The sequence below is a fragment of the Schistocerca gregaria genome, chromosome 2, assembly GCF_023897955.1.
Source record: "Schistocerca gregaria isolate iqSchGreg1 chromosome 2, iqSchGreg1.2, whole genome shotgun sequence".
Lineage (NCBI taxonomy): Eukaryota > Metazoa > Arthropoda > Insecta > Orthoptera > Acrididae > Schistocerca > Schistocerca gregaria.
In genome coordinates, this window is record NC_064921.1 from 396739221 (window position 1) to 396883399 (window position 144179).

Consider the following 144179-nt stretch of genomic DNA (forward strand, 5'->3'; position numbering starts at 1 on the left):
AGATTGTGTGCAGAAAACGATACCTTGTAGTCGATATTTGTCGCAGCCAGGTGGCAGGATAACTCTCCAAGGACTGTTAACACTTCCATTTCTTCCACAATGTTTTCTCATTGGTACTCATTAAGCATGAGAAAACATTTCACAGTATTGAAATCCCACCTTCGACACTCTGAGAGTACATTCCAGTATTTATTTTTCGCGGATAGAATCTAATAATTGTTCGCTGTTAAGTAAACTGTTCGTAGTTGAAACTTACGTTACAATTGGACAAAAAATTGTATTACTAAATTCTTTCCCAACTCGGTTTCGAGTTCTCTGCCCCATTTTCAGGTGCAACTGTAAATTAAAACAGAAACTACATGTCTGAACAATAAGACCAATTAAAAAGCTACCTGCAATACAAAAGTAAGATTGATCAGAAAATACGAAGACAACAATGAACACACCTGAAATCAGTACAAAGTGTACATGTCCAAGTTAAAAGGCAGCACATCGATCATGCATGGCTCATCAGTGAGATTATGGAAAAGCGACCACACTAAAACCTTTCAAATGTGTCTGACGTACGACAACGATATGTTGCCAGCGCTGACGGGGCCCTGGTGCCTAAATGAAACCAAGTAGAGCCGGACTGGAGACAATACGAAAGGCCTCGAACTACAGAGTAGGCTAAAACTGACCCATTAATAGTTGCACCTACGGAAGGTCAACCGGTGCATGGTTTCGTAGCGCCGTGATTGATAGACAGCACGCATAACTGTAACGAACGAAAACACTATTCAAATACCTGTAAGTAAGCACCTAAACGTTAAAAAATGAAGCGAATGCAACGTTTACCAGATAACAGTTATTCGTAGATAGCACCAGAGTCTTGCGGTAACATGTGCTGCTTCGAATTTGTTGGATTATCACTCACTCAAATCACTGAGGATGGCTATTTATAGCAGAAATCTGGATATGCAAGAGTAATAAAAACCAGTGGAATTGTGACTGTTTGCTGTATTCCTATCCTTCCTTATAATCATATACAGCCGCTGTGCACAATGGTTCCGTTTGGAGTCAAAGTTAGTTAATAATTCTTACCTACCACTTTTTACACATTACAAACGTAGGAGTTCCTCTTCGGAATAGGAGAAATCGCCAAGGATAAACTTTTTCAGTTGTTAGTTTTCAAATTTTGCTTTGCTGTCTGTTAAACTTTCTACGCCACTGGATAAGTGACGAAAAATTTTTGAGGCAGGATTGTCCGCCCCTTTTTATGCTAAATCAATCTTAATGCTATCAACACCACCGCATCTTCCACGACGCTAATTACCAGGGGGGAGGGAGGCAGACGGGGATACTTTAAGCCTAAATCAAACAACATTGAAGAAATACATGTTTCGTTAACTGTTATTGGCTTACATTAACATTATACTTCTTAAAGACCTACAGGTGTGTTTGTAGTGTCCTGAAATTGAGAATACTTTTTAGCACACACTAAGAAACACCATCGCATTTTCAATAACGTCTATTAACAAAGTGCGGCGGGGGCTGGGTCACTTTACTCTCATTATAAACACAATTTAAAGCCGCAGGTTTTGTTAATGGTTGTTGACTTTTACTCCAAAAATAGTCTTTAAAGAGATACTGACGTGTAAGGTCGTGAAGCTGAATATGAAATTCATTGGAGAAAGTGACATACTATTAAGAGGTTAATTTCTTGGTTGAGTTTAACTGAAAAATTTAAAATATCTATCGAATCTATTAGAAGAATTCATTAGAGACAATACCTTTTTTTAAATTTTGGAATGTAAAATAACGGGCTACATTAAAATATTTTCAGAAGTCGTCAAAAAGTACCTTCGCCCCTTTGGTACTGCAAGGGATAATGTGGAGTAATGAATGTCATTGTTCCTTCTGGTATTGTAATTATGTACTTTATCGTTCCTTGTGAACTGTAGTGAATTATTTAAAACAGACTTGATGAGGGAATAAACATACTGTGAAGCTGTAGTCTGAAAGTCCAACTCGTTAAACATATGTCTACTAGATAATGGTGGATGAGTATCAAATATTATTCTTAAAGCACAAGGACTTATTCTCTTAAAGATGAGTTACCCCAGAACATTATTCCAGGACGTTATTAAACGAAAATATGCAACTTAATGATTTGCCTCTCCCCAAGACTTGAAATGATACTAAATGCGAATGTGGCTGAAATAAGTTGTTTCAGGAGTTCAAAATATGCTTTTTCCACGTTGAGTTCTCATTAATATGGATACCAAAGAATATTGAACTTTCCTCCCTATTTATTATTTTTTCACCATGTGATGTGTTGGAACTAATTCAAGCTGTGGACATTTACTTGCGCTGAAAATAAGTGAAGCACAAGGAGTGTGAAATGTAGAAAATGTGAATGAATTCTCGAATTTAGGAGGGAAGTGACACGTGATGTCCGAAATTATGAAGGAGGCAGTAGCGTCGCATGTAATAGAAGCTTTATGCAGCAAAAAAGGGCTGTTAAGTTGTAACTGATGTTGTTTCTAAAGCTGTTCGTATAACAGTGTTTGGGAGTCTGTCGTGGACGCTTGGAAAACCGAGGAAGATAAATTGATAGGTCTACGAAAACACTTTTACAGGTAATTGTAACTGGTAATAGTTAGTTTATCACACCAAGGAGGTATAACTTGCCATTGGATAGGGCTATTTAGATATAAAAAAATTAGGTACGTAAAGTGGCCAGAGTACATGAAACAGATCACAGATGTGTGTTTGGCATATGGTTTTGAATATGAGGTAGTAAAAGAACCGGAAGAAATCGCACCCGAAGCACAATAAGTATACGTTGGCTTTACGATCTGAAAGTTGTGAGCTAAAGGGAAGATTACTTCATATTCTCTGTTGTACTTACAAATACGGAGTACACGAGCCACGTGAGAAGCGCTGGTGTTTGGAGAGTGGGAGGGTGGGCAGTGTGTAGCGCGGCCGCTAGTGAGAGCCGGGCAGGTGTTGCCGCCTCTGTGGCTTGAGCGTGCGCGCCCTGAATATTCAGGAGAGGACAGAGCGCCTACGCCGGCTCCCGGACCGTCTCACTTCGCGGTTGCACCTGAAACTCGGCAACCCGCAATCCACATTGCTCTGACTCGACTCACTCACGGGTCCACTTCGTTTCTAATGAGACTGTTGTTAACAGCGGGCACACTGCGCATTCTGGAGCTAAGGACGAGAATGAGATATCTGAAAACTCTGTACTTGAATCGCGTTTGCCATTACACTAACCACTTCATTTCTACTAATTCAAATATCCTACTTTTTGTGCGTATGCGGTCTTAATTTTGCGTGCCATAATCTTTTCTATTTCTTTCTGTACCAGTTAACGATTTAAAAATGGAATACGTGAAACCAAGTGCAGGGAAGTCGAAGCGAAATGGCTCTACGATAAATGCGAAGAATCGAAGTATAAAAGATTCGTGGAACGACTCACTTAGAATGCAGAAAAGTCAGAACAGTTTTCGATTAGATTAAAAGCAAAAGTGGTAACATTAATGAAAACTGCACTGCTAAGTTCAGAGGTGAGAGATGATACATGGAAAGAGTACATTGAAGGGTTCTACGGGGGGGGGGGGGGGGGGGGGGTGGAGACTTGTCTGATGACGTGGTGGAAGACGAAAGAGGACTAGACATGGAAGATACAGGCGATTCAGTATTAGAACCCGAATGTAAAAGAGTTTTTGATAAACCTAAGACCAAATAACGCAGATAGGATAGATAACATTGCACTGGAATTTTTAAAATCATTTCGATTATTCATGTTGGTATGTAGAGCGAATGACCGATGATGCAAATATTCGGAAAAGAGTGATTCACACAATTCCGAAGATTGCAAGAGACAACATCTGTAGAAGTATTGCACAGTCAGATTAACAGCTCATGCATCTGAGTTGCTGAGAAGAATGATATATAGAATAATGGAAAAGAAAACTGAGTATATGTCACAGAACGGTCGGTATGGGTTTACGAAAGGCAAAGGTACCATAGATGCAGTTCTGACTTAGCGCTTGATAATAGAAGCAACACTGAAAAAAGTCAGGACGCTTTCATAGGATATATCGACCTGTAAAAAGCGTTCGACTGTTTAAAATGGTGAAAGAGATTCAAATGCTGAGAAAAGTAGGGATAAGTTATAGGGAAAGACGAGTGATATGCAATAGGGACCAGTAAAACTTGGAAATTAAGAACGAATGGCTCAGGTTTAAATGGGTGGAAGACAGGGATGCAGTCTTTAACCCCTACTGCTCAATAATTTGAACAAGTAATGACGGAAATAAAGGAAAGGACTTAAAATTCACGGTGAAAGCATATCAATGACAAAAGATTCGCTGATAACATTGCTATCATCAGTAATAATGAAGCAGCCTTACGGGATCTGCTGAATGGAATGAACAGTCTACTGAATACAGAATACGGGTTGAGAGTAAACCGAAGAAAGGCGAAGGTAATGAGAAGAAGCACAAATGAGAACAGCGACAAACTTAACATCATAATTGGAGACCAGGAAGTAGATGAAGTTAAGGAATTCTGCTACCTAGGCAGTAAAGTAAAATATGATGGACGGAGAAAGGGAATACAGAAAGCAGACTAGCACAGGCAAAAAGGGGTGTCTGCCAGTGCCAGACATAGATCTTAACTACAGGAAGAAATTTCTAAGAAGGTAAGTTTGGAGCAAAGTATTCTATGGTAATGAATTACGGAGTGTTGGAAAACCGGAACAGAAACGAATCGAAGCACTTGAAATGTAGTTTTACTGAATAATTTTCAGAAAAAGGTGAACTGATAAGGTAAGGAATAAGGAGGCAGATTCGCCGAGAAAAGGAATATGTGGAAAACACTGTGAAGGAGAAGGGACAGGATGATAGGTGATCTGTTAAGACATCAGGAAACTACTTCCATGTTATTAAAGAGAGCTGTAGAGGGTAATAAGTGTAGAGGAAGACAGAGATAGGAACACGACCAGCAAATATTTGAGGACATAAAAGGGTTGAATTCGGTGGGGGAGGGGGGGGGGGACGGCGGCATTATCAAATCAAAATCAGTTAGAAGACTGTTGACTGAAAAACCGTGCCTTACCAGGAGTCTGACTCATGTGCTCCTTCTTCGGGTGTTTTCCATAATTTATTTCTTAATGACTCCATCATTCAAAAGTCTTAGGATCGTATTGAGTGTAGAATAATTTGCAATGATTTTAATGAAGGAATTCTAAACACAACTAGAGGAATGAGAAATCCTACTGATTTTCCCATTTTTCACTTCTGTGTCGCTTAACTTGTTATTTACGTTGTTAAAGCGAAGAGCAGACGTACCCAGCACCCAGTTGAATGCAGTCCGAAATGGTGCTCATGGTAAAACAACGCTTGTTCATTGCCATGTGTTATGCGAATCACAATTCGTGGATAATGTGTGCAGAACTGTCTGTACAAGAGTTTAAGACTTAATGATTTACTTATGCGTTCAACAATAAAATTTCGCATTAGCGGTTAGCACTCCTTGTAGAACATATTTCGCCGATTTTCTTACAACTCAGTTACCTTGGGTTCAAATGACGTAAATGAGTAATTAAGAGAAATAATCTATTTCTCTTTCACACACGCTCTCACGCCAACCTACCTACCTACCTCCGTATAACAGCACCCGTAGTTAAGTACACGCGCAATCAGTAAAAACAAGAAAATAAAAACATAACATTTTTAAAAAAACTTCGCTAACTTACGTCTATGATAGAATGTTGGGGCTCGGCCAGTGAGTGCCACGCTACGCATCAAAGAACCGGGAACCCGTTTCCTAATTGTTCTCAGGATTTGTTTTTGTTCTGACACTTATCACTTAGTTCAGCTCTACAATGACTCGTCAACACTTTAACTGCCGCACACATACTGATGGACGTTTCACCGCTAGGCCATGCCTTACCTCGGTGTCAGGAGTGCGGTTCTGCTGTGGTCGCAATTCCCTTTGCCCTATACCGTCCAAGCAATCATAGTAGCTAAGCATTAACATTATATCCATGGAATTTTTGATCAAAGTATGCTTCATCAAAAATTCCCTAGAAACTTTACATCTGAGAAACAAAACATTTGTGAAACGACAGTTCTAAGGGTACAGATATCGATCCTGTACCTGTCAAGCCGAAGTTGCCCTTCCTTAACTTTGCTCTGCAGATGAGCATCGATGACCTGTACTGCCCTGTATTACAACCAAGGCGCGGTTTGGCGCCCACTGCTTGCTTTCGCACGTGGGCTGGTCATTCCAGCTTGATCCACTGTAACAAGCGGCCCGAGGGTGTTCGCGCTGCGTACCATCGGGCTTACAAGTGGATAATTCCATCGGGTTTAATTTTCTAGCTGGCGAAAGCATGCATAATTAAAAGCCAACCGTAAATTGTCGAACAGCAATGGCAAACTCGGTGTTAAATGAATGACTTTGACTGTAGAACGAGTGTGATTACGTTATACAGGGGCATTCTGCTCGTGCTTATACAACAGAATAATGGGAGGGTTACTTAAAATCTGCCCTTTTGCACAAATACCCGGTCACGGCATCTCATTATTTCGGTGCAAATTCATGGGTAGAAGGAGAGAAACATTAGACAGGACTCGTGTGAATAAGCTCCTTAGTTAAATTGCACGTGTTTCTTGGGATTAAGTCAGCCCTCCTGTGGTGTCATTTTGAAATCGGATGCCACCTAATTCAAACAGTCTACTAACTGAACAAGCTCTAATTACATGACACAGTGTGAATGGAGAAAGCGCTCTGTAAACTTGAAAGTCTGTTGGCAGCCTTGATCTTGTTAACTTTGAGCGACACGTGCAGCACTGTTTACCCTAACAGCACTATTAGTTCTGTCACGGGAAAAGCAACTTACAACATTTCCGGCTGCTATTAAATTAGCGATATGCCTGTAATGTTATCCCTGTGAAAGGATTTTTATTTTGCGACCGTGACAGTAATTGCTACTATTGAAATAGTTATGAAGTAATTGTATTTTATGTTCTGATTATTATTCGAATTCTCAAGGATGATTCACTTTCTGACATTATTTAGCTTAAGTAGAACATGTGATACCTGGATGTAGTATAGTTTCATTATTTTTTGCCAGCTGCTTATTTTTGATTGCTGTTTTTGTAATATGGTACTTAAAGCTGGTTCAACTGCATGGAGACCCAGGAACTGGTCTTTCGACAGACTCATATCGAGGCTGAACACTTTAGTCATTACATGGGTAACACGGTGAACTACATAACACTTGAATTTGTAAACACTATGTTTCAATAAGAAGAATTTTTGAGCTGACTAGTTAAAATCTTCTCTTAGTACTTGTACTTCGATGAAACGTTAACTGTCTATTTATGAAAACTAAGTGGAATATTTCAAAACTTAAGCTTAGTAAATATCTCTGTACTTTACAGATCCACAAAATTTATTAACCTTTGTCAAGAACGATAATTGCTATTGAGTTCAATAAATTAGGATACTCGGATTTATCGTAGCACTTGGAATATGGCGCCTCCTAGCCTTCAAAGACTAAGGACAAAATACGGTGGCTCAACACAAAGTTTACAGACCTCCAACTTATTAATGAAAACGGAACGATGTAGTTATCCAGTGCTCAACAGATGCTTCTAAATGAAGGTGGTGGCAGCGCCGACCTCCTGTGCTATTCAAAAAGGCCGGCAAAGTATCCACGGCTGTTCCTTTGTAACAAGCTTTGAAAATTCTCTTCTTAGCGTCGGATTTTCGTAGAACAGAGCTAACCAGAGTATGCCATGTATAATAAGCCAAATTACTTCCGCATCTGAGGCTATATTATATAATCTTGTAGTTATTCTCGTTTCTTTCAGTTCCCAAGATGCACACCCTTTGCCTGCTAGGCCCCGACTGACTCCTGCCACACAGGAGCTTTTTCATTTCGTCCTCCAGGTGCACCTTTTGTATTGCGGCTTAGCTAGTTCCATTACGGATGGACTTCCCTCCGAGCTTTACATGATTACAAACCAACTTTGCCTATGCATGCACCAGTGTTACTATTAAAGATTCAGCTTTTACATTCTCTTGCAGCAATTTACTTTTGAAATTAGGTTCATAGATTAATTTCAATTACATGAATTATCGTAAATAATGAATAAAACATTTACATCGATGTTACATCAAAGAGCATGATTACACAGAAGTCAAATTAAATTAAAACAGAAACATAAGTTAGATGAGACCTTTATAGGTAACACCAATAATTATAGGTAAATAACAGACACAGGAATTAGATAATGCCATTATATGTTATACCAATAACTGTTTTACACATTATCCACGCAGGCTGATATACCGTGTGTCATACTCGATCCTTGCACAGTATGTTTCCCATACGAAAAAACGATTGTAATTCAACATTTGCTTAAGGATATTAATGCTGAAATGACTAAGTTCCTTAACTATTCTGTTGATATAGACACCGCGTGTTTTTATTCTGATCTGGAGATGAAGGTTTAAGTGGATGAAACTAATGATCACTCTTTGCTTTATTGACATCCGCCGGAACAAAGATTTTAATAAAAAACGACAGCGTTCATATCAACATTTCTTTAATTAACGGAAGGAGCAACTGACAAATTGTGTTTGTGCGTCGCATACGGAGAGATGTACTAATGAAATTGTGTGAGTTTTGGCCCCAAGAAGAATCGGGTCACGTTTTACTTTTTTCAACATTCATCTCGAGAAGTAGTCACGACGATAAAATTAGAGAAAATTCATACGGATATTTAGCGACAGTCATTCTTCCCACATGTATTTCTTGAATGGAACAGAAAAAATGAGTAGTGGGGAAGACAGTGGCGCCAGAAGTACCCTCTCCCACATCCCATAAGGTAAAGGGTGATGCCGATGTAGACTAAGAGACAAGATGTATCTGAGGTACCAATTAACAGTCAATTTAGTAATCGAGGGAAGTATGCGTCGCAAAAATTGTGAACGGAAACGTCTCTCGAATACAGTGACCACGTCCAGGTGCATGTAGACTGCAGTAACTATGCAGAGATGAATAGGGTTGTAGAGGACTGACCTCATGGACAGCTATGTCTATAGTTCTTCGGACTCAAGGCACAACAACAACACGAAAACATAGAGAATTCGTATTCCGACTGTCATCTGCGGTAACTACTCTCGCGGGACGCTTAGCTTCCCCTGCACACAGGTGTACTAAAATCGCAGAGTAGGTGCGTTCCTCAGCCGGCGCCATGCTGTTCCGCGTTCCACGGCATTTCGCCGCCAGCGCGCTGCGGCCACGGGCAGGTCTCGAGGTCCGGACTGCGGGGGCGGCGGCGGCGGCCTCGGCCAGTCCGCTCCTCGGTGTGCGCCGGCACGTTGCGCGCTACTTGTTAGTTTAACTTCGTTTCTGCGCGCTGCCGAAGTTAACGCAGCCGGAAGCGCGTATCGAACGGGCCCGCGCCTGCGGCACGCACTGCTCGCGCAACGTGCCGAGAAACGAAAGTGCTGCGTCTGAGGCCGCGAGCGGACGAACCAGGTGAGACCGATGCGGCACCCTAGTACTTCATTCTCAAGACTAGGCTGAACAAGTAAACTTGTTATAAGGAGTTTCGTAAAAGTGGGACGGGTACCCATACAGTTTAAAACTTTCAGCAGTTATCTGTTTTCTGACTGGCTTGACGCGAGTTACCACGAATTCCTCTCCTGTGCCAACATCTACTTCGCTGCGTGTCGCTTGCATCGAATGTCATGAGTTACGTGTCGGACAAATTCCAATCTCTGTCTTCCCCTATGATTTCACCCTCCACAACTCCGTTATATATCATGGAAGTTACTCATGTTTCCTCTTATTGTCCAAATGTTCCTCTATTCCACGGTTCTGTGGAGAACCATTTCTTCTCTGTCCACTTACTTTTCAATAGTCTTCTGTAGCATCACATGTCAAATGTTCCAATTCTGATCTTTTCCGGTTTTCCATTATTGACTTCGTGCAATGTTGTAATCTAAATGTACATCCTCGGAAAGCTCTTATGTTGGTCGTGAATACCCTATTTGTCTGTGCTAGTGTACTTTTATGTCCTTCTTGATTCATACATCGTTTTCTTACTTTTTTTTCCTGAGACTGCTGAATTCCTTCACTTTCTCTACTTTCAGATCTGCAGTTTCATATTAAATTGATCACCGACCTCACTTGTGCTATTGTTCGATTCTTTCCCCTTTTTTGGTTTTCTCTAAATCGATATTCCGTACGCACTAGACTGTTCAGTCAAGTCAACAGACCCCATAATCGTTTTTAACATTCACTGATGATAGCGGCGGCCGGGGTGGCCGAGCGGTTCTAGGTGCTGCATTTTGGAACCGCGCAACCGCTACGGTCGCAGGTAAAACTCCTGCCTCGAGCATGGATGTGTGTGATGTCCTTGGGTTAGTTAGGTTTAAATAGCTGTAACTTCTAGGGGACTGATGACGTCAGATGTTAAGTTCCATTGTGCTCAGAGCCATTTGAACCATTTTAAACAGATGATAGCAATGTCTTCGGCGAATCTTACCACTGATATCTTTTAATCGTGGATTTTACCCCCATTCTCTTATTTACGTAAGTGCTTCTTCTCTGTGTACAGGCTGGACACTAATATCGAAAGACTCCATCTCTTACACCCTTTTTAATCAGAGAACATTTTTCTTGGTCTTCCAGACGTATTTTTCCTTCTTGGTTCTTGTAAATATTACTTAATTCTTGTCTTTCCCTAGTGTACTAACATTTTTCTTTGAATTTCGGACGCCTTGTACCGGTATACATCTTCAGATGCTTTTTCTAGGCTTAGAAGTACTTTCAAAGTGTTTCCATATTCTATAAGTCTCACACACCATGTCCGCTTTGGTAGCTGTCCGGTGAGCGCGCAAATTGTCGAGCGAAGGGGCCCGAGTTCGATCCCAAGCCGGGTGGGAGATTTTCTTCGCTCGGGGGTTGGGTGTTGTCTTGCCCTTACGTTAGTATCGCCGTAATTGAAATTTCACTACTGAGATAGCTGAACGGGCACGGCCCGAAAGCCGATGAATAAACTTAGATGCATTAGTTACTAACCTGACTGCCCTTGTTGTCTTTGGGATTGGGTGGACGCAATTTTTTTCCAAAATTTCCATGATAACCTCCCTGAAACCAAGCTGTGATCATAAAACGTGCTTTAAATGAATAGCATTCAAGGGTGAATATGTAGTGAAGGACTGACACCATCACCAAGGATGGATCAGTTGATAGAAATATTGGTTGTTGAAGTCTTTATTTTAGCGTTTAGGAAAAGTTACACCTCGAAAATCAGATTAGCTCTTCGCCGTTCTGGAAATACCTTCCATGCAGTGATTACTTCGTCTGAGGAAAGCAGAGTAAGTCACTGGGTGGAAGGGCTGGAGAATACGGAGTCGACGCAAAATATGATAGCCCAAAAAGCTGCATGGGTAACTGTGTCGTAGCAGAACAGGGCTGGGCCACTGTCGTGGAGCAACATTTTCCCGAGACGAATCATCTTTACAGCTTCCAGTAAGTTCGACAGGAGATTTCGGTAGTAAGCTCCAGTGATGGTGTAGAACGTGCGAGTACAATCCACTACACCATGTCACTCCAAACGGCCCTCGGCATCACCTTTACCGATAATAAATTAAATCTATTCTCAGTTTCGGAAACGAACAACCATTAGCTGTTCAAGGGAACAATGAAAAGTTGTGTTGGATAGGGACCTGAACCCAGCTTTCCCGCTTTACTCAAGTGGCTGCCTTAAGTGCTTTGGCTATCCATCGACGACTCACGACCAGATCCCAACTGCCATGTGTTCTCGTTCCTGCGTCAAAACCTGTACTCATACACACGATATGTAATCACTGTACAGGCGAGCACAATTTAGTTGAAAGTCACTGCCTGATATCTGTAAATAAATACGATTTTGCAGTATCTGTGCTATTACGAAGAGCGATGCAATAGTCATTGCATTGTTCTTCTTAACAATACTGGCACTGTAATATCGTAATTGTCTGATAATGGTTGCGTCTTTACAATTTTTGGAAGGGACTGAGAGAGGCTTGGGTATTAAAAAAAGTCCAGTGACTAAAACTAGGTTTTATGGGTTTTATTGTTTCTTTGTGGAATTTTGCCCTATTGACGATTAAAGAGTTCTATTTAAATTCCTATAATTAATTTACTCATGTCACTAACCCGTCTTTACAGCTACTTTATTAGTGCCTCATTTCTTGCCCAGCCACCACTGCATCCGTCGACAGAATCTTCTCCGCCTACAGTCTTGTTTGATCAAAATTAGGATATAATTTTGGAGAGGAAAGACCAGAGAAATTAGTGAAGATCTATAAATTTATGGATTGAAGCTAAACTGTTCTTTACATGTTATAACCATTTTATATAATCTTAGTTTTCCTCTGTTAGTGTAAAAGTTATGTGACTGTACTTCTTATATTGCAAGAAAAGTTAGATCACAATATTTAGAAAATAAAGTGGTTGCTTACAAGAAATATGATAGTTCTTTTTAATTTGTGAAGGGCTAACTATGTAATACTTTGTACGTTAATTAAATATTCACAATTAATATCGTTAGGTTTTCTTGGGACTTTTGGTCGGTTTTCATTAATGTTTTTTTTAACTACCATGGTTTCCCTTTTTTTGTCGCGTTAAATTACAGCCATAAAATGTCGTGTGACTAGGGCCTCCCGTCGGGTAGACCGTTCGCCGGGCCCCAAGTCTCTCGATTTGACGCCACTTCGGCGACTTGCTCGTCGATGGAGATGAAATGATGACGAATAGTATAACACAACACCCAGTCCCTAAGCGGAGAAAATCTCCCAACCAATCGGGAATCGAACCCGCGCCCTTAGGATTGACATTCTGTCGCACTGACCACTCAGCTACCGGGGGCGGACAATTACAACCCTGCTGAGTCCACATGTTTCAACTGTTTTCTTTGCTCCTTTGCTTCGGAATGACATGTCCATCACTCTTCCTTAGTGAAGTCATCCAGATTGGCCTGACACCACCCCAACGTTTCCACTGATGCTCCAGTCTTCTAAGAAGTTTTAATATGTGGTTCCTCCTTACACTATCAAATCGCATTAGTTCAACCATAATCTACTGTCTTACAGCAACGGCGTCAAATTGGAAGCACTAGTGAATAAACTTGAAGCTACTCCCGAACACAAGGAATATGTTCAAGAATTTGTATTCGGGATAACGAGCTTAAATGCTGCTTCAGAAATTTTTCAGTCCAGTCTTAAACCTCGTGTTATGTCTCATATGAATATATTTTCACTATTCTTTTAATGTGGTGAGCGCTCTCTTCTTCAGACTGCTTCATCATGCTTGAACGCAGAATATTTTACATTCTTCCGCTTCGAATGGAGGTGAGCGACATAGGATCAGTGCTGCTACCCCCTCTGTTTCTAGGCGTGACTTGAAATTTTATACTAGATGGGACCTTCTCTTTAGTAGGGATACTCGTTAACCAGAGGCCAAGACTGGATATTAGGGCCAAGTAGAGTTTAGGCTACTTTGCATCGTTTTCTACACTACTAGTACTGGTTACAGGTAACTTCATTGCAGCGGATTGGCAGCAGCACGAAACACAAATTCTGTGATATTATTTTGTGATGAATGACTTTAAGAGAAAATTCACCATTTCGGCTGCCGTCTTACTGTTCGTCAATTAGTTATTGTACACAAATTTAAATACCACTAACAGGCAGCACGTGTTACGATTCTGGGAGAGCTTTTTCCGTAAAATCAATCACACAGGCCCGAAGAAAGCAAGCCCAGGTAAATGCGTGAAGTATCGCATTTTCAGAACGGACATGAATCCAAGTTCCTGACAACGAAAATATACATACTAATGGGAAAAAAACATTGACGATCTGTTACATGAGTCTGACTTTATTAAGAAAGCTAAAGGCGCCAGGACGTAGCGGTTGATAATGAAAACAAGACTTACGAATTATCAATGAAACACGATCATAGGATCTGTCTACTGAAAACAAGCGTTAGACAATATAAATTGTACAAGATGTCGAAATTCTGAGGTACAAGATATATCAAAAGAACGGTAATGTACAATATGTACAGGAAATAAGACGGAACAATAAGAGTGGAAGACCAAACGCGGATTGCTCAGATGAGGAATTGTATAAGACAGGAATGTAATCTGTCGCTCCTAACGTTCATTCTGTACAGGGTGTTTCATAATTAATGACGTAAACGCATACAGTTGAAAGAATACGAAACACGAAGCAAAAGAGTCTCAATAAAAAGCATACCTTGAGAGCGATGAGCACTTCATTTTCAATGCTTTGTAAGATGCAAGCGCTTCTTTTTTCGTATTTTACGAGGATGTAATACTGACCAAAATAAGAAAAAAATGTACAGTAAACAAAGGCTCTAAAGGGCATACCTTAAGAGGTATGAGCACTTGTTCAGTAGAAGAGACGAGCTTCACAGTAGTGAAGATTAAGTACAGCTCACACCTCGTAAGGTACGCCTTTTCGAGACCCTTTTTACTGATTTTTTTTGCTCTAGTATCGTGTACTTTGAACTATACGTGTTCACGTCATACACCTTGTATATGAAAGAAGCAATGACGGAATTGAAAGAGAGGTTCAGTAGTGGGATCAAGATTTAAATAAATTTCTCTTATGACTTTTTCCCTTCTCTTCTCCCTCTCTCTCTCTCCCTCTCTCTCTCTCTCTCCCTCTCTCTCTCTCTCTCTCTCTCCCCCCTCTCTCTCTCTCTCTCTCTCTCTCTCTCTCTCTCTCTCTATATATATATATATATATATATATATATATATATGCCTCTCTCTTTTAAATTGCAGACGCTTGTTGAATATAACAAGCAGTCTAATGAGCGCATGCTGTGCACAGCGAGTACACGGAAGAAAGAGGAAATGAAATGTATTGAAATGTATAAAAACTGAGGAACGCGAAGAAGACGAAATGGAGAAATTCTGCTACAGTGCGAGCAAAACACTTGACTGGCGATGCAAGGATGACATAAAATGCAGACTAGCACAGGCAAAGAGGACATTTCGACGAAAAGAAGACTGCTAGGATCAAACTTCTGTGTTAATACGACGCACAAATTTCTGAGAACGTACGTATGAATCACAGCATTGTATGGTACTGCAGGAAAAGCGGATAAGGAAATGGAAGCCTCTGCGATTATTTGCTATAGTAGGATGTTGAAAATTAGATGGATTGGTAACAAATGAGAAGTTTTTCTGCAGAATCGGCGAGGACTGGAACATTTCGAAAGTATAGACAAGGAGGAGGAAGTATGTTAATACACAGACGAATAAATTCCTCCATGGAGCTGCAGAGGGCAGGACCCTTAAGCGATGACAGTGACTGGAATTTATCGACCAAATAACTCAGTCTGCAACTGCGACACTGATCGGAGAGAGCAGTAGTGGGGAGCAATTCGTGGCAGGACGCTTCTAACCTGTCAGAAGACAGTTTAAAAAATCGCTATACTGAAGTGCTTGTTACTGGAGATTTCACACATTGCCCTTCCCTAAGAGACAGTGTCAATGTGGACTCGTATTAGTGCGGAAAGAAGTTTAGGCTTTAACTTACCGTCAACACTGACTTCATCAGAGACGCAGGAGAGGCTCGGGAAGAATGGGGAGGAAATCGGCCGTGCTCTTTTAATGGGAAACACTACTCGAGAATTCAACTTTTCTTCTGCTTTGCTAATTCCATCGAATTTTAAAATCATGTCTCTCATGTAAAATGTAGCAATACCCAAGCTTTGAAGTCCAGAACCTTATTAGTTTCTTAGTTTTGAATTTTTAATATGATTATTAAAGGTATTTTTGAGAACCAACTTCTGTTACCCAGAACTCAAATGTCACATATCTGACCTTTTGGTACAGCCGCAAGTTATGTCCAATGCATTCATTTTATGTGGTATGTTACGATATTGGTTTCAGTATTTTTACAAGTTTCAAAGTTAAAGTTTCTTTAATTATCGGTACATAAATGTGGTGATAAAATAGACAAACTAAATCTTTGATAATAGTAATACATAGAAGCATAGAAACACATCAAGAGTACTCCTTTCAAGACCTTTATTGAGACTGGTTAATAATTAGGATAAAAAATAGGCAAACTTATGGAGAAATGTATTTTAAGATTTTATTAAAAAAGAATGCAGGTAGAAGATACATACTCCTTAAATCTCATCAACACCATACGTTTTCCCTTCGTGCTCCTGCAGGTTTATGAGTGACCAAGTAATACACGAAACCGTCCATCTAACAAAAATATGGATTTATTCATAAACCTCTGAACAAGAACGGAAATAAGTATCTCGTGACTCCACACGTAACAAGACACAGGACAACTGATGTGAGCAGCACAACTGGAAGAACATGGAGACAGTCAGCGCTGCTCCTAACATATACAGGGTGTTACAAAAAGGTACGGCCAAACTTTCAGGAAACATTCCTCACACACAAAAAAAGATAATATGTTACGTGGACATGTGTCCGGAAACGCTTACTTTCCATGTTAGAGCTCATTTTATTACTTCTCTTCAAATCACATTAATCATGGAATGGAAACACACAGCAACAGAACGTACCAGCGTGACTTCAAATATTTTGTTACAGGAAATGTCCAAAACGTCCTCCGTTAGCGAGGATACATGCATCCACCCTCCTTCCCATGGTATCCCTGATGCGCTGATGCAGCCCTGGAGAATGGCGTATTGTATCACAGCCGTCCACAATACAAGCACGAAGAGTCTCTACATTTGGTGCCGGGGTTGCGTAGACAAGAGCTTTCAAATGCCCCCATAAATGAAAGGCAAGAGGGTTGAGGTCAGGAGAGCGTGTAGGCCATGGAATTGGTCCGCCTCTACCAATCCATCGGTCACCGAATCTGTTGCTGAGAAACGTACGACTGAAATGTGCAGGAGCTCCATCGCGCATGAACCACATGTTGTGTCGTACTTTTAAAGGCACATGTTCTAGCAGCACAGGTAGAGTAACCAGTATGAAATCATGATAACGTGCTCCATTGAGCGTAGGTGGAAGAACGAAACTAAAATGAGCTCTAACATGGAAATTAAGCGTTTCCGGACACATGTACACATAACATCTTTTCTTTATTTGTGTGTGAGGAATTGATCCTGAAAGATTGGCCGTACCTTTTTGTAACACCCTGTATATACGCACGTGTCGCCATCAGACGGCGTGGAGGAGACCACGCCGAGCTCACGACTCTCACAGCCGGCTTCCGGTGGCCGACCAGCGCTGAAACAGTTGACGGCCGATTCAAGTGCGACAGCGCCACATTTGCCGCTCTCACACTCACACTCACACGCACTAGTACCAAGATGCAGCACACCTCTCCCTCCTGCGAAGTGGGCGCCCAGACGACGGAGGCGATTGGTGTCCCGACGAGAGATACATCTGGAGTGGCGGCAGCCAGTGCCGACGGAGCGGACGGGACGATGTGCCGGGAGGGCACCGGGGCAGAGGGCCGGAACGGGCTGGGAGCGCGCCCGAGGGCGGTGGGCCAGTGCGGCGCCCGTCTACAGCACCGAAAAGGAGGGTTCCATTGCCATCTCTCCATCGTCATCAGCAGGCAGCTCCAGTGCGGAGGAGACGGGGCTGGACCGATCGCCCATGATGGCGAGGGGCGGGTAGAGGCGGTCCGACTGGAACAGGAGACTGTGGCAACGGACCCGTGGCCCGAGACAGACCAGCGAACAGCGTCCGTCGCCGGCAAGCTGGAACCCCACAGTGCTCCTCTTGGAGGAGGGAGCCAAAGAGATGGGTCTGCCTCCACAGTAGACGACGACGGATCGAGGCGGAGGGCGGGCTGCGGTGACAGGGCAGGACCCGTGAAGCTGCGAGCGGGGGTGCAGCTTGCCGAAGTGGAGAGCCACCAGTCTGTCGGTTGTATTAAGGCGTCCCCGGTGGCGGACAACAGTAGTCGATATCCCCTTCGGCCGGTGACGAAACCCTCGCGCCTACATCGGCTGGACAAACCCGACCGCGGCAGGTGCAGTGCAAGCTGCAGGAAGTGGAGACGTATGTGTGGCTGCTGGTGGTGAAGCAACGGAACCGAGCTCCACCCTCCTCAGGTGTGAAGCGACACGTGCTCAGGAAACGGAGAAGGGCGTCTTCCGGAGTAGCATCCACGATATTTTTTTTCATTTGGGACCTGAATGAACACCCTAGTCTTTCTGACTCACCGTTTGATTGAGGAAGGAATGGTGGAGTCATAACATGACGAATGTCATGACGGGAACAAGGTGCAAAAACGAACTATGGCCCATTATCGGAAACGAAGGTACAAGGCACCTCCCCCCCCCCCCCCCCCACCCAATAGAAGAAACCCTCAAAAGCGTACGAATTGTGACGTCAGCCGACGTCGACCCACTTTGGAGAATGTAATGAAACCAGGAAAATGCATCCACAAACAAGAGCCAAAAGGAATTCAAGAAAGGACCTTCAAAGTCTACGTGACACCGTCCCCATGACTGGCGTAGTGTGGTCCAGGGGGCAGAGACTTCCTAATAGCTGTCTGTTGTTGGGCACTCTGCTTACAAGCTGCGAAAAAACGGACAATTTTACTGTCAATCCCTGGCCAAGAAACATCACTTCTATCAAACAGTTTAGCGCACGAAACTCCCCAATGTCTCTGTTGGGGTAGGCGTTGAACCTTGCGCTGTAATGCAGCGGGAATGATTAATCTGGGGGAGAGGTCTTCCATGGAAAAAGCAAAACAATGTCAAAAAAATAGAGGCAAGACGGCAAGCTAAACTAGTTGGGCTGGGATCTGAAGTCAAAACCGACGGTTTATGTGGCCAACCCTATTGAACAAACTGAACCACGTGGTGGAGAACCTGGTCGGCGGCATCGACACCTGCTCATAGTTGGGAAAACTTCGACGTTTCAGTATCAAGACGGAAGCAAAGCAATTCTTCGCGATCAAAGTCGGGATCAGAACCCACAGGAAGTTGAAACAAGGCGTCCGTATTGGCATCTACATCTATCTGCATCTACATCCATACTCCGCAAGCCACCTGACGGTGTGTGGCGGAGGGTACCCTGAGTACCTCTATCGGTTCTCCCTTCTATTCCAGTCTCGTATTGGCGTGTTTAGATATTGGTCGAAAATGGATTTCGTAATTGTAGCGAGACGTGAACGGCGCACAGCGTCGTAGGCGGTGTGCTGTCTTGTCACATAAGTCAGTGTGAGGATTAAATAACTAAATCAAGAGTTTATCATCAGTGATGACGTGAAATATGGAGCCATAGAAAGAAAAGCGTTAAATTTTCAAAGAGGGTAGACTATGGAAGGATTCTCTTTTTCCACCTGAGAGTAACGCTGCTGGGCCAGAGTGAGAGATTTAGAGGCCAAAGCTACAGAGCTGTCAGTATATCTATGCAGCAAGACCGCGCCAAAACTATGCGCTGGTCCAGAGAGAGCGTAGTTAGGCAAGAGGCCGAGAGTAATCTGTACTTCAGCATTTGAAAACCACGTTCAGTATCCGGGCTCCAGCAAACAGGTACAGTCAAGCTTAACAATACTAGCAACGGATGGACTAAAACGGCTGTCACCTGCAGGATTTTATGGTAGTAGGCTGTATTTTCCAGGAAGGCCTGAAGCTCCTTCGTGGACTAGGGACACAGCGGAGATGTGATCCGACACAGTGCGAAATCTATTCAGCGTGACCTCAAATCCAAAATAAACAATATAAGGTTAAAAAGACTGAGATTTCGCGAGGTTAGACCGTAAGTCTGTGGATTGTAAAACAGAAACCTAAGTGCGCAAATTTTTCAGGTGATCGGCCATGAAGGACCTCTCGACAACAATATCATCCAGATAATTAATGCAACCCGCGATAGGCACAGTCAGCTCTAAAATCGTTGGAAAATATCAAGAGCACTAGCTACACCAAAATGAAGACGCAAATATTGATAGAGACGAATAGGAGTACACAAAACCAGATCTCGCCCAGACACTTCGTCCACAGGCACCTGCAGATATGCTTCAGACATGATCAATTTTAGAAAGACTGCGCGTTGACAGTAGCACTGAAGTCGTGAGAGAGGACAGAGGCGAAGCTTCCCAGACGGCTGCCGAACCACAACCAGCAGAGACGACCATTCGCTAGACACATCAGGTTGCACCACGCCTAGAGATTGAAGTCTGTCCAATTCTGCTTTCACTTGATCTTTCAAGGCGACATGAAAAGGACGTGCATGACAAAGGCAAGGCCGATACGTGGATTTCAAAGAAATATAAGCAGAAAAATTCCCATCAGACCCTATAACGTCCGAAAACAAGTCCGAAAACTCTTCACACAGGGTTTTCAATACAGAATTCGGTACCTGGTCGGACATAAGGTGAAGTGCGTCGATGATAGAAAAATGAAAATACCGGAATCGCGAATGACATATGGAAGTGAAGTGGTCTTCCTTGTGACAAACGTTACAAGCAGCCCAGCGCTTAGGGCACGCCGAACGGTCATGCTGAACAAAAGGGAAACGGAGAACACTGACTCTGGCGCTGTGGTGGTCACAGCTGCTGAGGCAGGCCTTGGTCTGCTCGGCGCTGCACCTGCATGTTTACCGCCGCCACTTAGCTTTCTCGTGTAGCCATGTGTCATCCTAATGGGTACATCTTGTGACATTACTGCGACATCGCCCCATGCTTCAATATCGTCACCCTCTGCCCGAGAAACTTGAAAAGATTGTCTTATTAGCAAAACCTCTGCCAACGTCGTAGCCTTCTGGTGCACTTGGCCTGAGCTAAACAGATAATAGCGTAGCGCACCATTTTCTCTCGAGTTTCTAATACCTTTCACGATATTACGTTCACAAACTGATTGCTATGCATCCACCGAACATTCCGTACCAGTTCTCAGACAGATCGATTACACTTAACCATGAAGCCATTTCCTTTTATTGAAGAACCAAGTATCGAGCGAGTTGGTAAGCCACTGGGCTTGTATTAGGGAAGATGGTCATTTAAATCCCCCACCAGCCATCGAGATGTGTTGAGACTGCTTAAAGCAAATGCCAGGAATGTTTCCCTTAAAAGATCACGGACAAGTTCAATTTAGATTTTTCCTCAGTCTGGGTCTGTAGTAACGTCGATGTTGACGGGACAGTAAAATCCCAACATTCCTTCGTTTTTTCGAGAAAGATACGTGGGCGGTCAACCGTAGCGACTTTAGCATTCGCTGAGAATGCGTCAGCAGGCGGGCACGGCTGCACACGTTTGCTGTATGGCGTACAACAGGGGTGGCCATGGCGTGCCAGACTTCACGTGTGCAGTGTGTGGGCGCTGTGTGCTGGCCAAGGAGCGACCTGTCACTCGGCTTTGCTCGGTATTTCTCGTAATTACTCGGAACTGCGCGACATTCCTTTTAGTACTGCGGTGCGGCATTTGGCGGTCGGCACAACTCTCTATGTTCAGAGGAGTTGCGGTATCAGCGCTGTTCACCTTTCCCTATTTGTTCGTGGTGTGAAACATAAGCAGGTCCAGTAGCTGTTTGCACAAAAAGAGGCAGTCTAGTGATTTACGATAATCCGTTAAAAATGAATAGGGATCAAAGAAGAGAAAGCTGAGAATTCTCAATTTGCCAAAGTAGTGCGTACTGCATACTTCCTATTAAACGTCATTGCAATGTTATGCAGAAAGAATTTAAACTATCGTATCACAACAAAACAGGAAAAAATTACAACGATCGTCAGACGCTATTAATTGTTCTGTACATCGAGAAGCACTTTGTGCTATGTTTGCAGTTATGGAGCACTTGAAGAAATTGGTGGTACGAACAGTAGAATTTCTGAAGTCCCACCCATAATTTCATTTTTAGCTGCAGCAGTTTTGAACGGAAATGAGTGAAGAGTATGAAGACTTCATATTTTAGTGCTAACTGCGTTGGTTAAGTCAAAGGACACACCTGCAACAATTTTTCGATTTAAATTTAGATATTTTTGAATTTATGAAGAAAGAAAGGAGTGCAGGAACGAAAATTAGAGCATCTGGAATGGACTGCAGACTTCTCATTTTAAGAGGACTTGACTGTACGCTGCCCACAGTAAGGTATTGCAAGCTAACTTCTTTCTGATTTGATGGTGATGCATTTAAAAGGAAAATCTCGTTGTACAAGATACACATTCTGACAAATACAAACCAGTACTCTAAGCTCACTGGCGATAAAGAATGCGTGAGCTCTGAAGAATTCATTGTGACGTTGCAAGAATTACAACATAGTTTTATGATGGTTTTGAGGACACTCAGTGTTTTCGAACCGTTTTCAAGACAGTTTACCATTTCATCTGAAAGCATCCCTCTGCCTGTTCTGATGTAGATGGGTGAGCCACAAGGTAATTACAGTATTAATTACAAATCCTCTTACGTTAAAACTGTCCAGAACGTCTACATTCCTTTTTACATGTAGATTTTCCAAGTCTCCATAATAATGTTGCAAAAGTGCTACAGTATTTCGATAGACATATTTATGTGAATGATTTTTTTTTTCGATTATGATTTGGTATTGTATTGTATGGAACTGGGGACCTAGAAACGACTGAGAGGCTTGGTCCCCGCCATAGCCCTCAGTGGTTCATAACCCCACAAAAGGCTACAGCAGTCCACTCATCCCACTGCCGCCTCACACCGAACCCAGGGTTATTCGATTATGATACTAAATAAGTGACGATTACATGGGAAATTGATTGCGAAATTCTGTGAAATTGTCTTCAACTGTCCGTATGTCAACAATTTGTACGACACAAAAAATATTACATTATGTTTTCAGCGCGCGAAAATAAATTAATAAAGCCTAAAAACTCATTTTCTTGTGCTCCGTGTTGAGGAATGAGAAATATAAAATAAAGTCATCTGCAATACGACTGTTCCGCTATTTAATTGCTGCGAGTCCGCTCTTTTCCCTCTTCCTCCTCCACGCACTCAGACAGCGTGGTATGGCGGTGGGGGAAACATGACGCGAGGCTGAACGCTTTAACCCCAGATAGAGACAAGGCCCGCGGGACGAAGTCCTGACCACCCCTTGTGTAAGGACTCTGCACCGTGGGCTGTCGACCGCAGCTGACAGCGCTGAGAGCCACGGAGAGGAGTGCTTCACCACACCCAGACACGGAATTCACTGCGTCTATTAACACATTTTATCAAACTTACGCATCAGCAACAGGTAGACGACTTAGTCTTGAGTGTCTGTACGATTACTTTGATCATATTCCCACACTGGCTCTTGACTTTTGTTTTAACAGATAGCTCGACTCAACTTACGAAGAAGACGTAATGATGAGGGAATAATATGTCGCAACGAGAATAAAAGTGACTGTGTAACAGATGACCTTAATAACTTAACCCGTCAAACTGAAAGTTAGGAAGAAAACCTGTTGAAAGGGATTCTCCACGTACTTTGATTCTCTGCACATAAGTTGGATTCAGAATAAATGCGGAAAATTGTGAAATTTGGAAACAACAGAAAAACAATTATTGAAATTTTGCGTCACACAAGAATTAATCTGTTAGATACGAAATTTGAGGCACAGGAAAGAGTAGGTGACGAGAAAGCTTATGACAAACTCGTGCCAGCAGTAGAGAGGAGTTAGTGAGCATCGTTGGCTTGAAAAAGTCGCAGAACGTAAACGTGTCATGGCAAAAAGTGGAATATCTGTAACACATTGTCTGCGGTACTGACGGTGCTAGATACGTTGAGCTGGAAATATTAGAGAAAAGTGGGGAGGAATCGTAGTCAAACGCATTGTTATTAAAATGAAAACATTTGCGGTTAATGCTCTAACATGTTTCAGTAGCAGCAATGGGAAAATCGAGGGTGGATAAGTTACATTCCGTCAGTAACTTAACGCGCCATTAGAAAGTCGTTCTCGCTGCAGCAACCGTTTGTTGTTAGTACTGGAACCTTAACACGAGATAAACGTGATAGACATAATAGGAAACGTATGTCTTTCCATTATCACTATAAAATAACATTACGTAATGGTAATATAGGTAAACATTTAACTATACAAAATTCTGAAACGATCTTATGATGAAGCTTCCTGACAGTCGTCTATTGAAATGTGAGAATCGTTACCGATAATTCTTGATTCGCAGGCAGCGAGATATTTTAGAAACATAATGATATGAGAATTAACACTGTTCCAATTATCAATTACGTCGACTGGTTCAGCACTCAGTAACATTACGGTCTGTAATTTCGTGAAATTAACGCTATATTCCGAACCTGACTAAAGCATCAACTATCACGCAATTTATTTATTGAAACTCTGTCTTTGCCGCTAACATTATAAGAAAAGAGGGGCCAAATTATATATCTGATTTGGTTGTCAATAGTCCTTGTAAAAAGCAAAGAATAATAAAAATAATATAGTTAACTTTCATTTATTTCAAAACTGAAAAATAGCTCGGTGCACAGCTTGGAAAAAATTCGTCTTGTACTTTGCATGACGGTGGAAACAAATTAAAATTCCTTTCAGAATAATTTCACTCAGAATTGTGATTGGACTTTGTGAAAAATAAATGACTGGAGGTTCTGTTGAATGTGATAAAGAAATGGCAATTATGTACAAAGCGGAGTTCAAAATGCTTTACACAAATCTAACTTTCGTTCTGATTTGAAATGAAAAAGTTCTTTAAATAACGTGGTCGTGATGTAAGAAATATGTTTTAGACTTTTAATGCACATTCAAACTAGACTCAAAAATAAGACTCACTTTAAATTATAGAGCTGAGCGACAGAAGAAATGATCCAAATCAAAAGACCTCACTCCAGTTTTACATTGGTACATTGTGTTTTTAAATAAATTATCAACTGTAATATCCTTTTTCTATTATTTACAAACGATAATACTTACCAAGTTCACACATCGTTGCATTTCACAAACGACAAACAGCCAGTAAATTGTATTATTTTTATTACACTTACTTTATGGTGAACTTAAACTGATATTCATCTGGGTAAAAGCCGGAAAAATCATTAAAAACTACTGAGTCGCCACAGGAAGATACTGAGTGATGCGTCCTGGAGTCCCTGTCGAAAAACTTGCTGTTCCCTTCCAAACGACGCACTGCCAATTTTGGCGAAACTAAGAGAGGCTGTAACTCTCTTAACGTTCGTGGTAACTGGGGAATAATTGGGCATCAGCATTGAAACCATACACAGTAACAGCAAAGAGAGTACGACCAGGCGGAGAAGAACTACGTAATAGATCTAGCTAATGGAGAAAACGAGTGTACGAGAGGGAAAAAATACAAATGGGAAGGAAATTCATGGTCATAGTGCCACGTACCTAACAGATGATAGAAGCGATTTTTTTCATTTCGTGAAGGTGAATTCGAAGTTTCAATCATTGCTAAAAATAGAAAGTGTTCGTGTAATTTGCAAAAGATCGTAAAAGATGTTTAAATCACTAACTAAATACTGTTGCAGTAAAGATTCATGACTGCGTGCTAGCTTTCAGTCGCATTGCTCATATTGACTAACTTGCAAATATTTCCGTTAGCGTTGAATGGAAAATAATACACAGCTTATGAGACTGAGCCGTATGGTAAAAATCCTAATTCGTTGAGTATATATTTTATAACTTAAAAGAGTTACTGAGCTGCGTATCCCATCTAAGAGTGTTCTTTATACAATGTTAGCGATGAATTATTCTGGTAACGTGTTCGTTAGGAATGCTTTACGGGTGCGACTTTACATATTTCCCTTTAACGAAAAAATTACTGTGGCAGTGAAATAAGATGCGTTACTGTCACCTGTTCACGACTGAAACATGTGGCATTGTGTGTGACTATTTTAAAGAGTCCACGACTCCAAATGTACACGAAGGCCTGCTGTCTTTTGATATGAACTGTGAAATAAAATGATGTTGTCGATAGCACGACAATACAACGTGTCTCTAGTTAAACCAGTTCATGGATAAAATGCACTGTGGCGTTGAATTCAGACTAACGCAAGAGCGTAATTAGAACATGATGTCGTGGTTGTACAATAACAATGAGACTGCTGTTCCAGGAACTGCAAGGCTCCCTCTGTGGAACGCGATCGTAAGCTGGCTCCGGGCGCTGCAGCGCGAACAATGCGTTGCAATCTGCGCTTTTTGCAGAGAATGCGCCTGAAAAAGGTCTGAATACGGCTGCGTTGCCTTTTGTAGTCAGCTCTACGTCACTGCAGGAACAGCCATATTGAAGCTCCGTCTGTCCCCACACACAGCCCTGCTGCTTTTCCGGCGTGCAAGTGTCGCGGACGTAGCGAAAATCTCAAAAGGATGTGCACAGCTTGTAAACGGCTATATTTCATTACTGTGTGACTCAGAGTAGAGGAGTCGTGTTTTAACTTTAGTATATAGAGCAAAACTTAAGCATGAGGTAGATATTACCGACTCGGTGGAAATGAATGAAAGTGTGGCAGAGGGGAGGGGGGAGGGACGAGTTGCCAGAGTACTCAGAGTCGCGCACAGAAAGCTAGACGTCCCTTGACGTGACGTCAGCATGACTGTATCGCCAAAGGGGACTGGCCCCGCAACACGAAGCAGTTGAAGGGATGAAAATTAACTCTCTCTCTCCCTCGACAACATTTGGATTTGGATTTCTTGACGTGGGGAAGAATCATCGGGAAACTGGAAAACGGAAGAAATCTGTGTGGGGTGTAGCCCATGTGTATGGTATGCTCATAGCATGGTTTCATGTGCATGGGGAACATTCTGAACCACAGGAACTGCTGCCCGAAGGAGAGAGGTGGTCGACCCTGGTCAACTATAGCATCATATGAACGCTAACTAGCGGGTAGAACTACAACCACATTTAACAGGACTACAAGGCACACAATCTGAAGCTCCACAGTGGCACGGTGCATGGGGGTGGTCTCTTCGCCCGACGACCAGAACGTTATGTTTCGTTGATACTCACATATCGGCGCCACCGTTTGCGATAGTGCCAAGACCATCGGGACTCGATCGCTGCCGGCCGTAGTGGCCGAGCGGTTCTAGGCGCTTCAGTCCGGAACAGCGTTGCTGCTACAGTCGCAGGTTCCAATCCTGCCTCGGGTATGGATGTGTGTGATGTCCTTAGGTTAGTTATGTTAAAGAAATTCTAAGGGACTGATGATCGTTGAAGTTAAGTCCCATAACGCTTAGAGCCATTTGAAATGGATCATGATGAGCAGGGTCGCGTGATCTTCCCGGATGAGATCAGAATCAGAAATAATAGTGATTTTGGACGAAGCATACCGATTAACGTTATTGCAACACTTTATACTTTCCCCATATGTACCTTTGCAGGGGTGCATTCGGTGCTGACTTCATTTTTGTGGATCACATCGAACAACGCTGGTAGACTAGCTCTTGCGACAAGAGTATATTCTGCGAATGGGATGGCCTGCCCTTACCCCCTCCTCCCCTCCCCGACTTTAATCCCATATCCCATGGGGTGCATGTGAGATACGATGGAAAGACGTACTGAATCACGGACACATGCACCGACTACCATCCAGCAGTTGCTAACCATGCTGGTGACTGAATGGAAAGGACCGTCTCAGTAGCTCCTTACCAGCATCGTGGTCAGCATGAGGGCACAGTCCATTGCCGTCCGTGATGATCAAACATTCCATTGTGGACCCTTATCGCCTTCTGTGACTTCGAGGCGACCATCATAAATCGCAGACAGTTCACTGAAGTTATTTCCTTTGAATAAAAGTGTCATTTCTGTTCGTTTGGTTGCGTATTTATTTACCTTACCTTCTCTACTATACTGCAGGTTCTCTTTTTATCTGCGGTCCAAGTTTCATAAAGCAATGTTACCTGGCAGAGAAACATCATGCGAAAGTTATTTTCGTCTTTAAATTTTGCACAGGCAGTACAAGAAGGATTTCTGCCTCTTTGGCGCAAGATAACACCTGCAGGACGAAGCAAGGGGAATTTAAGACGTAGACTATCACTGGCAAGTCGGTCAGTAGCAGTCCTCATCAAACGAAGTGTACAAGTACTGAACATTGGTCTTAATTTGTGGGATAAATTTCTGAGGTGGTGCGTTGGAGCATAGCACTGTGTGGCAGTGACTCACTGACCGTGATGAAACTGGAGGAAAACATAACTGAAGCTTTATAAAAGCAAGTTGTAAGTAAATAGACTGATAAGGAACTGTGAGGTGCCGGCCGCTGTGGCCGTGCGGTTCTGGCGCTGCAGTCTGGAACCACGGGACTGCTACGGTCACAGGTTCGAATCGTGCCTCGGGCATGGGTGTGTGTGATGTCCTTACGTTAGTTTGGTTTAAGTAGTTGTAAGTTCTAGGGGACTTACGACCTAAGATGTTGAGTCCCATAGTGCTCAGAGCCATTTTTTGAACTGTCAGATCCCCTGCAGAGCAGAAAGGAAAGGAATATTTGGAAAACATTAAGACACAGGATGAAGTGACATGTACTAAGACATCAGGGCAAAAATGTGTAGAGGAAGACGTAGATAAAAATGTATACAAGAAATGTTTTGGGACATATAGTATGGGTGGGTTGAAGAGACTGGCGCTTCAGTGGAAGGCATGGTGGGAAGGACCAGACCAGTCTGAAAACATTTGACGAAACACCAGTTCAGATGATTCATTAAACGATTTGCCTTACTGATACTTGCAAAATTGTGTACAGCAGCTGAGATGCTCATACGTTAGTGATGTAGGGAGACCATTGACTGAAATTCCACCAGACAAATATCCCCTGGAACTCTTCAGAACTCTAAGCTGAACTGTACATTCTCACCTCATTTGCCGTACACGATTTTTAGCATTATTCAAAGCCTCCTCAAACGTTATTCTAATTTATTTTATTTCTTACTTTTGGAAAAATCGTTTCACAGAATGTTTGCTGGCTTGCTTTTTTAACTTTTTGTTTTACTTTCAAGTTTTGTTCAGAAAGCTGAAATCTGTTTAAATTTCGACAGGTATTTTATTATTATTATTATTATTATTATTATTATTATTATTATTAAGTGCATATACATCAATAGAAAACAAAGAAAGTTTCTATATTACTGTAGTATGATATTTTTATCTTTTCCATTGTTGTTGTTGTTGTTGTTGTTGTCTTCAGTCCTGAGACTGGTTTGATGCAGCTCTGAATGCTACTCTATCCTGTGCAAGCTTCTTCATCTCCCAGTACCTACTGCAACCTACATCCTTCTGAATCTGCTTAGTGTACTCATCTCTAGGTCTCCCTCTAAGATTTTTACCCTCCACGCTGCCCTCCAATGCTAAATTTGTGATCCCTTGATGCCTCAAAACATGTCCTACCAATCGATCCCTTCTTCTAGTCAAGTTGTGCCACAAACTTCTCTTCTCCCCAATCCTATTCAATACCTCCTCATTAGTTACGTGATCTATCCACCTTATCTTCAGTATTCTTCTGTAGCACCACATTTCGAAAGCTTCTATTCTCTTCTTGTCCAAACTAGTTATTGTCCATGTTTCACTTCCATACATGGCTACACTACATACAAATACTTTCAGAAACGACTTCCTGATGCATAAATCTATATTCGATGTTAACAAATTTCTCTTCTTCAGAAACGATTTCCTTGCCATTGCCAGTCTACATTTTATATCCTCTCTACTTCGACCATCATCAGTTATTTTACTTCCTAAATAGCAAATCTCCTTTACTACTTTAAATAAATGTCTCAGTCCCGAATCTAATTCCCTCAGCATCACCCGATTTAATTTGACTACATTCCATTATCCTCGTTTTGCTTTTGCTGATGTTCATCTTATATCCTCCTTTCAAGACACTGTCCATTCCGTTCAACTGCTCTTCCAAGTCCTTTGCTGTCTCTGACAGAATTACAATGTCATCGGCGAACCTTAAAGTTTTTACTACTTCTCCATGAATTTTAATACCTACTCCAAATTTTTCTTTTTTTTCCTTTACTGCTTGCTCAATATACAGATTGAATAACATCGGGGAGAGGCTACAACCCTATCTCACTCCTTTCCCAACCACTGCTTCCCTTTCATGCCCCTCGACTCTTATGACCGCCATCTGGTTTCTGTACAAATTGTAAATAGCTTTTCGCTCCCTGTATTTTACCCCTGCCACCTTTAGAATTTGAAAAAGAGTATTCCAGTCAACATTGTCAAAAGCTTTCTCTAAGTCTACAAATGCTAGAAACGTAGGTTTGCCTTTTCTTAATCTTTCTTCTAAGATAAGTCGTAAGGTCAGCATTGCCTCACGTGTTCCAACATTTTTACGGAATACAAACTAATCCTCCCCGAGCTCCGCATCTACCAGTTTTTCCATTCGTCTGTAAAGAATTCGCGTTAGTATTTTGCAGCTGTGACTTATTAAACTGATAGTTCGGTAATTTTCACAACTGTCAGCACCTGCTTTCTTTGGGATTGGAATTATTATATTGTTCTTGAAGTCTGAGGGTATTTCGCCTGTCTCATACATCTTGCTCACCAGCTGGTAGAGTTATGCCATGACTGGCTCTCCCAAGGCTGTCAGTAGCTCTAATGGAATGTTGTCTACTCCGGGGGCCTTGTTTCGACTCAGGTCTTTCAGTGCTCTGTCAAATTCTTCACGCAGTATCGTATCTCTGATTTCGTCTTTATCTACATCCTCTCCCATTTCCATAATATTGTCCTCAAGTACATCGCCCTTCTATAAACCTTCTATATACTCCTTCCACCTTTCTGCCTTCCCTTCTTTGCTTGGAACTGGGTTGCCATCTGTGCTCTTGATATTCATACACGTGGTTCTCTTCTCTCCAAAGGTCTCTTTAATTTTCCTGTAGGCAGTATCTATCTTACCCCTAGTGAGATAAGCTTCTACATCCTTACATTTGTCCTCCAGCCATCCCTGCTTAGCCATTTTGCACTTCCTGTCGATCTCATTTTTGAGACGTTTGTATTCCTTTTTGCCTGCTTCATTTACTGCATTTTTATGTTTTCTCCTTTCATCAATTAAATTCAATATTTCTTCTGTTACCCAAGGATTTCTAGCAGCCCTCGTCTTTTTACCTACTTTATCCTGTGCTGCCTTCACTACTTAATCCCTCAGAGCTACCCATTCTTCTTATACTGTATTTCTTTCCCCTATTCCTGTCAATTGTTCCCTTATGCTCTCCCTGAAACTCTGTACAACCTCTGGTTCTTTCAGTTTATCCAGATCCCATCTCCTTAATTTCCCACATTTTTGCAGTTTCTTCAGTTTTAATCTACAGGTCATAACCAATAGATTGTGGTCAGAGTCCACATCTGCCCCTGGAAATGTCTTACAACTTAAAACCTGGTTCCTAAATGTCTGTCTTACCATTATATAATCTATCTGATACCTTTTAGTATATCCAGGGTTCTTCCATGTATACAACCTTCTTTCATGATTCTTAAACCAAGTGTTAGCTATGATTAAGTTGTGCTCTGTGCAAAATTCTACTAGGCGGCTTCCTCTTTCATTTCTTATCCCCAATCCATATTCACCTACTATGTTTCCTTCTCTCCCTTTTCCTACACTCGAATTCCAGTCACCCATTACTATTAAATTTTCGTCTCCCTTCACTATCTGAATAATTTCTTTTATTTCATCGTACAATTCTTCAATTTCTTCGTTATCTGCAGAGCTGGTTGGCATATAAACTTGTACTACTGTAGTAGGTGTGGGCTTCGTATCTATCTTGGCCACAATAATGCGTTCACTATGCTGTTTGTAGTAGCTTACCTGAATTCCTATTTTCCTATTCATTATTAAACCTACTCCTGCATTACCCCTATTTGATTTTGTGTTTATAACACTGTAGTCACCTGACCAGAAGTCTTGTTCCTCCTGCCACCGAACTTCACTAATTCCCACTATATCTAACTTTAACCTATCCATTTCCCTTTTTAAATTTTCTAACCTACCTGCCCGATTAAGGGATCTGACATTCCACGCTCCGATCCGTAGAACGCCAGTTTTCTTTCTCCTGATAACGACATCCTCTTGAGTAGTCCCCGCCCGGAGATCCGAATGGGGGACTATTTTACTTCCGGAATATTTTACCCAAGAGGACGCCATCATCATTTAATCATACAGTAAAGCTGCATGCCCTCGGGAAAAATTACGGCTGTAGTTTCCCCTTGCTTTCAGCCGTTCGCTTAGATTGGAATCGGGGTTATTATATTCTTCTTGGAGTCTGAGGGTATTTCGCCTGTCTCATACATCTTGCTCACAAGATAGTAGAATTTTATCATGGCTGGCTCTCCCAAGGCTGTCAGTAGCTCTAATGGGATGTTGTCTACTCCCGAGGCCTTGTTTTCCTCACGCAGTATCATACCCCCCTTTTCATCATCCTCTATGTACTTTTTGCTTTCCATAATATTGCCTTTAAGTGCATCTCCCTTGTGCAGACCCTCTATATGCTCCTTCCACCCTTTCCCTTTTTTACATAGGACTGGTTTTCCATCTGAGCTCTTGATATCAATGCAGGTGATTCTTTTTTGTACAAAGGTTTCTTTAATTTTCCTGTGGGCGTCATTTATCCTACCCCTAGTGGAATATGCTTCTACATCCTTTGCTTAGCCACTTTGCACTTCTTGTCGATCTCATGTCTTTGACGATTATATTTCTTTTCGCCTGCTTCATTTATTGTATTTTTCTGTTTTATGTTTTCATAAGTTGAATTTAATATCTCTTCTGTTACCCAATGATTTCTACTAGCCCCCCTCCTTTTACCTACTTGATCATCTTCTTCCCTCACTATTTCATCTCTCTAAGCTATCTATTCTTCTTCTACTGTATCTCTTTCCTTTCTTCTTGTCAGTCGTTCTCTAATGCTCCCTGTGAAACTCTCTGTAACTTCTGGTTCTTTCAGTTTATACACATTCCATCTCCATAAATTCCTACCTTTTTGCAGTTTCTTCAGCTTTAATCTACAGTTCATAACCAATAATTGCGGTCAGAGTCCACATCTACCCCTGGGTATGTCTTACAGTTTAAACCTGCTTCCCAAATCTCTGTCTTACAAGTACATAATCAGTCTGAAATACTCTGATGCCTCTGGGTCTCTTCCAAGTACACAGCCTTCAATGTTAGCTATGATTAAGTTAAGCTCCGTGGAAAATTCTACAAGACGGCTTCCTTTTTCATTACACTCCCCCAGTCCTTATTCGCCAATTACTTTTGGTTCTCTTCCTTTTTCTGCAGTACAATTCTAGTCACCCATTAAATTTTCGTCTTCTCTAACTATCTGAATAATTTATGTCATCATACATTTAGTCAATCTCTTTATTATCTGCGGAAATAGTTGGCATATAAACTTATACTATTGTGGTAGGCGTGTGCTTCGTGTCTATCTTAGCTACAATAATATGTTCACCATGCTGTTCGTAGTAGCTAATCCACGTTTCCATTTTTTATTCATTATTAAATCTGCTCCTGAATTACCGCTATTTGATTTTGTACTTATAAACCTATATTCACCTAACCAGAAGTCTTGTTCCTCCTGCCACTGAACTTCACTAATTCCCACTATATCTAACTTTAACCTATCCATTTCCCTTTTTAAATTTTCTAACCTACCTGCCCGATTAAGGGATCTGACATTCCAGGCTCCGATCCGTAGAACGCCAGTTTTCTTTCTCCTGATAACGACATCCTCCTGAGTAGTCCCCGCCCGAAGATCCGAATGGGGGACTATTTTACCTCCGGAATATTTTACCCAAGAGGACGCCATCATCATTTAATCATACAGTAAAGCTGCATGCCCCCGGGAAAGATTACGGCTGTGGTTTCCCCTTGCTTTCAGCCGTTCGCAGTGCCAGCACAGCAATGCTGTTTGGTTGATGTTACAAGGCCATTCAGTCAACCATCCAGAATGTTGACCCGGCAACTACTGAAAAGGCTGCTGCCTCTCTTCAGGATCCACACGTTTGTCTGGACTCTCAACAGATACCCCTCCCTTTGGTTGCACCAACGGTGCGGTTATCTGTATCGCTGAGGCACGCAACCCTCCCCGACATGACAACGTCTATGGTTCATGGGGAGGAAGAGAGACCTACACAAAATAATAAATACATGCCTAAACGAAAGTAGTGAAACTCCAAAAGAAAAACTATATGCAAGATCTACTGTTCAGGGTGCCCGTTACCTCCCATTAATAACAAACATAAACCCCTAAACTTGAATAAATAAAGTCATAAACAGGGCTTTAGCGGAGTTTTCTTCAAATATAAACCACGTAGAGCTGCTCATGAGAGGCAGTACACTGTTAGCGATGGAGATCTACGAGAATAGGCCCTATGAATCGCAACCCAGATGAAGATTGCTGATTACAAGTGTTCTGGTTAAGTAGATTCAAGAAATCATAGAACACAGGAAGTCGCAAAACAACCAAGTTTACTTCACGTAAAAGTATAGGGGAGTTGCCATAAATTCGTAGATGCCGGGACTACAAACCATACATTTGCTGTGTCTAACGCTGATCAATCACATTTCGCGAAACAAATGCGCGAAAACCGCACTTTATCCTTTCGAGGCGCAAAAGGCAATCTGGAGAACAATTAATGCTGCGACACATTGAGATACAGCAGTTGCAGTGACAGGTATGTGTGGTTTAGTGTTTCCAAAGCTTTATATCTGTCTTCAAGGACCTCAAAGTATTATAGGACAAAAAATAAGAAATGACTGTATAGTGACAAAGATCTTATAGTCAACCTATCCATATATGGATAAATACGATCGAATAAGTTTTATTGTTTCGTTTGCAGCAGTTTGTTGTTATTAGAAGATATTAATTCTTTGCTTTTGTTGCAGTCTTGGCCTGGAAATAACGTTACCTCAGTCCCTCAGGAGGACATGTAATTTGACGTTTATCAAGAGTACAGCATTCTTAAATTTCAGTTGTTTGTGCTTTACCAGTTGGCATTGGCAAGTTTCACGAACTGTTTTAAGTATGCCCGGTATGCAGCACAATCTGGAGAGCAGCGTCCAGAACCATTCCTTTCCCGACCGCAATTCTGTCTAAAACTAGTAACTGCTGCGACGTGCCTGAATGCATTAATTTTTCTTTCGTCAGCTGCGCCCGGTGTGAGGAAACTGTCGTGAACTGTTATAAGATGGTTATGTGTAAGAAATATTTCGTTTCAATAAGTTAGTATAACGGTTGATGAAATTGGTTTGTAATATAACATCAAACATTCTCTTGGTTTATTTTCGTCTGCAAGTCACTTTTGTAAGAACTGCATATGCAGAAGTTTAGGTGTCGATCCGAAATGCTTTATTTTTTTCAAAACATTAATGATAGGTGACATTTTTGTATGGTTTAGATGCTTCAAATTTACTTGGGTCGCTCCGGATGTAAAAGCTACGCAGCGGAACGCTGTCTTTTCGTGCCCTATAGCACACTAGGCAGGACGCTGTCATAAGCGGTTCTTCGTGCAACAGAAGCGACGAATTTCAACAGTTCGAAAAAAAAAGGAAAAGAAAAGAAAAACATACAGTGTGTCTAACCAGCTGAAGTATTGCGAGCGCACTTCTTTTGTTGTATTCTTCCTGCATAATAATTTCAGGATTTCAGTCGCAGTTTCGACGTGGCGGAATGGACCATTCCCTTGCACGTCATACGTTATTATACATATTTTAACATTTTGAGCATAGGATATCTGGAAATACGTTTTCGTCATCCATTAATGTCTCATCGCGTTTTGTATACGTTTCAAACGTTTTATCATAGTGGATGCACATATCCGTGATTATTTCATTATTTATGTAATGGCAGTAAACTTGGCGTAGGTAATAATAGTACGTGCCGCAAAACGGTGCTGCAGCAAAATGTGTGTTTCCAGAGAGCACGGAAGCGGGGGCTTCGTGTCTTGGTGTATTGCGTGTCATCCAAATCGTCTGTCAGCGCTACGGAAACGTAGTCCTGGCCTGCACCCCTGCTTAAAAAAGTGGCTCAAATGGGTCTGAGCACTATGGGACTTAACTTCTAAGGTCATCAGTCCCCTAGAACTTAGAACTACTTAAACCTAACTAACCTAAGGACATCACACATATCCATTCCCGAGGCAGGATTCCAACCTGCGACCGTCGCGGTCGCGCGGTTCCAGACTGTAGCCCCTAGAACCGCTCGGCCACCCCGGCCGACAGCCCCTGCTTAACAGGAAGGTATAGGCCTCATAAGGGATTACTGCGCTTATGTCCGAAGTACGGAATCTTCTGTGAGACCCCAGTGACACCAAATATCGTCTCTGTGTTTCCCCACTTTGTCCATTGTCTCTAAGCTCGATGACTTACACACCACAAGAACGCGATGGACTTTTCAAATTTTTACCTTACTTTATTGTTCCTTCCTTGTATCAAGCAACATGCTGACAGCAAAATATTGACTCTCTCTCTCTCTCTCTCTCTCTCTCTCTCTCTCTCTCTCTCTCTCTCTCTCACACACACACACACACACACACACACACACACACACACACACACACACACACACACACACACACAGTCTTTCTCTCCACTGTTCTACTGTTCATTGATCGAACTCGGGGACAGCACTGGCGCATTTAAGACGGCCATACTGGTTGTTTTAACTGCAATGTAATTACCCGTGGCAACTTCGTTGTGGTCTCACATCCGGATACTGGTTTGCTGCGGCTTTCTACGTTAATCTTTCCTTGTAAGGAGTGCTGCTATCTTTGATGTTATACAGTATCGATACTTTACTACTCACTTAATCGCTGGCTTATAGAACCTTTCGGAACCGAGCGCGCCTTCTCTCTGTGGAAGCACTATTTTGCTGTGTAATGAGAACAACGCCTCAGCCTCAGTGGTCACACGCCGTCCTGGCGTGGGGAGAAGAGCTGCTGCTGAGCTTCCGTGCGGAGCGGTCGCGCGCTGACGTGTCGCGGCTGAGTAGGGTGCAGAATTTGGTAGAACTTGACATTCATAGTTAAAAAGTATTACGTCTGTTTGTAGAAGAAAAGGAATTAATAACTACAAGTGTTACGTCAGCTGCAGAAGAAAAGCACTGCAGTTCTTTGCGATAAGGTGCGGCGTTAATTAACAGATTTATGGTTAATACGGTGTCGTGTTTGAGAATCAGTCACAGTCATGAGGAACATATTGTAAGTAGAGCGTAAATGAAAAGACTTTCGTGATCAGTGATTACCTCATTAATTGATGTTGAAATGCAACTTAGAAATTCTTGCTTCAGTGTGAGTGAGAAACAAACATAACTGATATACGAGACCGGTTCAGCGTAGGCATTGTTACGGAAATGTGTTACGTGCATATGCAACAATAAATTCAAGTAATTCGTCATGTACTGTTATCATTTTAAAATGACGTTTCTCATTCTTTAATTAAATAATATCAACATCTGAAATGCCCGACACACACGTACTCGTATTAGGCACATGGTTAGGTTAACTACGGAACGAAACGTGATCTCTACATAAACATCCGATGATTGAGTCTGATAGCAGCAAAAATAAACTGAGAAAATACCCAATAAAAAGAAGAGTGAGAAGTTTTCCTCCGGTGAGTGAGGAGGTTTACATCCTGTTCATGTCTCTTCATTTCTGTATAACTAATCAACATTGTTTACTGTAAAAAAAGTCCTGCTATCTTCTAACATACGTACCTTAGACGTTGTATCCATTACGAAATTAACTATTCCTTGATGTCTCAGCTCATATCCTATCAACTTACCACTACTTGCAATCAAATTGTCCCATAAAACTCGCTTCTCTCTGACTTAATACAGGATCTCTTCATTAGTTCGCCAATCTACCGTCTAATTTTCAAGATTCTTCTGTAGAACCTCGTGTTAAGAGCTAATTTCTTCTTGCCTGTAATGCCTATCGTCAACGTCTTGTTCTCACTTGAGGCTTCTCTTAAGTGACTTACGGAAGAGACTTTCTCACACAAAAGTTTATATCCAATTTTAACATATTCTTCTGTTCTTGCTGTCTCCAGTGTACATTGTATTCCAATGTCAGTTCTGTCTACGTCATTTTACTTCCCAATTACTAAATAATGTCTGGTGCTTACAGTACCTCGTTTCCTACTATTTCCTCATAATCACTTGATTCGATTATACTCCATTACCATTGCTTTACTTCTGTTGATTTTTCATCCTGTAACTTTTTTTCAAGACCTGACCCAATCCATCCAATGGATCTCCAAAGTCTGTTTCCGTCTGTGAAAGATCTACAATATCATCGATAAAACTTAGACTTCAGCGATTATAAATAAAAACGCCAATTCCCTTTCCAATTGCCTTTTCTTTTACTGTGTGCTCAATGTGCACTCTTAATGTCAGGGACAGCCCACAACTCAGTCTCACTTCTTTGTCAACTGCTGATTCCCTTCCGTCCTTCAATTGCTATAACGGCTGTTGGTTTCTGTAAAAGTTGTAGACAGATATTTGCTCCCTGAATTTTATCCCTGCTACCATCACAATTTGAAAGAGTGCATTATCGAAAGTTATTTGTAAACCTACAAATTCTGTAATGTCAAGTTTGCCTCTGTGCCGTTTGTCTACAAATACAAGTAGTAACGTCAGTATTGTGTAGCATATTTCTACGTGCTCCTGGATGTCACATTGAATTTCCAGCGTCCACCTATTTTTTAAATTCTTCAGCAAGTAATTCGCTTGAGTGTTTTGTGGCTATAACTTATTAAACTGATGATTCAGTAATACATCTGTCGTGGCGTGTTTTCTGTGGTCCTGGCGTTGTCACATTTCTTTTTTAAGTATGACGATATTTCGTCCATCTAGTGTAACCCGCATGATAGGTGGAAAATTTTTGGCGTGACTTGTTCTACATTGGAGCTCAGTAATTCTAAAAGATGTTGTTTACTCAAGTACCTTGTTTCGGGTTCGTTCTTTGTGCTGCGTCAAATTCTTCTCCCAGTATCGTATCTCTCATCTTATGTTCATAAACTTTCTCCTGTTTTTCTATTGTCTTCTAATCTTGCAACGTTAGCCAATATGGCGTTATGTGCTGACACTGAGAACAGCTCAATACAGAGGTAAACTACAGCATTTATTTTTTCCGATGACTTGCAGCTCATCTGTGTGGTTAAACAATGATGAAATGCTCTTGGGTAAAATATTCAGGAAGTAAGATAGCCACCCCATATGGGTCTCCGTGAGGGTTGTACTCACGACGATGACATAAGGAAAAGTAGAAGTGGCATACTATTGGTAGTACCAAATAACGTTACATCCCTTAAGCAAAAAGACAGGGTAGAAAATTTGAAAAGGGAAATGGATAGCTTCAAATTAGATACAGTGGAAATGGCAGGAAAAAGGGACTCGTGTTCAGGTAAATAAGGGATTGTAGAGACAAAATCAAATAAGGGTAACGCAGGAATGGGTCTAACAATGAATAAAAATTATCAATGCAGCTAAGTTTCTATAATGAGAATAATGAATATATTATCGCAGACAAGATAGACACGAACACACCACACAGAACACACCACATAGTGTAACTTTATACGCCAACTAGCTCCGTATATGATGAAGAGATTGAAAAATGTATTTTGAGATCAGAGAGATTATTCCCAGAAAGGAAAAGAAAAATCATTTTTGATGGTGGTATGGAATTCGAAGGTAGAGAAAGGAAGAGATGGAAATATGGTAGAAAGATATGGACTGGAGAGAAAGGATGAAAAAGATACATGTTCGGTAGAATTTTGCGAGAGGTACAATTATTGCTACCACTTACGTCAGGAAGGGCGTATACGTGGAAGCAATAGGAGCAACTGAGAGGCTTCAAATGAAATACATAACTGTTAGGGAGGATTGTAAAACGGTATATTAAAGTGTAAGAAATTTTGAGAGGCAATTTGGATATGAACTGTATGTTAAAACTTTAGAAATTTCCAAAAAGCAGAAAATTAAGGAAATGCGACATGGGTAAGTTGAAACAACCAGCGATTATTGAGACAAGCATTAGGCAATGTTTGACTCAAGAGAAGAGAAGAGAATAGAGGAAGAGAATACAATAGAGAAAGAATGGGTAACCCCGAAAGATAAAATACTGAAGGTAGCAGAGAATCAAATAGCTAAAAATACTGAAGGTAGCAGAGGATCAAATAGCTAAAAATACAAGGCCTAGTAACGTAGCCTTGTGCGGAAGTGAAACGTGGAGTACAAGCAGTTCAAAAATATGAGTACAGAAGTTGTGGTGCTATACAAGAATACTGAAGATTACATGGGTAACTCGCTTACTCGGTCTTCTTCTTCTTTCATTATGGACTAGGCCATAGCCCTGTTCTGTGTTCTATGTATCTCGCTACCTTTTTCTTGGGCTTCGTAGTTACACGATACATAGGAAGACCAAGAAAAAGATGGCTGGACATTTTAAAGACCAACAAGCCTATGGCCTAGTCCATGATAATAGGAAAAGAAGAATCGTGTAACTAATGAAGAGCCGCGCGATGTAGCCGTGTGGTCTTGGGCGTCCTGTGACGGTTTGCGCGGCTCCCCCCGTCGGACGTTCGAGTCCTCCCTCGGGCATTGGTGTGTGTGTGTTGTCCTTAGCATAAGTTAGTTTAAAAAAATGGCTCTGAGCACTATTGGACTTAACTGCTGTGGTCATCAGTCCCCTAGAACTTAGAACTACTTAAACCTAACTAACCTAAGGACATCACACACATCCATGCCCGAGGCAGGATTCGAATCTGCGACCGTAGCAGTCGCGCGGTTCCGGACTGAGCGCCTTAACCGCTAGACCACCGCGACCAGCAAGTTAGTTTAAAGTTAGATTACGTTGTGAGTATGCTTAGGGACCGGTGACATCAGCAGTTTGGTCCCATAAGGTCTACCACAAATTTCTCATTTTTTTCTAACTAATGAGGAAGTACTGAATCAAATTCAGAAGAAGACATTTATGAGACAACGAGAGTGAAAGAAAAAATTGGTTGGTAGGGCACATTCTGAGGCATCAAGAAATTGTGAATGAGGTACTGGAGGGAAGTGTGTTTGTGTGGCGGGGGTGGAGGGGTTATGGAAAGGAGGAGGAAGGTAAATATTGCAGAGGGACGCCATTTGATGACTACAGCAATCAGCTTTAGATGTGTGTAGGTTGCCGTAGTCACTCTGACGCGAAGAAGCGTGCACAGTGCAGACTAGCGTGGAGAGCTGCACTTCATTTTGAACAACGCAACAACAACAGCCATTCAATACATTTCATCCACGTTTCAGCTTGGCCTTCTTTACCGTGTACAAACTTGTCATCTGGACCCTTGATGTTCATACAATATCTGTTTTCTTCAAAAGGTATCTTTAGTTTTCCTATGCTCAGTATCAATCTTTCCTATATATTCTTTCATGAATCCACAGTTTTGCGTTTCTCTTCTAATCATTTCGACTTTGCCACAAGCAATTAAGACCAGTGTCATTTCTTGACTTCTCTATTTCCTACTGCTCAACTTCATTTGCTACTTTTCTACAGTTTCTTCTGTAATCATTTAAATTTAGAATGTGTATTATCCAAGCTTCCCTACAAAACTTTGTCTTTTTCGTTATTTGAATGTCTCCCTCCCCAACCCTCTGACGTATTCGTCGTCATGAAGTAGGGGAGTGGTAGGACTAGGCTGAGTTGATGCACTGTGTTTCGCAGAACGTATTAAGGACCATATTTTGTACACACGGAATAAATATAAGGCTGCAAAAGCAAAGCATATTTTCAAACTACAACATATCAACATACGAAGAATATTCGGAAAGTAAGGAACGATCCGTCGCGAAATGGAAACCACAACGAAAACCCGATGAAGATTTGCGCAGATGTGTTGGGCAGTCTCTCTAGTATGCCCGTTGATAGCATCACGTCGCTCTTCTCATTTCTGAGCGCAGAGTTATCGTGTAAAGATACCAAGAAAATAGTGACTGCCGCTAGGTATGGGTGCCTGCTGGGAGATTTGTCTGATTTCATGCAACCCCACATAACGTAACTGTCATGCAGTTCCTTCTTCATAACTTCTCGGCCGCACATTGCACGGGTAAAATGAGGACGCTTCTGCAGCTTTCTCGATGGGAGTATTTTATCACCTACCGTACAGCCCGGATTAGTCTCGCTCTGATTTTCTCTCTTCGTTCTCATGAACCACTGGCTGTGAAGACAACATTGTGGCACAGACAACGAGTTGCAGTCCACCATAGAAAATTGTCGGCAAGCACAGGATGCTGCCTTCTATGACGAGGGTATTGGGAAATTGTCTAAATTGAAGAGGCGACTATGTATAGAAGTCTCTTTTATGTCCATCTTTTTATAGATAGTTGCACGACTCGACTGTTCGATACAGGATGTCAAATTGAACACCCTTCAGCTGTCTAGTTTTCAAAACTTTTTATTTCGCTACCAGTTTCAGCGTTTTTCTGTGCCATCTTCGGGGCCCTGGCCGACTTGTAGGAAGATTCTACCTGGGTTCTGATCAAAACAGGAGCCAGAAATACTGGTATTAGTAGATTTTTGCTATAGCAATCACTTCAACCATCATCTGCCGACAAGATAAACTATTTCTAACAACAATAAACATGCCACCGCCAACCGTGTTTAGCCTATTCTTTCAGAACATGTTTTGGTTCTTTAGCCTATTCTTTCAGAACATGTTTTGGTTCTTCGCCAAAACTTTGGCTGAGCTTATCTCCAGCTTTAGCCAGCTTTCAGTGCGTATAACTATTTGAGTATCAGTGCTTTCTATTAGCGCTGGCAGCTCTGGTACTACTCCAACTCAGCTACGACAATTTACAACTGTTATACCAATGGTTCCTAGATTTACTTTCTTCCTGTGTTTTGCCTGCACCCTTTGTGACTGAAACCCTTTTTGAATTTTCCCGGGACCGTCCAAAAAAAAAAAAAACCCCTAGTCCACGCCACACAGCGCCTGCTACCCATGTAGCCACGTCCTGCATATAGTGCACTCTTGAACTATTCCAAAACCCAACCACCCTTTGGCACAAGTCGAGGAATCTGTCACCTACACTGTCACGGAACTGTCTGAGCCTCTGATTCAGACCCTCCACTCGGCTCAGTACCAGAGGTCTGCAATCGGTCCTGTCGGCTATGCTGCAAATGGTCAGCTCTCCTTTCATCTCACAAGCAGGACTGGCTGTTAGCCACTCGAAGCCAGAGAGAATCTCTTCTGATCCAAAGTGACACACATCATTGGTACCAACCTGAGCCACCACCTGCAGTTGGCCATTTGACTGCATTCTGTTCTCTTCAAGGCATCCAGGGGGACCCATTCCACATCTGGAATGATTCACCCAGTATGCACATGGAGTGTACATTGGTTTTCTTCCCCTTTTTGGCAGCCATGTCCCTAACGGGCCCATAACGTGGCTAACTTTGGAGCTCCCAACTATCAATAATCCCACATTCTGTGATTGCCGAGATCCTGCAGGCTGAGAGGTTTCCTCTGAAACAGGACAGGCGATGGCATCTAGCTCAGCGACAGTGTCAGTTATAGACAGCACTTGGAACCTGCATGTCAGACTAACCTCAAAGGCCATACATGCAGCCGCCTGGGAAGTCTTACGCAGCCTGATACGCTCTGGGGCGACCTTCAACTCGACCACAGGCGAGGGGTCAACCACAGTGCAGGCAGCAATTGGGCTGGCCACCGGTAAGCACCGATTGGAGGACTCAGACGTCCTGGATGTATGTTGGATCCCCACAGCTGGCCCACAACAGTGGCACCCATCCACTGCAGCCTCAATCTGTGTAAACGAAGCCATCACAGCCTAGAGCTGAGAGCAAAGTGTCACCAACTCAGCTCGCATCTGCTCGCATCCTTGTTCATACTAAAGACCACAGAAAACTAAACTATCCAGAAAAACGGACTATCAGCACATGCTGCAGAACACTTTAGACACTGACGAAAATGCAGAGATTCAAAAACCTAACTACCAAAGTATTCAGGTGAAAATAAATAATTCGCTCCTGATTAGGATCTTGTGATATGTCACAAAATCGGTTTACTTTCCGATGCAAACGAAAACGCAAGAACTGTGGCTATTAGATATAAAATGAACTCGTAGAAACTCCAGAAACTAAACTATTAAAGCACACAGATGATATTGTAAAATTCGCTCCTGGTTAGGAACTCGTAAAAGTCTCAAAATCGGTTACTTCCTTGTTGCTGCGTCTGCCTCGGCTGGCTGCTTCTCATTTTGCAGATATTATCTAATAATGATTGAATAACTGCATAAAATCGTTCTGACTCTTCACTTTTGGGTTTTCCTGGAGCACATCCAACTATGAACGTTAATGTTCCTCTCTGTAATTGTAGTCTAAGCGTTAAAATTGTTTCTCTTACCACAGTTCAGCCTTTCAATTTATTTTTCCATTTTTCATTAGTTAATATTGCTACTCACCCTGCATCTCTCTCTCTGTCTCTCTCCTGTGAAATTCCGCAATAAATCGTTGTGTATGTATCAGTTCTTTCATCCCTTGCAATTTCTGTTTTGGTACAATAATTACAAGAACACTGATTTCTTTCGTAGATACTTATCTACCTGATTATTCTTCTTTGCCATTTACGCCCCTCATATTCCTCTCTCTTCGTGTGTCTTTAATGTCAAATCGCTTGTCCTTTGTTCTTGCTTCTGTCCTGGTCGTTAAATCCGTACGGTTATTCCTGTGAGGTTTATGAGCGAAGTTTGTTTTATGCTGAAGGGACCTCTTAGTTGAAAAGCTAATTGCCGTCGAACGGCCTTCAGAATCGATTGCGAGACATACCACAGCCTGATACTGTCACGACGATTACTAGCAAACTCATTTATACAAACCTGAGATGGCGCGGGCTGTCGCAGTCGGTCACACACATTAAGGAATGCACTATTGAATACTATTGTATGAAGTTTAGAAACGCAGCCGGAACACAGTAAAGGGTGTCATGTTTCTTGTTTTTCTCGGTAAAAAAGTTTTTCTATTGGCGGTATTCTTAGTAAGTACAAAGAGCAAATGTACACCTAGATCACAAGTTCCGCGAATTTAAAAAAGGCTGGTCCGTTTCAGATAATGAACGTACAATTCAAGAAATACGATGAAAAGGGAATTTATTTAATACAGAAATGCATATAAATCCATATGGTTATTACAGACCTCGAAAAAGTAACTTCTGTAATGTATAACGAAAATGGAAATTCCTGCAACTTTTGTATCCGGCAGACAAAATAGTCCAGACCATCCAGGATGCCCTCCTCCGACTACAGCGACTGGAGAAGGTTTCTGGTGGGTTCCGGGGCATGTCAGCATTGCTGGGAATGAAAGGGCAGATCTTGCAGCCAAGGAGGCGTGCCTCGATCCACAAGTATCTCAGTGTGCTATCCCCCTGCACGCACTCACCTCGCTGTTGAGCTCACGAGTCATGCGTCGGTGGGAGGATGAGTGGCTGGAAGTGACTGACAATAAGCTGCGTATAGTCAAGCCCACAGCGAGTGTGTGGTGTACTTCCTTTCAGCCCCATCGACGGGACGAAGTTCTTCTCACTCGGCTTCGAATAGGCCACAGCCCTATGACGCATGGCTTCCTGCTCCAACGGGAGGACCCTCCAATGTATGGTGCTTGTGGTGTCCAGGGCACTGTGCGCCACGTTTTATTGGATTGCGTTTTATTTTCTGACCAGCGGGCAGCGGCTGACTTGCCAGCGGACCTGCCATCTCTTTTAGGCAGCACTCGAACGAATGTGGTTAAAGTTTTAAAGTTCTGTGTCATATCAAAAGTTTTTACAAAGATTTTAGGGAGAGGATCTTAATTTGCTCACTGTGTGACAAGCTCGCCCATATTTTATGTAAGTCGCCAGCCAACGACAATTTCCTGTGGCATTCTTGTTGCTACGTTTTCCCTTTCCTTCGGTTTTACTTTCTTATGTAGCATTTTCCTTCTTTTCCTGCTTTCTTTGATTGTGTGCTTCAGTTTTATTAGGTTTGTCCACATTCGTTCCTTTTAATGTGTGTCAGGGCGCTGATGACCTCGATGTTGAGCGCCCATAAGCCCCAACACACACACACACACACACACACACACACACACACACACACACACACACACACACACTCACACACCGGATGGAAATATACGTAAAATAACGGCAAGGCAATCACTTACCTATTGAGGATTGATACTTAGCGCACAGAAAACAGTTAACACCAGCTTTCGAGTACTTGTTCCTTTACTAATAGGAGCATCCATACAGACACAAAAACCACACAGACAACCAAAAGCCCACTCTCACTGTATCAGCTACTTGTTTCTAGGTAAGTGGTTGCCTTTCCCTTATTTTACGTAAAGTTGTATCATGATAACATATATAAATTGCAGCACTAACAAAACTGAATGGGAATCTGTAAACTATGTGTGCGACTTGCCGTACTGATATAAAAAAAAAAAAAACTTACGCGTTTGTCCCAATCCTCCAAAAGAGTCAGATTTTTAACCCCTTGTTTACAGATCGTTTCAGCAACTCAAGTATTTTTTTCTGTTTAAACGTGTTAATTTCGCGTTTTTGTAAGCGTTTATTCATTCAATCTTTAGTGTAATTTTTGCTCACTGAACAGCCAGCTACGTAGCTTTTTAACACATCAGGAGGTTAGCAAGTCGCATATCTAGGATTGTCTGCTTTCATACTTTATCTGTTCAGTTAGTCTTGCAAGGAGTGGTACATTGTTTGAGTGTGGACGCAGGAGGAGCTGGCGAACAGCTGAACTTGCTGTTGGCTATGGTCAGTCACCTTCAGGCACCTTCCTCGGGGTGTAGCGATGGGTGAGACTCTCGCGCATCGCATGACACACCTCAGGTGTCACTTGTTTTCCCCATAGGCTCTGCTTCAAACGCACCTCCTGGTGCTCCCGACGTGGTAGATCCGCCCTCTCGGCAGGGTGAGTGGAGGGTGGTAACGGGCTCGCTCGAGGCGGAGGGCTAATGTGGAGACCGGCCTTTTAGCCTCACCCGTTCACCCTGTGAGTGGACAGGTGAACGCTCCGTCAGCAGGGTCCGAGTAGACACAGGGGGAAGGGTTTACTGGTTATTGGAGCTCCAATGTTAGGTGCGTTATGGGGACCTTTAGGTAGATAGCGTTCAGGGCTGGAAAGTAAACCAGTGTGCACTCGGTATACCTTTGGGAGGCCTCATCCGAGATGTGCAGGCGGCCTCGCCAGTGGCCATCGAACGTGCACGGTGCAGTCGTCTGCAAGTTGCCCCTGCTCATTTCCCGGCGGGAGATCAATTACCTTAAATAATTGTGTCCTCGAACGCTCGGTCAAATGGCTGTAGCGGGGTGAGCAAGTTATGTGCTTAAAATGTGCAAGAGGGTTATAGAAAATGGATTGTAATAATCAGTAATTATATACATCTGTAGGAAGTACGCAATGATGCATAAGACGTGGAAATTGAAACACTGCCGATTAAAATCGGCAAATCATTAAAAGTGTTGGGATCTCATTGTCATGGAGTTCAAGTGATACATAGCAGCACTATAAGGAGGAGGAAGGGTGAATTCCTAATAAACTGAGCTCTTTATTATGTCAGAGTAGTGTACGAAACACCAGAAATTGAAAGGGAAGTAAGGCAGCGCATTACCATTGAGACACAAAGTCAAGGGTTTCAAAAATTCACTTTAGCGGCCGAGAAAATAGAGAACCCCTGGAGCCTTGCAACAAAGTGACTCACTATGCCTTTGTTGAATTTTAAGCAAATATGAATGCGCTGTTGATTCTGCTCAGGGCTGTTACTCCCACGGGCCTTAAAACAGCCTCATAAAATGCCGAGTTTATGGGGCAACTTTGCCGGCGGTGTTGCGTACGGAACTTGTCGGGACTTACTTATTTGATGCTCCCTGCCGCCGCCGGGAAGTGCCGGCCTCTGGTATGAGCTGGGCGGAGCGCCGCATCAAAGAGGAAACTTGGCTCGGAGGACACGGCGCCGGCGGCGGGCCCAGCATCCGTCCCCGGGGAGCACCTCCTCCAGCCGGGACGCGCCGCGCTCTTATCTGGAGCGCTCCAGCTTAAACGACGCCGTATTGTAATCACGCGCGCTGCAGCCCGTACCTGGAAACGAAATTGGGGAGGAGAAAAACCCAGAGGCGCTCATTAGAGCGTCTTTTTTTACTTCTGATACGTTTAGAAGAGCTCCCTTCTCCACTGGATATAAAAAAGGAGAGGAAATTAGTTTTGACACATCCCTGGCATTAATAGCGTGTTTACTTTTAAATAAATGAAAGTAGTGGAAAATGGGGGTTTCAGAAGTCGCCTGAAAGAGTTGGAATTTCTATCATATTAATATTTCCAATACTGTGTGTTTTTACTTTAAGTTCTGCCAAATTACATTCGTAGATTCTGCCACCATGACAACAGATAGGGCACAATTATCTCCTGTTCCACTGATGTAAGCAATCTGAAGTAGTTATTTAAGCGTAGATAAATTTCGATAACATGTTACTTACGTCTAAATGAATACTTCTACACTGTTTTAATTGATTAAAATCTAAGTAAGTAAATAAGTTCAAATGTTAATTTGTAATTTTAAAAGATATTTTACTTTTCATATTGTGTGATTAATCACATCCGAAGATGAGCATCAAACTGCCCGAAAGTAGTTATCAACTGTGACTAATTGCAACTGAGACCGTTACAATAAATGATTTTAAAAAAAATTATGCAGTTCCGGTGTCTCTCATGACCATGTGTTATTCCGTATTAAAATGTAAAAGCTGAAAACACGAAGCGCATCTAATTTGTCCTACGGTCCTTACACGTTCTCAGTGCAATTCGTGTTTCCAATATCTTAGTCTGAGACGTGAAGATGTATCCACTTGGTGATCGATTCATCCGCACACCAGCAGGTTCTAGGCGCTACAGTCTTGAACCGCGCGATCGCTAAGGTTGCAGGTTCGAATCCTGCCTCGGGCATGGGTGTGTGTGATGTCCTTAGATTAGTTAGGTTTAAGTAGTTGTATATTCTTGGGGACTGATGACCATAGATGTTCAGTCTCATAGTGTTCAGAGCCATTTGAACCATTTTGAACACAAGCAGGAATTCCTTGTATGGACTGGGCTGTCTTGACGCGCTGGCCTCGCCTCGACTGTGGCAGCAGAGAGCGCTGTCAGTGGACACTATTTTGCTATGACAGTTATCGTGCTCTCGTAGCGCCACTTGGATATCCATCCCTCTCGACTATTTAGGCTACCGTCGGACGGTGCTAAGTCACCTTTAGTGCTGGGAGGAGTCAGGCGGTCGTCTTTACCAGACGAAAGGTGCCGCCGGTTCTACCGCCAATCACCATCTCGGGAGGCGGTCTGTGGACCACGACTGCTGCCTACGCGTTGCAAACCTCGGTCAGTGTCTTACCTGGCTGCCGCATGTCCTAGATATGTGACAGGGCCGTGGGGCATTTACGGACCCTCTGCTCCCTGCTCAACCGATATTCGACACTTGCCCCCTCTCCATGGCATCGCACTTTATCTGACACTGGACGATCCACTATTGGAGTACGCGGCCGTGCTGTGGGGGTACGCTGCCGACTCCCAAATCGATACCCTACAGATGGTGCCAAATCGCGCTCTCAAAATAGCGTTGTGCCATCCCAGGCTTTACGCAACACACCAGCTCCATGACGACGTGGTCACCCCACTGTTGCAGGACAGACTCCTCCTGACAACCAGTGCGGTTATGAAAAGGTTTGCCTCTCCCACAACCGGTTTGTCAGTAGCTTGGGATACCAACACAATCACTGGCTGAATATCCATTGGCTAGACCTGTAAAGTGGGTGACGTTCTCTACAACAGCGTGAGGACCATCCCACTCACATAAACACAGGCCAATACAACACAACAGGCAACGACACACAAAGACGAGGCAAAGCACTTTGGTGCTTACCATGTGACAAGCCGAGCTCAGTTTGCTCACTCATAACTGCGATTACGCTAAGTTAGTTGAGAACTACTCCGCAAGTTGGCAGTACCAGCAGTTCCGTCCGGACGCATAAACAGTTCCGTCCTAGCGTTACAAGTTGCCAGTACCAGTACTTCTGTCTGGATGCATCAACAGTTCAGTCCCAGCGCTACAAGTTTCCAGTACCAGCAATTCCGTCCAGACACATCAACAGTTCTGTCCCAGCGCCACAGGTTGCCAGTTCCAGCAGTTCTCCTTCACTGCTTCAGCGCTCCAAGGCGGCACACACCGGGCAGTTGGTGTGGCCTCCACCAGCAGTACATCAGCCTTCATCCGCCCGCAGCACCAGCCCAGTAACGTTCCAGGTCTCCACGCCGCCCCATACTACGTTTTTGGGGTTCGTCGCGAAGGCACATCACAGACACCGTCACAGGAGAGATATTTCTGTTTAATTTAGTTGCGTGGATACTCAGCCTAGGACGTTATAACTGAGTTCGGTTTTCTAATAAACAGTTATTCTTTAAAAGTGCCTTCGATCACGCCTCAGTACGACGGTACTTCAGGTATCACGCAAAATTCATAATTCATGTAACATAGTGTTGCTGAAACCGTTATTCTTCACGCCGTCACACGTATGTCACAGTCTTGCTCTGGCCGGACCTTCGGTGATAGATACACAGACACCACAATTATCACTTGGACGAGCGTACGCGTAACCGACATGGTGCGGATGATTGTTGATGGCGCGGGAGCCGAATGGTCGAACGGAAGTTCTTAACGCTCGTCACGCACACACAGATATCTGCTACCAGTCCTTCTTCACACTTGTAATAATGTAATACTATTCATAAAAGTTAATTCACAGTTCACATTTCTCACTTGTACGATCGTGCGCGAACCGTCGTGACGCGGCTGATTGTTGATGATGCGGGAACACGATGGCCGAAAGCATATTGTCACGCTCGCTACAAGACACTGGCCGTTGATTGATCTCCGTTGTGGTAAACCACTTTTCTGATTCACATTAGTTTCATTCTGGGAAGCCGATTACGACGCGGATGATTGGTGTACGGTACGACACACAAAGTGGCGGGTACTCATACACTTAATTACTTCCTTATGCACTTTTCACTGAATCCACTTCCATATCTCATTACTTTCACAATAATAGTACTTGCAGCCACACAAGAACTTCCATAATAATGCCTTTCCAATGCAGAGATACCCACAATACAAAATAGCAACATAGCATGCTAGATTCTGCAATGCACCCGCTCGCAAAGATACTCCGCAACCAAGCCAACGACCAAACTGGAGTCTGAAATTTGAGTTAAAACATGAGGAGATGCTCTTTCCAGTGAAATATGTTTATTTTCTGCATGAACTGGAGTTCTCACGTCGTCTTCTGAAACCCTGGAGATATGAATAACCTTGTTTTAATTATCTGTACTAATGGTGATTGAACACTGCAGTATTTCGTTTATATACAAAGATGCTGTGACGAAACCCTACGATATGAGAGATGCTGCGTTACATTGTATACCAGCGTTAAGTAAGATGGTGGATGGTATGTGGTTGGATACAGGAAAAATTAATATTTTGTAAATGGAATCATTCCGCTTTTGACTGTTAAACTATCATTTATCGCGATTACAATTCCAACCTATAGTGATTTTCAAGCATTCTTAAAACAGTCAGTTCTCAAATATAATGCATTTGATTATGAAATTGACAAACACTGAAAGTGATAATTTTAAAGCTACTCACATGGTATTTTGAGACCATCCAGAATACATGTTGAACGAACAGATTGACCTCAAAAACACGAAATTCCTGGACTGCTTCGGGAACGTCTTGTAATCTATGGTAAGTATTTTGGACCATACCACGCTTATTACTTCTTCATACCTTTCGTACATTTGTGTATTTCTTGCGCCTCTTTTGCTTATGTCTTCCTTTGGCATTCATTGATAATTGAGATTTTAGACCCTTATCTGTATTTGTGCCTCTGGATATAGTTTTATTTTGACCTGTTGTCACTTCATTCTTTTACCTACTTTTAAGCTATATTCTCAGTAAGATTTGGAAATTTCGTTTTTATTTCACACATATTTCCTTCACTTTTCTCTTTTATATGCACACATAAACCACAGGATATCGACTCCATATGCTATCACCTCTGGACTCCATAGCTCGCACACTTCGTATATTTACCTCTTTGCCACTATTATGATACAGTTGCAACACTTACTGCATTAAATTTAAACTTCAGTGTTTACTTCATTATTTCTCCTACTCTATATGGCATGCGGAACAGCAGATAAATTCACAGCAACTCACGCAACTGCTCTTACACAGTATGTCACAGCTTTATATTCTTGAGTGCGTTATAACAACCTCGTAAGCAGCTTTAAAATCATCACTTTCAATGTTCATCAGTTTCATAATAATGTGTATTATATTAGCCGACTGATTGTGTCAGAATGCTTGTAAATGACATAACGAAACTTCAATCACAATAAATGATGTTTTAACAGCCAAAAGCGGAATGATTTCATTTAAAAATCTCACATAGGCTGTGGACATTGTTGCCATTAAACTTCTAAAAATTTAATGTTAAGGCTTCTGGCACCGACAAGATCGATCCGTGGAACACACAACAAACGAGACAGTAATACCTCGGCGGAGGATCTTACCGGGAACCCCAGAAAATTGAAGTTCACGTAAAATCACTAAGCGGGTCGAAGGATTCTATCGATCACTCCTCGACCAGTCTGGTGTGGCAATAGAAGACAGCAAAAGGAAAGCTGAAATATTAAGTTTTCCGTTTAAAAACTCCTTCACGCAAGAGGATGCTACAAACATCATTTGACCGTCGCATGATCCGTTTGGAGGAAATAGTGAATGAGAGCCGTAGCGTACAGAAGTAAATGAAGGAGTTGAAAACGATGAAGTCACCGGATCTGGATGGAATGCCAGATCGGCTCTACAGAGTAGTCTACTGTTTGGACCCTATACTTGTTTTTATCTAATCCAGCGTCAAGTCTCATGCAAGTGGAGGAGAGCGCAGGTAACTCCTTTACAGAAGAAGGGTAAAAGAACGGATACACAAAAGATACAGATCAATATGCTTAACATCGATTTGCTATAGAAATCTGGAATATATTTTAATTTAAATATAATAAATTTCCTTGAGGCGATAAAGCTCAGTGTTTAGAAAGCGTTAACCGCTCGAAGCTCAGCTTTCACTCTTCTCGCAAGACATCCTGGAACCAAGTATCGCTAGAGGCTGGTTCCATACTCCTAGCGGTGGAAAGAGTTTGACACAATGCCCAAACTGAGACTGTTTCCGAAGGTCCGAGCATACGGAATAGGTTCCCGTATACGTAAGTCAGAGACTTTTTAAGCAACAGATCCCAGTCTGTTCTCCTCGATGGCAAGTGCCCCTCAGAGACCACGGTATCGTCTGTAGTGTCCCAGGGAAGTGTGATAGGACCGCTCTAATTATTTATATACATAAATAATCTGACGGGCACGCTGAACAGCAATTTGGGGTTATGACGGTTCGGTGCACGGGTATGTGTCGTCGTTGAGTGACTATAGGGGTTAATGCAAACGAGTAGCAGAAACAATCACGTAAACTTCGTATACAGAATTAGTGGTGTGCTGTTTTACACAGACAAGTCGATGAAAAATCTATGTGCAACGCTGCAAAGCTGTATGGAATGGAACTAGTAGATAAGGATGGCAGCAAAAGAAACATTGCGAAAAGTGAAAGATACGGTAGCTAACAGAAGCAGTCCTATGCCCAAACACGAGACCTTTCCATTTTATTTTATTGCATTTATTCAAAAAGGCATACTAAGATCCTAATAAAATTTCGTAAAGATTATATCTAGCCTATCGATTCCTGCTACAACTGCATAACGCAAACGTTTTTCCTGTTTTGAGAAGAATGACCAGCACATTCTTGTGATGACATTACATAGAATATAGATAGCGTTACATTTTATTCATGTTACGAAACACTTCTATTCTTATTACTTTATATGTGGCAAAAGAAATTGTACAAAACTCATATCTCGTGCGCTTTTACGAAAAAAATAGAATTACTACAACTCTAAATTTCGTACGTTTATCATGAGATTTCCCTAAGAATTACTTTTTTACGCCTCATTAGTGTTGATACTGAAAACAAAGATTATGGATATAAATCGAAGTTTTACAGCTAAATGTATCAATAATTTGTATTGACTTTTACTACGTTATCATTTTAATGAGAAACTAATTTTCAATCAACGTTTCGCAATGAAAATTCTTGGATTTGTTTTTAGGAATTTTTATTTAACTAACAAATGAACTGCAATTGTTAACAGACATGTTTGTCATTACAGTTATTAGTTTACAAATTATAAAATTTCTAATTCAAGGATTTGGTAGCACAAAACACTTTACATCAGTGCACAAGTGTCGAAAATAGTAATATTTGTTTCACACATTACAATTATTTATTCATCCATGTTAAAACGTTCATTTGAGTCCTGCTTTAAATGAATTAATTAGAAAGAAACAAAACATAAATCATAACTTATGTCTCAGTTATTTAATGTAGATACAGACCTACTGTTACCTAATGTTTTGCGTTAATCGTCAAGACGTCGACACTGTGTAGCGGCTCAGCGTCTCCACTGTTGTTCTCGTGCAGGGCGTTCCAGGAGGAGTGGTCAGTATGTAGGCATGTAACAGGAAGGATCATTCGAAGCAAAAAGATCTAGTTACGAACACTTGATCTCTCGAAGAGAAGGAAGGTGATCAAGTGCTCTTAGCGCGTAAGGTATGCACGTAAGACCCCATGTTTACTGGGCATTTTTCCTTGTTTCACTCTGTACTACCACTGCTCAGAATATGGAAAGCAAAAAGTCTGCAGAGCAAGAAATTTGTTTCACGATATGTAGTATGAAGAAGTGCTCATACCTATTAAGGCACGCGTTTTAGAGCCCATGGACAGGTCTTGTCATAACACTGAATACTGAACGTTCCTCCTGACAAATCCTGTATTTCTTACTAAATTATAGGCTTCTTTACAAGGTGAATATGTGACAGATTAAAATTTGCGACATACGGGGATTCGTGCTTCACACGAGCAACCATTTTGGTCACCGGAATATCCGAGAACCCAAATCTCGTTTGGTCTTCCTGCTCTTACTTCCCAGCAATCGTAGGTAGTTCTCCAGTAAAGAATACGATCAAGGGAGGAAAGGATAGGATGGAGGACTATGGTTTACAGAGCTACAAGGAACTTATACTACATTAATTTACTGCATTGACATGAAGTTAATGGAGGTATAGGCGCTAAATGAGTTGAGATGCAGGGACATGAAACGGTGTCGGTGAAAGTAGTCTAAAACTGGTGGGCTTGCAACGTATTGGGTATGACTTTATTGCAGGGAATGCCGCGGTCCACCAACATACCCGACAACGCTGCGCTGCCACTTCTACATGCCCCGAGAGCGCCCCTATCTGTAGTGTTTCGCAGTGTCTGGAGCAAACATCAGTAAAAAAGGAAATTTGATTTCCAGAATGAGATTTTCACTCTGCAGCGGAGTGAGCGCTATATGAAACTTCCTGGCAGATTAAAACTGTGTGCGCGACCGAGACTCGAACTCGGGACATTTGCCTTTCGCGGGCAAGTCCTCTACCATCTGAGCTACCCAAGCACGACTCACGCCCCATGTCAGCGCATACTCCTCTGCAGAGTGAAAATCTCATTCTGGAAACATCCCCCAGGCTGTGGCTATGCCATGTCTCCGTACTATCCTTTCTTTCAGGACTGCTACTTCTGCAAGGTTTGCAGGAGAGCTTCTGTAAAGTTTGGAAGGTTGGAGACGATATACTGGCAGAGGTAAAGCTGTGAGGGCCGGGCCTGAGTCGTGCTTCGCTAGCTCAGATGGTAGAGGACTTGCCCGCGAAAGGTAAAGGTCCCGAGTTCGAGTCTCGGCCGGACACAGTTTTAATCTGCCAGGAAGTTTCAAAATTTGATTTGTTCTTGGAATTGTGCTCAGGCAATCTAAGGGCTAATGGAACTGCTCTTAAAAAGAAATTAATTCGGATTCCAGACAAAATTTTCATTTGTCACGACATGTTCTTTTCATCATATCATCATTCCTGTGTGTCAGTTTATTGAGATCATTTCATGGTCATCCGTATGGCCTATGTCTTGTTAATGCGCTAAAACAGCTCTCCTGACCACGCAAATGATAGGTGTGATATTTATATTAGTACCCATAAATCACTTCAGTGATGAAAACACTACAAAAATCACTAATATAATAAATTCAGGAAACGGAACGCCTTTCTGACGTCGCATTCACTTGGTGCAGTTAATGCCAACGATTATTTTTTACGATAACTATTTTCTATCTATGTTCTGCATCTGAGTCTTTATTTTCTCTATCATCACTGGCTGGGTGACATTTTTTTTGTGTTAACCACATTCCTTCATTAATTTGTTTCGACACATGGCCACTTATTTCTTATTTCAGTCAGTGAAGTTTTTGTAATATATCTATATGCATATCACTAGTACATTCAATTTTTCCGCTGTCTACCTACCCTGTGTTCAATGTAACCCACAGCTCAAAACTGCAACACAAAGCCTTTATAAATGTTTTTCTTATTTGTCTATAATGCTGTAGAGTAAGGTCGAAGTAGGAATGCAGCAGGCAGTTTCAATTTCATGTGGGTAACAGTTATTCTGCGACGAAGCGTCGTGCAGAAGATAGACTAGCATGAAGTGTTGCATCAAGTCAGTCTTCGGACCGAAGGCACTGACAGCACAGGTGCCTGCACCATTGCCGACATCCACGAAGCTTCGTGCTGTTTCATCCGAACAACACACAGCCAGGGCAAAAGCACCACAAACGAAGGATGCGAGCTGCTGCCAGTGTCATTGAGACTCGCCACCTGCGTGAGTTCCACCAGCGCCACGCCTCGCCTCGGCCAATTGCCTGCCGAGTACAATACTCCAACGGCTGGACGACAAGGGACAGAAGATACTCGGAAGATAGAAGGGCAGCTCTCGCCCACTTGGTTATAGATCATCGCCCAGGAACGTCGTTTAGTGAACTCTTAGAAGTGATTAGACAGTCGCTGTAGATAGCATTTTCTATGGAGTGTGAAGTTAAGCTACGATTATTTGCACTTAGCCATTGAGGACCTCTTTTTGTATTACTTGAAGTGTTGCAGACTACATTATTCGACAAGTCAAAAAGATAAGTAAATCTTTTTAACTAATTTGTATGACTTTGTTACTAATTTGTTGACTTGTTGCAGAACCTTCGTTCTCCTATCCTGTTACATGACCCTGAGGCATAGCTGAGTAATAGTGGCAGGGAGAAATTGTCTACACGGTGTGCTTCACCAGAAGCCATCTCACGAACTCACAAACTCGGCCTGCCGTAACAACAGTGGAAACTCAGTCTCCACAGCAGTAGCGACGAGGCCTTTACAGAACTGGCGACGAAGGTTTACAAAACTCTGGAACCGGGTTGTGGGTCGCCTTCAATTTCACGTCTAACTGTAAGTCAGTTCTATTAGCGGCGTAGTATTTGACTGTACTTTTTTCGAATATTCTGAAGATTAAACCAGTAAGCCATGACTGATTGATGGCCGTTGCCATTGCAGGTAGGGACTCTTTTTATTTTGTCTTGCGTTGCAGTTAGAAAACTTGGCCGCGAGTGGAGAATTCATCACTGTTATGGCGACAGCTGCGTCCCTCGTCCGACGCCGCCATAAATCTTAACGACAAAGCACACGGCGCACGACTATTTCGCGGGACAAGAAATACAGCCGGCAGGCACAGCCTGGAGTGCGGCTGGAAACAAAAACCTGCGTGCACACGCTACTGAGACCAGGAAACAACGTACCGTAATTTCTTGTCGCAACAGTCTCATTCTAAGCGATGGAAAGTGTGTGCTCTGAAGAAAGGAAACGTTCGAAGGACGGAATGTTGGCAGGAGGAATAATGACGAAGAGGAGACAATATTGATTAGTGAAAAGCGTAGGTCGTATTACTTTAGGAAATGCAACCATCAGTCCAATATTGTTATCTCTATACACGGCAATGTCTAATTACATTTTATCGTCATGACGAGTATACAGATTAAATCTGACTGCTAGTGCTATCTTTCAATCCTTACGCAATAGCTTCTCGTTGCAATATCACCACCGTTTGGAAGAAACTGAGGCAATGAACCTAGCTTCACGTCAGTAACGTCTCTCAACATTTTTGACGTGTTTCTTTTCACTGACAAACACCACTGACATGTCAGTTCCAGTACCTGTAATTGTTCTAAGTTTTAAATATGAATTTAAGAAGTTATTATATACACTGCTGGAAATGGAAAAAAGAACACATTGACACCGGTGTGTCAGACCCACCATACTTGCTCCGGACACTGCGAGAGGGCTGTACAAGCAATGATCACACACACGGCACAGCGGACACACCAGGAACCGCGGTGTTGGCCGTCGAATGGCGCTAGCTGCGCAGCATTTGTGCACCGCCGCCTTCAGTGTCAGCCAGTTTGCCGTGGCATACGGAGCTCCATCGCAGTCTTTAACACTGGTAGCATGCCGCGACAGCGTGGACGTGAACCGTATGTGCAGTTGACGGACTTTGAGCGAGGGCGTATAGTGGGCATGCGGGAGGCCGGGTGGACGTACCGCCGAATTGCTCAACACGTGGGGCATGAGGTCTCCACAGTACATCGATGTTGTCGCCAGTGGTCGGCGGAAGGTGCACGTGCCCGTCGACCTGGGACCGGATCGCAGCGACGCACGGGTGCACGCCAAGACCGTAGGATCCTACGCAGTGCCGTAGGGGACCGCACCGCCACTTCCCAGCAAATTAGGGACACTGTTGCTCCTGGGGTATCGGCGAGGACCATTCGCAACCGTCTCCATGAAGCTAGGCTACGGTACCGCACACCGTTAGGCCGTCTTCCGCTCACGCCCCAACATCGTGCAGCCCGTCTCCAGTGGTGTCGCGACAGGCGTGAATGGAGGGACGAATGGAGACGTGTCGTCTTCAGCGATGAGATTCGCTTCTGCCTTGGTGCCAATGATGGTCGTATGCGTGTTTGGCGCCGTGCAGGTGAGCGCCACAATCAGGACTGCATACGACCGAGGCACACAGGGCCAACACCCGGCATCATGGTGTGGGGAGCGATCTCCTACACTGGCCGTACACCTCTGGTGATCGTCGAGGGGACACTGAATAGTGCACGGTACATCCAAACCGTCATCGAACCCATCGTTCTACCATTCCTAGACCGGCAAGGGAACTTGCTGTTCCAACAGGACAATGCACGTCCGCATGTATCCCGTGCCACCCAACGTGCTCTAGAAGGTGTAAGTCAACTACCCTGGCCGGCAAGATCTCCGGATCTGTCCCCCATTGAGCATGTTTGGGACTGGATGAAGCGTCGTCTCACGCGGTCTGCACGTCCAGCACGAACGCTGGTCCAACTGAGGCGCCAGGTGGAAATGGCATGGCAAGCCGTTCCACAGGACTACATCCAGCATCTCTACGATCGTCTCCATGGGAGAATAGCAGCCTGCATTGCTGCGAAAGGTGTATATACACTGTACTAGTGCCGACATTGTGCATGCTCTGCTGCCTGTGTCTATGTGCCTGTGGTTCTCTCAGTGTGATCATGTGATGTATCTGACCCCAGGAATGTGTCAATAAAGTTTCCCCTTCCTGGGACAATGAATTCACGGTGTTCTTATTTCAATTTCCAGGAGTGTATAACGATGGCATTTTGCTAATAACTCTTTTTTCACCTGTCGCTGTTTTCAGTTTTTTTTCCGATGGGGACATCCTTAGTCGGTGTTGAAATCAGGTCAACTTAAATCTTGTTGCAACTGTGTTACACAAATAATTTTCTTGTATGATTTCCGGCTCACAGCCATGTTTAAAATTGTTGTTTCAATCCGTTAGGTAGCTTTATCGAGTTTTTTCTCAGTAGATTGTTAGTGTCACCGATCATAAAACATTTTTAAATAGAAAAATTTTCTACATTTACTAAAAAAGTATAGAAAAGGCTCATGTTGGCAGCTGCAAGCATTCACCTTACATGAGTCCATTTAACGTGACACTTTAGGTTTTGTTGTAGTAATACTGTAAATTACGGTGTAGGAAATGTATGTGGAAACGCATCGCCATACCAGAATTCCACGATTTTGTAATTATAAAATTTTGCGGAAAGGCAGTACGCGAGACAGAGCTCGGCTACTTCCCCGCCTAGCCGCCGAAGGCCACAGCCTAACGGTATGAATGGTGAACTGGGGGATTTCTGTAATCCGTTTAGAGAGGCCACAGCGGTCACCAACCTCTGAAGGACGCACGGCTGCAGGTGTTCAAGTGTTTACCAAAGCAGAGCAGTGGATAGCTAGACGAGCTTTCCTGTGCGTGCTCTCGCCTATGTCCTGCTAATTTTACGCCTTCGAGTAACTCAAGTGGGTCAGGCCAGGACCTCCGACTAACAAACTTTCAATGCAAGAATCTGTGTTCGCTACGACGGGGAATCTTGCCGGTAAAATCTCGAGTGGCCTCTTGGGAGAAAGCTTCTAGTAAACGTGTTATTGCCCACATCTGTGATTCTTCCCAGCCGGCGAGGGCAGAGTTTACTTCTGAAATTTTGTAGAAATAAAAGAATAGTGGAAAAGAGTTCTGTTCCCAGGCCGTACATTGGTCGGCACTGGTTCAAAAATGTCTCTGAGCACAATGGGACTCAACTGCTGTGGTCATTAGTCCCCTAGAACTTAGAACTACTTAAACCTAACTAACCTAAGGACATCACACACATCCACGCCCGAGGCAGGATTCGAACCTGCGACCGTAGCAGTCGCTCGGTTCCGGACTGCGCGCCCAGAACCGCGAGACCACCGCGGTCGGCACTGGCAAACTGAGTATTTTGAGAGCTTCTAGTGATGTGATTCGCTCGGTAAAAGTTTAGGGGAGAAACCAAAGGTGAAGAGCAATCTTGCTGGACTCTCGATAAAGGGCTCTCGTATTGAGAGGACGTTACCCAAGTCATCTCCCGTCTTGGTCTTTGCTTCTGAGAGGACGTTAGCCGCGCCAGCTTTTTGCTGCCTGGAAGATCGTTGCAAATAGAGAAGTTTAGTGACAGCGGTCTGTTGTCCCAGTAATGTAGGTGTGTACATTCCGAGACGCCACACGCCAACTGCACAGCCGCGCCGTCGCCGTATGAGATCGCCGCTGCAACAGGAACATTATGGTGAGACCACTCCCGCTTCGGTCTGTGTTAGGAGTAACGTTAAATAGTTGGATCAAGTGCAGTTGCTGTTTCCACATAGGTTTCACTGTAATTTTGGGTGTAGTGGTTCTTCGTATTTTACGTTTTGTGTCGATGTTAGTCGGTCAGCCAAGTTATAACAGATCTCGTTTTGGACCAATTTTAACACAGTTCGCTAGCAATGCCAGTCAGGAGGATAATTTGTAAATTGTTCATTGAGTATTATTCAGCATTGATCTGTATAATTATTGTCATTCAGTAGAGCCTTTACTTTTATTACTTGATCCTCATTTCGCCCTTTTGCGTTATTTTATTTTTGTGTATGTGCTTGATGTCATATAACACCCTAAGTTTTCGTGATCGTTCATGTTTGGAAGTAAAAACAGGTGTGATTTATCGTCAACGCTACCACCGCAGATTAATTAGGGGTGACAGGGCCATATTTAAATCTAGCGTTATCCATTTTTGCGTACAGTTCCACTCTCAATTTCTCAGTCAGTTGTTTGTCAGGGGCGAACACATGTAAAATCGGACAAGCACCGTAACACTCGCATGTTGATCTAACTTGCCGCTCCGATGTCTTCCTTTAATTGGACCTGATGGAGATCTCAAACACTCAAGCAGTACTCAAGAATGGGTCGCACGTGTGTTCCATACGCGTCTTCTTTCTATGTGAGCTACACTTCCTAAGACTCTACCAATGAGCAGATCTGCATTAGGATGGCAGTACACCAAGTCATAAAAAACAGTCTGTGAGGCAGTGTTTCGTGGACAGTAAAATACCTGAAATGGACTGGTCTGCTCGGATTCCCGATCTGAACCCTTTGGTATGAGTCATAACGGCCGGCCGCTATGGCCGAGAGGTTGTAGGCGCTTCAGCCCGGAACCGCGCTGCTACTACGGTCGCAGTTTCGAATCCTGCCTCGGGCATGGATGTATGTGATGTTGTTCGGTTAGTTAGGTTTAAGTAGTTTTAAGTCTAGGGGACTGATGACCTCAGATGTTAAGTCCCATAGTGCTCAGAACCATTTGAACAATTTTTTAGCCACAACGTAGACTTCGCTCCAGACACCAGCGTCCAACAGCACTACCCTGTCTGGTCTGGCTCTTGAAAAGAATGGGCTGTCATTGCTGCACAGGAATTCAGACACTTCACTAAAAGTGTCCATAGCAGAGTTCATTATATAGGCGACTGGTGAACACAGCCCATATCAGTGTCCACTGGTAGGTGTCCGGATACTTTTGATCAACTGCTGTTTTATGGTTTCTTTCTGTTCCATTTGAATATGGAGCGTGGGATGGACGACTGCTGAAATGCCTCGGTGCGTGCTGTAATTCAATATTAGCTTTGTGCTCACTACTGGAGCACTGCGTAGAGCATTTGTAGTACTTACTAGATTCTTTGATTAATATTGGCCCTTGAAAGGACAGTGCTATATGCAGGTGTCTCGCAGTTCATTTTGATTATCCAGCATATTTGGTTAGTATCCACTCCTCTTATTTGAGGCTTGCATTCCGCAACCCAGTATACAGTTGCTCTCTAGTATTTGTATGAATTACTGGATCGATAATTTGACTCACTGTTAATACGGCCATGGAATACTAAGTTTCTGCCTTTTCTGAAGTTGTCGATATTACTCTCCTGAACACTTTCGGTAGGTTATCAATTTTTGATTCACCATGGAATTTTGCATAGATCTGAGGGAATATTTATTCAGTCCTTTTTTGTTAGTACTGCATTAGAGACAACTTAGCCACGTGTGAAAAGTCTCTTTCCCATTAATATGTATTGCCTCGTTATTAGTATAAAAATGAACAGCAAGTGTTCCAACTCATCTCAACGGTGTTAACTCTTACATGCATAATTGACACTCCATCGAAGACAATATATTGCGCATATATATATATATATATATATATATATATATATATATATATATATATATATGTGTGTGTGTGTGTGTTTTGTTCTTACCGCAAGTTAGTTTAAGTAGTGTGTAAGTCTAGGGACCAATGACCTCAGCAGTTTGATTCCTTAGAAATTCCCATACATTTCATTTTTCAACATATTGCTCCCTCCTTACCAATAAACTATCATGCACTCACAAGTTTCATTTGATACCTCATATCACATGTTGGTAGTTTGGTTAGGAAGCACTAGCGTGCAGGGCCATATTTACATTTCACACGGCCAGAGAAGGTCCGTGACAGAGAAAGTAAACCCGGCGGAGCTGCTTCGCGCGTCTGTCAGAACGAATCGCGTGCCGCTATTTTGTTTACTTATTTCAGCAATACCTCGGTGATCCCGCAGCCACAGACAAATATAGTTTTCATTCAGTAGTGACGCCAGTATTTTGAGTTCCGCTGTGTAAAATTGGAGTCAGTGCTGTCAGATTTCGCATTAGTGATGTCTCGTCGCAGTAAGGAAAAGACTGCAGGGCTGTACCCGGCCTTATGGCACGATAGCTGCTTTACACGCAGGGTTACATTCCTGAAGATCGGCATGAGAGGTGCAACCGCATTTCTGCTGTGGCTAGCACCTCGGGTCCGCGCCACACGGAGCGTGGGTGGGTGGCGACGCGCAGCAGCAGCCGCTGCATCTGCCGTTGACACCTGCCGCCCCGCGGACGTTGCTGTCAGCCAGAATGGCGCCGCAGTGTCAGACACACAAAACACGCACCGCGCTTCAGCTGTATCGACTGGACACACACACACAAACATCAGCTTCATCTCTCTCCTGGTTACTGAAATCCCATCGGCCAATATTTCCACCTTGTCTGTGTGCTGGTACCTGCCACATATGCTCTGTCGAGGAAGCCATCGCAGCAGCATTGCGAGATTTTTGATTTCCTACTTATCCTACATACCTACTTGCTGCAAAATTAAACAGATGCCGTAATTACTCTAACAGGGGTACAAACTTTCCTGACTTTTCTGACGATTGTGGTTCACTGAAGATGTAGCAAATGCCACTTAATATGATGCAGTGGTCGAAATTTTATGAATCGTTTTAATGTCGTCCGGCAGCCAGCCACTGAGAGCAGAGTAAGCGCAAACCGCTTCAGCCAGCAGTACACATGCCTACTCGTTCAGGTCTCGTCACATTGTTTTCCTTTTTTCTACTTTTAAAACCTTCCACTATTCACTTCTGTCTCCACTGCGAGTGATGTATCTTCGATAATTAAAAACAGTAATAACAAAAACAATAATAATAATAATAATGACAATTGTACTGATACAGCCTAGGTGAGGGAGAACTGGACTATAATTAGGAACTGTAACTAAGCGAACATATATTAAACAAGACATTCATGGCCGTAATTCATAGTAGGAGCCGCTACTAGGACCACAAACGGTGATTGAAGAATCATCACGTGAATGTTTTGAGGAAGATCAGAAGCTAAAAAAAAAGAACATAAACGAAGCTTGTACGACGCACGGACAGGACTGTGGTCTGTCGTCATAGCTGGCTGCAGTAATGCTGGTGCTAGACTGGTGGCGCTACTCTATGCTATCCAACCGGATGCTAAAATCTTAAACTTCGGTTTCTCATAAACGTTCAAGAATGGCATGGCACTAAAGCAACAGTTATATCACGCAGGTATTTACTTCAAAAGTGCGAAAGACGAATCCGTATGGTGTATGCCCCCGTTGTCAGAGGACAGCCTCAGTTTTCAAAAATTGCACGCCTCTGTCTAACGCATCTTACGTGAAGGGGAATCATATGATCCGGGGATTACCATGATTCACCAAATAATGTCAGACACTGTGGAAGATAGCGGAAGTGACAGTGTATCACATAATGTACATAAACAGTTACTGGCGGGCTCTACTGCTAAATAATAGAAATGTAATGGGTTAAAACGAATATTCCAAATTAGAAATTAATTTGACTCATTGGCGACTCGCGTATCAGCCACAGTGTTCCGACGTGTGCAACCATTGCAGCGCAACAGTAACGTTCAAGTCGCCAGGTTACAGTTCAAGGAACACCATCTGCTGAAATGACGGATGAATATTTTAAAATCCGTGTCGCCTACCCGCTGCTCATCCAGTACACGTAATTAACCCTCACACTGCCGTCGCCAGAGCCCTAAACACCCGGCCTGCAGCTGTCTGCACGACCGTCTCCTCTGTCCTTTGATGGACCACAGCCAACTGCGATTTACGTCTACATATTTGCCGAGGCCAAAAGATATTAATGTCATAGAGGGGTAACGCTCATTGTGATGATTCGCGCAATGAAGCACGAAGTAGCTGCACATTTCCGGTGAAATATACTTTGTTCTTCTGCATTATATCATATTCTCCATTCATCGTATGTTAGGCTAAGACTTCTTATTGATTATAGTTCTTTCCATATTATGTTTGGTTGTCACAATGCTCTCACGTAGTTCGTATTTGTAAGTCTGTGTTTTCTGTTTCCATCTCTTCTTGTTTACTACAACTTCGTTGGAAAATAGAATTCATACTTTATTAATGTAATTGTTTAAAGTCATATCTCAATCGTAAAGAGCTGGTAATAAATACTTCTCTATTTACAGCCTCTACACCAAACATCGTAACGCAGCTATGTATGCTGAATGAAGATAACAAGGTCTGGTTCTTTTTATTATTGAAAATATACTGTACTCTACTATCTGACAGCAGTGACGTGCGGTGGAATTTACGCTATTTTACACCACCATTTTAATATTGCCAAGTAAGCTGCTACAGACAACTAAAATACCTTACGATGATCTGAATATTGCAAACGGTTACAAATAAAGAAATATTTTCAGCAGCATCTGGTTGTTGAACGGCTACGTATTATTAAAAATTTGAAATACCTGCGATGTGTGGAACACTACCCTCATAAAGTATAATGTAACCGCATTCCATTTTTAACGTACATTTCTCCTTGTAAATTAGAGCAGTAGTCCACAATGTTAAATGAATTTACCTTTTCTGTTAATACCGAACTACTGCTTTTAGGCCTAATAGTTTCTGATTCGCTACATACCTTGCCTGTAGTCGTGTTGAGAAAAATTATGACGGTGTAGTTATCATTTTAATAACAATCCGTCCTAAAGACTCCCAAGACGTTCTTAAGGATTCCCATATTCTGTAAGAATATTCGAAGCACTCCATGTATACAAAAATTAAGAAGTATTTGGCGAGAGCAGTTCACTCGTGGTACATATGTTGTTTCTATTTTCCTCTTAAACTTTTCTTCGAGAATAATTTCCTAAATCTGTATGGGTGCTTTTTATAATCTTCCCGCGTTCAAATGTAATCTCCTTCTGTGCAGGATTACCTATGATTCTTAAAGGCTAATTTTTTCTTTCAATCATTATTCGGTGAAAGGTAGATATTTTGGTCAGGTATCTCGCATATCAAGAAGACAGCGAATTATGGAGTATGATCACCATTCGGGCTCTTGTTTCCTTATAACGTGAGGAACGGAGACTGGACGTAGAACTGTGTAAAGACTATTAAGTCATTATTCCTCTACTTAATATCTCGGTTAATATTTTCGCACCATCATGCGATGCTGCGGTATCAAGACGCGATAATGTTCCTCAGTAAGTAAATATTTCACAAAATGAATATATTCTTGATTATTGTTCATCGAATTGTCTACCAAAGTTTCAACATTTGTGCTACTGTAGCCTACATAATGACAGCTATTGGACGTTCCAGGATAAAAAATAAACACACAATCAAGATTGGAATCGTTCGAAGAAGCTTGTTTTACATTGTCTTTAGCCATGCATTATCTCAGTTGTTCATGTAGGACAACAATGCGCCCCAAGCATCCCGAAGAAACTGCGTTTCATGCAGCTGTAGACTTAAAACGCAGACACAATGTCTCCCTACTAAGCCCAGTTCTTCGTACATCGAAGATGTACGACACAGTTGCCGAGATAAAACTTGCGTAATTTATTTTTAAGTATTTTAATTACATTAGGAAAATTTGCTAACATTCAGACAGAATATCTTAGATATTAAACACAAAATCTGCAATACCTAAACGTCACTCTAAGAATCACAGCAATCACAAGAAAATAGCAGCAGATTATATCGATCTACTGTCAATTTTACTCATTCTGGGGTGAAGTACTTCCAGTTTTCCGTCAAAGAAACGCCGAGTTGAGATTGAGATATTAATGCGACCATGGCACTTCAATTTCGTTGGTAGCGATGGAGACGAATTATCAGACGGCGCATGGAAATACGATCACCTTCAACATCTAATTATGGATTAGTTCTCCGGATGTTTTGATGTCTTTGAAAGGATCCTAAAGGTTTACTAACAAACATCAAAAAGAGATACTTCTCATTCTGTTCATACAGTTTTCTGTTAATCTTAAATATTGTTTTTCTTATGATACAATTATTTGAACCGGATATCGTCTTCGGACTCTATTGGCATACTTACCTCTCTGCTTGATTGAGATCATTAATCTTAAAACTAAAGTTTGACAAACGCATTGTCAAGTACGCACGAGATGCTAAGGAGCTACTTGTTTGGCACGATTAGTGACTTCTTAATGGAAGCCAGGCTGTTATCGCGGTGCTAATGTAGGCTCTTCCGTAAAGTAAATTTAAATACCTGAACTTGCTAAGTATGAGTAGTAATTCGATATTATTTGCTTATTATTATCTTGTAGGGATCTTGCAAGAAAATTCCTTACGTTACTGGTGAATTTTATAGGAAAACAATAGGTCTTTACAAGTCAGTGTTGTATTCCAAACCTCTGGCACCCTGTTTAATTACTGTGTTTCAGCTATCCAATAGTGTTTATAAACTTTGTATTTGTTGTACGTTAAAAATCAATCTTTGTATCAAACACGTACGAAGCATCATCTGCATCTGATGTTGAAAAATTTTTAACCTGCCAAAATCACCAGCCTGTTTTGACCAACACTGTCAAAGAAATCACGAACCCAGTAACACATCGAAAACCGATATAAAATACCGTAACGAGGATTATTGCTAATCTTTGATGGCAAATTCGTTGGCTGCAACAGTTCTCATGCAAAATATCGTCATTCAACCCAACAAAGACTTAGGGCTTAGTTAAAGAACTATTATTTCGCAACGGGTCAAGGCCGAGAGCCAGTGTCCTGGCGTTAAACGCACTCGTTTACTTTTGGTTCTTATGCAGTTGAATATTAAAGTTACTCTTTTGTAGTCTTTTCTACCAACTAAAAACTTGGTAGTCGCCCGTTCATTTGCACTTTCGCCTTTTGCAAAAAAAAAGAAAAAAAATGTTCAAATGTGTGTGAAATCTTATGGGACTTAACCGCTAAGGTTATCGGTCTCTAAGCTTACACACTACTTAACCTAAATTATCCTAAGGACAAACACACACACCCATGCCCGAGGGAGGACTCGAACCTCCGGGGCCAGCCGCACTTTCGCCTTTCGCCTTTCGCCTAAAATATTTTCGGTTTTCTTAAACGGCGAGTTCATCTTTGCAATGCTTTGCACGTTTGTACTGTGATCATCTTCGCTTAGTTGAAAGGAGCTCTTTGTGCGATGTCTGTGTGTCTGCACCGAAGAATTTTCTGTCTGCTGGATTGTCTGCCAATGGAAAACGTTCTTAGGTGTGAAGCCACCATGCGATGGGGTTTCGAATGAGTTTTTGCAACTCTGTGTCTGGATGTTGTTCCTGGCCTACATTTGGGAGATAGTTCTAGTCGTTTCTGCTTCTTACTTTGTCTGATGTCGGTGCGAGCTGATTCGAAGTTTCTGCAATGATGAAGATTCTGCGGCAGCTGTTTTAAATTACTTTCCATTGTGTCTAACAGGCGATGTATACGGTACGTTACCTCAGTCGTGTGCTCTAAATATTTTGACAGCTATCGTGCGGTCACTTTGCGTTCAGAATATGCAATGGTATCCTTCGGCGTAGTGAAATGTTCACTTAGTCTACCAGGAAATTTTAATAGTTTAGTCACTTCTCATGAGTACTGAGACTATGCAGTTACATGACTCTATTGGAGAGAACAGTTGTGGGATTCGTTAATCATCTGCACTGTTATGAGACTAAGGTGTGTGTGTGTGTGTGTGTGTGTGTGTGTGTGTGTGTGTGTGTGTGTGTGTGTGTGTGTGTGTGTGTGTATCCTCTGAATTATTTGGTTCAACCCAATTCCATTTCATTTATTACCTTACCTAACATAGCTAAATCCTACCATGCCTCGGTCTTGTTCACACTTGTTGCTACAGGCCTCGTCAAATCTATGCTCATATATCTCATAAAGAATTGCCGGAATTAATCTATGCTACCATAGACAACCATTGGTAATGAACATTCTGTTGTTTATATGGGTTAAGATTGTAGGTGGAGGAAGACAAGTGTTCACATGATGTTCTGGAGACGACTGATTTCTGACCACAATGCGCAGTGTTCCGGTATATCAGTGAGATGTTCTGTGGAACACATGGTAGTGAGGGGCTCTCTATTTGCAATAGTAAGTGAAGATTTTGTTCCTAAACTATATGCATTGTTTAATTAAGAGTTTGAATAAATATTCCTTTCAAGACTAAACTCAAGGAGTGAAGATACGATAGAGCGTCCTAATGGCACGGACTTCGGCTGTAAGGTGAAAGTATACATACCACACAAGTTTTGGACAGATTATTGGCGAATTACTACTGTTTGACATTTAGATACCTAGCTACACAAAAAATTCATTTCCATTGTGTTTACATAAAGTAAGTAAGTTTGTCCCTACTCCCACAGAAGTTCGCAGACAGAAGTGCATCCGCACTGAAACAAACGACAAAGAGCCGTCGTCCTCTTACAGAAACGTATATGTTTGAGTGACGCCTGTTCTGTCGGGAATTCCGACAGAAGGGGCACCACTGTAGCACGTACAGTCACAGACGCAGGTATCGAGCGTCGGGAGCACCACACCACACCACACCGCACCACACCGCGCTGGGCTGGCGGCCGGCGCTTGTCGGCGCGCATGCTGGAGACAGCAGCTTGCGGACCTCCCTGGCGTGTCACTGCGCCGCGTCGCGCTTTATCTCTGCTGCAGCTTGCCCATTACGGCCCCGGGCCATTAACATTAATTAGCAGCAGTTTTCATGTGCCCGCTCGCTTCCCTAAGTCGGCGGCAATTTGGAGGGATCTGCCGCGATTTAAGGCAACGGCCCGCAGTTAGAGCGGACGTGGCGTGGCTTAAGCCACTGGCGAGCTGCGCACATGCAGAAGCTGCGGCGCGGCAGTCGATCCGTCAGCGTTTCTTCCACCCTGAGGGCCAAAATGAGCGGCAATGCACATGATAATTCGAAAGCAACTCCTTTAAAGAAACTTATTCGTACATATTATACTATTCGTGGCATCCACATATGGAAACAGAAACTGAAACTACTAAAACGTAAATGCCGTGTGACGAGGGCCTCCCGTCGGGTAGACCGTTCGCCGGTTGTAAGTCTGTCGATGTGACGCCACTTCGGCGACTTGCGCGTCGATGGGGACGAAATGATGATGATTAGGACAACACAACACCCAGTCCCTGAGCGGAGAAGATCTCCGACCCAGCCAAGAATCGAACCTGGGTCCTTAGGACTGACATTCTGTCGCGATGACCACGTTTTGTCTCAATATTTTCTTTTTCTATTCCACAAAAACAGTAACAAAATGGCTAGCTTTCAATGAAATGACATACATAAGGTGACACATAACTGCAGTCATAAATTACAGCATACATAGAATGAGGATTGATATTCAGTCTTTAGAGTCTTTAGCAGTAGCTCACGTTTAGTATCTTCACCGTCACCTTCAACTGGTGGCAGTTCAGCATGATCATTTTCTTCTACTGCAGAATGAGGTTCCTCATCATTTCCTAGACCCAAATTAATCATCCAGTAAATCCTTCATGTGTGTTCCTTCCAGGGTAAATTATGTGGACAGAAGAGCATTCCCGAACAGCGACATCGCAAAGTCCTTCACTGCCTTGTTATTTTCTGTCACTTCCAGTCTCCTAAACGCATCCTTACAAAGATCTGCTTTATAACAGACGGCAGATGTCTGCCGTCATATTATCGTATCTGCTGTACTACAGATTTGTTTTCCATGTGTGACTTGCAGCTGAGGTTAGGGTCGGGAACGTGACACAACCCATCCCCTCTCCAAGAGGAATCCACTTCCTAACTTATACCCATTCTTTTGAAGGCAATTCGGAGCATGTTACCATATTTCTTATTGTGATTGTGATACTTAAGTGTTTTCTCCAATTCATTTTCCATACACTTTTATTCAGTATGTTCATCGCTCCAATATTGTCAAAAATGTTACTCCTATATCTGCCCATTAACAAAATCACTACGTTATTTTTTGCCTGAGGGTAATTACTTTCTTGTGGTCTGAAGAAAATGTTAGTCGGTACATTGTTTGCTGGAGTTCTTGTTACTTCAGCAATTTACTCCCTGCTCCACCTCCAGTTGATAATGCGATCTCCACATATGTAACGATGAGGCACACTATCAACGAGGTTGCAGTTGCTGCAGAGGTTAGTGTCACTTAAACCGATGGCAAAGAGACGCTCATTAGTGCTGACGATGTTATTGGCTACCTTGTACCGTGTGGTTCTCACGTCAGACGAAAGAACATCACTACTGATTTTTTCCAGACCACATTCCATTCTATTCTAGCATATTTACTTTCTATGTTATTTTTCCTTTCATGTTTCCGTCCGTGGCAACTGACCCTTAAATCTAATGTATTGCGAGTACATAGAAAGAAGGATCCTTTATTGTATGATTATATGATAGCGGAACAAACACTGGTAGCAGTTACTTCTGTTAAATATCTGGGAGTATGCGTGCGGAACGATTTGAAATGGAATGATCATATAAAATTAATTGTAGGTAACTCGGGTACCAGGTTGAGATTCATTGGGAGAGTCCTTAGAAAATGTAGTCATCAACAAAGGAGGTGGCTTACAAAACACTCGTTCGACCTATACTTGAGTATTGCTCATCAGTGTGGGATCCGTACCAGATCGGGTTGACGGAGGAGACAGAGAAGATCCAAAGAAGAGCGACGCGTTTCGTCACAGTGTTATTTGGTAACCGTGATAGCGTTACGGAGATGTTTAGCAAACTCAAATGGCAGACTCTGCAAGAGAGGCGCTCTGCATCGCGGTGTAGCGTGCTCGCCAGGTTTCGAGAGGGTGCGTTTCTGGTTGAGGTATCGAATATACTGCTCGGCCCCACTTATACCTCCCGTGGAGATCACGAATGTAAAATTAGAGAGATTCGAGCGCGCACGGAGGCTTTCAGACAGTCGTTCTTCCCGCAAACCATACGCGACTGGAACAGAAAAGGGAGGTAATGACAATGGCACGTAAAGTTCCCTCCGCCACACACCGTTGAGTGGCTTGCGGAGTATGAATGTAGATGTAGATGTTTCAGCTAAAATCGCCTTTGCTGTAACGTTTTTGGAGTTTAAAAGTTTTTGTTGAGATAGCTTAGTTCAAGATAATACTCCCTAATATATTTTAGTTTAAAACTTATTTTTTGTATATTTATTGGCGGTTCTACTCTTTCTGGCCTGACAATGTCGTATAGTTTTGCTGTAATGCACTCTGGATCGTTGCACATTATGCTCCATGTTCGTTTGACATACAATGCCATCGCTTTAGGCTTGATGTCAGTTAGTCCCATTCCTCCATTGCTTGGATCCAAAGCCGCTGTCTTCATCGGCACTCCAAACAATTTCCCTTTCCATAAAACTTTGCTAAGGTGGACATGATCGTCTTCGCCGCCATTGACGGAATGGGAAGAACCTCAGCTACCGGGGGCGGACGATGAAACTGCTTATTTAATGAAATAATGGATGCAGCGCTCTAATTCTTATTCTTCCTAGATTTCGCATTGTGAGAGATTGCGTCTGATACATGAAATATCGTCTGTTGTTAATACAATGGAGTTCTCCAGTTCGCGTCTGTATCGCCACAATAATATAAGCACACTAGACAAGAAATGTAGTCATTCCCTAGAAGACTTCTCGCTAATACCGTATAACACCACCTTTAACATTAATAATGGCATCAATTCTGGGAAGAAAAGCGTCGACAGGTTCATTCAGGTACGATACACTCAGCTGAAACTAGTCATTGATGATCAGATATCTTAGGACTAACAAATTGCAAGGAGGGTCATTACAATGTATTATCCACCGTTTCATATAGTCTGTCATTTTCTGTGGGATCAAGAAAGGGTGGTTTAAAGGGCCAGTCAATATATTTTAGGGAGCCTGGATATTAGCAAAACTATGAAGATTTATTTTTTTAAAAAGGAAAATGTGGTAACCTAGACTGTTCAAACAAAGATTCTGGTTCATGTTCACGATGACTTGAATGAGTGGTACGAAAAGTACCATTCACAGAACACCACCGGTCTGATGAAAACCCTGTGCACACTGCAGGTTTAATATTCGGTTGGGTCGTTGGTTGTCGTCCTACAGTCCGCCTCTTCCGTTCACTGGCGCTGTACAGCAAACGCAGAGCTACTCTACGTGGGGCAGTGTATTGTGTTGGAAGGTACCCAAACAGAGAACTTTCTGGCATCCCATCAGTCACCTCATTCACCGATGTCGATGCTCAACTGAAGGAGGAAGGAACCGTGTCAGCTGATACGATGCTCACGGAATGCGCGTAGACCACATGAGTGCCTGGCGTGTTTTACGCGGTGCACACTTATATCCATTCCATGGTCAACTAGTTTACGCTAAGGGACAGCCTGAGTTTGTACCACGACAATGTGCTGCAGTCTCCAAATCCCAGACCTTGTTCTGTTTACTGATGAGCCAGCTTCTACAAGAAGGGTGGTTTTAACACCCACAACAGCAACCAATGGGCTACTCGTACAAGAAGTTACCAAAGGAGATTTTGGATTGGAGTTCTTGCGGATCACTTCGATGGGCCACACATCTTATCAAATAGCTTGATTTATGTGTAGTAGTTGAACATTCTGGAGAATGCCTTCTTGAACTTCTGGAGGACGTTCCCTTGCAGCTGCGTGCTAGTTCGTGGTTTGAAGCAGGACAATGTTCTAGCGCGCACTGATTGTCGAGCCAGGGCATATCTCGCAGACATCTTCAGGTGGAGTGTAACTGGAAGGGGAATTCATCCCTTGGTCTGCGCGCTCCCCTTACCTCACCGCTCTTCACTTTTACCTCTTGAGTTATGTAAAGTTCCTTGCGTGCTCAGTAACACTAGGAACAGTATCTGAGCTTATTGAGCGCATAGTTACAGCGTTTCATACTGTCAGGAGGGAGTGTGGCATCTTACAGAGAATCAAATAAAACATGGTTCGTAACTGCAAATTATGTATCTATGTTAGTTGACATCAGACTTAATAGCCTACATAACACACTGAAAGTGCCTAGTGCCGTGGAAATGTTATTTTAGAATTCCGGCTATAGGATCTTTATTGCAAAATCTTTAGAATTTCATCGTTTACAATCTCACAAATATTTAAAATGTTATTCTGTAACATCCTGTGTAATACCAACGCTAACAACGACACGACAGACAGTTATCACTTTACGATGGCAGAGGTATGGTTAACCGAAATCTCTAGGATGTGCAACCACTTGACGAGGCTGCAAGTGTAAGAAGATTTTATTCATGTGTGCAGAATTCGGTACAGTCACCTAAATTATTTGTTCCACTTTTTGTGATGTTATGAATCATGTACAGGTAAGAGAAAAAGCAGTTGAGGAAATTAGATAGTTTCTTATTTCATCAGTCTCATGTGCTCTGATATAAAATTCTGCTGTAGTGGTTACCGGTTTCGAGATGACACAGCCATTCACAAAGCATACACACCTAAATAGTACATGTTTTAAAATAGCGTGTGCATGCATGCGAGATGTATATCCACATTACTGGTACTCATATGCTTATAGACATACCTTGCTGTTGTCCGTAATTATTCAATAATTGGCGCCAAAAGGCAACAAAGAGCTTCTGTACCGCCAAACATACAGTGGGCAACAAGTACCATCATTCATCTTAACATATGTCTGTTGCAGCTCACTGGCACATTCATAATGGACACAGGACACCTTTGTAGGTGTCATTCTCATAAAGCGCATGCACATGTGGCTGCCTATTGGTTTTCTATGGTTTTGCCGCAACTATTTTCATTTATTGATAAGATTTTTGAAAAGTAAAGAAATATAAATTTTACATTATAGAAAATGTTGAAAATTTTGTTTTACAAAATAACGTAGTATCCAAAGAAAATAAGTTTTACATTACAGGATACCTTAACAAATTTTTTTACAATATAACGTAGCGTCCAAATGGAACATACAAAGCCAAGACGGATATACTTAGTGTGCCCTCCTGAATACAACTCTGATTTTTGTAGCAGTGTATAGTACCAAGCATTACTACCTTGCATACTGATAGGCAAAACCAAAGATATGCTGGTCTTTATTGTATGTTAGCCACAAACTGTATAAAAATATAACAAGGCGAAAGCCATAAAACAGTAATAGCTTTACAAATATACTTTATTAGTATAACTTCTGGTACCAAATGCATAGTGACGCATTAAATAAGCACTACACAGTACCATGTTGAGCGTCACCCGATGGGATTACCATTCATGGCAAGAAGGCCTCGTTGCGAAGCCAAATCTTTTCTCTGCAGTATATACATAATAATCGTAGGTAAAAGAATTATATAAAATGCGCCGGTAATATACACTCCTGAAAATTGAAATAAGAACACCGTGAATTCATTGTCCCAGGAAGGGGAAACTTTATTGACACATTCCTGGGGTCAGATACATCACATGATCACACTGACAGAACCACAGGCACATAGACACAGGCAACAGAGCATGCACAATGTCGGCACTAGTACAGTGTATATCCACCTTTCGCAGCAATGCAGGCTGCTATTCTCCCATGGAGACGATCGTAGAGATGCTGGATGTAGTCCTGTGGAACGGCTTGCCATGCCATTTCCACCTAGCGCCTCAGTTGGACCAGCGTTCGTGCTGGACGTGTAGACCGCGTGAGACGATGCTTCATCCAGTCCCAAAGATGCTCAATGGGGGACAGATCCGGAGATCTTGCCGGCCAGGGTAGTTGACTTACACCTTCTAGAGCACGTTGGGTGGCACGGGATACATTCGGACGTGCATTGTCCTGTTGGAACAGCAAGTTCCCTTGCCGGTCTAGGAATGGTAGAACGATGGTTTCGATGACGGTTTGGATGTACCATGCACTATTCAGTGTCCCCTCAACGATCACCAGAGGTGTACGGCCAGTGTAGGAGATCGCTCCCCACACCATGATGCCGGGTGTTGGCCCTGTGTGCCTCGGTCGTATGCAGTCCTGATTGTGGCGCTCACCTGCACGGTGCCAAACATGCATACGACCATCATTGGCACCAAGGCAGAAGCGACTCTCATCGCTGGAGACGACACGTCTCCATTCGTCCCTCCATTCACGCCTGTCGCTACACCACTGGAGGCGGGCTGCACGATGTTGGGGCGTGAGTGGAAGACGGCCTAACGGTGTGCGGGACCGTAGCCCAGCTTCATGGAGACGGTTGCGAATGGTCCTCGCCGATACCCCAGGAGCAACAGTGTCCCTAATTTGATGGGAAGTGGCGGTGCGGTCCCCTACGGCACTGCGTAGGATCCTACGGTCTTGGCGTGCATCCGTGCGTCGCTGCGGTCCGGTCCCAGGTCGACGGGCACGTGCACCTTCCGCCGACCACTGGCGACAACATCGATGTACTGTGGAGACCTCACGCCCCACGTGTTGAGCAATTCGGCGGTACGTCCACCCGGCCTCCCGCATGCCCACTATACGCCCTCGCTCAAAGTCCGTCAACTGCACAAACGGTTCACGTCCACGCTGTCGCGGCATGCTACCAGTGTTAAAGACTGCGATGGAGCTCCGTATGCCACGGCAAACTGGCTGACACTGACAGCGGCGGTGCACAAATGCTGCGCAGCTAGCGCCATTCGATGGCCAACACCGCGGTTCCTGGTGTGTCCGCTGTGCCGTGCGTGTGATCATTGCTTGTACAGCCCTCTCGCAGTGTCCGGAGCAAGTATGGTGGGTCTGACACACCGGTGTCAATGTGTTCTTTTTTCCATTTCCAGGAGTGTATTATAATATAGGGCTATGTTACAAAAGAGTATGTTACAAATAACGCGCACCATCAAGAGACGTGCACATTTTGCTGTTACATGTTCGAACAAGTGACCCAAACGATTACGTATGTGCGCTCCGTAAGCGCGCTAGTTGTACAGTATTTGTCAGATGGTTACGTCAGTCAGTAACAGACACTCAGGCTAAGACCAATGAGGAAACTTGTTGCCCCCTGTCTACTTTGCGGTACAGAGCTCTTCGTGGCTTTTGGCACAATATTGTGTGAATAATTACTGTTAATAACAATGTATGTCTACTAAACATGCGAATACCGGCGACATGGATAGACATGCTGCATGTACACGTTATTGTAAGACGTACTTTGTAATTTTAGGTGTATGGTTTGAGAAGGATGCTTAGCAGAATACTAAAGTACTGTGATGCAGATGTTAGCCTTGTACTTAGCCATATTTGTAATTTTTTCTTGAAGAGTGGACAGTTTCCTGGTCGATTAAAGTGCTCAGTAGTAAAGCCGCTATATAAAAAGGGAGAAAGGGATAACAAAAAAATTTTTAGACCTATTTCTATGCCATCAGTGTTTGCTAAAGTTATTGAAAAGGCTGTGCATGTAAGGATAATTGATCGTTTTGTATCACATAACTTGCTATCAAATGTACACTTCGTTTTAGAAGTCGTTTAACAACTGAAAATGCTACATTCTCTTTCCTTTGTGAGGTACTATGATTTGATCACAAAGTATTGCTCTAGAAGTTTGACCACTATGGAATATGGGGAGTATCTCACAAGCGGTTCACCACTTTCTTTAACAACAGACAGCAAAAGGTCATTATTCACGGTGTTGAAAATGGCTGTGATGTGGGGTCTGAGTGGGTTACGGTTAAATGTTGGGGGGGGGGGGGGGGGGTGCCCCAGGGAGCAACGTTGGGCCCACTCCTGTTACTTATGTATATAAATGATATGCTTCTCAGTATTACAGGTAATTCTAAAATATTTCTGTAAGCTGATGACACTAGCTTGGTAGTAAAGGATGTCGTGTGAAACATTGGCTCTGTTTCAAATATAGCACTTCAGGAAATAAGTTCATGGCTTGTAGAAAATAAACTAACGTAAATCACAGTAGGACTCTGTTGAATTGTGTGTTAGAAACTGTAAAAACTAAGCCCGACGTTTTAATTTCACAGAATGGGCATATGATAAACGAAACTGAAGAGTTCAAATTTCTAGATATTCATTTAGATAGTAAACTGTCGTGGAAAGCTGACGTTCAGGATCTTGTACAAAGACTTAATTTTTACTATTAGAACGGTACCTGAGGTAAGTGACCGTTCGACACGAAAATCAGGCTACTTTGCTTATTTTCATTCGCTTACGATGCGTGGTATTATATTTTGGGATAACACTTCCCATTCACAAAGGATATTTTTGGCTCAGAAACCGGCAGTTAAGGCAATAATTGGTATAAGTTCGCGAACCTCTAGTCGACCCCTGATCGCTTGTCTGGGTTTTCTGACATTGGCCTCTCAGTATACATATTCTTCACTGTCGTTTCTTTTAACAATATCAACTTATTCATAAGAGTTAGCAGCTTTCACTCAGTTAATACTAGGCAGGAATCCAATCTGCATTTGGATCGCACTTCTTTAACTCATGTTAAGAAAGGTGCGCCGTATACTGCTGCATCATTTTCAATAAGCTACCAAAAGAAGTTCAAAATTTTAGCAGTAATCCACGCGCTTTCAAATCGAAGCTGGAGAGTTTCCTCCTGGGTTACTCCTATTCTGTTGAGGAGTCCCTTGAAAAATTAAGCTGATTCCTGTGTTATACGGTTGATTGCGCTTACTTAAACTTATGACATGACCTGTTTTGGGCTCATAAACATTTTATTTTTATCTATTATTACATTTATGTATGTACTGACACTTTTCATTACCTTGGACATTTGCTCCTTAATTTGATCCTACGAAACTAGACGTGTAAATAAAAAGAATAAATAAAAATAAGAATGAATGTGTCAGGCTAAAACTGGTTAACCACTACAACTGAACTTTGTATCAGTGCATTTGCGACGGAATAAATATCCAGTTATTGAGTTCTGAACAGTTGAAGACATATCATCTCATGGCAGCAAGGCTCGAATAAACGACAATAGGCAGTTAGTGTGTAAAACGGAGCCTCTTTAGCAGCATACAACATATGTGACTATCCAGTCCTATCCTCATCACAAAGAAAGAGAGTGGAGTTGTCTGGTAATTCAAGAGTTAATTGATAGTAATTGCGAAACTGACCGCCAATTAATTAAAAATCATTAAAACAAATTAATCATTTTATATAATAAGATTCATTTTCTCCACTCAGCTAATCCCACCAATGTATTGCTTGCATGGAGGACCATCTGTTGACAAGAGTGAACTAGCTTTTGCGTTCACCATGTAATTAACTTAGAAATTATACAAAACTGCAAAAATCCATGAAGTTCGCGGACGTTATATTCGAATGTTAGTAGGAGTGTTAAAGATGCTGTGGAGCATTAATTACTTCCACATTTGGCGAATTGGCACCAGGACAGGTTCCCCTAACTTGTGCCTCAAGAGTCTATGCTGTCCCACCGGTCTGAGGCAGCAGCAAGAGTTCCACCTCCTGTCACGTCGGTTGCGGAGATCTTTTTGTACGGTACTATGACTTCCTTTTTCGGGTGCAGATCGCGGATGTCTTGGTATCACAGATGGAAACACAACGGAAGTTATCACCATTTTGGTAAACAAACGGTGTCTTGAATTGTCTTAGGGCCCGACTTGTGTGAAAGCTGTCCGTATTCGTTAGCATGTGCCATGACTCTTGCGGCAGCTACATTCGTTGTTATCATGCAGTCACACCGTTTCCACGGAAAACTTCCGGCATTGCGATTTCACCAATGGCAGTGAGAGACGTTGCATTCTAATGCCCCTGTCTCTATGATCGTGTCTCGAAACTAAGGGCAAATATTTCTCCTTATCTTAATTTATTTTCGTTCAGCAGTTCTTGCTTTTCCTAGATAGTAGAAGCATTCTTTTCTAGTTTCCACTGTATCTTGATATTTTTATTATTTCGTTGCTTGTCTTACAGCAAGGTAACAGCTTGCCAAGTCACTCTGAACTGCGCGTGGACTCTGTAAAAGTGACAGGATCACTTCACATTTGTGTCTTATTTTCCAGTGAAATCGGATTTAGTTTCAGTTACTGTAGACTGATCGAAACACGTACCGTGCAACAGATCTAGGAAGGTGAAGAGAGTATCACTTTATTGATGACATTCTCCAGGATTTCCATGACACCCATGGCACCATGACAGCAATTGCGGAGCACCACCATCCTTTCGCATTCGATGTTTCCCACGGCGCCGATGGCATCTTCCAGCAGGGTAACTGGGCCGTATCAAAAGACTACGTTGGTTTGAGAAGCGTAATAGTCCTGGTCCACCTAATTCGACTGAGCATCACCACAGCCTGACATACACCGTCGCGACACTCACTGCCTTGAAAATTTTTACCGTCTGACAGCTAGTGTCCCAAGCTGCGAGAAAGCAGCCGTAAAATTTGTTTGTTTTTAATTATTTTTCTAGCTAATTAGCGAAATAGTTGTTACGTTTTAGCGTTCCAAGCATTAGTAAATTATCAAGAGATCTGAATGATCATGATTCAGTGACATAAGCTACAGCTTATTGATCAACAAACACTTTCGAATATGTGTATAATTGCAGAAAACAAGAGAATATAAACACACATTCAATGCACGAGAAGAATATGTTTCTTTTGTTGTCAATTCTTATTACGACGCGCACTTTCCTTGACACGCAACAACTTCGTAGGGAGACTCGTGTTTCGCACAGCCTTACACTTCACACGACTTTTGAATACATAAATACTTTTGTCAATAAAATTACTCTCTCTTCAAAAGCGAATATGTTGAGGATTCTCGCCGGTTGTGGATCAGCCGCAAGAAAAATTCGGGCTGGTTTCCTCTGTGTTGGGAAACACAATGGTTCAAAATGGTTCAAATGGCTCTGAACACTATGGGACTTAACATCTGAGGTCATCAGTCCCCTAGAACTTAGAACTACCTAAACCTAACTAACCTAAGGACATCAGACACATCCATGCCCAAGGCAGGATTCGAACCTGCGACCGTAGCAATCGCGCAGTTCCAGACTGAATCGCCTAGAACACAGCGGCCGGCGGGAAAGAGTTTTATTCCTTTTGTTCTTTTACTGTCACGTCTACGTGGTTTTTCCTTCAGCTGCACTTGTAGTAGCTTATCTGCTACGTTAAATAACGTAGGTACTGCTTTCCATACACGTTTCCTATGTTCGATTGATTTGACTGGAATTACAGCGCAGAAAACGTCACGTTTTTGAATAGATATACGACGCCTTTTTGCAAAATGTCAGGTCTTCCGCTGTTCACTAGCATTTTTTTTCTTTTTGAGGAACACGACATTTTCCAGTAAAAGTCTAAGAGTTACAAGAAAATCGTAAATAAACTCTTCTGTAATGTAGCGGTTCACACGCCCTAGACTCGTCACGATACCTAAAAAAAGGCAAATGTGGTGCCTTCTTGTTGTTCATGCAGCAATCTATTGTGCAACAGACGCTTCCGTTCGTAAAAATCATTCTAAGACCACTATAAACAACTACGATTCGCTTTCACAAGAGCTCGCCCAACTCAACAATACAGCTTCCTGATCGCTTCGTGCGCAGCAATCACAGTGGTAAAGAAAAGAAAAGAAAAAAATAAAGACGGAGTGTCGAGACTGTTATGTTGGACTTTGGTATTACGGAACAAATGTGGGACGCTATCTGGCTCCAGATCCGTGCCCATAAAATACCGCCCTTGATATGCCGGAACTGCATTGCCTGTGCGTAGACATCTTGAGCCTATACCTCACCTGTTGTGTTACGTGGATAAACACTGTTTGACAGGCAGTCATAAGGTTTTGGCTCATCGGTGCATATTTAGATTTGTAAACGGAACCACCAGAATAGAAGAATTTCCATCTAGACACGTAAAGAGACTGAATTTTAATTACGGAAATGCATGGAGGTAATCTTTATATTTGCTATATTCGTAAATCTTTCCGCGCTACGCATTACGCAATAGTTAAGGAGTGTACTTCGTCAGTAGCGAAGGACGGCTTTCTTACGACGGCCTCTGATGTCTGCACTCAAGACAAGGGACTGGTAGTCTGTCGGTAGGTCAGTAGAAGGCTCTTTGGGAAATCTCAAAGTCAACGCTAGCAACGTATATAAAATTAGGACCCTTCGATTGACAGGAGAGGTATACGTTTATGAATGTTATATACTGTGCAGTGACATTAATGTAACGACCTATCAAAAACCTGAATAACCACCTTTTGTAGTGCTCATAGCTATGAGACATGCAAGAAGAGAGTCAGTGAGGGTGGGGAAGTTAACGACAGGGATGTGGAGCCATACTGACCCCAGTGCCCTGGACACCTGCCTTAGATTTCGCAGTTGAGGATCCATGCTACGAACAACTCAATGTACGTCATCTCACAGATTTTCGATTCTTCTTAAATCCGGGGGTTTGATGGCCAATGGAGTACGCCAAACTCCTCCTGGTGCACTTCAAACCACGCACGTTCACTGCGAGCTGTGTGTCAGGTTGCATTGTCCTGCTAGAAGATGCCGTCGTGCCGAGGAATAACAAACTGCTTGTAGGGGGAGGACGTGGTTCCCAAGGACGCATGGACATTTGTGTTTATCCACTGTGGCTCACAGAATAACGAGATAACCCAGAGAATGCCACGAAAACATTCCCAGACCATAACCTCCCTTCCCCGGCCTGGACACTTCCGATGATGTTGCAAGGTGTTTGCTGTCAGATGTTTCAAGCCGTACTCGCCAAAGGCCGTCTGTTCGATGGAGCATGAGATGTGATTTATCTTCTAACAACCCTACCACAACAAATGTCAAAAATTATGATTGTGGTGTTTCTCACGCTGCTAAATACTGCATTTTCGGGCAACAACAAAGTTAAAGTTATATTATGTGGCAGGTGTCATTGGAGCACAGTTAATAAAGTCATTTCATGAAGTAATGGATAAACTAGGCAATCATCTTTTCCCGTTTCCCACGCTGGTCTCGTTGTGAGCTCATGGCTCAATCGTCGAAAATCTAGGTGGTGATGATTCCAAGCTCGGATGCAAAGAGACCTAGGTATTATTCTGCGATATTCAAAAGTTTTGTAGATGTGTTTCATATACCATTCTTGAAGATTAAACTTTTGCAATTTAGCACAATGGTGGTGTAAAAAAGTAATCAGCACTACGAATTTAAGTTACATTTCTTTTTTATTACTTTTGTTGCAATATCACTTCACAATATAAAACATACTTGAAAATATCTTCCTCACTGTTAATGTTCACATTTTAAAAACTAACTACAGTTTGCGTCTTTTGAACATGACGACCAATACTTGACTCTCTAATAACCGCTTACGCGCCCAAAAAGTCCGAGTTACAACTACGTCAAAGATGATAGTGACAAAAGAAAGAATACACATAAGAATAATGTCATTGCAATATAAACATATCGATGCATCAAAGTACCTCTAAATTAATGAAATCAAATTTGAATGTTGTCGCAGAAATATGTTAACTATTCTACAGAAACACAGTAGAATATTGCTGGTATCGAGAGGCTGAGGTCAGGTGCCGCAATGGTTACGTAATTCAAGTACGATTACAATCTGAAAACGTCATCTGTCGCCATTCTGCGTGCGTCCAGCTGCATTCTTCTCCGGTTCACAGCAGTCATCGTGGTTGCACGTACGAGGCGCCTGCTGCGGCGGCCCATGAGCAGCCACGTCCACTGGATGGTTCTTGAGGAGACACTATGGGTAGCCCCTTGGTTCATCTGGACGGCCAGTTGCTCAACAGTTGTACGTCTGTTCCCCGTAGCCGTCATTACGCCTATCGCGCATGGCCCGTGTTGCACCACTGTTGCCTCGGCCCCACTTTAGAATTGCACGGTATACTTTAACCACGGAGGAAAGCGAAGAGTTCACAAATTTAGCGTTTTCGAAACTTCTTCCTCTATTGACCCGAAACACGCTATTTATAGACGACACGTTACCCAGCGTCACAGAGTTAGAAAAATTTAGAGCAGCGGGAGTGCGCTTATCACGGCGTCGCGCTTAGGAGCTTAGGCACGACGCGGACCGCACATGACAGTCAACCAAAGTTGCGGGAAGACTACCGACAAGGGGCCTGAGGTCACGAGATTTATCAAGATATCAGTAACTGGAAAGTTTGGGATGGGTCATTCAGCCGGTAGCTGATGTACAGTCGGCAGCATGTCTCGTCGCATGATACATCGTGCCTTCCGATGGAGGCCTACGATTTACAAGTCTGTTTTGGATGTGGAGACCGAGTATAACATGAACGTCAGTTCGTCCGTTTTGGTTGATGTGCTGAAATGACAGACTGTATTTTGAAGAGGTCGTTTTGATTTTACTTATTCTGTTACTGATAATCCAGTCGGTCAATGTTGGTTGACGGTTGCAATAACTCGTATTGATACTACTACTAAGTCTACTGCAACGTCTTTACAGCAGATACCTCCTCGTGATGTTCTCTGTTATCAGTCGTTCATGGTCACTATGTCTCAAGTTCGTGGTGTTGGAGAAACATCGACAAATTTCTTTATTGATAAACCATTGTATGTTAGAGCCCGTATGTCCTGTAAACTCTCTCGTGATTATAATATTTGTGTCTCTGTTCGCGGTAAAGGTGTTGATATGAAATGTAACATTTTTGGCGATATGACTTTTGACGTCACATAAACCTGTCCGTTCCCGCATTTCGACAATGACTCAACTGTTTTCCGCCTCACTGGACACGTTTGATATACCCTCCACTGCTACTGCTGCCACATGCCTTCTCTGAATGGTTACTGCAAGTTGACGCCGAACATAGGCGGTGGCCTATTAATGCGACTGCGCCCTGTAAACTTTAAGCCAAAAATTAGTGGGACAGGGCAGTCAGATTCGAGTGGTTGTTGGCGGGAGTGACACGAGAAACTTTGTTGCCGGACGTGGCTGTCCGCCGCTGCAGACGGGACGGGCGGCCAGCAGCCTGTAGAATCGCCTCTGTGGACGACAGGAAGCGCCGCGCCATTCGGCACAAATCGGCGCAGCGGCCGCAATTGATTGCCGAATTTATTGCTGCAATCCGGCTGCAGATGCGCTTCCTGACGGCTGCGCTGCTGCCGCTTTACGAGCGCTGGCCGCTGACACGGCGCACAAACAGGCCCCGGGCCGCCGCTGTGTCACGCGCAAACATCACAGCGCCACACATTGGAACGTCACAGGGCGCGCCCGCGTCCGCCGAAGGGGAAAACAGCGTCGCAGAAACCCACCCCTGTACTTGTCTACGGCTCCCGTATACAAGACGGCGCTTCCGAAACGCTCTTCACAATTTGTTGACAACACTGAGCTAACAATTTTCACTTTACTTGTGCCAAAGTCGTTTGTGTCACAGCTTCCGAAGTACGTAGAATGAACATCAAATTATGAGAAGGCCGCATTTTTTTTTTTCCCTTGCGGTCTGAGAAAATGTTCTTCCTGCATTAATGTTCGGCGATTTCATCCAAAATTTCTTTCGGGTATCCTATGACGCACGATAAATACGTCTTATATTAGGAAATGAAATTTTATAAAATGGTTCAAATGACCCTGAGCACTATGGGACTTAACATCTGACGTCATCAGTCCCTTATAACCTAGAACTATTTAAACCTAACTAACCTAAGGACATTACACACATCCATGCCCGAGGCAGTGTTCGAACCTGCGACCGTAGCTTTCTGGCGGCTCCAGACTTAAGCGCCTAGAATCGCTCGGCCACTGCTGCCGGCTGTTATTTTATAACAAGATTTTTGAATAAAATTCACAGAAAAGCAAGAAATGGTTTCATACTAAATCTAATTTTGTAAGCAGCTTTTTCTTTCCCACAATGTACACTAGCAACGATCAATCAAGTTCGTGTATAGGAACTACTGCATAGGCAAAAAAATAGTAAACATGTTGGACTTAAACGTTGCTGACTATCTGAATTGATAGAAATGTATTAACCGAATTCTCTATCTCCTCAGTTCAGCATATTTAGCTCTTCCGTAATTTCTGCTTTTGGAAGTAGAAAAACGTAGATCTTAACGTGTTTTACATAGTCATTAATGTGTCGTAGTACAATTTCCTGAGGAATTCTCCTAAGAGATTTTTTTCATAGGAAAACGAAAACTGTGAAAAATACAGGACGAATTTTCAGCCCACGTTGAGTAAAGAAATAATTTTTAGAGCTTCAGTAGATTAGAAATAATAGTCAACCAGTTGCCAAATACGGATTCAAAACTATATTCCCCAGAACATATTGTACGTAAAATAACACTATCTATACCCAATGTGGAAAGCGTTGACTCTGTCTAGTACATGTCATCCACTGACTCACCATGAAAAATACATTATAAGGGTGTTACAAAAAGGTACGTCCAAACTTTCAGGAAACATTCCTCACACACAAATAAAGAAAAGATGTTATGTGGACAGGTGTCTGGAAACGCTTGATTTCCATGTCAGAGCTCATTTTAGTTTCGTCAGTAAGTACAGTACTTCGTCGATTCACCGCCAGTTGGCCCAATTGAAGGAAGGTAATGTTGACTTCGGTGCTTGTGTTGACATGCGACTCATTGCTCTACAGTACCAGCATCAAGCACATCAGTACTTAGCATCAACAGGTTTTGAGGTCAGTGCAATGTTTACAAATGCGGAGTTTGCAGATGCCCATTTGATGTATGGATTAGCTCGGGGCAATAGCCGTGGCGCGGTACGTTTGTAGCGAGACAGATTTCCAGAACGAAGGTGTTCCGACAGGGAGACGTTCGAAGCAATTGATCAGCGTCTTAGGGAGCACGGAACATTCCAGCCTACGACTCGCGACTGGGTAAGACCTAGAACGACGAGGACACCTGCAAGGGACGAGGCAATTCTTCGTGCAGTTGACGATAACCCTAATGTCAGCGTCAGAGAAGTTGCTGCTGTACAAGGTAACGTTGACCACGTCACTGTATGGAGAGTGCTACGGGAGAACCAGTTGTTTCCGTACCATGTACAGCGTGTGCAGGCACTATCAGCAGCTGATTGGCCTCCACGGGTACACTTCTGCGAATGGTTCATCCAACAATGTGGCAATCCTCATTTCAGTGCAAATGTTCTCTTTACGGATGAGGCTTCATTCCAACGTGATCAAATTGTAAATTTTCACAATCAACATGTGTGGGCTGACGAGAATCCGCACGCAATTGTGCAATCACGTCATCAACACAGATTACTTTCATATACTTAGTCACTATCATTATTATTATTATTATTATTATTATTGATTGTTATAATTATTTTTATTGTTATAATTATCATTGTACTACTGTTATAATCTCATTTTTTTGTTTAACATCAATACTGCATAATACGTTAAATGTCGTTAATGTTATTTAGAAACTGTAACTCGTTCAATCTGAGTATGCCTGGTTAGGTGTAAGAGAGGGCCTGAAGGCCCTAATCTTGCCAGGTAAAATAAATGCATAAATAAAATAATAAATAAATTTTCTGTGAACGTTTGGGCAGGCATTGTTGGTGATGTCTTGATTGGGCACCATGTTCTTCTACCTACGCTCAATGGAGCACATTATCATGATTTTATACGGGATACTCTACATGTGCTGCTAGAACATGTGCCTTTACAAGTACGACACAACATGTGGTTCATGCACTATGGAGCTCCCGCACATTTCAGTCTAAGTGTTCGTCCGCTTCTCAACAACAGATTCGGTGACCGATGGATTGGTAGAGGCGGACCCCTTCCATGGCCTCCACGCTCTCCTGACCTCAACCCTCTTGACTTTCATTTATGGAGGCATTTGAAAGTTCTTGTCTACGCAGCCCCGGTACCAAATGTAGAGACTCTTCGTGCTCGTATTGTGGAGGGTTGCGATAGAATACGCCATTCTGCAGAGCTGCATCAGTGCATCAGGGATTCCATGCGACGGAGGGTGGATGCATGTATTCTCGCTAACGGAGGCCATTTTGAACATTTCCTGTAACAAAGTGTTTGAAGTCACGCTGGTACGTTCTGTTGCTGTGTGTTTCCATTCCATGATTAATGTGATTTGAAGAGAAGTAATAAAATGAGCTCTAACATGGAAAGTAAGCTTTTCCGGACACATGTCCACGACACATATTTTCTTTCTTTGTGTGTGAGGAATGTTTTCTGAAAGTTTGGCCTTACCTTTTTGTAAGACCCTGTATAAAAGTAGTAGCTGTCTACTGTAGGCCTTTGTTTTGAAAGCAGGTATGTCCACAATCTTGAAGTAATTTTCAGAACAAAATTCCTCTTTCAATTATTTGTTCGTTGGGCCATCTGTGTGGCCACTAGTGTAAGACAAAGAATGTTGTATACGAAAGCAAAATCTAGATACTGGCTGTCGCCAGACACGTAACCAGGCGGGTTTGTACTGACAATGCGGTTGCTGGTACGTGCAAAGAAAAGTATGAGTATGAGTATGTCTCATTTGCTGGATGACATTCTCTAAATTGAGCTTACAGTCAAAATTCTATGAAGTACAATGTTTGCAATATTACGCGATTTTCTATTGCTCAGTTTACTATTGAAACTTTCTCTCATTTTTATGATCAACTTGATTCATTCAGACAAAGCAAATACATGAAATTCTCTAATATGATCCTCCTAAATGTGAATTAGTCACCAGCGCGGTAGCCGTGCGGTCTGAGGCACCTTGCCACGACTCGCGCGGCTTCCCCCCATCGCATGTCCGAGTCCTCCCTCTGGCATGGGTGTGTGTGTGTTGTCCTTAGTGTAAGTTAGTTTACGTTAGATTAAGTAGCGTGTAAGCCTAAGGACCGATGACCTCAACAGTTTGGTCATATGGGAACTTACGACAAATTTCCAAAGTTTTCGCCGGCCGCGGTGGTCTCGCAGTTCTAGGCGCGCAGTCCGGAACCGTGCGTCTGCTACGGTCGCAGGTTCGAATCCTGCCTCGGGCATGGATGTGTGTGATGTCCTTAGGTTAGTTAGGTTTAAGTAGTTTAAGTTCTAGGGGGCTAATTACCACAGCAGTTGAGTCCCATAGTGCTCAGGGCCATTTTTTTTTCAGAGTTTTCCTATGAATTAGCTACTGTCAATAAAATTCTTCCGGGCTGTTGACTGCAATCGCAATCTACAAAATTATCCGACATTTCGGTCACTATTGCAAACGGCCTTCCTCAGGGCTTTTTGCCGAGCTCGGCACATTATTCGAACACGAAAAAGGAGAAAAAACTGTAGCACTTGAGTAACTAGTACACATAATTAAAAATGAAATTTACGGGATGGCTCCAGCCTGAGGAGTTTCAGTTTCAGTATCTGAATTACTTATCCGATGCTCTACCATTTCTTTGTAAGGTTTAAATTGGAGTTCCGATAGAGCAGAGTGGTCAGGTGCTGCTGACACACCAATCTGCTATATAAAAAGAAGCAACGATCTTCTCGGACGTCGTTCCAAGGCTACAACAGACATGCCACTAAGACCAGTCAAGAGAATGGGCCGTTGCGTATGCAGTGGCCGGAGTATGTCTACCCTGTTATCGGTTCAGCACAAATCAAGAGTGCGTCTTACTTGAAGCGCACCGTCGTATAGCTTTTGTTACTCATGTGTTAATGAGATCGATAGTGTTAAGAGATACTGACAAGATCTCAATTGCAAACAGTCACACCTGGAGCCGCCCCATGGGTTGTGCGAACAGTCTGCGGATTACAGAGCCGAATCGGTCGTACAGGGCCCGTTGTTATTATCGTGGGCTTCTTAGATGCTACGGACGACCCACTTAGCGAGTTAAGGTGTAAGGAGGTGTACGGGGGCGGGGAGGGCGTGACAAACGGTACGGGTGCGGCGGCCATTAGCGCGGGCCGTGTTAGCGCCACCTGGCGCCCCGGAGCTAATCGCGAGCCCGGCTCCTCAGGAGGCGGCGTGGGCGAGGCTGCGCCGATTACGCGGCTACCCGCAGCGCACCGCTGCACCGCGCCCAGCTTGCCGCGCTACGTAATTAGCGGCCGCCACGTGGTCGCTGCGGGGCCGGCCGCCACACAGAGCGGACCGAATTTAATTAAAGAAATGAAACATGCCCGCGCCTTCCTCCTCCTGTTATCTGCTGTAACATTCCCGAGCTTTCCTCCGACATGTATTTCTTATTACTCACCAAGTTGCGGGTCATTAATACTGTAACATCACAAAGGTACTATGCAACAAACAAGCTGGCATGAAATGTACGACGGTTCAAACCCGCGTCCGGCCATACCGTTATAGGTTTTCCTTGGTTTCCCTAAATCACTTCAGGCAAATGCCGGGGTGGTTCCTTCGAAAGGGTATGGACGACGTCCTTCCCCACACTTCCCTAATCCGATGGGGCCGATATCCTCGCTGTTTGGTCCCTTCATATAAATCAACCAACTAACTAAAATGTGGTGTTACGGACGAATGCTGAAGAGTGGATGGATATGTGCGATAACTAATGTGATACTCAAATGTATGAATGAATAAATAAATGAATAAATGAGCTCTAATACACAAATAGAGTAGTTCGATAGGATACACCCTGAGACGTCATAAAGCAGTTGATTTGAAAATGAGGGAAGTGTAGCGTTGGTGGAAGGAAAAAAATATATAAGTTGAGAGTATTGCTTGACTAGAATAAATATATATGTAGACGATACTTTTGTTGTTTTACCACAACGGAAGAGTCAATTTAAAATGTTCTATAGAACATTTGAGTTCAGTCCACCCAAAAATTTACTTTACGATGGAGGTAGAAAAAGATTGCTGCCTTCCTTCCCAGCTTTCGTAAGGTGGAATGTTTAAGATACGTTGGGACTTTCCTTTTATAGGAAGTCAATTTACACTGACTCGTATCCACAGAATGATAGTTGCCACCATCCGGCATAGTGTGATGGGGTATTTCGTGCCTTCGTACACAGGGCTCTTTTTCTTGTCGAAGTTTACCTAATTTGCTTTCCTCCCCAATTCTGTGCAGAACCTCCTCAATGCTTACCGTACCAGTACATCTAATTTTCAACAATCTTCTGCAGTACCACACCTCAAATGCTTGTATTTCCTTCTGTTTGTTTTCCAAGAGTCCATGTTTCACTGTGTTCCACACGTAAAATCTCAGAAATTTCATCCGAAAATTAAGGCCACTAGTGGGACACTTGTAGAATCCTTTTGACCAGGAATGCAATTGTTGCCAGTGTGTCTGCTTTTGAGGACGTCCTTGCTCCGTCTTTAGTTATTTTGCTGCCCAAGTAGCAGACTTCATCTGCTTCATGACCATCAATGCTGATGTTTCCCACTGTTCCGATACCCGCTGATTCTCATCACTTTTGTTTTTCTTCGATTTAATTTCAGTCCATATTCTGCAGTCATTAGACTTCATTTCATTCAGCAGATCTAGTAGGTCTTCATTTTCACTGCACACAGCTCTGTCACCAGCGAATCTTATCACTGATATACCTCCAGCTTGAATTTTAATCCTGCGCATGACACTTTCTTTTATTTCCGTCATTGCTTCTTCGATGTATAGAGTGAGCAGTAGGGGCGAAAGGCTATACACCTGTCTCACGCCCTTTTTAATCCGAGCACTTCGCTCTAGGTCTTCCATTCTTATTGTTTGCTCTTCGTTCTTGCATATACACTACTCGCCATTAAAATTGCTACTCCATTAAGACGACGTGCTACAGACGCGAAATTTAACCGACAGGAAGATGATGCTGTGATATGCAAATGATTAGCTTTTCAGAGCATTGACAGAAAGTTGGCGCCGGTGGCGACACCTACAACGCGGTGACATAAGGAAAGTTTCCAACCGATTTCTCATACACAAACAGCAGTTGACCAGCGTTCCCTGGTGAGACATTCTTGTGATGCCTCATGTAAGAAGAAGAAATGTGTACCATCGCGTTTCCGACTTTGATAAACGTCGTATTGTAGCCTAACGCGATTGCGGTTTATTGCATCGCGACATTGCTGCAAGCGTTGGTCGACATCCAATGACTGTTAGCAGAATATGTAATCGGTGGGTTGAGCAGGGTAATACGGAACGCCGTGCTGGATCCCAACGGCCACGTATCACTAGCAGTCGACATGACAAGCATCTTATCCGCATGGCTGTAACGGATCGTGCAGCCACGTCTCGATCCCTTAGTCAACAGACGGGGACGTTTGCAAGACAACAACCATGTGCACAAACAGTTCGACGACGTTTGCAGCAGCATGGACTATCAGCTCGGAGACCATGGCTGCGGTTACCCTTGACGCTGCATCACAGACAGGAGCGCCTGCGATGGTGTACTGAACGACGAACCTGTGTGCACGAATGGCAAAACGTCCTTTTTTCGGATGAATTCATGTTCTGTTTACAACATCATGATGGTGGCATCCGTGTTTGGTGACATCGCGGTAAACGCAAATTGGAAGCGTGTATTCGTCATCGTCATGGTATGGGGTGCCACTGGTTATATGTCTCGGTCACCTCTTGTTCGCAATGACGACACTTTGAACAGTGGACGTTACACTTCAGATGTGTTACGGCCCGTGGCTCTACGCTTCATTCAATCCCTGCGAAACCATATATTTCAGCAGGATAATGCACGACCGAATGTTGCAGGTCGTTTACGGGCCTTTCCGTATACAGAAAATGATCGACTGCTGCCCTGTCCAGCACATTCTCCACATCTCTCACCAAATGAAAACGCCTGATCAATGGTGGCCGAACAACTGTCTCGTCACAATACGTCAGTCACTACTCTTGAATTGTGGTATCGTGTTGAAGCTGCATGGGCATCTGTACCTGTACACGCCATCCAAGCTCTGTTTGACTCAATGCCCAGCGTATCAAGGCCGTTATTATTGCCAGAGGTGGTTGTTCTGGGCACTGATTTCTCAGGATCTATGCACCCAAATTGCGTGAAAATGTAATCACATGTCAATTCTAGTATAATATATTTGTCCAATGAATACCCGTTTATCATCTGCATTTCTTCTTGGTGTAGCAATTTTAATGGCCAGTAGTGTATTATACATTTTCCTTGCGACCCTATAACTTATCGCTGTTTTTCCCAGAATGTCGAACATCTTGCACCATTTTACATTGTCGAATGCTTTTTCCAGAACGACAAATTCTATGAACATATCTTGATTTTCCTCCAGTCTTGCTTTCATTATCAACTGCAACATCAGAACCGGCTCTATGGTGCCTTACCCTCCCCTAAACCGAAACTGATCGTCATATAACACATCTTCAATTTTCATTTCCACCTTCTCAATGTTATCCTTGTCAGCAACTTAGATACTCAGTTGTTGAAGCAATTGTGCTGTAATTCTCGCACTTGTCGGCTCTTGCCATCTTGGTAATTGTGTGGATGACATTTATCCGAAATTCTAATGGTATATCGAAAGTCTCATACATTTTACACACCAGGGTGAATAATCCCTTTGTTGCCGATTCCCCCAATAGTTTTAGAAATTCCGATGGAATCTTAATATAGCCTTTCGTCTTATGTTAACTTAGGCCTTTTTGACGAGAAAAAAAATTAAAAATATTTATTATGTAACAATGAATGAATGGATGAAAAAATGGGGGAGAAGAAATGGCTTTAAATATTTATGTTATTTACACTTTCAGTACGAACTTTGTTGTAGAACCCCTTATTTACGTGTGGTAATAACAATTCATTAGACAGAATTAAGCACATTTAAAATTACGTGAACCTTAGCAACGCTCTCATACTGATAAATTCAAACTAATTAATTAATAACATTTATTTGAAACTTACTTAAATTAATTTTTTCTTTATTTCGGCCTTGGCACACATTTACTAGATGCAGTGGGTTTTTAAATATTTATTGAATTCTTTCCCGGCGTTAGCTATGGAACACAAGACTGTCTCTGTTAGCATAAAATGGTTAAATATTGCTAAGCTGACCTGAACGTTTGATTATCATTGACAAAACACACTTCAATATACGTTTAAGTTATTTGCTTTAGAAATGGAAAGAACCAACAGATTAACAACTTCAACGTTAATTATCCGCCTATGAATGCACAAATGTAAAACCAGTAATAAATTCAGTCAGCCTCAGGATTGCTGTAAAAAAAAAAAAATATTTCCTAATGCACTGCTAATTTTACCTGCTCCCGATTTACCGGTTTGGTTAATTTTATAGCGGAACAATTTATTTAATGTGCCGCCGCTGCAAATCGTTCGGTCGCGGCACAGCCCAGCAACAGCAACGATAACCGCTAAAAGTGCTGAAAATTCTTTAAAGGAATATTATAGATGACATGGGCAAGCTAACTTACATTAGTAATACACAATTTTGTTAAATTATCATGTATTTAGACCATAACAATAATTGAAATTACACACCTTGATGATTTCTCCTCTAATGGCGGCTAAAGATAGATACAGACAAAAAAAAATGCTACGTCACAGGTTCCTCTCTCTCTCAGCTCTAGAGGCAGACGACAAAGAATGCACATTATGTAGTGTCTCTTTGTAATCTTACATTATTTTCCTCTGTGGCAAAATTTTATATTTTTTCATCGCAGATATTAGCATATTTCGTAATTACATTATGAGTATAGAAATATTACAATCGTAAATGCATCGAGAATATTATTACAGAAAATATTACAATAAAAACCAACGTCCTTTACACAAAATTAAATAACATTTTTTGTTAAACAATTACAGTACATTCGAATTGCTTCATAGCGGCGTACATAGTACAATTAGATGTCATTTCATTTTATTAATATTGTGTGTGCTGCCAGGGAACGTTACATTGCCCCCTGGCAGCATTTGGCAAAGAGTTTCTATACTTTAACACAATGGTGCCATCTTTAAAATTCAGTTTTTTTTATGGTATGGCTCTTTTAATTAGTCCCAGGGCTATATATGTTCATGGCTCCCCCATTTGGGCGAAGGGAGACAGGAAACCTGGGCAAAACTGTGCCGGAGCCCAGCCATCCCAGTTGGTTCATGGTTAATCTTGTCTCTTTAACAGTAATTCTTTTGAAATAATTTAGCAATTTGTCACATACAGTTCCACGAAAGTTTGTTGTGTGTGTTCAACAACTCGTAATTATCATTTTGCGATATACTACAAGGTCACTTGACCTAGGATATATCATTTTTTGAAATTATTTGGTACAACGCCACTTTCATAATGTTCTCACTACCTACGTGTTACAGATCCATCTCCTACACTTGTTAGTGTTCATTTTCTCTCGTCAGTTTACGGTTATACATAATAAGAGTTCAATGTTCGTCAAAAACCGAGTTCATTGACATGTTATGCAGTTTTTGGAATATGTCAATAATGCTGTAGCTGGTGAGCGGTGCGGAGTGATTGTTGAGCGGCGCTCGGCGCGCCGCGTCTGCTCCGTGTAGGTCACTGCCCCCGGTGTTGGTAGCTACGGCGCGGAGAGGCGTGTGGCTGTCTGGTCTGCTACGGGTTGCTGCGGTCGCTGCATGGCTGAAGTAGCCGGATGCGCGTTGTATATCAGCTCGCATCTTCTTGCAGTGCTCCAGCAAACATGCAACAGGTTCACAAACAGTGTACTATCCTTATGGGCATTTTTCCTGCTGTGGGAAAGAACGCACACAGTTATTGGCAGTTATTATTCAGTAGGCCTTCACTAGTCTGGTTTGCACAATGTTTCGATGTCACAGTAACGCGTTTTATGGGCACACAATATTTTTTCACCATGTCATGACTTGTCATTAGTCATACGCAAGATTTCACCTTAGAACGAAATGTATCTCTGTAGTCAATGCGGTTTCCTGGCGTCCCTTGACACACAAAGAATTTTTTTTTTTTGTACACACGCACAGTAAAAGTTATAGTTTGACACTAGCTTGGTCCACCGTCTATTATCGGCTCACTGCCCGTGTCGTGTTAGTTCCTTGTCCGCTTGCACACACGGCGATGATTCTTATTGCTTGTTCGAAACAACCTCGTGACGTATTGCTGCAGTTTTAACAATCATTGTCGGTCTCTGCCACACAATACTGCACTTTTGTTTAAGTTTCTTTCAGTTACAATGTCCGTTGTACAATTTTTTTTAACAGCACATTCGTAACTTTGTTCGCTCTTTACCAAGGTGTGTGATAATTGCGTACATGGTAACAAATATTCAAATTTCGTATTACTTTGCCCAAAATCATCTATATTTATCTTCGAGTAGATTTTATTTGTGCAGTCCAGCCGGAGTCAGGCATATTGTTCAATAACTCCTTTGAAATTATGTCTCACTTAACTTGCAAGGTCCTACGTAACAGTGTAGTCTCTGTAGGCTAAAACTGACTTGGACTGTATCAGGCTAGCTCTTTTTACTGATTCGATCTGCACATGCTTCAATTGAAGCTTCTTTGTGCGTAATTTTGCGTTACTTAATTTTGCAATAAGTTTGCCTCCCATGCTGCCCTCGGGTCACTACTGGGTGCATTACTCTCTTTGATAATACCGGTTTGAAAATAAAGTTCTCAAGATCTCATATTATTAATATTATTCCGGGTTCGAACCTGTCAATCTGACAGCTACACACATATATATGTATATATACATGTAATAGAAAAGACTGTACCAAGAAATATTTCAAGTTTGATACACATATAGAATATTATGCAGTACACAAACTAATCACTATTAAAATGTTCCTCCTGACTGATCTCTGTCACAATTTAACACTACAAATAATTGCACTAATCAGATTATCTGTGCAGACATTTAGAGCATGTTTAAGGTAATACTAATTAAAAAGAAGACATAACACAAATAATCATAAACAAAAGAGAAAGTCAGTCATAACTAAATACTTCTACACTAGTGCATTATCTCTACAGATCACATCATTAATGTTCATTCATTTCCAAAAGAATGGTGTACCATTTTACACATAACAAATAGGACTATTAGTCATTTACTGTAGGAATATTTTTACATCCTTACGCCGATACAGTCCCCGTACTCTCCCAGATTGGGGATCTGCTAAGAGATAGTTACTATTTCCTTCTTGGACCAAGGAATGGAGTATGAGGCTCGACAGCAAGTTTTGTGAGGCTTCACCTCGATATTGTATTCATATCCCTTAACAATTCCTTCTCGTTCTCAAAATACATCTGCATAGTTAGATAATAACTGTACAAATCCTGCTGTTGCATTGAGTTCAAATTTTCGGACTGTGATACTTTGTTCACAAGTGCGTCCACATTTGCTTTTAATTGATCACCTTGTACGTCTGGATAATATAGATTTTGTCCTAGAGAATGATTGACTAAATGTAGTATCCACTGATTCCTAAATTTTATGTTAACAGCATTACAATTAGGCACAGGTACCTCTTCAGATCTGAGCATGGACAATTGTATCCTCCTACCCGTGTTCAGCAAACTTAATTTTCCCTGAGAAAGGTCGATTACTGCGTCCCTTTCTCTCAAAAAATTTATCCCCAAAATGCATGCTACCTTTAAACACTTTACTACCAGAAACGAGCACGCTATGGTTTCTTCCCCTATATACATCTCTACCCGCACTTGGAGTTTAATTATTTGTCGCTGTGCACTGATGGCTCCAGTGACTTTGCAATTGTTCACAGGGAAAGTCAGCATACGCTTTTCTTTCCCCAGTACTCTGAATAAGTCCATACTCATGAGACTGACAGTAGCACCTGTATCTACTATTGCTTGCACATCAATATTGTTAATTTTGATCTCTATTATCGTTTGTACTTTGTCCTTGTGCTCCTTTATGCACGTGGGTGGTTCAGTTATTAATTCATGTCCCATCAGTACCCCGTCATTATACCTGAGGATACAGATTTCCGATGTTTTGTTCTGTGTCGGGCTGCTCTCGCACCAAACCTCAGCCGACGATGGAGAGCGTATCTCGGCTGAATCTAGTAAGTTGGATTATTACTGCTGGATGGGTGTAGCTGCTCTGTGTCGCTGACCTCCAATTTGTGTAAGTTGTGTTGCGTCGGCCGCCACGGTTGCACAATTGGCGCATTTTGTGGTGGCGGTCGGTTATTGTCATATCTTTCACTGTTTTGCCGGTCCGGGCTGGGCCTCTGGTTCTGTGGCCAAGTTCGGTTTGCATCGTTATAGGTATTGGTGTTCCACGGCCCCTTGGCATTTTTCCATCTACTATTGCTTGGTGGGCCTGTTTCATATCGGTCATCGAACCTCCTTTTCCGGTCATTGTTCACCGGCTGACTATTGCCGTTCCGGTCTCCAACTCTATTCCAGTTTTGTACATAATCTTGTCTCTTATTGTTATCTCCGCAGTTACCATTATTTGGTGGAGGTGTGTTATTTCGACCATTTCTGTAACCGTTTCCGTTACTTCTAGCCTGTTCAGAGGCTGCCTTAACATCCTCCTGAATCAGGTCGATAGAGTCCAGAACAGACAAGAAATGTTCCATATCGTTCTCCGGTACGTCTATAAGTTTTTCCTTTACGTGCATCGGCAAGTGTCATTTCAAAAGTCTGATCAAATCCTGCGATGAAATCTGCTCGTCCCAGTAACGGGTCTTATTAATGTATTTCTCAAAATATTTTCGCAAATTGCCTAATCGTGGAGAATACGGTTCTGGATTATATACCTCTTTCCGTAATCTCTCCTGAATACATGTTGACCAATATTTGGCCAAGAATGCCTTTTAAAATTGCTCATATGTGTCGCAACTGTTAGCTGCTTCGGTTGCCCATAATGCACCATCTCCTTGTATGTAAGACAGAACATACTGTATTTTCTGTGTATGACTCCAAACACTAGGAAAAATGTTTCTAAATCCCTTGATAAATACTACAGGGTGAACAGATTTCTTCTCCGTTGTAATGATCTGAAACTGTCTGTTTCTAATCAGGCTTTCTTCAATCACTATTTTGGAGTGACATTTGTTTGTTTCGCTAACATTGGTTGCCTGTTCTGTCTCGCAGTCGCAATTTTTCACTGCTATATTTATATTTGTTTGTTTCGCTAACATTGGTTGCTTGTTCTGTTTCACAGTCGCAATTTTGTAACTGCTACATTTATATGCCTACAATTCTTGCAGTCGCGAGTTTTCACTGCTATATTTGTATGCCTATAATTGTTGGACCTGGTTGGTGTCACACGTGCCTGTGCGTCGCCTTGCAACAAGCTGTTTTCCAGCTTTGCAAGACGACGGCTGACATTCCGCGGTGTCGCCCTTTTTAGGTCCTGCACATCCGCACTCGAGTCCAAGTCTTTGACCTCAATCGCGGCGTGCACCTTCTTGTCTATTGCTTGATTGAGGTCGGTGTCTTTTGCCTCTAACCAGTTCGTAAATTTCTTTTCAATTTTGTTCGCCTGTTCGGATATTTTCTGCTCTATTGCTTGACTTGTATCAATTTCAAATTTTTCCATCCTGTTAGCCAGTACACTGATTTAATTTACGATATTGGCGTAAGCCACCTGGATATTATCTACTCTTTCGCTCAGTTCTTTCACCGCTTTGGGTATTGTTTCATAGTTTTGTCTCAAACTAACAATCTCACTTTGCATAGCTTCCAAAGATTGCATTAACTGCAAGTCTCTCTCATGCTGGCGTCGATCACGCTCTGCTTGTTCATGAATAAACGTAGCTTGGAATGGAAACTGAGCATGCGCTCGAACATAACTCTTAATGATTGCACTTCTGACACCTCATACTCTCTGGTCCGTGTCTAGTGCGTGTGGGTAGCAGAGTGTTTCTACTTTCAACTGAATCACTGGCTGGCAGTGGCAACATTTCTTGCCCTTCTGCCCCCAGATTCTCACATTGTACTTCCCGAACTACACCACTAACATTACCTTGTGCCCCACTTTCTAACTCGGTATCAGTGCTTGCTAACTGTTGTTCATTATCCATGTTTATATTTTTCTGACTGCGCAATCTAACCATAGTCAACAAAAGAAACAAAATCTGAACTAAATATCCTAACACTCAGGTTTTGCTGACATAATCACACAAGAAATGGTCATTTGTTGAAACACACTTATTATATACTACGATGACTAACTACTCAAATGTCCTGTTATTTAAAAAAACACTAACAATAAGCACACCACTAATGATCCGAGAACACCGCACTGAGGCTACTTTACTACCCACAGGACAACTACACTGTAGCTTTACCTTTCGGTGATCTATCTTGGGTGGTAGGTAATTAATTTTTTGATATAATGAGCTCTCCTCTCCTCTTCGGCTTGCCTCTGGGTATATAGTGTTTTCATGCAAAAAATCATATACAGGTAGTACCACACAGTATTGGTTAGGCAAAACATACAATACATGAAAAAATTATTAATTGTTCTCCAACAAAGTTCGACTACAATAATTCCCTGATTATCTCATTGGTATTTTTTGGCCACTGCTTATTCGGGCCCCACGTTGTTGGCCGCCAGTGTAACAATGAATGAATGGATGAAAAAATAGGGGGTGGGGAAGAAATGGCTTTAAATATTTATGTTATTTACACTTTCAGTACGAACTTTGTTGTAGAACCCCTTATTTACGTGTGGTAATAACAATTCATTTAGACAGAATTCAGCACATTTAAAAATACGTGGACCTTAGCAACCCTCTCATGCTGATAAATTCAAACTATCTGATTAATAACATTTATTTGAAACATATTTAAATTAATTTTTTCTTTATTTCGGCCTTGGCCCACATTTTCTAGATGCAGTGGGTTTTTAAATATTTACTGAATTCTTTCCGGCGTTAGCTATGGAACACAAGACTGTCTCTGTTAGCATAAAATGGTTAAATATTGCCAAGCCGACCTGAACGTTTGATTATCATTGACAAAACACACTTCACTATACGTTTAAGTTATTTGCTTTAGAAATGGAAAGAACCAACAGATTAACAACTTCAACGTTAATTATCCGCCTATGAATGCACAAACGTAAAACCAGTAATAAATTCAGTCAGCCTCAGGATCGCTGTAAAAGAAAAATATTTCGTAATTCACTGCTAATTTTACCTGCTCCCGATTTACGGGTTTGGTTAATTTTATAGCGGAACAATTTTTTAAATGTGCCGCCGCTGCAAATCGTTCGGTCGCGGCACAGCCCAGCAACAGCAACGATAACCGCTAAAAGTGCTGAAAATTCTTTAAAGGAATATTATAGATGACATGGGCAAGCTAACTTACATTAGTAATACACAATTTTGTTAAATTATAATGTATTTAGACTATAACAATAATTGAAATTATACACCTTGATGGTTTCTCCTCTAATGGCGGCTAAAGATAGATACAGACAAACGAAGTCTACTCATTCATATAATGCTACGTCACAGGTTCCTCTCTCTCTCTCTCTCTCTCTCTCTCTCTCTCTCAGCTCTAGAGGAAGACGACAAAGAATGCACATTTTGTAGTGCTTTTTATATAATTGCTGATTGTGAATGTCTCTTTCTAATCTTACATTATTTTCCTCTGTGGCTATATTTTACATTTTTTCATCGCAGATATTAGCATATTTCGAAATTACATTATGAGTATAGAAATATTACAATCGTAAATACATCGATAATATTATTACAGAAAATATTACAATAATAACCAACGTCCTTTACACAAAATTAAATAACATTTTTTGTTAAACAATTACAGTACATTCGAATTGCTTCATAGCGGCGTGCATAGTACAATTAAATGTCATTTAATTTTATTAATATTGTGTGTGCTGCCAGGGAACGTTACACGTTCTAAGCTCTTTTAAATTCCGTGTCTTTTACTGGCCCTCTATCTGTTCGAAAGCGACACTATTTTCACGTCATCAAACTTGTCTTCCGCTTCACGGGGCCTTCAGTGTACCCTTCATACCTATCCACTCTCTCCTCTATATTTATACTGGAACTCCCATTGCGCTCTTAAAATTACCGCTCTTGCTTTAAATTTTACAAAGATTGTGTTGATTTTTCTGTATGCTGAGGCAATTTTTCCGACACCACCTTTTTTTCGACTTCTTCACCTTTTTTTGTATTTACAACTTCTATGACTTCGCTTTTTAGAGATGTTGATTCCCAAATGAGAAGCCTAATGAACCATACATTATCGCAGCAACTATAGCCTCAGAGATCTTCAAGTGTAGCTCTACATTTCTAAGTACTTCGTTATTTCACTTCTTTGCACATTGATTCTTCTTGACTATTTTCTTAAAATGAGTTAATAAACATTAATCTGAGTCTATATCTGCTCCTGGGTACGCCTTACAATCACATATCTGATTTCGGAATCTCTTCTGGACCATGATGAAATCTGAGTCAAGTCTTCCTTCATATCCCTGCCTTTTCGAAGTATAAGACCTCCTCTTGTTGTTCTTGAGCAGAGTATTCGGTATGACCAGCTGAAGTTTATTGCAAAAGACAATAAGTCTTTCTCCTCTCTCTTTCCTATCAGCAAGCCCATATTGTCCCGTAACCTTTCCTTCTGCTCCTTACCCAACAACCAGAATCCAGTCTGCCATGACTGTTATATTTTCAAGTCCCTTTACGTACTGAATTACCCGTTCTATTTCCTCGTATATTTTCTCTCTCTCTTCATCTTCTGCTTGCGGCGTTGGTGTGTACACCTGAACTATTGTCGTCGGTCTTGGTTTGCTGTCGCTTCTGACAAGAGCAACCCTATCACTGAAGTGTCCACGGTAACTCACTGCCTGTCCTACCTTTCCATTCGTAAAGAATCCTACTCACGTGATTCAGTTTTCTACTGCTGTTGGTCTTAGCCTATACTCACCAGACCAGAAATCTTTATCTTCCTTCCATTTCACTTCACTGATCCCCACTCTATCTTGATTGAGCCTGAGCAGTTCCCTATTCACGACTTCTAGCTTCCCTGCATGTTCAAAAGACTTCGTTCTGCTTCCCGACTAGTATAACATCACCCTTTCTTCGGCTCTTCGATCTTGATCTCACTGTCACCCCCTCCTTGGCAGTCCCCTCCCGGAGATCCCAATGGGCGACTAGGGCAATAGAGTGCCCTGAACCACTGTCTATTCCGGCTCCCTCTTTGAAAGGTCCGTTGACTTATTATGACACAAGTCTTCGGTCGCTATTCTTATGATATTCATTACAAATTTAAGCAGTGTCGGAGTTCGCACGCGAGACCGAGAACATTTTGAGTGCTATTCAAAGAAGTTAGTCCTGTTTTGTAATTGTTTTATTATTCGTGCGAATGACCGAAGTCATCTCTGCAGTATCAGAAATTTCTTAAAGGCTTGTGGTGTCGGCGATTAGTTCTGGTGCATTTCCTTTTGTTGGTATTTAACGTTTCAAGTCTATGAAATTCAGCGTAGAGTAGAATATGCTAAAAATATTTTGGAGATGCTAGGGATCGAGTCCATGGCCTTTCACATGCTAAGCTAACGCTCTACCACTTCTTATTTTTATTTTCTCCCACAATCTGAATATACTGAAGCCAACAAAAAAGGAGAAGCTAATGCTACCACCACTTTTAACCTAAGAAGCCTCCAAAAAACCTTACCACATCAGACGTTGGTTCCTGTCAATAAAGACCTCAATATGATTTACCAGAACAGAAAAGGAGAGGGTACAAGGAAGGATTTTTTCTTCTTTATTAAAAAAATCCATCTCCGTCGCATCAGCCCGCCATCGCAAAGACGCGATCGCTTTCGACATCAGTGGGAGAAAACCCCCGTCCAGGCGACGCATCAGTAGATTCTCGAGGCACGTCTTCTCGCAAGTGTTTATGAACAACCGTTGAGGGGATCAAATTTGTAGAATGAAAGGAGGTACGTGTGTTAACTGCTCGTGGCATCGATGATCCAGCTGAGAATGGCGTAAAGGAAAGCAGTCTGGAGAAGGATTGTTGGTACTTACGGCTTTTGGCAACTCCTACACAACGATAAAGTTCATACTCTGCAAACTGATGCTTTAAATTTCGTTGCATAGCAGTTTATTGCTTCATTCGTGGTTTGAAATTGACATGGCGTACAGCTGTCGAAATATTGGTGGCTGTCAAAGACGTGACCTAGCTTCATTTGTATAAGTTATCTACATCTACATACATCCTGCGCACGGCATCCTGCGGTGCGCAGCGAAGCGTACCCTGTACCACTGCTAGTCATTCCCTCTCCTGTTTCACTCGTAAAAAGAGCGAGGGAGAAACGACTGTCTGCATATATACGTTGATGGCGACCAGGTAAGCTCTCTGCAGCGGTGAATGTGCCATACTGGCATTTTAGGGCTTTTCGAGGATACCGCGGTGCAGGAGACATTCGTCGGGAATGGTCTTCCGAATATAATATTGTGTGTGTGTGTGTGTGTTTGTGTGTGCGTGAGTGTATGTGTGACTTGCTCATTTATTCTTGAACAATATCAGGTTGAGACAATGTGATCTTCAGAGCCGAACAGAGCTTCACGGCGCAGACTGATTCCTGTAGCGCTTTTGTCTGGATGACAAGTATAGTTTGATCTGTAAGGAGTTTGAGTAAAACTTTCTAGACTATAATACTGAAATATTTTGGAAGTCTCATACCGGTTTTTCCCATATTAAAACTGTGTGCTGAGGTGCGAATTGACCGTAGTGGCTTCCGCTGCACCGCAATCAAACGAGCTACCCTGGCACATCTGACGAATAGCCTCAGATATTCCATGTTCCACTAAAAGTCAACTACAATCAATGGAAGGTCCGGATTAAGAGCACTGCTACGATAAAGCAATAATCTAGGCAGGGAATTTCTCAGCAACAGGCACTTGCTGCAGAGTGAGTCAAACTGGATCCTGTCTAATTTGCAACGTACTTGAAAGTGTTCTGAATCACCTATACTAACACAAGGTACTCTTCTGTTTCAGGTGAAATCGAATTGCTCCTAGCGGCAAGGTACGTAACTCTCACATTCCCTTATGTTAGCTTTGATGAAAAATTAGGTTGCCAACAGTTCTTTTAATTCTTACTGCTCCCTTGTCAAAATATGCATAACGTATATACAACTCACAAACAGGAGTAATGGTTCCGAATATTAAGAGTTACTGCATGGAACTTGATCTTCTGTTTGGCAATGATTTTTTTATGATTTTCCAAACCATAATGACAGCAAGTCATGTCGTCGAATCTCGAGATATTCTTTCCCACTAACAACGATATATGCAACTGTAACACAACAATTTCATTATTATAGATCTCAAAATAGTTTCAGCAACGAGTTCTTTGCAAATCATTACAGCACTGTGTGCTCAGCTACCTGTCAGGTATGAATGTTTGTTTCCCATAGGACAAGCATTTTGGTTTCGCACTGATACACATTGCTCATTAATCTCGATGGTGGAGTCAGGTAATAGTGACTGTAAAGTTTCTCTAGGCCATACTGTTGGTTGGTTGGTTTGTTGATTGATTTGGGGAAGGGGACCAAACAATCAGGTCATCGGTCCCATCGGGTTAGGGAAGGATGCCGGCCGTGCCATTTCTATCCTAAAGCGATTTAGAGAAATCACGGAAAACCTAAACCAGGATGGCCGGACGCGGGTTTAAACCGTTGTTCTCCCGAATGCAAGTCCAGTGGGCTAGCCACTGCGCCACCTCGCTCGGTAGGCCGTATTGTAACACATTTCGCATCTGCTATCAGTTTTCGGGTACAATTACTGCAGGATACTCGAACATCAAGGTTAACAGCCTCCTGTTTATTTAGGTGTCCTGCCGAGGATCAGCAATGAGGCTAAAACAGAGACACACTAAACAAGAAAAAGCAGTTCCAAGCATTGTTTGCCAGTTACGAAATTACACAGCAGCTGTCACACAAGTTTTGTGATTATCGATTAAATCGTTTTATATTTTAACTGAATGGGAAATGTGAAAATTAAGTTGTCGGTTTACAATCCTCTATAAATAAACACGTTAGTTGGAGGCGTCTTCGTTCCTTGTATATCACTCCTAATTACATCGTTCTTCTGTCAGAAACACCGCAATGTTTACAGCTAATGACTCCGAAGTTCATAAAATGGCCAGTTCTGTAGGGTTAAAACTAAATGGTGATAAGAGAAACACAAAGTGTATAAAAATTGGTAATAGATCTTTTCAAATTATAGAGCAAGGGAAGGTATCACAAGACACTGACCAATATCCATACGTCGGCAGCCATATCTGAAATAGCAAGATGAAGATGCAGATATCAGCAGCATAACTACGAAAGCTTTTGCACGCTTCCAAAGAAGGCGATCCCTATGGTACTTAGACTGAAGTTTCACAAAGCTTTCGGTGTACTGTCTTAGCACCTTACCGATGGCCATGTACTGTACGTTTATGAGACCTGAAAAATTATAGTGATATCAGCACAAAAGTTCAAAATTTTTCAGCAACAATGCTTGAGTCGAATTTCAAAGATCAGTTTTCGCGACCACGCTACAAAAGTAGTGCTGAGAAAGATAGGTTCTGTGCAGCCTTCTGTGGACAGCGGCTCTCAGATTGATTCCATATTTCTACATTTCCAGAAAGCCTATGACACAGTTTCTCACAAGCGAGTTGTAATCAAATTGCATGCCTACGGAGTATCGATTCAGTTGTCTAACTGGATTCGAGGTTTCCCGTCATAAAGATCACAGTACATAATAATCGACCTAAAATGATGAAATAAAATAGAAATAGCATCTGGCGTTCCCTTGGAAGCGTTATGGGCCCTCTGCTGTGCCTAAACTATATAAACAATTTAGGAAAAAATCTGAGTAGCTCTCTTAGACTGTTTGCAGGTTATGCAGACATTTAACGTTTAATTAAGTCATCAGAAGATCAAAACGAACAGCAAAATAATTTGGACACTCTATGCGTGGTGTGTAGGTGGCAACTGTCTCTGAATAAAGAAAAGTGTGAGCTCATCCACGTGAGTACGTAAAGAAATTTAGTAAAGTTATACAATAAATAACCCAAATCCAAATCCTATGAAATCAACTAAATAATATGGGATTACGATTGGAACGATAACATACATGATGTTGGAGAAAGCAAATCCGAGACGACGTACAAGGTGCTTATTCCTCGTCAGAGAATTGCTCAAAACATTTGCTCGTCTGTAAGAAGGGTAGGGACAAATTTGGCTGCAGCCCTTCATATTCCAGACGTCTCACAGAGCTGATCGATGATTCGGCGACGCTCTTTACGAACGAGGGCATTGATATTGTTAGAGTTTTCGTCATTTCTTGATGTTGAAGGGCGTCCTGAACGGGATGGTCTCCAATTGACAGTTCTCCATTTTTAAAACGTGAAAACCACTCGTAGAGTCTGTTTTCCCTTAGGGCAGCATCCCCATAATCAGACTTAAACATTAAAATAGTTTCCGCGGCCGATTTCCTCAACAGGAAACAAAATTTCACAGCCGCATGTTGCTGTCCACAATTTGCTATCACGTTTTCGCCGAAATGGGAAAAGTTGTTTTACTAAAAATACTCTCAAGGGCGAACCGATGCACTCACTACGACACTGACTTAGGTGGCGTGACCGTAAAGGACACCTGGTCGAACAATGGGTTCTCCCACTCCCCCTCAACACCGCAGAACAAATCTCGTTACTTTTGGGTCCCCCCTCGTAGAGCAGCGAATGACAAGACTATTTCTCATATTTGTCCCTGTCCATTTGATCGTGCTTACTTTCTTTCTGAGGAGTTTTACCAAATATCAGCGAACAGTAACTTCATTATGAGGATATGGACGGAATGAGGATATGGTGTGAGGTGCCAAATGTGCCCCCGCCGCGGACAATCTGGGGCCTTGCAGACGTGACTGTAATGCAGTACGTTGGCGTAACTGAACTCAGTATTGAGAGTGATGGTTGCGCGAGTCGGCGTCGGCTGCGCTCAGTCGTCTCCTTCGCTTTCCTTTCCCACCCCATCGCAGGCCACGCGTCGGCTTGCTGCAGACGGCCACGTGCCCGCGGCAGGTCACGTACGTCTGCCTCCCTGGGGAGCGCGCCGATCCCGGGGGCGTTGACGAGGTTGGAAGGGAAAGGCTGGAGGAGGGCGAGGGAGGCCTCCAAAGGCTGCCGCCGCCGCTGATCCTGCAGGGCGCGCCAAAGGAAGCCGGGAGGCCGCCTCCGTCCCGCCCTGTTAGACCCGTTGTCGCTCTGCTCTCTTCTCTCCACTGCGGCAGGCGGAAGAGTTGTGATCCCTCAGATTTTATCGTGATAGATTAATGACGTGCTTCAGGTCTCGTCCCCAGTTACTGTTGCCAGTTTATGCACAATACTTGGACGACCGACCCAGTTGTCTCCTTAAGGTGCTGCGAACTTCGCTATTACGTGAACTCGGTGCCCGAACTACAGCCAGACATTGCTAGCGTCGCGCCGGTATTTAAAGCTGACCCTCCCTACACCCATTGATGCTCTTGTTTTTCAGGGTTCTCACTGTTATTCAAATGGTTCAAATGGCTCTGAGCACTATGGGACTTAACTTCTGAGGTCATCAGTCCCCTTGAACTTAGAACTACTTAAACCTAACTGAACTAAGGAGATCACACACATCCATGCCCGAGGCAGGATTCGACCTGCGACCGTGAACGTCTCTGTAGAGGTAGCAACTTAGAATCATTAGGCTTTAATTACAGCATGGCGACTCGCTGCCATCATTTCGCAGACCGTCTGATAGTTCCAATGTGTGACTTGTCTGTCCGGATATCAAGGCGCAGGTGTAACGGACCGATCACTCCGGAAGGCAGCCGTGTTCACTGTAAGGCCCCCTCTAGGCCAGACAGACAGCCGACCGAACTCTACAGAGTATGGCAGGCACCCCTGAGGAACAGACAGACACACCTGCTGTAGTACAAATTTAACGTCTCACCTGATGCACTCAACCGTTAATGTGCAAATTTTCATTACGAACAATTGCCCAAATAATCAGCAAGAAGCGAAAATACACATTTCACAGTTACTGTCCCTCTATAACGACGCTGAAACAACATTTCGCGCACAATGCTTACGGCAGATCTAACAAGGATGCCAAACAAATCGGCCTCAGTACAAGTGCCTCTTCAGTTTAGGGACTTAAGTGGCATGCATCGACTAATCAACACCATCAACAAAATATCTTAAACAAAGGGTACAGCAAAGTATGAATGGCAATTCCAACTAAGTAGCTTTCTTAGCAATTAGGAATTAAAAATAACAATGTCCGCAGCTCGTGGTCGTGCGGTAGCGTTCTCGCTTCCCGCGCCCGGGTTTTCGGGTTCGATTCCCGACGGGTCAGAGATTTTCTCAGAGGCAAAACTAACAAACCTTAAAACTACAAACAATTTAGAGCCTTTAGGGCGCGTATATCACTGAAATTCAGCAAGGTTTCAGTAATTGGAGGAGTGGTAAATATGCCTCTAGCTTACAGTTTGCCCTTCTCCCACCAACACACGTAGACAAAATAACACGCCCGGAACATCAACCGGTACTTCCTTATGTAAGGCAAAGGTCCATTAAAAAGACACTAATGTTGCTCGCATACGAGCCTTAATAAGCAATAACACACTAAACATATATTCATGAATATATCTGGTCGCAACCACCACACAGTCACAAGCGACCACAAATCACGGAGTAAGAGTATACCAACGAACAATATCCCGGTTTCCAAATAGTAGGCATCTTCACCTTCAATTCTGCCCAAAAACAACTAGCGGAATGGACGCAAAGAAGCTAAGACACTTGTGCGAAAGGCAACGAGCAGCACAATAATTACAACAATGATTCGAATTCATTGCCAGCCCCACAGCAGAACACGGCTGCGAACTCCGCAATGCACGGCCAAGCACGCGAGTTTCCGATCTGTCGAGTGCGGGTTTGTCTGCACTCCACCGACTGCCGACCATCTTTGTCTCTGCGACCCAGGTCACCTTGCTTTGGCTGAGTGCCAACTAGCTTCGTCGTTTGACAGCCCACCAAAGATTATCATTTACGCGAAAATCGACTTGGAGCGAGCCGTCTCGGCTCAGAAGCCAATAATTACTTATTCGTCTTCTTAAAAGTAGTATATATCGCTACCTCCCAATAATGTTATATTACGAATAGTCGCCTTGTGCTTCCCCTATTTCCGGAAAGATCGGTAGACTCCTACGGAAACATGGCATCCGAAAGCCGGGTATTTATTGCATTCCATGCGAATGTAGCATGTCTTATGTGGGGGCAGACTATCACAACATTTGAAGAGAGACGGAGCATCAGCGACACACCCGGATATAACAGCTAAGCAAACCATTCATCGCCGAGCAATGTCTCGAATACAATTATGAAATGAAATACGATGACACCAATATCGTAGAGCAAACGACAAGTTCCTGGGGCAGCATAATTAAGTGGTCCATTGAAATAAAGATGTCAGGAAATCTAAGAAACAATGACAGAGGTTTCTATGTAAATAACACTTGGGGCTGGGCACTCAATTTATCAAAATCTCGTGGATCATCACATCCACCAAAGCAGAGAAATGCCGAAACAATTTCCGTTTCAAGGACTTTCAGCGCGAGCTCTGAACAACAAAAGCGTTGGGAATCAAGCTCAGCTATAAATAGCGACTCAAGACTAACACATTTCACAGTCTGGTTGGGATCCAGGCAGCGGGTACACGCAACAACGAAACTCGCAACACCTGAAGAAGACGGGTGGGTCGGTTGCCCAATTATTGTACATAAAATGGAAACAACTAAGCGGCAGGACACCTGGACATACGCTATTAAGTATAGAAGAGTTGTTACAAGACCTGTCGCAGTTTTATTTCTGTCTGTGCATTTCATAGTATGTATTTCACTGGTTAGGAACCTCATTACTGTTGTAGTTTATATTGAGTTCAAGGACGTAGCATCAGCACAGACATGGAACTGTGCTCAATACTACTGAAGTACGATGTTGGCCATTACAGCTGTCGTATGCCGTCTTCCGATTGTTGACGTCAAACTGGCTTGAAATATGCTACATTGTAACTTTCGTTTAAATTAGTCCGCAACTCGTGGTTTACTGGTTATCGTTGCTGCCCGTATATGACGGGGTCCCAGATTCGATACCCAGCAAGGTCGGGAATATTCTCCACCCGAGCACTGGGTATTTCTGTTGTCCTCATCATTTCATCATCATACCGTAAATGGCGATACTGGACTGTGAAAAAAACGGGAATTTGTACGGCGCTGATAACCTTGCCGTTACGTGCCCCACCGAACACCACCACTACTATCACCATCATCATCATCCTTCTTGTAGACTGTGTGCCTGACCTGGACTCGAACCTGGTGCCTTTGCCTTTCGCGGGCAGGTCCTCTGCCGAAGAAACTAACCAAGCACTACTCACTATCCTCCCTCACAGCTTTCCTTCCGCCAGACGTAGGAGACTTCCACCAGTAATTCACAGAAATCGCACCCATATCGTGCACTCTTGGAAGAAAGGAGACAGCCGGCCGGGGTGGCCGAGAGGTTCTAGGCGCTACAGTCTGGAACCGCGCGACCGCTACTGTCTCACGTTTGAATCCTGCCTCGGGCATGGATGTGTGTGATGTCCTTAGTTAGATTTAAGTAGTTGTAACCCTAGGGGTCTGATGATCTCAGATGTTAAGTCCCATAGTGCTCAGAGCCATTTGAACCATTTGACAAATTTTGGACTCCAGTGTGACGGTATGTAACATGTACTACGTTCCTAGTCTTGTGTCATAGCCTTCCCATTATGACTTGGAGTTTATTGTACAGCGAAAGATTTCGTTTCGTGTTTGAAACAATCATATTGTGATCGTGTATTTATCCTGATACTTTTGGCAGATTAGATCTATAGTTTCAGTTACGAACAGGGACGAGATATGTTGAGATCTGTCTTCTGTTTAATAATTTTAATTATGTTTTCATTACAGTCTGATTGTTGTAGGGGTAGATACATTATGATGCTTGTTTTTTCACTCCACGTGAGTTTCGGTTCCACAGTTTCACATTTTCAATTTATTACCCTCGAAATTTATTTTGACTCTTACAGTGTAGGCTCAAGTATATAATAGTTTTTCTTAGAGTTGACAGTTATGCATATGTCTGCATCCTCAATCATTTTTAGGATTGTGTCGTGTAGTAGATGCCTATGCTCAACCCTCCACCCCCACAACTGTGTTAAGCTGATAATCAGTTTGATGCATACGACAATACGTTTACCTTTTCTTATTTGGTAATCTATTAGCCTAGATGCATACATTCTGATGTAGAGTTGGCTAACGACGAGAACATGGCATGTGCCATAACCTGATTTTTCAGAAGCGTCGCTCAGTGGAACCGGACGCGTGTCTCGGCTTATCCATAGATATTCAGTCGTTTCTGAAAAAACGACGGTCAAAGTTTTCGAGGTATATTCAAAGTACTTTATGTGCCTTTTACTGCGTGACATCATCTGATGAAACAGTGGCATGGTGGTTGTACCCCTCAACATATTATACACACATATATAATTTAATAAATGTGTGAAACTAATTGTGAAATCGGGTTGTAATTTCACAGTTAACAAAAAATGGTTCAAATGGCTCTGAGCACTATGGGACTTAACTGCTGTGGTCATCAGTCCCCTATAACTTAGAATTACTTAAACGTAACTAACCTAAGGACATCACACACATCCATGCCCGAGGCAGGATTCGAACCTGCGACCGTAGCAGTCCCGCGGTTCCGGACTGCGCGCCTAGAACCACTAAACCACCGCGACCGGCTCACAGTTAACATAACGTCCTTGTATTCTCTAATTTGATAAGAAATATGCATGTAGTAACCGATATAGATAGATAAATGAAAACAATAGAAATTAAATGAATAAAAACAATAATTAGATTTCGAACACGGGGCGCACATTAGCAACCTACTACGCTAACCACTGAGCCACCATTTCGTCTGAGAATATTCTGCGGTAAAAGATACATAAAGTAGACTACTTTGAAAATACCTGGAAAACTTTGACCGTGTCTCTTTCAGAAATGGTCGAATATCCACGGACAATCCGAGAGACGTGTTCACGTATTTTGACTCCTCTTACACTGGGTGAAGTTCATGGAAGACGCTGTGATGGTACTTGCCGTGTTTTCCTCGGAGGACATACTGTGTATTGCACGTAGTATAGTCGCAAAGGAGGGGTAGGGTTAATTTGGGGAAGGAGACCAAACAGCGAGGTCATCGGTCTCATCGGATTAGGGAAGGATGGGGAAGGAAGTCTGCCGTGCCCTTTTCAAAGGAAACATCTCGGCATTTGGCTGAAGCGATTTAGGGAAATCAGGGAAAACCTAAATCAGGATGGCTGGACGCGGGATTGAACCGTCCTTCCCGAGTGCGAGTCTAGTGTGCTAAACACTGTGCCACCTCATTCATTCACAAAGGAGGCTTAATATATAGACCTTACTCTTATTTTTGATCAGTTTTTTTACATTTCGTACTTCACTACAAGAATGTATAAAGGCTTATGCTTATTTTTTCAAAAAATGGTTCAAATGGCTCTGAGCACTATGGGACTCAACTGCTGTGGTCATCAGTCCCCTAGAACTTAGAACTACTTAAACCTAACTAACCTAAGGACATCACACACATCCATGCCCGAGGCAGGATTCGAACCTGCGACCGTAGCAGTCGCACGGTTCCGGACTGCGCGCCTAGAACCGCGAGACCACCGCGGCCGGCTTATTTTTTCAGTACAGGTATCTATATGTAAGTATTCCATCGCTTGACATAGAAGTTTTGTTCTGTTTATTATCCTGCCGACGCATTTGAATGTAATTTATTTTCAAGTAGGTACTTGGCTGTATCTAGACCTTTGATATCTCTCGTAGTGCTCGCAAGTGAATAAATAAATGATAGTTATTTTCCACTGTTTTATACTTCTTAAATTAGACATTATGGTGCATTTACTTTATATGTGTATCATCATGGTTATACGACCTTTGACTTAGCTTTGTGTCTTCTTAGATCATATTTGTATTTTGGACTGGTAATACGTCACTTGTTGTTGACTGAGCTATTGCAATATAACTCAACCCCTACGTTTCTTACGTTTTTGAGACAACCATGTCCTCCAATTACATCCAAGGCAAGAATATCACGCGATGTTGCAACTGTAAAAATGTTTTTTGCGAATTTTGAAGTTTTCAATTTCGTTTTTCTTTGGAAATTGTGTTTAGTTTCGATGTTCATGGCTTCCTCGTTTCTATAGTTCTGTTGTACAGCGCTGTGAAAGTATTTTATGACCGAAACCGGTTGTGAATAACTAATTTATAACACAGCACTGTGCCATCATGCATTTTTCCAAGTTTCTCATAGTTGTGAGAAATGAGTGTTCTGTTCTATGACCAGGAACACAAGATTTTGTCAGTTTTTCGACAAGTATTTTAGCTCTGGATTTCCAGTTGGATATTCACCGCTGAAAATATAGCTACAGCTCCGAGAAATACGATATTGTAGAAAATCAGTCCAGAAGGAATTTCTAGTCGTTCGCGTCCATTCGGTGATAATATTTATTTAGGTATTTCTTTTGCTTTGAAATCATTTATGTACATTTATTAGTACTTCTTCAGCTATGAGTTCAAAGCAAGAATTATTTATGCATTACTACTCTACTGTTTATCCTCTCGCAATAATAAGCATCTTTCGATTAATATGTATAAAAAAATACGCCTCTTGCTTACATTTAACTGGAACGGAGAAACTGTTGTATAGCTTACAAAGAATTGTTCTACATCTAATGAGGAAGCTGCAGTACTTCATGTCACAGAATTCTGCGATTTTTGTAACCACCCTAGAACGTAATTAAAAAAAACGGCTTATCTTAACTTCGTTCCGCTGGAAATTAAGGAAATGAATAGGGTCGTGTTTATTATTGCTTCGTTTTATGCTACGAAACAGCATTGCTATTTGGCTTGGTTTTCTTCGTCCTTTACACACCTATATTTTCCGTTATCATTTTGTATTTGATGGTAATTAGAACAACAAGCACACTTACTTATCGTTATTTTTTTTTTTTTGCTTAAATTAGCAGTTCTTTTCTGTCTTCATATTTATAGCTGCTGTTTGTTTTCCTGTTTCACGAACCTCGTAAAATTAGGGCTTCGCGATGAATTGTTGAACATGCTTATATTTTTGCCGGAGCTTGTTTTAAATGGTAATTTCTATTTCGACCAAATTGGTATATTCCTGACACAAATAATGGATAATGGCATAACTAACTTTTGTCCGCTTCCATAGCTTATGGGTTAGCATAGATGGCTGACATTTGGAGGACCCGGGTTCGATTTCTGGAACTCTCAAGAATTTTTGCTTGGTGGAAGGACTGGAACGGGGATACACTCAGCCTCATGGCGAAACGGGCGGGAGAGCGGTGTGGTGACCGCGTGCTCCTACACAGCACATCCGCATGATGCCGTGAGGAGAATGTGGGAAGGCGGCCTTCGTGGCCTGAACGAGGAGTCCGTATGTTGTTTTCGAACGGACATAACTCTTACAACGTCATAACTTTCTCCTCTCCACAATGAAAAGGTTTGCAATCAAAAATCAGTGGGTTCGATGTTATTTCCAAAAGTAAAGCGTTCACCAATTACCCAACATTGTTCAAGTTTGTTGGGTAACTCTCTGAGAGCACCAGCGAGCACATTTGTTCTAACAGTAAATTTTACTGCAGTCAACATGAAACCTATCTTTGGCTGATCAGAAAACTGTTTGTGGAGGTCCTGATAAGAAGCAGCAACCCCTACACTGGTTGCATGGTCAACAGTCTGAATGATTGACTTACATGGATTTGTAATATTTGCCAATAAGGCCTTGCTGTGTTAATACTGGGGACAGCTGAAAGCAAGAGAAAACTGCAGCCGCTATATATTCTGAGGACAGGCAGCTGTACTGTATGTGTGTGCAGAGATGCAACCAACCAGTCTTAGGACCGAAGAAGACGAAGAAGACATTAACAGGGCTCACAGAACGTGTCAATTTACGAACCTGTGCTTTAAATGTGAATGAGATGTGGATTGGTATTGGTCTTCAGGAAGAAACACTACAGTTTAGAGTGTCATAGATCCACGATGTCGTTAAACTGTTGACTAGCGCATTTCTATGTGTCTGAGCTCATGCTGATATCAGCAATAATAATTATTGTGTGGATAACAGGTTTCAAATAGTCTATTAATACATTCTCTTGATGATACACGGACTTCAACAGGTTAAATGCCTAAATAATCGTAGAATACTGATCTCCTATGCTTGAAATACCTATAAAATGTTTTTGAATGACTATCTGCTGCTATGCTGCCATTAAACGTGGTCTACCGTTCCTCAGAAAACTTCACTGCTAAAAAGTTCCTTTCCCCTGATCTATTAATGTCTAGTCTCAATTCTACCGTTGCCTATGTCACACACAAACGCACATCCACATTTACGTAAAACGGGTATGTGGAAGTGAAAAAGTATAGACAAATCGTTTCAGTGCGAATCTAAGTATGACATGTTGCCCCACTGCAGATTGTTAACGAAGGTACGAGCATATGGAATAGATTCCTAGCTATGACAGTGGGTCGAAGACTTCTCAAGTAATACAATCCAGCATGTAGTCCTCGACGGCGAGAGTTCACCAGCGCCGGCCGCGGTGGTCGTGCGGTTCTAGCGCTGCAGTCCGGAACTGCGGGACTGCTACGGTCGCAGGTTCGAAGCCTGCCTCGGGCATGGATGTGTGTGATGTCCTTAGGTTAGTTAGGCTTAAGTAGTTCTAAGTTCTAGGGGACTGATGACCTAAGATGTTAAGTCACCAGCAACAAGGGTATAGTCGGCGGTGTTCCGGATAAAGGTGATACGACCGTTCTTATTTTCTATACACGTAAATGACCTGCCGTATAGGGTGAGCACCAACCTGCGGCTGTTTGCTGATGACGCTGTTGTGTACGAGAAGGTGTCGAAGATGAGCGAATGTAGAATGATACAAGATAAATTAGAAAAAAATTTCTAGTCTGTTGTGATGAATGTCAGTTTGCTCTAGTCTAGAAAAATGTAAGATAATGTAAATAATTAGAAACAAAAACCATAATGTTAGTATACAGCACTGTAAGTTCAACCCTTGACATAGTCATTTCGATTACGTATCGAGGCGTAGCTTCGTAAAGTGATGTGGCGTGGAACGAACAAACAAGGATTGTAGTAGTGAAGGCGAATGGTCGACTCCAGTATATTGGAAAATTTTTGGGAAGGTATAGTTCTTCTACATGAACTACTGTAGTTCATGTACATATACTTGTATGAACCATTCTTGAGTGCTTCTAGAGTGTTCAGAACCCCCAACATGTCGGATTAAAGGAAAACACCAACAAGGCATTAAAGAGATGGGCTGTTATATTTGCTGTCGATAGTTTGTCAAAATATGAGTATTACAGTGATGCATCGTGAAGACGACTGGGAATCCCTGGAGTGAAAATAACATTCTTAATGCCGAACACCATTGAGAAAACATTGAGAACTTGCATTTGAAACTGACTGAAGAACGATTCTACTGCCGTCAGCTTACATTTTGCGTTGGGACCACGAAGGAAAGATATGTGAAATTAATGCTCGTATGGAAGTATACAGACATTCGTTTTTGTCACCCTCAGTTTGTGAATTGAACAGGAAAGGAAATGACTAGTAGTGGTACAATATACTGTCCTCTATCCGCCTTATGATATAAGATGGAGGTGGGACTGGAATGTCATCGTTCTTTGATAACCTTATGCTTCGGCGTCGATTTTCTTCTGAATTTTAAACTCTTCACATCATGTATCTTGAATCTCCTGCGTCTCCCTTTCTTCGGTGACAGTTTCAAAACCAGAGCCTGTCCTTAAAATTTTGCCATCTATTGCAACAATGCAGATATTATAATCGCTCGGCTACTTCTTCGTTTTGCCCATTACTGCACTCTATAATACTGCTTGCAGTTTGTCAATACTTTCATTGTCCACAGGTCGTGATCTACTTGTCAGTCCTGCTGCTTCTGGGCCCTGGGGTCCTTTGTTCAATTCTTGGCCGTGTCAGAGATTTTCTCTGTTAGGAGACTGGATGTTCTCCTCCTCCTCCTCTTCGTCCTCCTTCTCCTCCTCCTCCTCTTCGTCCTCCTTCTCCTCCTCCTCCTCTTCGTCCTCCTTCTCCTCCTCCTCCTCTTCGTCGTCGTCCTCCTCCTCCTCATCATCATCATCAATTCGAAAGCCGCTAATGTTGCATCAGGGAGATAAAACCTGCACTATGCGACTGAAATCCCACAGACGGCATCTCCTAGCCAATAAGGCAAAATCAACATTTCATTTTAATGCTGTCTCTTTATTCCCTACTTTTCCCCTTCTTTTCACTATACATAAAACTGCATCTTTCATGTAAAATCATCACGCCTTTCCATTAATTGATACCTTCCTCCCCTACATATTTATACATTCACTAGTGAACTCGGCAATGCTTCAAAATCTGTAAATGTGTATGAGAATTAAATATACATCCTAATCTCCTTCTCTGTCTATGTCCAACACCTCCTCCCTCCCACCTCCATGTCTATCTCCTTCGCCCCCTTTCTCTGTTCACCTCCTCCTCCTTCTTCTCTCTGTCCATTTCTTCCTCCCCTCCCTTTTCTCTATCCAACACGCCTTATCCCTTCTCTCTGATTTTGAGCCATCGTCTACTACTGCAAAATTAGATACCGTAGTAGTATTTGAACATCAGTGCGTCTCCGTAGCGCAGCGGTAGCGTCGTCGCCTATCCCGCAAGATGGCCCAGGTTCGATTCCCGGCCGGGGACTGGGTGTTATATGTCATTCATCATCATTGATAAGCAAATCGGCGAAGTGGCGTCAGCTAAAAAGACTTGCAATACGGCCGCCGAACCCCGAAGGGGATATCCCGGCTCAATAAATGCCATACGATCGTTTCATCTCATTTCTAAACATCAGCCGACGTGCCGTAAGTACAATTTTCCCATTTACTGTGAAAAACAAGTGCGAGAGAGAAAACAAAAGTGTACATTATTGTGGGTACAATTTTTGTTTAAAATTGCATGTAGGGAGAAAGGATATCATAGTTTAAACAGGCTGTGAGAAAGAAAAACAGTAACACATATTCTCACGGCAGAGCACAGTACAACACTTCTTTTCCTCGCAGTCGCTTTTAACAGAAATATTGTATATTACTAATTGCAAAGGAATCAGTTTACGGTTTCGTACATGCGATTCCAAGGCAGAAGTTACAGTTACTCTTAAGGTCGTGTAAGAGTTAGTAGTGTTTTAAGTCGATTAAGAAGTTAACATTCTGGCCGGCCACGGTGGCCGAGCGGTTCCAGACGCGTCAGTGAGGATCCGCGCGACCGTTACCGTCGCGGGTTCGAATCCTGTCTCGGGCATGGATGTACTTGATTTCCTTACGTTAGTTAGGTTTTAGTAGTTCTAATTTCTAGGGGAGTCATGACCTCAGATGTTAAGCCCCATGGTCCTCAGAGCTATTTGAACCATCTAGTTTAGATTTTTTTCTCTCGTCTCATGTTTGTAGGAACGGTTATTGTACTAAAAAGTAAATTTGTAGTAAATCGTGTAAAAGTTACAGTTATTCTAGTAACGTGTACGAGTTTGCAGTAAGAAAATAGATTAATAAGTTTCTAAGATTTTTGCAAACACTGTTTCTCTTTTGTGTATTACATGTATATTTAGGTATTAGTTTTATTTAAAAAAATTGTAAGCCTCTGTCCAGCTGAAATTTGGTTACAGTATCGGGCAAAAATTGCATGTAATACGATCTCGAGATTTTTGGTAACGTACTTTTAAAATATCATCTTTCCGTCAGAATGTCCACTAGAGTGTTGTGTAAGAATTACACGTAAATAGTTTAGGTACTTTTTGAGATTTTTGATAACAGTGTTAAACGACTTGCCTCGGTATAGTGGAACAGATGTTCCGGCATCGTCATTCTCACTTTCATCCGTCACTTCCATCTTACAAAAAAGTTTCTACAGATTAAACTTTTTCTATCGGAACAGAGCACTGTCTTTTATGTATGCACAACACAGATTCCATGTAAAATCTGTGAATGTATATACTTTTGTAAGACTTTTCCCCAAAAGTTGCATTGATAGGTAGAAAACTACTTACAGAATTTTCTTAAAGTAAGATCAAAGTTAACTTAATTTAAATTACACACAGCGTCAATCACTAAAACAGGCGTTGTTTGTTGACAAAGGAGAAAATCTTCGTTATAGCCTGATCTGTTAGGCCGTGCGGTTCTAGGCGCTACAGTCTGTAACCACGTGACCGCTACGATCGCAGGTTCGAATCCTGCCTCGGGCATGGGTGTGTGTGATGTCCTTAGGTTAGTTAGGTTTAAGTAGTTCTAAGTTATAGGGGACTAATGACCACAGCAGTTGAGTCCCATAGCGCTCAGAGCCATTTTTTTATTCCGTTACTACCTCTCGTTTTGCCCATGCAACAGGATATGACAGTACACAAAATGTTTCATGTAGATAGACTTCAAGTTTATATTCAATAGTCTTCGTATATTCCTGGCTCCTTACTGAAAACATTTGCATACTTAAATAACAAGTTACAATGTTCTTGTCGTTGCCTCTCATTTAGTACCTGCGATTTAATTAATTTCTGCTCTACCATTTCGTAAGTTACCTCAGAGTTTGCTTCTTGTTCAGAACCAAATTTGTTTGTGAAATATACAGCTGGAAAGGGATATTGTGCCACTACATTTGACTCTAGTTTGTTTTTGTTACTTTCATCAGATATCAATAGAAGTGATCTTAGTTCAAATGGCTCTGAGCATTATAGGACAATATCTATGGTCATCAGTCCCCTAGAACTACTTAAACCTAACTAACCTAAGGACATCACATAACACCCAGTCATCACGAGGCAGAGAAAATCCCTGACCCCGCCGGGAATCGAACCCGGGAACTGGGCGTGGGAAGCGAGAGCGCTACCGCACGACCAGGAAAGAGGTGATCCTTTACCAAAAAAAAAAAAGTGGCATTTGCCATTACGTATGTAAATCTGCGTTTCGTATGTTCTAAACGTGTCCATGCCGATGAGACAATTAACTATAAGTTTGTCAATCATAAGAAAGTTGAACTTCACTGTAAAATGTTCAGTTTGTACTGGAATAAGTTCCTGATGTTTAATCAATTTAGTCTTACTACCTATAACAGTTTGCACCCTGCAATTTTGTACAGGAAATGTTGGAAACTTGCCTCTCTTCTTCAATTCAGAAAAAAATGCATTTGACATTAGCTTAGTAGTTGAACCTGTATCTAAAATTGTGTGTCAGTGTTAAATATTTTCACTTTAATGTTTTCCGACGGCGTAGTGTGACTCAATTCGTTATCTGGAGATACTCCGGTTAGTTGCAGTGTGTGGGTACTACGCCAATCTGCGTCCTTAGCTGCTGTGCACTTATTTTGCTGCCCATAGGTCGGCTGTTGTACAGCCTTGTTGCCGCGCGTCGGCCACTGCTGCGGCTGACTGCTTCTATTCATGTTCGGCAAAAAGCCTTGTGCTGGTGCATTGTAATCCGCTCGTGCGTTGAAATTACCCACGTTGTTTTGGAAATTTCTTTTAAATCGTTCTTTTTTTCCGTTCTCGTTCCCGTACTCATTACCTCTGTGTATGTAATTTTGCTGCTGTGTGTACCACCCTTGCTGTGTGTTTAGAGAGCGTTTTACTAACTGATTTACGTAACTACGTTGTTATTCTGTCTGATTTTCTGTTACTCTATTGGGTACAAGTCTTTCCTCACAGATTAAGTTGATAGAATCAAGCACTGACAGAAACATTCAGTGTCGTGCTCTGGCGTCCTGACTAATTTTTCTCTAATGTGCGATGGTAATCTAATTTTCAAAATTTTTTACATGTCTGCCTGTGATATTGTGTTCTTTCAGTAGCGTGTCTTGTTCAGGTATTCTTCAAAGTATCCACGTAGACTACCGCATTTGCATTGAATGGTGCAGGGTTGAAAACCTCGCGTCTGAGTCTTTCTTGCACTGCCTCAGACCACTATTTGTCGAGTAAAGTTCCTTCAAATTGGATACAATTGTTGCAATGTTCGGCCATTTCAGTTGTCCATAAAAGCACAGCACCCTGCGTACATCCTACGACAAATCTGATTTTCTGTGTTTTCGTCCAGTTGCATGGAAATACACTCCTGGAAATGGAAAAAAAGAACACATTGACACCGGTGTGTCAGACCCAACATACTTGCTCCGGACACTGCGAGAGGGCTGTACAAGCAATGATCACACGCACGGCACAGCGGACACACCAGGAACCGCGGTGTTGGCCGTCGAATGGCGCTAGCTGCGCAGCATTTGTGCACCGCCGCCGTCAGTGTCAGCCAGTTTGCTGTGGCATACGGAGCTCCATCGCAGTCTTTAACACTGGTAGCATGCCGCGACAGCGTGGACGTGAACCGTATGTGCAGTTGACGGACATTGAGCGAGGGCGTATAGTGGGCATGCGGGAGGCCGGATGGACGTACCGCCGAATTGCTCAACGAGTGGGGCGTGAGGTCTCCACAGTACATCGATGTTGTCGCCAGTGGTCGGCGGAAGGTGCACGTGCCCGTCGACCTGGGACCGGACCGCAGCGACGCACGGATGCACGCCAAGACCGTAGGATCCTACGCAGTGCCCTAGGGGACCGCACCGCCACTTCCCAGCAAATTAGGGACACTGTTGCTCCTGGGGTATCGGCGAGGACCATTCGCAACCGTCTCCATGAAGCTGGGCTACGGTCCCGCACACCGTTAGGCCGTCTTCCGCTCACGCCCCAACATCGTGCAGCCCGCCTCCAGTGGTGTCGCGATAGGCGTGAATGGAGGGACGAATGGAGACGTGTCGTCTTCAGCGATGAGAGTCGCTTCTGCCTTGGTGCCAATGATGGTCATATGCGTGTTTGGCGCCGTGCAGGTGAGCGCCACAATCAGGACTGCATACGACCGAGGCACACAGGGCCAACACCCGGCATCATGGTGTGGGGAGCGATCTCCTACACTGGCCGTACACCTCTGGTGATCGTCGAGGGGACACTGAATAGTGCACGGTACATCCAAACCGTCATCGAACCCATCGTTCTACCATTCCTAGACCGGCAGGGGAACTTGCTGTTCCCACAGGACAGTGCACGTCCGCATGTATCCCGTGCCCCCCAACGTGCTCTAGAAGGTGTAAGTCAACTACCCTGGCCAGCAAGATCTCCGGATCTGTCCCCCATTGAGCATGTTTGGGGCTGGATGAAGCGTCGTCTCACGCGGTCTGCACGTCCAGCACGAACGCTGGTCCAACTAAGGCGCCAGGTGGAAATGGTATGGCAAGCCGTTCCACAGGACTACATCCAGCATCTCTACAATCGTCTCCATGGGAGAATAGCAACCTGCATTGCTGCGAAAGGTGGATATACACTGTACTAGTGCCGACATTGTGCATGCTCTGTTGCCTGTGTCTATGTGCCTGTGGTTCTGTCAGTGTGATCATGTGATGTATCTGACCCCAGGAATGTGTCAATAAAGTTTCCCCTTCCTGGGACAATGAATTCACGGTGTTCTTATTTCTGTTTCCAGGAGGGTATATGACGGAAAACACACTGATAAATACTACGGGATTCATTCTTTTACCTTTGGTAGTGAATGTGGGAAACTGTCTATGTTTCAGCAAACCTTCGTCTGCAGAAATAGTTGATAGACACGTGGCATTTTCGGTCGTATTTAGGTGGTTATTGTAGTTACCTGTAATTGTGGCTGATAGTTATTCAGGTATAGGAGTTGTGGGTATGTTTACATTTTGCTCTCCATAACTGTGACTGGTGCCTGCTGTGGGACTCGTGACAATTTGTGAGTAGGTACCAACAGGTTGTGGTTTGTTCTTTGTAGCCTGTGTATTATTTACATGCATATTTCGAGATCCGATAATATTTTCTTCTAAAAGATTGCTGATCCTATTTTCCGCAGCTTGTAAGTTAATGTTTACTTTGTTCACGATTTCATTTTCTTTTTTTCTAATGGCCTTTTCTACTACATCTATGTACAACTTACAGTCTGTTACTAACTTCTCTGCAATGGTATTACCCTTATCAACCATACATGCTTCAGCTTCACTAATAATATCACTCAAATTTTCATTGATCTTCTCTCTCTCGTTCTTAACACATGCTGAGTCCCTTTCATAGTCTCTGTTTATTTTGTTAACGCAAGTGGTTACCTTTTCTACTGTCGAACACAACCTGTTTTGTGTGGCTTCAATGTTTGTGTTTGCGTCTATGATTTACTTTATCTGTTTTCTACTATATCATAATGGTTGTTAAAACAATATACCTTCTGTTTTTACTCCAAAATGTTACTATTAACTTCAGGAAGCAATTCATGCTCTGCCTTTGTTTCCATATCATTCAATTTTTCGTCGATTTCAGTGCGAAAAATTTTGGCTAAGTCGACGAATGTCTGTGAAGCCGTGTTTTGGAAATCCTTGAATACTTGTTTTTGTTCTTGTTTCATTCTATTTAGATCTTGTGTGACGGTCTTCTGATTGTGTTTCAAACTATCAATTTTTGTATTCATGTCTTGTTTTATGTCACTGAAATTGGTGCTCATGTTGTGTTTTATATCATCAAATTTCACGTTTATGTTAGATTATGACTGCCACAATAGTTCTTCAGTTGTACCACTGTGGTTGCTGTCAGCTGTACTTTCCAAGTCTAAGTGGTGTTTGTAACGTGTTGTCAAAATACATATTGGAGTTGCTTTCCAATGTTTCATTCATGAACGGTATCCGATCTGGCCTCCCCCCATGAACCATGGACCTTGCCGTTGGTGGGGAGGCTTGCGTGCCTCAGCGATACAGATGGCCGTACCGTAGGTGCAACCACAACGGAGGGGTATCTGTTGAGAGGCCAGACAAACGTGTGGTTCCTGAAGAGGGGCAGCAGCCTTTTCAGTAGTTGCAGGGGCAACAGTCTGGATGATTGACTGATCTGGCCTTGCAACATTAACCAAAACGGCCTTGCTGTGCTGGTACTGCGAACGGCTGAAAGCAAGGGGAAACTACAGCCGTAATTTTTCCCGAGGACATGCAGCTTTACTGTATGATTAAATGATGATGGCATCCTCTTGGGTAAAATATTCCGGAGGTAAAATAGTCCCCCATTCGGATCTCCGGGCGGGGACTACTCAGGAGGATGTCGTTATCAGGAGAAAGAAAACTGGCGTTCTACGGATCGGAGCGTGGAATGTCAGATCCCTTAATCGGGCAGGTAGGTTAGAAAATTTAAAAACGGAAATGGATAGGTTAAAGTTAGATATAGTGGGAATTAGTGAAGTTCGGTGGCAGGAGGAACAAGACTTCTGGACAGGTGACTACAGGGTTATAAACACAAAATCAAATAGGGGTAATGCAGGAGTAGGTTTAATAATGAATAGGAAAATAGGAATGCGGGTAAGCTACTACAAACAGCATAGTGAACGCATTATTGTGGCCAAGATAGATACGAAGCCCACACCTACTACAGTAGTACAAGTTTATATGCCAACTAGCTCTGCAGATGATGAAGAAATTGAAGAAATGTACAATGAAATAAAAGAAATCATTCAGATAGTGAAGGGAGACGAAAATTTAATAGTAATGGGTGACTGGAATTCGAGTGTAGGAAAAGGGAGTGAAGGAAACATAGTAGGTGAATATGGATTGGGGCTAAGAAATGAAAGAGGAAGCCGCCTAGTAGAATTTTGCACAGAGCACAACTTAATAATAGCTAACACTTGGTTTAAGAATCATGTAAGAAGGTTGTATACGTGGAAGAACCCTGGAGATACTAAAAGGTATCAGATAGATTATATAATGGTAAGACAGAGATTTAGGAACCAGGTTTTAAGTTGTAAGACATTTCCAGGGGCAGATGTGGACTCTGACCACAATCTATTGGTTATGACCTGTAGAGTAAAACTGAAGAAACTGCAAAAATGTGGGAAATTAAGGAGATGGGACCTGGATAAACTGAAAGAACCAGAGGTTGTACAGAGTTTCAGAGAGAGCATAAGGGAACAATTGACAGGAATAGGGGAAAGAAATACAGTAGAAGAAGAATGGGTAGCTCTGAGGGATGTAGTAGTGAAGGCAGCAGAGGATAAAGTAGGTACAAAGACGAGGGCTGCTAGAAATCCTTGGGTAACAAAAGAAATATTGAATTTAATTGATGAAAGGAGAAAATATAAAAATCCAGTTAAAGAAGCAGGCAAAAAGGAATACAAACGTCTCAAAAATGAGATCGAAAGGAAGTGCAAAATGGCTAAACAGGGATGGCTAGAGGACAAATGTAAGGATGTAGAAGCTTATCTCACTAGAGGTAAGATAGATACTGCCTACAGGAAAATTAAAGAGACCTTTGGAGAGAAGAGAACCACGTGTATGAATATCAAGAGCTCAGATGGCAGCCCAGTTCTAATCAAAGAAGGGAAGGCAGAAAGGTGGAAGGAGTATATAGGGGGTTTATACAAGGGCGACGTACTTGAGGACAATATTATGGAAATAGAAGAGGATGTAGATGAAGACGAAATGGGAGATACGATACTGCGTGAAGAGTTTGACAGAGCACTGAAAGACCTGAGTCGAAACAAGGCCCCCGGAGTAGACAACATTCCATTAGAACTACTGACGGCCTTGGGAGAGCCAGTCATGACAAAACTCTACCAGCTGGTGAGCAAGATGTATGAGACAGGCGAAATACCCTCAGACTTCAAGAAGAATATAATAATTCCAATCCCAAAGAAAGCAGGTGCTGACAGATGTGAAAATTACCGAACTATCAGTTTAATAAGCCACGGCTGCAAAATACTACCGCGAATTCTTTACAGACGAATGGAAAAACTGGTAGATGCAGACCTCGGGGAGGATCAGTTTGGATTCCGTCGAAATGTTGGAACACGTGAGGCAATACTGACCTTACGACTTATCTTAGAAGAAAGATTAAGAAAAGGCAAACCTACGTTTCTAGCATTTGTACACTTAGAGAAAGCTTTTGACAATGTTGACTGGAATACTCTTTTTCAAATTCTAAAGGTGGCAGGGGTAAAATACAGGGAGCGAAAGGCTATTTATAATTTGTACAGAAACCAGATGGCAGTAATAAGAGTCGAGGGGCATGAAAGGGAAGCAGTGGTTGGGAAAGGAGTGAGACAGGGTTGTAGCCTCTCCCCGATGTTATTCAATCTGTATATTGAGCAAGCAGTAAAGGAAACAAAAGAAAAATTCGGAGTAGGTATTAAAATTCATGGAGGCGAAGTAAAAACTTTGAGGTTCGCCGATGACATTGTAATTCTGTCAGAGACGGCAAAGGACTTGGAAGAGCAGTTGAACGGAATGGACAGTGTCTTGAAAGGAGGATATAAGATGAACATTAACAAAAGCAAAACGAGGATAATGGAATGTAGTCAAATTAAATCGGGTGATGCTGAGGGAATTAGATTAGGAAATGAGACACTTAAAGTAGTAAAGGAGTTTTGCTATTTAGGAAGTAAAATAACTGATGATGGTCGAAGTAGAGAGGATATAAAATGTAGACTGGCAATGGCAAGGAAAGCGTTTCTGAAGAAGAGAAATTTGTTAATATCGAATATAGATTTATGTATCAGGAAGTCGTTTCTGAAAGTATTTGTTTGGAGTGTAGCCATGTATGGAAGTGAAACATGGACGATAACTAGTTTGGACAAGAAGAGAATAGAAGCTTTCGAAATGTGGTGCTACAGAAGAATGCTGAAGATTAGATGGGTAGATCGCATAACTAATGAGGAAGTATTGAATAGGATTGGGGAGAAGAGAAGTCTGTGGCACAACTTGACCAGAAGAAGGGATCGGTTGGTAGGACATGTTCTGAGGCATCAAGGGATCACAAATTTAGCATTGGAGGGCAGCGTGGAGGGTAAAAATCGTAGAGGGAGACCGAGAGATGAGTACACTAAGCAGATTCACAAGGATGTAGGTTGCCGTAGGTACTGGGAGATGAAGCAGCTTGCACAGGATAGAGTAGCATGGAGAGCTGCATCAAACCAGTCTCAGGACTGAAGACAACAACAACAACAACATCCGATCTGGGATATGCTCATCATTGTTTTTTCAGTTATAAACATTGTGTTGTCAAGGTTGTTCTGCTGTGGAGCCTCGCTATCATTTGTCACTTCTGCGACACTCAACTCTGACCCACTTGGGCTTTCTGCAAAAGGCATGCATGGCGCCTGAACTTCAATTGTTCGATCTCGCAATTCTACGCCATCTTGGCTGATTGCGTTTACGGTGTTGTTATCAACAATGGGCACATATTTTTCGGCCATGTTGTATGAATGTGCAAAAACTAAAGTTCTCGCAAATACGTTAAAAATTTCGTATGCTAACCATTACACTTGACAAAAGCAATTCACATGATGTCAAAGCCTGTTTTACTTCTATTGTGATGCGCAAACTACTGTGTTACAATTCTTTATGTTTTACTGACAATACGTATCACACTGAAAAATTTCTGTAAACTTTTCGTAAATAAAATTCAAGGAAGGGAATAATGAAAACGTTTGTATCTACATCACAAGACGCGCTACCAAGCGTAACCATAGAAGCAACTTGTGTAGCCGTCCTTCCTCTGCTGCAACGAACAAAACAGCTTACTACGGAAAATTTTATGTGACTTGGGTCCAATTCGCATTCCTTTCAAAAACTTTTCCCTCAGTTTTTGCCTTTTTGTAACACTTGTTCCCGTCGTGATTCATGCAAACAGAAAATACAGGCAATTAGTATTTTATGATTGATAACAACGTTGTAGAAATTTGTTACTATAACTATAGTTAACAAACACTGCTCTCAACTGGTGCCCTGTAGTCCTGGCGCACAGTTCGCCAGTTGCAATGAAAAAGAAGAATAAATAAATTATTCAAATATTACTAAATATTATTGACTATGCGTATGAAGACACATCTTTGTTGAATATAATACGACTGAGTTATTAAAATGTTCTTATTTGTAATGTTTGGGCCAACGTACTTTGCTTACATTTTTACTTGTAGCTGCAGGCGCTTGTCGTAATCAAGAAAATCATCCTAATACGTTCTTCTCTTCACTTCAGTAAACAAAACAAAAAATACTTGATACTGTTGTTCAATATAATATTGTTCACGCACACATATAATACATAGAGCTCGCAAAACTTCATATCTAAAATCACACATCTTCATTGTCCTTCTACCTACGAGTGAGTATAAGAGTAAAAACAAAGAACTGTATAAAAATTTAATTTTTTTCTTTCATTTGTCTTCCCCTTACCGCGCATTCAGAACTAACATCTTTGCCAACTCTGTGGTCGCTCGCTGTTCCATTTTTTTGTTTTTTAATAAATCTTAATTTTACGGCATCATGGTGGCCTCTCATCATATACCTACGCACTCCACAGCCATCAGTCAGTGTACTATCGTGGTATCACAAGAAATCCAAGGAGCCGCCAGCGCCAGCCATAGGGGTAAACACTACAACCTTTCTCTGTTTTTTTTAACGTCCTGTACAATATTACTCTCTGTAATTTTTACTACAGCTTATCTGTATCTTATTTCAAGGCCATATGTGTTAGCACAATTTGTAACTTCGTTGTTCCTATCCTTGCAGGGCCAAAAATTCTGAAGATGGCTTGTATATAAGTCGGAACCGGTTAATAAAAAATATTATTGCGATCTCGACTGTTCATTTTAACTCTTCATCCTCTGCTTGGAATTTCGGCATGTATACCTGAACTAATGCTGTCGATGTTTGTCTGCGGTCAATCTTGATGAGACCAACTCTGTCACTCAACTGTTCACAGAAACTGAGTTACTGTGAGGTCCGTGTTGTTGTTTTTGTGGTCTTCAGTCCCAACGCTTGTGTGATGCATCTCTCCCTGTTGCTCTATCCTGTGTATTCCTCTTCATTCTCGAATAATTACTGCAACCTACACCCATTTGAACCTGATTACTGTATTTTGTCTTTGTCTCGCTCTACAGTTATTAATCCAGTACTGTATTGGCAGTCTCTTGATGTCTCAGAATGTGTCCTCCTAGTCAAGTTATGCCGCACAAATTCCAGTTGTCTCCAGTACAATCCACCAATCTAATGTTCAGTGTTCATCTGTAACAACACATTTCACAAGCTTCTGTCCACTTCTCGTCTGAACTGCGTATTGCAAACGTTCCTCTTCCATTCAACGCCACACTCCAGACAAACGCCTTCAGAAAATGCTGCCTAGCACTTAAATCTGTGTTAAAAAAGTTGTCTTCTTAGGAAACGCTTTTCTTGCCGTTTTCAGCCTACATATTATATCCTCTCTACAGTTATTTTGTGGCCCAAATATAAAACTCACCTACTACTACGTCTCGTTTCCTAATTTAATTCCCATAGCATCCCCTGATTTAATTCTACTAAATTTCGTAATCGTTGATTTGCTTTCATTGGTATTCATCTTAAGTCCTCCTTTAAAGACACTATTCATTCCGTTAAACTAAGGTTTATCTTTCTTTTATCGATTTTCTAAGTCTTAGGATCAGTATTGCCATCCGATTTCCCATGTCTTTCCGGAACCCAAATCGATATTCATCGGTCTCACTGCCTACCAGTTTTTCCATTATTTCGCAATGATGACTTATCAGACTGAGAGTTTGGTGAATTCACTTGTGTTAACACCGGCTTTCTTTGAAATTGGAATCGTTACCTTTTTCTTGAAATCTCCTGTATCGATCAACTTGCATACCAGATGCCTCTCTGGAAGTTATCAGTAGTTCTGAGGGAATGTCGTCTAGCCTAGTGGCCTTTTTTCGACTGTGGGCTGTCACTGCTCATTTAAATTCTTCTCGCACTACGAGCCATCTCATCTTAATCTACTTCTTCATTTTCGACGATTTTGCCTTCTATTCGTACTGGTTTTCTATTTGAGCTCTTGTTATTCATACAGCTGCTTCTGTTTCCTCCAAAGCCCTCTTTAATTTTCCTGTAGGTGGTACCTAACATGCCTAGTTATACATGCTCCTGTAGACTTGCATCTGTCTACTAGCCGTTCTTGCTTGGACATTTTGCACTTTCTGCCTATCTCATGTTTTAGACGTCTGTATTCTCTTTCGCATATTTCTCCTTTCATCAGTTAAATTCAGTATATCCTGTGACAATCAAGAGTACCCACTCACGCCTTTTATTTTCACCTATTTTCTCCTCTGCTGCCAGCATTATTCCAAGCTAACCGTTCATCTTGTGTTGAATTCCAGTGTTTCAGGCAGTTGTAACCACTGCGCTAATGAAACTTGGAACTCAATATATATAGGTCCATCTTTTTAATTTCCTATCTTTTTGCAATGTCTTCAGCATTAATCTGCGGTTCATAACCAATAAATTATGGTAAAAGTCCACATCTGGCCATGGAAATCCTTTCAGTGTAAAATCTGGTTCCGAAATCTCTGTCTCACCGTTACATAATGAATCTGAAGCCTTTCAGTGCCTCCAGGTCTGCCACTTACACAACATTCCTTCTATCCTCTCATTCATCATTAGTCCTACTCCTGCAATACCCGTATTTGATTTTTTATTTATAAACCTGTACTCATCTGACCAGAAGTCCTGTTCGTTCTGCCACCCTCCTTCACTATTCCCAGAATGTAACTTCAGCAATCCCATTTCCACTTTAAAATTATCTATTCTAGCTACGCAATTGAGGGACCTAGTATTTCACTCTCCGACTCGTAGAATGCCAGTTTTGTTTTTCCTGATGACAACACCCTACTGAGCATTCTCGCCCGGAGATCCGAATGGAAGCTATTTGACCTCCTGAATTTTTTACTTAAGGGGTGCCATCAACATTTGACATTAGAGTAGAGCTGCATGTCTTCGAGAAAAGTAGGGCTGTGGTTTCCCCTTTCTTTCAGCCATCCTCAGTACCAGCGTATCAAGACCATGATCCCTCATATTGCAAGGCCAGACCAGTCAAGATCTAAACTTTTACCCCTGTAACTACTGAAAAAGCTGCTGCCCCTCTTTAGGATCCAAATGTGTGTCTAGCCTCTTCACAGATACTCCTCTGCTATGCTCGCACATACTGTACGACTATCTGATGCCACCCCACTTTAGCAAGGTTCGTTGTTGATTGGGGTGGGGGGATGCGGGGGTTGCTATTATAGCAGATAAAATCAGATTGCTCTCGTACAGTCTGAAACTTAAACAAAAACTAAGGCACAACATGAGAAGACATGATCCGCTCGGAGAGACCTTAATATTGGGGAAGATCCAAGGCACAAGCAGAAGAAAGCGGCAAAGGATGTAGTGGGATGATGGCATCACAGAAGTTGTAGATCCAACCTGGAAAGTCTTTGCGTGACAGTGAAGAACTGGTGTTCTATATTTCCTGGGGCCATATAGAGTGGGAATCGACTAAACGATTAGAGAGAGGAAGAGGGTTTTAGTTATCTGTAATCTACTGCAATTCTACTGCTGAACGATGTGCCGGCCATTACAGAATTCTAATTTCGTCGGAGACATGTCTGTTCTAACCAGGTTTAACGCAGTTACCCACATAGCACTGCATTACAGTCTAAGTAGACAAGAAAAAATAACAGCACCGACAAAACCGTGAGAATTTGTTTAGCGCTATATTTTGTACTTTACAATAATGGACTCGCGATCTCCGGAGGCCTATTCCACAGTCACGATGTATTTACGGTTTATTCGGTTTGGCCTGCCGGCGTGGCCGAGCGGTTCTAGACGCTACAGTGTGGAACCGCGAGACCGCTACGGTCGCAGGTTCGAATCCTGCCTCAGGCATGGATGTGCGTGATGTTCTTAGTTTAGTTAGGTTTAAGTAGTTCAAAGTTCTAGGGGACTGATGATCTCAGAAGTTGAGTCCCATAGTGCTCAGAGCCATTTGAAACATTTTATTCGTTTTGTTACGTCAGTGTCATTTGTTTCTGTGAACATAACTTCACAACAAAATTTGTAACATTTCGTCATTTTTAACAATCTATACAACTGCCTCAGGCAGTCACATCATGTAACCTCCAAGCGACTCTCATTCACAGTTAATCAACATTAAGCTTTTCGCCAGTCTCACATTCGTGCAGAATCCGTTTTTTTTTTCTCGTAATCTTTCTCTGACAGTTTCGCCTTCTGCTTATTGTACCTGTTCCAATATCCTAGACTGTGTCATGCGCTCTTATGTACTACATTTGTACTACTGCATTTTATAGCAGTCTACCGAATCCTTTCTCTGTCGAATTGTTCTCTTTCATTCAACATTTATTTGTAAACAACACTCAGATTCTCTAGGACGTCCATTAAAATCGTTTGTGTTGCCTATTCTGAACCTGTGGCTATTAGTGTTAGATGGCTGGAAACGCACGTCCGGACGAAATGGTATGTGACGCGTTCTCAAAAAAACGAGGTTAAAATTTTACAACCCATCCAACATTTAGATCATTAGGAACGGAAGATGTTACATTTCTGTGGTGGTTAATACAAGAAGTTCGAACACGTATTTTCAATCATTTACTTCTGCACCCCTAAAAATTTCCCGTTGTCCGTAAATACTGAGGCTGTGCTGTTTTCTGCTAAGGGAGCAGCAGCTCTGGAGAGTGCAGGGGGCGATGTCTCGGCCGTCGAGTCGTCAGCCGTGCTGGGCTCTAAATCCCCTACACGGCTAACGGCGGCGGCGCGGCGCGGCGCGCGGCAAGCAGTTGCGCGGGTCCAGTTTTTACGCGCCATTAAGCTGCAGTTAACGGCCGCACTCGAGCGTTCAGGCAGCCAGTCTTCACACACACACACACACACACACACACACACACACACACACCAGACCAGACCAGACCAGACAAGGGCCATCAGCTGCGGAATGGCTCCTGCTCACTAAATAGCTGATCCTGGTAAGAGCCAAGAGGATGCTGTGAAACCTAGAATACTCCCTAAACAGCCAATTTTAAATGCGACATGTTTTCTGTAATGACGCGCTCGCGGATTAATGACGTGCGTAAACTGCTTTCACTAACTCTCAATCTGTATTTATCATCCAGTCGTGTTAAAAATTCATGAATGCAAATATTTACGAAATTGAAAGAGAACAGCTAGAAATCAGTGCATAATCCCTAAGGTTCAAAGAAAATACTAGTCGGAGAACGTCAGTATAAGCTCACTGGAAAAGTCTTAGTAAGTCACCTCCTTCGAAGTTCACTCTGGTAGCTATACTGCGCTGCAGGTGATGTATAACTGGTGCTAGGAGGACAGGAGATAGAAGTTGGAAGAACCGACCGATTAAAACCGGTACAGTTAATTTAGTTTTGAATAACCGGTATCTTTCTGTATTTGTTTAGTCTCGGTTATAAGAAGGAACAGGACTCTTAAGTAAGTCGTTGTTTAATGAATAATGGTTAATCGTACAATTTCCATTTTTTTATTATTGGATGGTTCTAGAAAATGGGAAAAGTGATCAGCTGCACCTTACTAACAAAAAAAAAAAAAAATGGCTCTGCGTGCTATGGGACTCAACTTCTGAGGTCATTAGTCCTCTAGAACTTCGAACTACTTAAACCTAACTAACCTAAGGACATCACACACATCCATGCCCGAGGCAGAATTCGAACCTGCGACCGTAGCGGTCTCGCGGTTCCACACTGCAGCGCCTAGAAACGCACTGCCACTTTGGCCGGCCCTTACTAACAACGTAGACTATTCTAGAGCAGTAACAAACATGACACAGGGATCGGTACATCATTACTGAGACATTAGTGTATCTGTTGCTACGTGGCGTGGCCTAATAGACGGTACACGTATACGTGCAACGTGCAAGACTTGCCCCGTACAGGTCCATGCGGTAGTTTCTCGCCGTCGTCCTCAGACTTCGGTTGTGGTAGCTATGAAGTACAGTGCTTCATTAGCTTCACAACATTTTACAGCAAATAAGGAGAAACCATCCCAGATATCGCTTGGCAGACAAGATAAATTTGATTGATATACCTACAATTTTGTTGACGTGGTGTAAATGTAGGACAAAAACTCGACTCTTAATTCTGCCATTGCTCCAGCGTGAAAAACTGGTACCATCCAAAAGTGATTGTACAGCATGGTTATCAACTTTCGCTCTCTCCGTCTCAGTGCCCGTCTTCTCCATCTTCGCCACCTTTGCTGGAGACAATGAGACCGATTTCTGCCACAGCCTCCATCCCATATCGACTGAGATATCATACTCCTTTAACTTTATTAAATGTTTTCTATCTCTGTTCGAAGTCTATCATTATAACTAGAAATAACAGAAAATAACAAATCGAAAATCGGTTATTTCGAAACGCGGTCATTTGAAAGGCTGTAACAGTAATGTAAAAATGGAGATGAATGGAACCGTTTGCTCAGCGATAACCGCCATCCCTATCAGGTGACCCACCACCACTAACGAAATTCATGGCTGTTTGTGTGTGTGTGTGTGTGTGTGTGTGTGTGTGTGTGTGTGTGTGTGTGTACACTGATACACTACGAGGAATCGCTGCAGTATGAAGGGCACACAGAATAGCACAATCGAGGTATCATATTTGGTCCTTCTCCTAGCCATACCAAGCATTAAGTTACAGGATTTATTCCTCTATGAACGGTGACTGTCCAACGTTTCTGTAGCGAATGGTGTACTTCTCGCAGCCCTGAAACACAGTCTAAGAATAGCGATCCTAACTAAAGAGATCTAAACTGACAGGGGCCGGAGTCATAGTTCATGCATTTTCAAAGGCAGTAGGGTGCGCATTCGAATGAAATTGTTGCTCTCAATGAATACATTCCCATCTCGACTAGCTTTCGATCGAACATCGGAGGAACCTTGCAAGGGCTCATTGATCATTGCTTAACGTGGATCTGCACGCCTTTAATGGGGCAAACAACAAGTAAATTGGAGTAACTGACTGTAGTCGACTATTGTGGTACGAGGAGGTGCGGCTTTACCTGCCTTCAAATGATGCTAGGCGTCGAGTCCACAGACGGCTCAATGAAGAGTTTAACTAGCACTGTGCTAAGGGTGTAGTGCAGGCAGGACGTGGTTTTCCATTTGTGTTTATTTCAGCATTCTCGGTTACCAAACTTTACCCCTCGTCTAATGCTCCCCTGTGTTTATGCTGCGGACGCTCCCAAGCCCTTCATAGGAATGCTCGCCAACGTCATTTTATTTTTTATTTATTTACTAACAAAATGCTCAATTCGAATATTTGCAGTACTACTTGTATATATTGTGTGCATGTTCGTTTGGTTTGTGCTGGACGACGATGGTGATGATGATGATGATGATGGTAATGATGATGATTATCATGACAGAAGGAAGGCTGTGAAACCCAGTGCTGGCACATAGCCTACACCTCGCGAATAGCACCAAGAGGACTAACAAGCCCAACTTCCCTATGCGACAGATGACCACCGATTACATGTCATAAATGTGATGTAAAATTGATATAAAATTGATATCAAAGCAATTATACAAATTAATTAAATTGATCAATTCACTGCCACAACCCCTGGATAATGATGGGTTTTCCCCAGCCAGCAAGTGGTTTCCCCTCAGGGAACTCCCAGCCCACTCCCCTCACTCTTTTCCCTGTCCGCTCCTATTACGTAATCCAATATGGCGACCGGGAAAAAGATGTCGAAAAATTCGCTTGGTCTACTGGACCAGGAGGATCATACATTCCCCTCCCTCCCCCCTCCCCATGAAATTGAAATGTTGCCAGGAAATTTAGAAAAATGACGGAAAATTGTAATTCATTGGTGGGAATATCAAATTTTGTGTGTTCACCTTGAGGTACAGAGACCAAATACCCTAGTTCACAGCACCCCTACTATTATACATCCTTTTTCTCTCCTCAGCTTGTGAGGGACCTTCAGTCTGTGCTGGGCTAACAGATAGGAAGGACAGAAGTCTGCATTTTGTACACAGTGTGGAATATTGTTTATGTATCTGAGTTGCCGTTGATCAATCACTAGACAATACCTCCATCCAGTTTCGTTAATACACGTGGAGTGGATATTTTCGCTATTGACCTAGCATTGGAGAATTGCTCCTGCCAGTTTATTCAATATCCCACATATGGAGAGGATATGGGGGGGTGGGGGGGGGGTAATAATAATAGGATAGGAAGCTATCACTGAAGTACAGGAGAATAGCCTCCTGCTGATCCACAAGTGAATAGTTGCTGCTGAGGGGAACGTAATGAGAGGTAATAATGATATTGGAACAGCGTCCCACTGTCCCACAGCGCCCCTCACATCCAGTCACATACATAAGGTTCTCCAGTAGAAATATACTTCTTACAAACGTAGTGCTCAGTACCTCACCCAAACACAATGTCTCAAGACAAAAAAGACAACTGACCAGTCACCTCCAGTCTAGTCCAGAGCCCTCTACTGAGAGTATTCTGTAGCTAAAGAGCTGGCCAGTCGGGAGAACACAACTTCCTATTCCTGTACTTCCAGCTGCCCCTGCCACTGACGATGGCGCAGTGCGGACGACTCAGAATAACTGCAGTTCCTACCCTAACAAAGACTCACTTTTGGCTCGTGATGCTTTGCTAAGAGCAGGCTCTAGCACTGTCACAGGGGCCTTCCCACTTTCGAACTCACACACGAAGTCTCTCGAGATCATTCGAGGGTTGGATTCCCTCAGTTCTGAATCGAGGAACTGCACTACCTGGGCTACACTCAGGGTGTATGTATTTGGAAGTGCCCCAGCCGGTGCTGTCGTCTATCCGTCCGTCTGCACGCCATCACTGCTGCCTGCTGCCCGCCGCCAGGTCCTCGTCATCCGGAGTTCGCCGCCACAGCCACCGCCGCCGTCGCAGCCACCGTCTCCACAAGCCCACAGCTGATGCCCGTCCTCTGCCACCGCAGAATCTTAGCGGGGCCCCAGTCCCCCTCTCCGCCTTTGCAGCCCAGCAGCAGCCTTCCTCCGTGGGCTCCTCCTGGACTGTGTCTTCGTGTTAGTCTTCATCTTCGTCTTTTGTCGTTTCAGTCTCTTCTACCATATCCAATCAAACCACATCTGTTGTCGACACTTCTCGCTCTGCTTCAGCTACCACCATTACTTGGTGTGCATTAGCTAACCCTCCCATGTCCATCCCACCCCTCATTGCCATACCTACCCCCACTCCATTCACTTTCCCTTCCACCCCTAGAGCCACACCTACTCCCTCTAAATGGACTGATCCCTTCTCTTACCTCCCCTTCCTCCTTCCCCTGCCATTCTTGAATCCGCAACCCCAGTGCGGGTTGTGGCATGTAGGGCCACAGAAAATACTGCAGCGTCTCTGCCACAGACACCGGCGCCGCCACAACCACCAGCTATAGCAACAGGGCCTTCCACCTCCCACCACCTGCCTGTAACTCCTGTCTCCCAATCCGCCTCCCACCCTGCTCCCAAAAATGTCCCTGCACCACCCCTACCCAATCAACAATGTCCAAGAAAACCCTTGCACCCCATCCCTCACCCTCACCTGTAGATCTCATGGATCTCACCCATCCCCCTCCAGCTTCTTCTACCACTTCTTCTCCACATACCCACACCTACATCCTCTCCCACCCTGACACCCACCTCCTGGAACCCAACAACCTCACTCTCCTACTCTGTAAGTATTATCCTACCACTCCCATGTCGCTCCTTGTTCCGTGACGTAACTACATCCTCCTCAAATCCACCAGACCTACCCTCTACACTGAATCCTTTCCCATATCCCAATTATCCACTTCAGTCCCAAGGACACCCTCCCCCTGCCCTCCCCACTTCCTCTTCCCACCAACCCCAACCTCCTCACCAACCGCTGAACCTCACTGCCATAATCACCAAGATCAACCTGGTGATCATGGAGCCTGAGGTGTAGGCAGAGCTCAACTCCCATCCTGGCCTGGAGATCTCGGCATGTCGTATTAACAATGCCGCCGGCCCTACCTTCTTGATGAGGGTCTTCAGTGAATCCGCCCTCTCTATCAACCACCTCCTCAAAGAGGAAGCCCTCATCTACCATCATAGATATAAAGTCGACCCCTCCCTTTCCCAGCCCCAATCCTACCAGTGGCAGTTTTGTTTAAAATACAACGCTCACCTCTCCCTAGACTGCCGCGATCCTCCCATCTGCCCCTACTGCATGGGGTCCCATTTCCTCCGCCAGTGTCCCAACCTTGACTCCCCCCTCCTTTACTGTAACACCTGCAACCTGCCCCACCCACATACTTGCAGAAATGCGAATCCATATCTACTTCCATCTCTCCTGAGCTTACCATTCCCATTTGCTCCATTGATGATCCCACCCACCAGAGCAACACCCTTCACCCACTCCCTACAGCTGGTGACGTTATTTGCTTTGTAACTATCATTCTTCAAAACATCCATCCTTTCCAGCGCCCCCATACCCTGCACCAGATCTCCCTTGCCACCAGATCCATCTTTCACCTCAACGCCTTCGTCACTTACTCCCACAACCTCACCCACTTTACCTTCTCCCGTCTTGACACCCTCGTCTAGCCTTCCTACTATGGCGCGACAGCAGCAACGTATTCTGTTCACCAACAAACATCTTCTACTCCACACCCTCTCCCAACACCGAGTGGATGCCTCCATCCTCAATGAAACCTTTCTCTGGCCTACTCACATGATTAGCATCTCCCCGTATACCCTTCACCACACCGACAATCCCCTTCCTGTTGTGCGTGGCTGAGATGTCATTGTCCACCTCCGCCATCTCCCTGTTCAACCTAAACCTCTCTTCGCCCACATCTCGTGGTCGTGCGGTACCATTCTCGCTTCCCACGCCCAGGTTCCTGGGTTCGATTCCCGGCGGGGTCAGGGATTTTCTCTGCCTCATGGTGGCTGGGTGTTGTGTGATGTCCTTAGGTTAGTTAGGTTTAAGTAGTTCTAAGTTCTAGGAGACTGATGACCATCGATGTTAAGTCCCATAGTGCTCAGAGCCATTTGAACCTCTCTTCAATGATCCTACCGAAAACCTGATCCTCAGTGTCTTCTTCCCTGGTCCTACCGTCACCTGTGCCGCCATTTATATTCTCCCTAATACCCCAATCCCCTATGATTTCCTCGCCCACATAGACTGCACCTTCTCCTCCTACGTGATTGCCACCGACCTCAACATCCACAGCTGCACACCTGCACAGTTACGGCAATGGCATCAGATTATTGCCATCCTCCAAGGTGACCTCCCTCGACCTCTACATACCCGCCCAGAATCCAGTACCACTTCCGACGTAGTACTAGTCTCCTCCAACCTCCTTGGGCGCATTACTGTTGATGCCCTTGGCCCTATACGTAGTGATGACCTTTCCGTTCTGTTCACCCTATCAGGTGGACCTCACCCTCTCTCTGCCCTCGACCCAGACCTACCCCTGAGACACGTCAATGATTACTCCCGTGTCAACTGGGATTCCTACCGGGATACCATAGATACCCAGGTCGGACGCCACGCTCTCACCTACCAGCACCCAGATGACATCACCCATGATGCTTCCTTTCTCCATCGGACTTTGTTGGAGGCCATCGAGGTGCATGCCCCCACCAAAGCCATCCACCCTTCTGAGTTCAACTTGATTTCTAAACTGAAGGAAACACTTCACGGCATTCGCTTCAGAAATGCTACAAATTCGTCGGACAATAGACCGCGCCGCTCGAACTGTCAAGACAAATGGCACTGCTCAGAGTATCCTACCACTTTCACATCGCTGGTAACGGGTTACAGACAATGCTGGTGACTACTTCAAAGGTCAGTAATTAGGGAACGGTAGAGGATGTAAGTGAAAGAAATAATATAGATACTGAATCGATTAAGGGTGATCATGAACAAAAATACACCAAAGTTATTCGAATTAAATCAGGTGGTGTTGAGATAGATTACCTAATGCGATGCTGAAAGTAGCGTCGTTTTCCTATTTGGCCAGTCAAGTAACTGTCGACGTCAGAAGAGGATATAAAATGTGGACTGCCCCACAAGCGAGAACAGCTTCCCTGGAAAAGAAATGTATGTTAGTAGCTGCACGTATTATAAATTAGTGTCCGCCATTCTTTGTGTCTGTATGTGACAGCTAATCTCAAGAATTTCTGTAGGGATGTAGATATAGTTCTTATTAGTGGATACACTGATCTACGAGAAAGGTTTTTGTGTCTAATTTATTGCCGGCCGCGGTGGCCGTGCGGTTCTGGCGCTGCAGTCCGGAACCGCGGGGCTGCTACGGTCGCAGGTTTGAATCCTGCCTCTGGCATGGTTGTGTGTGCTGTCCTTAGTTAGGTTTAAGTAGTTCTAAGTTCTAGGGGACTTATGACCTAAGATGTTGAGTCCCATAGTGCTCAGAGCCATTGGAACCATTTTTTTGTAATTTATTGCCGCTACGCCAAACAAGCCGTCCAACCACAAATACTTAATGCTGCCCATACAAAGCTGGAACAGGTCGCTAATAGCATATAAATTCGTAAGAGATTTTTTCTGAAGGTATCTGTGCTGACTGAAGCCTTCTACGGAGGTAAAAAGTCGGTGATAAGCAGTTAAGACAAGAAGAAAACAGCAGCGTTTGAAATATGGTGTCACTGAAGAATGCTGAAAACTGGTAGCTTGAGTGACGAGGCACTGAATCGGAGAGAGAACAAATTTGTGATACAACTTGCGTAAATGAATGGATAGATTGTGAGGACTCAATAGTCTGTACAACAGAGGTCTGTGTTGAACACAACCGACACAACCTCTTCTGCAGTGGCCGAACACATGCCATGACTAATAACAGCTATTGTCTTATGAGCACTACTTTCCGTCGATCCACAAAAGAAGTACCATTCGCTGACTCCAGGTTGACAGCAAGCTGCCACAAGGCCAGTCCACGTACTCCATCAAGCGGCCTAGTCTGCTTTCTGCACGAACTTCCTACGCCCTTTCATCCAGCTGACTGCTCTCTTTGGTGTTCGCTAGCTTTAGCGCCTTTTCGTTGGTCAACTGCATACTGCATTGTTTCCGCTGAGGCTACTCATTTCGTGTCGAAAACCACCATCCTGTCCTCAGTAAACCCGGAGCCTCTGTCACTGCCCGCCTGCATGACCAGCTACCTAGTGGAGTACCAACTATGGCAAGCGCCACGTGCCAACGTCTCTCTGTTGTCCACGGACCCGTATGCTGGCTCCAACGTGAATCCATTTCACTAAGCACGGCTCGCTCTCCACTGTCACTCCACTGCGCACGTAGCCTCGGCTTGCGATACGTTTGGTAATTTTGTAGTTGCACACAAATCCTGTGGCAGTGGGAATACAACACCGGTGTTAGCGCCAACTGCCAGGCACGGCGCTAATTCACAGCATCGTTGTTGTTGTTGTTGTTGTTGTGGTCTTCAGTCCTGAGACTGGTTTGATGCAGCTCTCCATGCTACTCTATCCTGTGCAAGCTCCTTCACCTCCAGTATCTACTGCAACCTACATCCATCTGAATCTGCTTAGTGTATTCATCTCTTGGTCTCCCACTACGATTTTTACTCCCCACGCTGCCCTCCAATGCTAAATTTGTGATTCCTTGATGCCTCAGAACATGTCCTACCAACCGATCCCTTCTTGTAGTCACGTTGTGCCACAAACATTTCTTGTCCCCAATCCTATTCAATACTTCCTTATTAGTAACGTTATCTACCCACCTAATCTGCGACAACATTCCATTATCCTCGTTTTGCTTTTGTTGATGTTCATCTTATATCCACCTTTCAAGATACTGTCTATTCTGTTCAACTGCTCTTCCAAGTCCTTTTCTGTCTCTGACAGAATTACAATGTCATCGACGAACCTCAAAGTTTTTATTTCTTCTACATGGATTTTAATTCCTACTCCAAACTTTCTATTTGTCTCCTTTATTGCTTGCTCAATATACAGATTGAATAACATCGGGGATAGGCTACAACCCTGTCTCACTCCCTTCCCAACCACTGCTTCCCTTTCGAACCCCTCGAATCTTATAACTGCCATCTTGTTTCTGTACAAATTGTAAATAGCCTTTCGCTCCCTGTATTTTACTCCTGCCACCTTTAGAATTTGAAAGAGATTATTCCAATCAACATTGTCGAAAGCTTTCTCTAAGTCTACAAATGCTAGAAACGCAGGTTTGCCTTTCTTAATCTTTCTTCTAAGATAAGGCGTAAGGTCAGTATTGCCTCACGTGTTCCAACTTTTCTACGGAATCCAAACTGATCTTCCCCGAGGTCGGCTTCTACCAGTTTTTCCATGCGTCTCTAAAGAATTCGCGTTAGTATTTTGCAGCTGTGATTTATTGAACTGATAGTTCGGTAATTTTCACATCTGTCGACACCTGCTTCTTTTTGGATTCGAATTATTATATTCTTCTTGAAGCCTAGGGTATTTCGCCTGTCTCGTACATCTTGCTCACCAGATGATAGAGTTCTGTCAGGACTGGCTCTCCCAAGGCCGTCAGTAGTTCTAATGGAATGTTGTCTACGCCCGGGGCCTTGTTTCGACTCAGGTCTTTCAGTGCTCTGTCAAACTCCTCACGCAGTATCGTATCTCCCATTTTCTCTTCATCTACATCCTCTTCTATTTCCATAATATTGTCCTCAAGTACATCGCCCTTGTGTAGACCCTCTATATACCACATCCACTTTTCTGCTTTCCC